This window comes from Balaenoptera physalus, assembly GCF_965194825.1.
Source record: "Balaenoptera physalus genome assembly, chromosome: 13".
NCBI lineage: Eukaryota > Metazoa > Chordata > Mammalia > Artiodactyla > Balaenopteridae > Balaenoptera > Balaenoptera physalus.
Genome location: NC_138892.1, coordinates 23,066,993 through 23,211,171, shown reverse-complemented (window position 1 = coordinate 23,211,171; position 144,179 = coordinate 23,066,993). Strand labels below are relative to the sequence as shown.

General features: G+C 38.7%; 3 protein-coding genes and 1 long non-coding RNA gene across 13 annotated transcripts; 2 read left to right on the top strand and 2 right to left on the bottom strand.

The window, feature by feature from the left end:
• The first annotated feature begins 1,088 nt into the window (after positions 1–1,088).
• On the top strand, positions 1,089–7,554 carry SLC25A3 (solute carrier family 25 member 3). 5 transcript variants are annotated; one of them, XM_082419497.1, is made up of 8 exons: positions 1,128–1,285; positions 1,476–1,636; positions 2,941–3,062; positions 4,298–4,477; positions 5,542–5,723; positions 6,374–6,546; positions 7,022–7,132; positions 7,214–7,554. In XM_082419497.1, exons 2-8 carry the CDS (start codon positions 1,480–1,482, stop codon positions 7,372–7,374), a joined length of 1,086 nt encoding a protein of 361 aa, XP_082275623.1. In that variant the 5' UTR covers positions 1,128–1,285; positions 1,476–1,479; the 3' UTR covers positions 7,375–7,554. The 5 variants fall into 5 exon arrangements, with proteins under 5 accessions (XP_082275625.1, XP_082275623.1, XP_082275622.1 ...); XM_082419496.1 differs by lacking the exon at positions 2,941–3,062 and adding an exon at positions 2,660–2,784; XM_082419499.1 differs by lacking the exon at positions 2,941–3,062 and having other exon boundaries at positions 1,089–1,228.
• A 16,263-nt stretch (positions 7,555–23,817) lies between these two features.
• On the bottom strand, positions 23,818–43,837 carry IKBIP (IKBKB interacting protein). 2 transcript variants are annotated; one of them, XM_082419494.1, is made up of 3 exons: positions 43,369–43,833; positions 37,343–37,460; positions 23,818–25,595 (listed from the first exon to the last, which is right to left on the bottom strand). In XM_082419494.1, exons 1-3 carry the CDS (start codon positions 43,542–43,544, stop codon positions 24,840–24,842), a joined length of 1,050 nt encoding a protein of 349 aa, XP_082275620.1. In that variant the 5' UTR covers positions 43,545–43,833; the 3' UTR covers positions 23,818–24,839. The 2 variants fall into 2 exon arrangements, with proteins under 2 accessions (XP_082275620.1, XP_082275619.1); XM_082419493.1 differs by lacking the exon at positions 23,818–25,595 and adding an exon at positions 30,209–32,664 and having other exon boundaries at positions 43,369–43,837.
• A 404-nt stretch (positions 43,838–44,241) lies between these two features.
• Positions 44,242–140,631, top strand: APAF1 (apoptotic peptidase activating factor 1). Of its 5 annotated transcripts, XM_082419316.1 has the most exons (27): positions 44,242–44,421; positions 48,780–48,953; positions 49,087–49,273; positions 49,935–50,132; positions 65,072–65,255; positions 67,397–67,509; positions 67,601–67,732; positions 69,516–69,754; positions 70,514–70,681; positions 71,393–71,524; positions 75,400–75,513; positions 75,962–76,146; positions 80,199–80,325; positions 81,369–81,494; positions 83,433–83,564; positions 86,829–86,954; positions 102,343–102,504; positions 106,066–106,194; positions 108,794–108,919; positions 113,204–113,323; positions 114,165–114,281; positions 115,953–116,078; positions 129,005–129,124; positions 129,439–129,564; positions 131,513–131,638; positions 133,850–133,996; positions 138,360–140,631. In XM_082419316.1, exons 2-27 carry the CDS (start codon positions 48,816–48,818, stop codon positions 138,504–138,506), a joined length of 3,747 nt encoding a protein of 1,248 aa, XP_082275442.1. In that variant the 5' UTR covers positions 44,242–44,421; positions 48,780–48,815; the 3' UTR covers positions 138,507–140,631. The 5 variants fall into 5 exon arrangements, with proteins under 5 accessions (XP_082275442.1, XP_082275445.1, XP_082275443.1 ...); XM_082419319.1 differs by lacking the exon at positions 70,514–70,681; XM_082419317.1 differs by lacking the exon at positions 114,165–114,281.
• LOC309640629 lies at positions 54,705–59,937 on the bottom strand. Its single transcript, XR_014252320.1, has 3 exons — positions 59,915–59,937; positions 56,597–59,599; positions 54,705–56,558 (listed from the first exon to the last, which is right to left on the bottom strand). It is a non-coding gene; the product is annotated as an uncharacterized lncRNA (long non-coding RNA).
• Positions 140,632–144,179: the final 3,548 nt, after the last annotated feature.

Sequence of the window (144,179 nt, the reverse complement as noted above, 5' to 3'; positions counted from 1 at the left end):
AGTCAATATTGCTACCATTGGCATACATGACAGCTCAATTTTTCAAGTCCATTTAATAAAACAAACAAAAAAGGAAGAAAAAAGAAGAAGAAATTATCTCACTGAGTTTTCACAAACTCTGCAAGATATGTATTACTCCCATCCAGGACCAGCTGCAAAATCTGCAGGGCCCAGTGCAAAATGAAAAACACAGGGTCTCTTGTTCATTAAGAATTTTAAAACGGTGACAGCAGAACATTAAACCAAGCATAGGCCCTGCATAACTGTATAGGTAGCAAGCCCATGAGGCCAGCCCTGCTTCCACCATTTAAGAAACAGGTGCACAGAGATCAAGTAAATTCCCAAGGTTACTTTAACAGTAGCTGGGAAAATGTCAGAGCCAGAATTCTAACAGAGGTTTGACTCCTACTAAACTCTTCCCAATTAAACTAGGCCTTTCTTTGTTTAACTGAATCTAATGAAGATTTTCTAAATTTATTAAAAACAAAATCTGCTGTCAGTCACTTTCACTCTAGTTCACCCCTGTACTCCCAGGTGTTAAAAATAATTTACTGAATGCTTTAATGTTATATAAACTATTGTGACGAAGCAGCAAGCTGTCTTAAGAGTTCTTGCTACACATTTCCTTTTAAAATACTCTCCTAAAGTTTGATGGAAAATTCAGACATGTCTATGTGTAATGTCAATGGATGGAACCTAAAAAAAGAAAAAAAAGTACCATAATAGCAGAAGCTGTGACACGAAAACTGTACTGCAGTGACATTCTAACCGCAAACCGAAATATTTATCATCGCGTATTCGGATTTTTTTTTTTAGGTGACTAGTATATTGGGGCTCATTTAAATGAAAAGAAAGGAAGCCCCAGATTCCAGGAGAGACGTTTGAAGGTGAAGGGACAATAAGAGGAGATCACGAGCACAAACCCACACAACTCAAAAACACCGGCCCGCCCGGAATGCGCGCCTGCGCAAAAAGAACCCTCATGCGTAGAAGCCGGGCCGGAAGGGCTAGGGCGAATGGGGCGGGGATAAGGTTGCTAGGAGAACGTGATGACGTTAGGGCTTCGGCGCTCTTCTTCGCCAATGGGTGCCGCCAGTCTGTAGTGACGCGCTGTGTGCGTCACGCTGACGACGCGCGAAGGGCACGGATCTAAAGACCCGGAGGACGTTCGGTCTCTGTGAGCGCCAGCCTTTCCGAGGGAGCGGTGGTGTGTTCGCCATCTTAGGGAGTGAGTGTGGCTCGGCCTTCCCTGCAGTGCGTGCGGGGAGCGGAGCGCGGAGACCCGGTGAGGCGCTTCTTTGGCTGTAGGCCCCGTTGGCCTCCTCCTTTGGGGAGGCCGCGGTGACCTCCTCAAGGGCGCGGAGGCGGGAAGAGGCAAGGCCTGGGTGCGGGGGTGGTCCCAGGGTGCAGGTGACTTTAGCCGGCCTAACGGCCCCCTTTGCCTTTCCTCTGACCGCCGCTTCCTCTCTCCCTAGGAAGATGTTCTCGTCCGTGGCGCACTTGGCGCGGGCGAACCCCTTCAACGCGCCCCACCTGCAGCTGGTGCAAGATGGTCTCGCGGGCCCCCGCAGCAACCCCGCCGGGCCCCCGAGCCCACCCCGCCGCTCCCGCAAGCTGGCAGCCGCCGCTGTGGAAGGTGAGGTCAGACCCTGTCCCGATACGGTTGTCAGGTCCCCTCGGCCTTCGTGGCGTGCTCGGCCCGGAGGACAGGGAAGGACGCGCCCTGCCCGCGACACCGCAGGACGGCGCCCAGTTGCTTGTCCGAGGATGTCAGCTTGTTCCGCCCGAAGCCGGGTGTCGGATCCTTGGCTCTCCCTCAAGGGCGTGGAAGGGTCTAGGCCCTGCTCCCGTGACCTCCGCGTCCTCGAGGGAGTGGAGGCATAAAGGCCGTGACTAGCTCCTTATCTTCGCCGTGAGCCAACTTGGTCAGCCGACTAGGCATTGGGTAAAGTCTTCATCCTAACCACTGGCCACCGCAGTTCTAACTGTATTATCAGTTCTTTGATTTTGCTTTCACTTTCTTTTTAAAAATATTGCTTCCTCCCTTTAGTATTCCTGGAGTTTAATATTAGTTGACACAAGGTATGTGTGATTACTGGGTAACTCTTGTTTTAATGCGCCTGATTGACTTGTGGGCCTGGAGAGACCATAGAAAGGATATAATAATTGATAGGAAGCCCTTTGATCTTATCTCTCGGGTTTCTTGATGGTTAGACCCAACTTTATTTTAATTGTGTATATTTTAAATCCCAGTGGGGTGTATTTACAGAGAAACCTGAAAACCGAGTTGCAGGAGTACAGAATATGTTATCTACCTTGTACCTGTAAAATGTAAAGATTTAAAAAAAAAATTATTATGTGTTTCTGTTCTGTCTTTAGTGTGAGGGAAAAACCCTGACATCGTCATTCGGTCCTTCAATTTAGACAGTTAAATCTATGGTCATTTGTGTAGTAAATGTATTTGACTGCAGGAATTTGTTTATGTAGTTTTACACTATAGGGGTCCATAAGTGGGGATAGTGTTTACTTGTAAATGGTGGCCAGAGCTGTTCAGTTGTGATAATACTTTTTCACAGGGAAACGTAGTTCTCTTGCATTCCCATGGCCTTAGTCATCTCTGAAGAAATATTTATTTGATTTTTTTTTTTCAATCAAACAGAGCAGTATAGCTGTGACTATGGATCTGGCAGATTCTTTCTTCTCTGTGGGCTTGGAGGAATTATTAGTTGTGGCACAACACATACAGCATTGGTTCCTCTAGATCTGGTTAAATGCAGAATGCAGGTTTGTTTTTGCATGTTGGACTAAATAAAACATTGTTGAAGCATGGGTGTTACCTGTTAACAAGCTGTGTGACAACCTAACTGTCCAGGAGGTAAGTTGATAACCAGTAACATGAGTATTATATTAAAATGCATGGTGTGTCTTGTCTTACTACAGAGTACAGTTGTGAATATGGCTCCGCGAAGTTTTACGCACTGTGTGGCTTTGGTGGGGTCTTAAGTTGTGGTCTCACACACACTGCTGTTGTTCCTCTGGATTTAGTGAAATGCCGTATGCAGGTTTGTATTGAGATGACAGCATTGAACATCTCTTCTGTGTGTGACTTAATTCCAAGTAATATTAAAGGACTTCACAAATGAGAAGAATGAAGACATTACGACTGCCAGAAATTTTAGTAGCAAACTCAAATTTCTTTAACTCATGATTTTTACTTTAATTAGTGTTTTAAATCCAAGAAATACCTCTTTTAAAATAAGAGTGAAGGTAGATTGTTGATCTCAGACTCTGCCTGTAAGTGGTTTTTGCTGCTGGGCTGAATTCTGCCTAGAGTTCTTCAAGGCCTATTGATTCTTTTTTGCTCCAAATAGTCATTTTACAAGCACTTACATGTCAGAGTAGGCTATCATTCTTTGTGTATTATACGATGTAACTTCACGCCTCTTATTTATTGATAAGATCAAGGCAGAGGACACTAGATTAAAAAACTCTGTATAGTGTTTAAAATTTGTGGGCATAGCTTCTTGCATATTTATTTACATAAAAGGTTTTCTTTTACAATTAAAATGTCTTAATTAGGATGATTGAAACACAAATAATCAAACATCAAAAATTTATTTGTCCCAAACAGGATTAGAGGTCTACTTACCTAAAAGAGAAAGGAAGGTGAAATATTAGCAGGGAGAGGAAGGTGATGTATACCAGCCCTTCTAGTACTGGCAGAAATAGATAAGATTTTTACCCCCATTAGTTATACCTTTGCTAAAACTTCTTATGCATGTCTCTTAAAGGGAATTTAATTTCTTAACTCAAAAGAGAGTTTTCATGTCGATGTACTTTTTAAGTTGTATTTAATTTGATTGTCTTAAGTTCACAAAACTTTATAATCACTTAATGGGCTAGCATATATCAAGGATATAGACTTATCTATTGTTTATGAAGTAGCTTTAAGACTAATTTTTAAGTGGTAAAAAGAGTTGGGTGGTGGAAAAATCTCATGTCAGTTTTATTGTGTATTGTAGGAATTTAATCCTCTTAATTAACCCTCCAAGACTTTAAGTCTGACTGAAAGAAAGCTAGACCTTACTGTACAAAAAGTTACATTTACAAAGATAATAGTAGACATTAAGCTGATATCATGCAGTGAACTTGTATTTACCCACCTTTTGTGTAGTTACTAAAGTTTATATTAGAACCAAAAGGAAAAACTAATAATAACAAAATTAAATGTTTGTGAGAAGTGTTATTATCCCTTTGGTACATTTAATTTCTTTTTTTCTTCTTGTTTTAAATAAAGGTGGACCCACAAAAGTACAAGGGCATATTTAATGGATTCTCAATTACACTCAAAGAAGATGGTGTTCGTGGTTTGGCCAAAGGATGGGCTCCGACTTTCATTGGCTACTCTATGCAAGGGCTCTGCAAATTTGGCTTTTATGAAGTCTTCAAAGTTTTGTATAGCAACATGCTTGGAGAGGTGTGTAATTTAACTTTGAAATTGAAAAGTCCTCAGCTTTTAGGGACTTCCCTGGTAGTCCAGTGGCTAAGACTCCACGCTCCCAGTGCAAGGGGCCCAGGTTTGATCCCTAGTCAGGGAACTAGATCCCACATGCCGAAACTAAGTCCCGGCGCAGCCAAATAAATAAATATTTAAAAAAGAAGAAAAAGGAAAAAAAAGTCCTCAGTTTTTAACTTAAAGTATAAGACCAAAAAGGATCTTAGATTTTGTTTGACTCACCTTGTTTTAGAACTGAGGAAATAGTCTCAGAAAGGGTGAACAATGTGTTTCAAATCATAAGGCTGTTTCTTGTGGTTTTTTTAACATCTTTATTGGAGTATGGTTGCTTTACAATGTTGTGTTATAAGGCTGTTTTAACATAAACAGGATAAGAAAAAGAAACTATTTCATTAGATTTCAGTGCTCTTTTTATTTATTTATGTATGTATGTATTTATTTATTTATTTATGGCTGTGTTGGGTCTTCGTTTCTGTGCGAGGGCTTTCTCTAGTTGCGGCGAGTGGGGGCCACTCTTCATCGCGGTGCGCGGGCCTCTCACTATTGCGGCCTCTCTTGTTGTGGAGCACAGGCTCCAGACGCGCAGGCTCAGTAGTTGTGGCTCACGGGCCTAGTTGCTCCGCGGCATGTGGGATCTTCCCAGACCAGGGCTCGAACCTGTGTCCTCTGCATTGGCAGGCAGATTCTCAACCACTGCGCCACCAGGGAAGCTCCTTCAGTGCTCTTTTTATTATGCTATGCTGCTTTCCAAATAAGTTGGATTTGAGTTTTTTAAAGAGAAGGACTGTAGTAGTCCTGTGTGAGTTAAAGGGTCAACTATGCTTGGCACCTAGACATTCAGAAAATATTCACAGTGTACTATGGTTGATGAGGTTATGAGAGATACTCAGTCTCGTGTGTTATCTGTGGACTCTGTGATAAACACTTAAAATGTCTGAAATTTAACTGTTTCCTAGAACTGTTTCTTAAATTGAGAACAGCCAGTGCAGCAGCAATTCTTGTTTCTCCTTATGTTTTTCATGTAGGAGAATGCCTATCTCTGGCGCACATCACTATATTTGGCTGCCTCTGCCAGTGCTGAGTTCTTTGCTGACATTGCTCTGGCTCCTATGGAAGCTGCTAAGGTTCGAATTCAAACCCAACCAGGATATGCTAACACTTTGAGGGATGCAGCTCCCAAAATGTATAAGGAAGAAGGCTTAAAGGCGTAAGTAAACATTTGCCTAAATATATAGTATAAAAATACTCATTTGAGAAAACCGCATTTGTTAGCATTAAACTTGCCAGACTTTCTCTTTTTCACATCTCTTTCGCCCTCACATAGAACATAAACTCTAGGGGCAAGGATAAGTTGATACATGGCTTGAACCCTGAATTAAGGGGTTTTTTTTCCCCTAAAGTTAGAATCATTTGTCAGTCTACAAATGACTTGATATTTGACCTAAATATTAACTCTTAACTTGGGGGTTGGGGAGTGCCCTTGTTAGAATTCTTGTCATCTATGTTCACAGTTAAGAATTTGCATATAGTCAGGCCACACATGCTTCCTTAGATCCACCTTTGTGGATGCCAATCTTGAGCTGAGTTCTACTTGTAAACTTACTGTTTCTTGTAGTTCCAGTCAAAGAAACATCCAGCAACTTTTTTGGTTGTATAGTCAAAGGTGCTTGAGTCATTGGCATGTGAGATAAATATACCTGCATGTTAGTCTTAGGTTCTGATAGAAATGACATGCAGTGGTGCTGCCATTTTGTTACTATCAGGACTTGACTGGTGTGCGGACACTTCTGTTAATAATGAAAAAGTCTGCTAGATGAATATATGCAACTGAGTAAAATAAGTCTTCTGATTTCCTAGATTCTACAAGGGGGTTGCTCCTCTCTGGATGAGACAGATACCATACACCATGATGAAGTTCGCCTGCTTTGAACGTACTGTTGAAGCATTGTACAAGTTTGTGGTTCCCAAGCCCCGAAGTGAATGTTCAAAGCCAGAGCAGCTGGTTGTCACATTTGTGGCAGGTTACATAGGTATGAATTATTTAGAACATGCTTGTCTGTGAAATTAAGAATAATCATTTCCAGTATTGGCCTCTTTTGTGAGGGAAAAATATTCCAAAGAAGTTTTATCTTTCCATTGCGTTTTATATACTCTTCAGGATTCACAAATACTTGCTAATTCGTTCCTAAAATAATTGTCTTGTGGTTTGCATGTCATAATTAAGCTCGGGAATGTAGTAACTTCACTGCTGTGCCTTTTTCTGTTGTTTTTCCAGTAACAAATCTTTAATACAAGAGAAAGTGTTAAAATCTCAATATAACTTGAGGGATTGTTCTGTTTTACATAGGGTAGACTGCTTCATAACTTCTCTTGTCAGTCTCACTCTAAAATATGATTTTTTTAAACACAAGAAAATTTTATTACTTATGAAAAGGTTGTTGGCTGTGATGTGAAAATTTTTTTTAACTGACCCCATATTGGATCATTTATCTTGACTTTGTTCAGCTGGAGTCTTCTGTGCCATTGTTTCTCACCCTGCTGATTCTGTGGTGTCTGTGTTGAATAAAGAGAAGGGTAGCAGTGCATCTCTGGTCCTCCGGAGACTTGGATTTAGAGGTAAGATTTTTTTTTCTCCCATCTAAAGAAAGAATAACATTTTGGAGTATATTTTTCACTCACATTTCATATTTTATCCAGGTGTATGGAAGGGACTGTTTGCCCGTATCATCATGATCGGCACTCTGACTGCACTGCAGTGGTTCATCTATGACTCCGTGAAGGTCTACTTCAGGCTCCCTCGCCCTCCTCCACCTGAGATGCCAGAATCTCTGAAGAAGAAGCTTGGGTACACTCAGTAGATGAAAGCAGATGTGGACTGAATCTGCTTGTTGATCAGTGTTGAGGAAAATGCAGAAGGAACTTTTATATATTTGACGGTGTAGGAAGTTGTCTATTCCTAATATAATTACTGTAGTGCTCTTGCCAGAAGCAAGAGTTTCAAACTTACTGTTGAAATAAACCCAACTGTTCATGATTTGTCTATGACTTGATAATTATTTTTAAAACGTTTTTAAAGAATTAACCCTAAAATGGAAAGAATTATGCACACATTAAAACCTCAAGGAAAAAAATTCACTGTTGGTTGAATGCTATGATCTCTACTCATAAATTGTCATATGTTTCAGGATTTGTCACTCAAGAGAGTTCTTACATTTTTAGGAACCATGCCCTAAATTTTTAAAAACAATTGTTCAGTTTGAATATGTATAAATATTCATTTGTGGTTTATTTTGACAAGTACATTTCAGTATATAATCAAATTTTTGCAACACTTACTATACTTTTAAAAATCCTCATCAGTGTGCTAATCCTTATTTGTAAAAGAAGGTAATCTAAATTAGGCTGTTTCTTAGAATGGTAGTTTTTTAAAAGGACCAAAACATTCGATAGCTAAAAACTATTTCAGGTAACTTAATTCTCCTCACCCAGATCTGACTTTCTAAATTACAAAAAAAATTACCATGAACTATTTCCAGTTTTGTTTTTAAGAAAGGTACCTGCTTGACACCTGGAGTAGGTGAATGCCCCTGGGACGGCGGCACTTTGGCATATTCAAGCATCTGGAATTTGGTTTAAGCCCCAACTGATTTTTTAAAAGCTAGAAAGTAAGCCACTGTTTAGTTTTCCCTTGTATTTTGGTTAGGAAGTATAAAAGCCCAATCTGTAATATAGTTTATTTGTTCAAGTCTGATTACATTTTACCTTGAGGCCTTTGGGTATAATATCTGGATTGAGTTGACAGTCCCTGTGTAAAGTATGCAGATGGAACCTCAGGAAAAAAACTTTGAAGGAGTCTAAACAGGAAGAGAAATGTTTTCATTACAAACCCATGTTATAAGGTCAGTGAACTAATTTAGAAACCAGGTGTATCTCATTGCATGTTAACTTCTCTCTATCATCATCACCTGGTCTTGTTTAAGGTTCCAGCCTTATTTTACCTGTGTTGCAGAGGAAAAAGGAGGGGTTATGGGTGTAAATTTGGGCCAAACTGTCAAAAGGTAGAGCTGTGGTCTGAGCCCAAGCAAATGATGGCTGTGGCAGTTGGTGTCATCAGTGTGCATTAGTTACTGCTGTGTAACAAATCATCTGAAATGTAATGGCATGAGATGATATGATCTCAAGCTTTCTGTGGGTCAGAAATTCAGGAGCATTTGTTGGACTCTTCTGCTTCTGTGTCTCATGAAGTTACGATCAGATGGTAGCTCTGGGGTCATCTCCAAAGACTTTTTCACATCCGGCTAGAGGGAGATTCTTTGAGCATCTCCCTGTTAGTGGCTCAGTCTTTCCTCAGACTCCACAGCATGGTGGCTTTAGGGCAACTGGACTTATTTCAGGGCTCTGAAGTGGAGCCCGGTAGAAGCTGGATCTTTTATAGGACTTAGCCTTGGAAGTCCTAGCATCACTTCCACTATACTCTTGGTCACCAGAAGTCCCAGAAGATCAATTCCCAGCTTCATGGAAAAGGAACACAGACTCCACCTCCTACTGGGAGGAGGGTCAGTCACATTGTAAGAGCCTGTGGGATTTGATAATATATGTATATTGGGCCAACGCAGAGGTGGACTGTGGATTTAAAAACTTTAGGGTATGCAGTTCAGCCAGCCTTCACCATGAGAGATTTCCACTGCCAGCCAGGATTCAAGTTTTATTTTCAAGAGAAGCAACAGGGGGGCTTCCCTGGTGGCGCAGTGGTTGAGAATCTGCCTGCCAATGCAGGGGACACGGGTTCGAGCCCTGGTCTGGGAAGATGCCACATGCTGCAGAGCAACTAGGCCCGTGAGCCACAATTACTGAGCCTGCGCGTCTGGAGCCTGTGCTCCGCAACAAGAGAGGCCGCAATAATGAAAGGCCCGCGCACTGCGATGAAGAGTGGCCCCCACTTGTCACAACTAGAGAAAGCCCTCGCACAGAAACGAAGACCCAACACAGCCATAAATAAATAAATAAATAAATAAATAAAAATTGTATAACTTAAAGAAAAAAAAAAAGAAGCAATAGGTTTCATTTGTGGGTATTGACAAAGTATGCTGTGTTCAAGCTGTCAAGAATTGCTTACTATTTGTAGTTAGAGAACTTTCAAAGCTATTTCTGAGAGGTAAAACCATTTCATCTTCAAGATTCAATTAGGATGCCCACTTAAAATGTGAATTCCCATTTTGTATTTTAAAATTTATTCATGCTGAAAATAAAGATTCTAATAAGGATATTTTAACATTGTTTTTTCACATTTGGCTTTAAGAAAATGTTAATTTCACAAAGCAGAACCCAGTGGGATGAGTATATGTGATTAGTTGTTTAATTGAATTATGTCTTAACACTAGGACATAATTAGTAGTTTGCAGAGGGATCAAATAAAATTCAACTTGTCTCTAAGAAACTCTTAAGAAAGCCAGATTTTTGCTAAATTATCTGGTGACATGTACAACAAAACTGAAAAACTTAACAGCTTAACCAAATCTCCATTGTGTGAAAGCTTCATGAAATGTTTTGATACCATTTTGGGGAAAGTGTCCACAATATTCAACAAGTTTGGTGCATGGCAGTCAGTCTTGCTGCTAAATTAGGAGTTACATACTGTTTCTTCAACATAATATATATAATCATATTGTTTATACAATTTTTATCATTTACATGATAAATCAATAATTGTTAAAAATCCCAGATACCATGTGGATAAGAAACTGATTGCAAACTTTGAGGAATCTGGAGTTCACAACTGAATGCTGTGCCTCTTGATATATCAAACAATGATGTACCTTAGTAGGCTAGCTACTCTTAACAGCTCTCACCTCAGATATTATCTACTGAATCATTTTCTGTTTTGCAAGGCAGCCCTGACTTAACATCCTCCGAAGTGGTCATAGGAGGTGCATGAGATGTTCACCTCACATTGATACTGTTTATGAATCTTTGGTGACTTGAATTTCCTAGAAAGCAACTATTCCAAGGTTTTCATGTGTGGTTTTATAGACTCTACAAAGTGCCATGCATGCAACAGTCACTTAAAGGTTGGCTATACTGAATGAAAGCTTAGAGGGTGTGTCTCCTACATAAGATACAATTCCTACCTAATATACTGTGATTTGATGTACAAGTCAGCTAGGTTTCTTTGTGGAACGCAGCATATGCAAGATTTGAAGATGGAGGATAATTCATGTTAGGGGCAGTATCTATCATTTCAAGACCCATGATCTCAACACCAGGAGGCTGTATCAACCAAGGTTAAAGCTACTTTTTTAGACATCATTAATATTCTGAAGATAATGTAATCAACTTTTAATCATGGATAAACAATTCTTCACTGATTTTATTGACTGCACAACAGGTTAGACTTTAAATAGTACTAAAGCAGGGAAATTCCACAGAAAGCTGAAGATGACTCACCCGTAAGAGACCATATCTATTATTGAAGTGATTAATTTTACATTTTCTACTGTTGGGAAACAGATCCAAAGTTTTCCATTCTATATTTGCCTCCAAAGCTATCTGTCTTGAAAACAAAATCATGACAATGAACCTAGTGACATTCCAGATTTGAGGGTTCCTTCAAGAAAGTCCTGCTCAGGATGGCTACCAAATTACTGATAGATTTGTGAATCGTTAAAATAATGAGTAGAATAGCACCAAACAAGATGAGTGCCTCATTTATTTGGCACTCACTGATAGAAATTAAATTTTTTTTTTTTGGCTGTGCTGTGTGGCTTGCGAGTCTTAGTTCCCTGACCAGGGATTGAACCTGGGCCCTGGCAGTGAAAGCGCCGAGTCCTAAGCACTGGACCACCAGGGAATTGCCCAGAAACTAATATTTTTCGTTAATGAATTTTCAGATAGTTGAATTTATATTTTTAAGTGCTGAAATTTTTCTTCTTTTTTTTGAACTTTTGAATTTTATTTATACAGCAGGTTCTTATTAATTATCCATTTTCTACATATTAGTGTATACATGTCAATCCCAATCTCCCAATTCATCACACCACCACCACCACCCCTGCCGCTTCCCACCTTGGTGTCCATACGTTTGTTCTCTACATCTGTGTCTCAATTTCTGCCCTGCAAACCGGTTAATCTGGACCATTTTTCTAGGTTCCACATATATGCGTTAATATACGATATTTGTTTTTCTCCTTCTGACTTACTTCACTCTGTATGACAGTATCTAGATTCATCCACATCTCTACAAATAACCCATTTTCATTCCTTATTAGGGCTGAATAATATTCCATTGCAAATATGTACCACATCTTCTTTATCCATTCATCTCTTCATGGGCATTTAGGTTGCTTCCATGACCTGGCTATGGTTGTCTTTTCATCTTGTTTGTAGCTTCCTTTGCTTTGCAAAAGCTTTTAAGTTTCATTAGGTGCCATTTGTTTATTTTTGTTTTTATTTCCATTACTCTAGGAGGTGGGTCAAAAAAGATCTTGCTGTGATTTATGTCAAAGAGTGTTCTTCCTATGTTTTCCTCTAGGAGTTTTATAGTGTCCAGTCCTACATTTAGGTCTCTAATTCATTTTGAGTTTATTTTTGTGTATGGTGTTAGGGAGTGTTCTAATTTCATTCTTTTACATGTAGCTGTCCAGTTTTCCCAGCACCACTTATTGAAGAGACTGTCTTTTCTCCATTGTATATCCTTGCCTCCTTTGTCATAGATTAGTTGACCATAGGTGCGTGGGTTTATCTCTGGGCTTTCTATCTTGTTCCATTGGTGTACGTTTCTGTTTTTGTGCCAGTACCATATTGCCTTGATTACTGTAGCTTTGTAGTATAGTCTGAAGTCAGGGAGTCTGATTCCTCCAGCTCCGGTTTTTTTCCCTCAAGACTGCTTTGGCTATTTGCGGTCTTTTGTGTCTCCATACAAATTTTAAGATTTTTTGTTCTAGTTCTGTAAAAAATGCCATTGGTAGTTTGAGAGGGATTGCTTTGAATCTCTAGATTGCTTTGGGTAGTATAGTCATTTTTGCAATACTGATGCTTCCAGTCCAAGAACATGGTATATCTCTCCATCTGTTTGTATCATCTTTAATTTCTTTCATCAGTGTCTTACAGTTTTCTGCATACAGGTCTTTTTTCTCCCTAGGTAGGTTTATTCCTAGGTATTTTAGTCTTTTTGCTGCAGTGGTAAATGAGAGTGTTTGCTTAATTTCTCTTTCAGATTTTTCATCATTAGTGTATAGGAATGCAAGAGATTTCTGTGCATTAATTTTGTATTCTGCAACTTTACCAAATTCATTGATTAGCTCTAGTAGTTTTCTGGTGGCATCTTTATGATTCTCTATGTATAGTATCATGTCATCTGCAAACAGTGACAGTTTTACTTCTTCTTTTCCAATTTGTATTCCTTTATTTCTTTTTCTTCTCTGATTGCCATGGCTAGGACTTCCAAAACTATGTTGAATAATAGTGGTGAGAGTGGACATCCTTGTCTTGTTCCTGATCTTAGAGGAAATGCTTTCAGTTTTTCACCATTGAGAATGATGTTTGCTGTGCGTTTGTCGTATATGGCCTTTATTATGTTGAGGTAGGCTCCCTCTATGCCCACTTTCTGGAGAGTTTTTATCATAAATGGGTGTTGAATTTTGTCAAAAGCTTTTTCTGCATCTATTGAGATGACCATATGGTTTTATTCTTCAATTTGTTAATATGGTGTATCACATTGATTGATTTGCGTATATTGAAGAATCCTTGCATTGCTGGGATAAATCCCACTTGATTATGGTGTATGATCCTTTTAATGTGTTGTTGAATTCTGTGTGCTAGTATTTGTTGAGGATTTTTGCATCTATATTCATCAGTGATATTGGTCTGTAATTTTCTTTTTTTGTAGTATCTTTGTGTGGTTTTGGTATCAGGGTGATGGTGGCCTCGTAGAATGAGTTTGGGAGTGTTCCTTCCTCTGCAATTTGTTGGAAGAGTTTGAGAAGGATGGCTGTTAGCTCTTCTCTAAATGTAATGGTAGAATTCACCTGTGAAGCCATCTGGTCCTGGACTTCTGTTTGTTGGAAGATTTTTAATCACAGTTTCAATTTCATTACTTGTGATTGGTCTGTTCATATTTTCGATTTCTTCCTGGTTCAGTCGTGGAAGGTTATACCTTTCTAAGAATTTGTCCATTTCTTCCAGGTTGTCCATTTTATTGGCATAGAGTTGCTTGTAGTAGTCTCTTAGGGTGCTTTGTATTTCTGCAGTGTCTGTTGTAACTTCTCCTTTTTCATTTCTAATTTTATTGATTTGAGTCCTCTCCGTCTTTTTCTTGATGAGTCTGGCTAATGGTTTATCAATTTTGTTTATCTTCTCAAAGAACCAGCTTTTAGTTTCATTGTTCTTTGCTATTGTTTTCTTCATTTCTATTTCATTTATTTCTGCTCTGATCTTTATGATTTCTTTCCTTCTACTAACTTTGGGTTTTGTTTGTTCATCTTTCTCTAGTTCCTTTAGGTGTAAGGTTAGATAGTTTATTTGAGGTTTTTCTTGTTTCTTGAGGTAGGCTTGTCTTGCTATAAACATCCCTCTTAGAACTGCTTTTGCTGCATCCCATAGGTTTTGGATCATTGTGTTTTCATTGTCATTTGTCTCCAGGTATTTTCTATTTTCCTCTTTGATTTCTTCAGTGATCTCTTGGTTATTTAATAACGTATTGTTTAGCCTCCATGTGTTTGTGTTTTTAACGTTTTTTTCCCCCTGTAATTGATTTCTAATCTTATAGCATTGTGGTCAGAAAAGATGCTTGATATGATTTCAATTTTCTTAAATTTACTGAGGCTTGATTTGTGACCCAAGATGTGATCTATCCTGGTGAATGTTTCATGCACACTTGAGAAGAAAGTGTAATCTGCTGTTTTTGGATGGAATGTCGTATAACTATCAGTTATATCTATCTGGTCTATTGTGTCATTTAAAGCTTGTGTTTCCTTATTCATTTTCTGCTTGGATGATCTGTCCATTGGTGTAAGTGAGGTGTTAAAGTCCCCCACTATTACTGTGTTACTGTTGATTTCCTCTTTTATAGCTGTTAGCAGTTGCCTTATGTATTGATGTGGTCCTTTGTTGGGTGCATATATATTTATTCTGCTCTTCAGTAGTTATTTCCACTATTTTATCTTCCAGGTCACTTATCCGTTCTTTTGCCTCAGTTATTCTGCCCTTGATCCCTTCTAGAGTATTTTTAATTTCATTTGTTGTGTTGTTCATCGTTGCTTGTTTCCTCTTTAGTTCTTCTAGGTCCTTGTTAAATGTTTCTTGCATTTTCTCTATTCTATTTCCAAGATTTTGGATCATCTTTACTATCATTATTCTGAATTCTTTTTCAGGTAGACTGCCTATTTCCTCTTCATTTGTTAGGTCTGGTGTGTTTTTACCTTGCTCCTTCATCTGCTGTGTGTTTTTCTGTCTTCTCATTTTGCTTATCTTACCGTGTTTGGGGTCTCCTTTTCGCAGGCTGCAGTTTCGTAGTTCCCGTTGTTTTCGGTGTCTGTCCCCAGTGGCTAAGGTTGGTTCAGTGGGTTGTGTAGGCTTCCTGGTGGAGGGGACTGGTGCCTGTGTTCTGGTGGATGAGGCTGGATCTTGTCTTTCTGGTGGGCAGGTCCACGTCAGGTGGTGTGTTTTGGGGTGTCTGTGGCCTTATGATTTTGGGCAGCCTCTCTGCTAATGGATGGGGCTGTGTTCCTGTCTTGGTAGTTGTTTGGCATAGGGTGTCCAGCACTGTAGCTTGCTGGTCGTTGAGTGAAGCTGGGTCTTGGTGTTGAGATGGAGATCTCTGAGAGATTTTCGCTGTTTGGTATTACGTGGAGCTGGGAGGTCTCTTGTGGACCAGTGTCCTGAAGTTGGCTCTCCCACCTCAGAGGCACAGCCCTGATGCCTGGCTGGAGCGCCAAGAGCCTTTCATCCACACGGCTCAGAATAAAAGGGAGAAAAAATAGAAAGAAAGAAAGAAAGAGGGTAAAATAAAATAAAATAAAGTAAGATAAAATAAAATAGAGTTATTAAAATACAAAATAAAAATAATTATTAATAAAAAAATATTTTTAAAGTAAAAAACAAAAAAACGGACGGACAGAACCCTAGGACAAATGGTGAAAGCAAAGCTATACAGACAAAATCTCACACAGAAGCATACACATACACACTCACAAAAAGAGGAAAAGGGGAAAAAATAATATATCTTGCTCCCAAAGTTCACCTCCTCAATTTGGGATGATTTGTTGTCTATTCAGGTATTCCACAGATGCAGGGTACATCAAATTGATTGTGGAGCTTTAATCCACTGCTTCTGAGGCTGCTGGGAGAGATTTCCCTTTCTCTTCTTTGTTCGCACAGCTCCCGGGGTTTAGGTTTGGATTTGGCCCCGCCTCTGCGTGTAGGTCGCCTGAGGGCGTCTGTTCTTCGCTCAGACAGGACAGGGTTAAAGGAACAGCTGATTAGGGGGCTCTGGCTCACTCAGGTCGGGGGGAGGGAGGGGTATGGATGCAGGGCGAGCCTGCGGCGGCAGAGGCCCGCATGACGATGCACCAGCCTGATGCGCGCCGTGCGTTCTGCCGGGGAAGTTGTCCCTGGATCACAGGACCCGGGCAGTGGCGGGCTGCACAGGCTTCCAGGAGGGGAGGTGTGGAGAGTGACCTGTGCTTGCACACAGGCTTCTTGGTGACTGCAGCAGCAGCCTTAGTGTCCCATGCCCGTCTCTGGGGGTGCGCTGATAGCTGCAGCTCACGCTCGTCTCTGGAGCTCCTTTAAGCGGTGCTCTTAATCCCCGCTCCTCGCGCACCAGGAAACAAAGAGGGAAGAAAAAGTCTCTTGCCTCTTCAGCAGGTCCAGACTTTTTCCCGGACTCCCTCCCGGCTAGCCGTGGCACACTAGCCCCCTTCAGGCTGTGTTCACGCCGCCAACCCTAGTCCTCTCCCTGTGATCCAACCGGATCCCGAGCCTCAGCTCCCAGCCCCCGCCCTCCCTGGCGGATGAGCAGACAAGCCTCTCGGGCTGGTGAGTGCTGGTCGGCACTGCTCCTCTGTGCGGGAATCTCTCCGCTTTGCCCTCCGCACCCCTGTGGCTGCGCTCTCCTCCGTGGCTCCGAAGCTTCCCCCCTCTGCCACCTGCAGTCTCCGTCCGCAAAGGGGCTTCCTAGTGTGTGGAAACCTTTCCTCCTTCACAGCTCCCTTCCACCGGTGCAGGTCCGTCCCTATTCTTTTGTCTCTGTTTTTTCTTTTTTCTTTTTCCCTACCCAGGTACGTTGGGCGTTTCTTGCCTTTTGGGAGGTCTGAGGTCTTCTGCCAGTGTTCAGTAGGTGTTCTATAGGAGCAGTTCCACGTGTAGATGTATTTCTGATATATCTGTGGGGAGGAAGGTGATCTCCACGTCTTACTCTTCCGCCATCTTCTCCTCTCCCCTGTTGGGTGCATATATATTTATAACTGTTATATCTTCTTCTTGGATTGATCCTTTGATCATTATGTAGTGTCCTTCCTTGTCTCTTGTAACATTCTTGATTTTAAAGTCTATTTTATCTGATATGAGTATTGCGACTCCAGCTTTCTTTTGATTTCTATTTGCATGGAATATCTTTTTCCATACCCTCACTTTCAGTCTGTATGTGTCCCTAGGTCTGAAGTGGGTCTCTTGTAGACAGCATATAGATGGGTCTTGTTTTTGTATCCATTCAGTGAACCTGTGTCTTTTGGTTGGAACATTTAATCCATTCACGTTTAAGGTAATTATCAATATGTATGTTCTTAATTGTTTTGGGTTTGTTTTTGTAGGTCCTTTTCTTCTCTTGTGTTTCCCACTTAGAGAAGTTCCTTTAGCCTTTGTTGTAGAGCTGGATTGGTGGTGCTGAATTCTGTTAGCTTTTGCTTGTCTGTAAAGCTTTTGATTTCTCTATCTAATCTGAATGAGATCCTTGCTGGGTAGAGTAATCTTGGTTGTAGGTTCTTCCCTTTCATCACTTTAAATATGTTATGCCACTCCCTTCTGGCTTGTAGAGTTTCTGCTGAGAAATCAGCTGTTAACCTTTTGCGAGTTCCCTTGTATGTTATTTGTCATTTTTCCCTTGCTGCTTTCAATAATTTTTCTTTGTCTTTAATTTTTGCCAATTTGATTACTATGTGTCTTGGCATGTTTCTCCTTGGGTTTATCCTGCCTGGGACTCTCTGTGCTTCCTGGACTTGGGTGGCTATTTCCTTTCCCATGTTAGGGAAGTTTTCAAGTATAATCTCTTCAAATATTTTCTCTGGTCCTTTCTCTCTCTCTTCTCCTTCTGGGACCCCTATAATGCGAAGGTTGTTGCATTTAATGTTGTCCCAGAGGTCTCTTAGGCTGTCTTCACTTCTTTTCTTTTCTTCATTCTTTTTTCTTTATTCTGTTCTGCAGCAGTGAATTCCACCATTCTGTCTTCCAGGTCACTTATCCATTCTTCTGCCTCATTTATTCTGCTATTGATTCCTTCTAGTGTATTTTTCATTTCAGTTTTTATATTGTTCATCTCTGTTTGTTTGTTCTTTTTTTTTTTTCTCTTTTTTTTTTTAAAGTTAAGATTCTTTTTTTTTTTTTTTTTTAAATTTATTTCTTTATTTCTTTTTGGGTGTGTTGGGTCTTCGTTTCTGTGCGAGGGCTTTCTCCAGTTGCAGCAAGCGGGGGCCACTCTTCATCGCAGTGCGCGGGCCTCTCACTATCGCGGCCTCTCTTGTTGCGGAGCACAGGCTCCAGACGCGCAGGCTCAGTAATTGTGGCTCACGGGCGCAGTTGCTCCGCAGCATGTGGGATCTTCCCAGACCAGGGCTCGAACCAGTGTCCCCTGCATTGGCAGGCAGACTCTCAACCACTGCGCCACCAGGGAAGCCCATGTTTGTTTGTTCTTTAATTCTTCTAGGTCTTTTTTAAGCATTTCTTGCATCTTCTTGATCTTTGCCTCCATTCTTTTTCCGAGGTCCTGGATCATCTTCACTATCGTTATTCTGAATTATTTTTCTGGAAGGTTGCTTATATCCACTTCATTTAGTTGTTTTTCTGGGGTTTTATCTTGTTCCTTCATCTGTACATAGCCCTCTGCCTTTTCATCTTGTCTATCTTTCTGTGAATGTGGTTTTTGTTCCACAGGCTGCAGGATTGTAGTTCTTCTTGCTTCTGCTGTCTGCCCTCTGGTGGATGAGGCTATCTAAGAGGCTTGTGTAAGTTTCCTGATGGGAGGGACTGGTGGTGGGCAGAGCTCAGTAAAACTTTAATCCACTTGTCTGCTGATGGGTGGGGCTGGGTTCCCTCCCTGTTGGTTGTTTGGCCTGAGGCAACCCAACACTGGAGCCTACTCGGGCTCTTTGTTGGGGCTAATGGCAGACTCTGGGAGGGCTCATGCCAAGGAGTACTTCTGAGAACTTATGCTGCCAGTGTCCTTGTTCCCGTGGTGAGCCACAGCCACCCCCTGCCTCTGCAGGAGACCCTTCAGTCTCCCCTGGGGTCGCTGCTCCTTCCCCTGGGTCCCGATGCACACACTACTTTGTGTGTGCCCTCCAAGAGTGGAGTCTTTGTTTCCCCCAGTCCTGTCGAAGTTCTGCAGTCAAATCCCACTAGCCTTCAAAGTCTGATTCTCTGGGGATTCCTCCTCCCATTGCTGGACCCCCAGGTTGGGAAGCCTGATGTGGGGCTCAGAACCTTCACTCCAGTGGTTGGACTTCTGTGGTATAAGTGTTTTCCAGTTTGTGAGTCACCCACCCACCAGTTATGGGATTTGATTGTATTGTGATTGCACCCCTCCTACCATCTCACTGTGGCTTCTCCTTTGTCTTTGGATGTGGGGTATCTATTTTGGTGAGTTCCAGTGTCTTCCTGTCGATGATTGTTCAGTAGTTAGTTGTGATTCTGGTGCTCTCACAGGAGGGAGTGAGAGCATGTCCTTCTACTCTGCCATCTTGAACCAATCCAGCCTGAAATTTTTCTTTTTTTAAAAAATTTTTATTTATTTTATTTATTTTATTTTTTATTTTTTTAATGATATTCTTGTCTGCTTACATTCTTTTTATTTATGTATGTATGTATGTATGTATGGCTGTGTTGGGTCTTCGTTTCTGTGCGAGGGCTTTCTCTAGTTGTGGCAAGCGGGGGCCACTCTTCATCGTGGTGCGGGGGCCACTCTTAATTGCGGTGCGTGGGCCTCTCACTATCTCGGCCTCTCGTTGCCGAGCACAGGCTCCAGACGCGCAGGCTCAGTAATTGTGGCTCACGGGCCGAGTTGCTCCGCAGCATGTGGGATCTTCCCAGACCAGGGCTCGAACCCGTGTCCCCTGCATTGGCAGGCAGATTCTCAACCACTGCGCCACCAGGGAAGCCCTGAAATTTTTCTGTTTAAATATTTTTCATGTTTAAAATGCATTATTGTGTCTGATTAAGTTGATTACATGGAACATAATTTACATTTCATTTGATATCATCATTATGAACATCAAATACTGCATTAGGATGTACTACAGTGATAACTTTCCCTGTGGGCTATAGAGCTGTTTTCCAAAAAGCAGTTCCATAGTATGTAATTTTTTGTTATATTAATTAATGGCTTTGCCCTTCTTCAGATGTGCCAGGCACTTTAGATATATTAATACTAATATTCACAGCAGTGCTATAAGGTAGATATTATTATTTACAGATGAAGAAATTAAGGGTCACAGATATTAAATTTGTCCGAGGCCACAGAACTAGGCAGAGCTAGGATTGGAACCTAGTATCTCTGATTTCATACTCTCATGTTTCTACATATTAAAACAGAGATGAATCAAATATTGTTCCAAAAAATATGTCTTTTGCCACTGTAATTATGGGGAAATCCATGACAAAAAATCATTATGGTTTGGAATAAGAACTCAAATACCCATAACACAAATACTTGCTGTATCTAGTAACACAGTCACCATATATAATGGATTCTATTCCTAGTATTTAAGGCAAATGCATACAAGCACTTACTCTGTGCAGCGGTGTGCTAGGTGCAAAGGGATATCACTTTTTAATTTTTTTTAAGTTTTAGGCTGGGTTGGGTCTTTGTTGCTGTGCGTGGGCTTTCTCTAGTTGCAGTGAACAGGGGCTAACTCTTTGTTGCGGTGCATGGGCTTCTCATTGTGGTGGCTTCTCTTGTTGCGGAGCACGGACTCTAGGTGCGCGGGCTTCAGTAGTTGCAGCACGCGGGCCCTAGAGCGCAGGTTCAGTAGTTGTGGCGCACAGGCTTAGCTGCTCTGCGGCATGTGGGATCTTCCTGGACCAGGGATCGAACCTGTGTCCCCTGCATTGGCAGGTGGATTGTTAACCAATGAGCCACCAGGGAAGTCCCAGCATATCACTTTTAAAAACAGAATACGTGATATGAGGAATCAAGAAGCTCATGATCTTGTTTCAGACACCCATGAAACCATTTGCAAAGAACGATGGACACTTAGTGCTTAAATAAAGTTTTAGCAATAAAATTGTGAGGGAGACTTCAAGTGCTACAGCAGTTCAGAAAAGAGAAAATAGTATGGAGTCAAAGAAGCAGGGAGAAAGTTTCTTGGGGCTCAACTTAGAACTATGTGAATCAATTTTAATGCTAACTCTTTAATGGAAAAAAGCCCAAGGCTTGGGGATGAGCCATTCTGGTGTAAGAATTTATAAACTTGAGACTCATCCTAGAAGCGGCCAAGATGGTGGAGTAGGAAGGCCCTGAGCTCTCCTCCTCCCACAGACACACAAAAATTACAACTATCTAAAGCGCAATTGTTGATGAGAACCACCTGAACGCTAGGAGAAAAGATATTCTACAACTGAAGATATAAAGAAGGAAGCACAATGATACAGTTAGGAGGGTCAGAGATGAGGTATACTAAAGACCCATACTCCAGGGTAGGTGACCCACAAATGGGAGGATAATTACAACTGCAGAGTTTCTCCCCCAGAAGTGAGGGGTCTGAGCTCCACTTCCTGCTCCCCAGACCCAGGGGTCCTGCTCTGAGGAGACAAACCCCCAGAACATTTGGCTTTGAAGGCCAGTAGGGCTTACTTTTGGGAAACTCGGAGGGGCTGTGGGATATAGACTGCACTCTTAGAGTACACACAAAATCTCATATGCTCCAAGACCCAGTGCAGAAGCAGTAGTTTTAAAGGAGCCTGGGTCAGACCCACTGGCTGATCTTGGAGAGCCTCCTGGAGAGGCAGGAGGCAACTGAGACTCACTCTGGGGATGTAGACACCGGCAGCAGCCATTTTGGGGAGCTCATACCCCCACGAGAACACTGGTGCTGCCAAGTGTCATTTTGGAATCCTTCTTCTAGCTTATAGGGTCTGGACCCGGCCCTGTCTGCCAGCTGCTAGGGCCCAGAACTGGGACACTGCAAGCCACACAGCCAGCTAGGTGGGGACACAACAGGCCAGCTTCCCTGGGATTCAGCTGCCCTGGAACCCAGCCCTGCCCACCAGAGAGCCCAGGATCTGTCTCCAACCCGCGTCCACCAGTGGGCCAGCACTAGCCCCGGGACCTGGCCTCACCCATCAGGAGGTGGTCACCAGCCCCAGGACCCCATGGGTGCTGGCTCTACCCACCTGTGTGTTGACACCAACTCTGGAACACCTAGGGCACTGCCACCAGAGACCCTGGGACCTGGCTCTGCCCATCAGCAATTCCACTCCTGGGTGTTTAACCAAAGAAAATAAAAACACTAATTTGAAAAAATATATGCACCCCCTATGTTCATTACAGCATTATTCACAATTGCCAACATATAGAAGCAACCTAAGTGCCCATCAATAGATGAATGGATAAAGAAGATGAGGTATATACGGGGTATACCATATATCACAATGGGGTATATATCACATATCACAATAGGGTATATATCACAATGGAATATTAGTCATGAAAAGGAATGAAATCTTGCCATTTGTGACAATATGGATGGACCTAGAGGGTATTATACCAAGTGAAATAAGTCAGACAAAGACAAAAATACTGTATGATTTCACTTATATGTGGAATCTAAAAAACAAAACAAATGAACGAACATAACTAAGCAGAAACAGACTCGGAGATAGAGAACAAACAGGTGGTTGCCAGAGGGGAGGGGGGTGGGAGGGGAGAGAAATAGGTGGGGAGATTAAGAGGTACAAACTTCCAGTTACAAAATAAATGAGTCATGGGGATGAAATGTAGTGTGGGGAATAGAGTTAATAATTATGTATATATTTTCATGGTGACAGAAGCAACTAGACTTATCATGGTGATCATTTTGAAATGTATGAAAAAATCAAATCAGGGTAAGTTCCCTGGCGGTCCAGTGGTTAGGACTCCACGATTTCACTGCCGGGTGCCTGGGTTCAGTCCCTGGTGGGGGAACTATCCTGCAAGCCATTTGGTGTGACAAAAAACAAACAAAAAAAATCAAATCACTATGTTGTGTACCTGAAACTAATGTAGTGTTGTAGTGTTGCAGGTCAGTTATACTTCAAAAACAAACAAACAAACAAATTCATAGAAAAAGAGATCAGATTTGTGGTTATCAGAGGTGGGGGGCGGGGAGGGGGATTGGATTAGGTAGTCAAAAGGTACAAATTTACAAGATAAAGAAATACTAGGGATGTAATGTACAACATGATAAATATAGTTAACACTGGTGTATGTTATATATGAAGGTTAAGAGTAAATCCTGAGTTCTCATCACAAAGAAAAGTATGTATTTTCTATTTCATTTTGTATCTATAGGAGATAATGGATGTTCACTAAACTTATTGTGGTGATCACTGCATGATGTATGTAAGTCAAATCAAGATGTTGCACACCTTAAACTTCTACAGTGCTGTATGTCGATTACATCTCAGTAAAACCGGAAGAAAAAAATTCATAAACTCTTCTTTTTGAGGTAACTAGTTCTATGCATCTGAATACTGTTCATGCTGGGCGTTTGAAACTGGGGCTAATGTTTGTAGGTGGGTTTTTTTTAGATTATTATATTGTACTTTTTTTACGACTTTATTGAGGAATAATTGATGTACAATAAACTGCACATATTTAAAGAGTACAATTTGATGAGTTTGACACAAGTCTATACCCATGAAACCATCAAGACAATCAAGATAATAAGTATCCTTCACCCCTCAAGATTTCTTTGTGCTTCTTTAAAAGTTATACTTCCCAGGCAACCACTGATTTATTTTCTGCCCCTACATATGAGATTGGATTTTCTAGAATTTTATATAAGTGGAATTGCTAATGTGATGCTGTTTTAAACAATTTTTTAAAAATTAATTTATTTATTTTTGGCTGTGTTGGGTCTTCGTTTCTGTGCGAGGGCTTTCTCCAGTTGCGGCAAGTGGGGGCCACTCTTCATCGCGGTGCGCGGGCCTCTCACTATCGCGGTCTCTTGTTGGGAGCACAGGCTCCAGACGCGCAGGCTCAGTAGTTGTGGCTCACGGGCCTAGTTGCTCCACGGCATGTGGAATCTTCCCAGACCAGGGCTTGAACCCGTGTCCCCTGCATTGGCAGGCAGATTCTCAACCACTGCGCCACCAGGGAAGCCCTGTGGTGGTGTTTTAAATGTTAGAACTTCTTTGCTTTGGCTGCTTCTGGTCATGTCAACACCACACATGAGTTGTGCTGCTTTGGGGCAGCCTCCATCTGAGGCTTGGCAAGCCCCCTGCAATCTGTGCCGGCCCCCACCCCGCAAACCCTGCTCTAGATGCCACTTCCCTACCCCGTTTTAGGTGACCTTTCCCTGTTTCCTAAAGCCATAAAGGACCCAGGAAGTCTCACATGATTCTTTTCCTGCAGCTCCCTGGTTGTGACCTTTCTAGTTTCTCTTACTCTAAATGGATAATATATGTTACAGCCCTGATCCTGATGGGCAGTTCTTCAGCTGGGCCCCAACCACACGTACTATGCTCCTTGGCAGTTAGTGAGAGCAAGTGGGGATTCAGATCCTGCCCCATCTAGATTTCCCAGCGCTAGACTGGCAGACCCTGAGTGTGTATGTGTGTGTGCATGTGCATGCGTGCGTGCGAACATATGCATGTATATGTAAGGGGGATGCATAAGGTTCTTACTATATAAAGTTGCAAACATGTTTTATATAAAGTTTTAAATACATTTGAGCATATTTATTTTGGAAAATCCAGTGCTCAGTCCTTCAAAAACTTTTATTTTTACTGTACAAAATAGAATCAAATACAAAATAGTATTTACTCCAAAATTTCATTATTTCTGACTTGTCAGTCTTTATAACATGACAGAGGTCATATTAAAAAGTTTCTTCAGTCTAATCTAAATAATTTCAAGCTAATCCATATCTGAAATGTGTTTTATTTCATCTTTCATATCCTTAATCTCAGCTCGGACTATTGTTAAATTAGATATTTTCTCTTTTAAGAAAGCAATTTCTTTCTCTCTTTGTAGTAAGTCAGTAACCAATCTCCCAATGCGTACTGTTAAATCATTTACCAAGGGTTCCAAGCGGGAAAAGTCCTTCTTTAGATTATAGACCTTTGGTTTTAGATCATTTGCAAAAGTCACTGTCTTCAGAACTTTAGCTCTGTCACTTTCTAAGCTTAAAAATCTATCTGTGTGCTTGCTGAAATCACTCTGTAGCTCAGAAAGTATCTTCTTAACAGAGTTAATTCTTTGTGAATTGTCAGATGCTGTCTTTCGGAGCATTGCTGTTCGGTCAATGCTACTTGAAAGAAGATCACCTATGTTTTTTACTGTATTTTTTTCTACTTCTTCTATTTTATTTTCTAGTTCTTGAACAGAATCTGTCAATGATGTTACATCAGTTACTAAACCTGAAATACGTCGTATATCTGTTTTTACAGTTGTAATCTTGAGACCGACATCTTTTGCCATGGAAGTTGTACTTTGGTCTACTTTTGTAACATCTTCAGAAACAGTGGTCAAATTGTTGTTCAATATATCCTGCTTTTCAGTTATCCTGTTGGACCAAGTTTTCACTTCATAAATCTCCTCCTGTAGACGCTTTAGATGAGTAATTATTTGAAAAGACTTCAAGTGTTCTATGATAGCTTCAGACTTCTGACACTGTAAGAAAATATAGTACCAGAATAATTAAATTGAGTAAAAGCTTAACATTTAAAATTCAACTTAAATTTTAGGTGTTATTATGAACTATAAAGTTACTGCTCTTCTGGAAAGCATTTGGTAAAAGATGCATCAAGTGTATTGCTAATGAATAGGAAGGAAAACATTGAGGAAATTTCATGTGACTGCAAATGGCATTTTCCAGTTATTTTTGCACCATCAGTCCTCTGCATGGTGACAAAATTAGCTAAACGAGGGAAAATGATGTATCTTCAGTTGCTGGAGAAGGGAGGAGGAAGCCCCCTCTAGATGAGTTTTGGTAAATTTGGGGGGTCAAACAAGACAACGTGACTTCTGAAACGCAAGTTTGTTTGTAGGTACAACAAGTGCTAGAATGAAGGGACTTTATTGTCCTATTACTTTTATGAATACTTTTCTGGGGTATTGAACTAATTCCATTCAATTAGTAATCCTTAAGTTCCTAGTGTGTTGTCAGGCATGTGAAGTCTGAGGAACATAAAGATGAGTACAGCTTCGGTTGTGGCTTCAACTCAGTTCAGCAGTTTAATAGAGATGATAGATATGTAAAAAACAAAACAACAAACAAACAAAGCACTATCTCCAAGGTTCTAAAATTCCATGATTCCAAATACAAGTGATTCTCAACTTTTGGATGTTTCAGTGCCATCCTCCTTCCCCAGCATCCATTGAATACTGATGTCTCTAAATTGTTTTGGTTTAACTTGGACAAATCAGCTGATGAACATTTTGAGCCACACAACTGCCTGGCAACATTTCAAGTTGTTATTTTTGTTGTTGTGTGCGTGTGTATGTGTGTTTATATAGCAGTTTTGGGGAAATTGAGTTATTTTATTTTATTGTATTTTTAATATTTGAATTTTTATTGCATTGTGCCATCAGTTAATAAAGTTAAGAGGGAAAGGGGAATATTAAAGTGTTGATTATAGTGATAAGATGGGTAAGTATCATAAACAATACAAAATTGAAAATTAAAACATACATGCGTGAGGTCTATCCATGTTGTCACAAATGGCAGGATATCATTTCTCAAGGCTGAATATATCAATGTATCAAAGTATCATGTTGTACACTTTAAATTTACATTTAAATATTATATGTTAAATTTATTTAATTAAAAAAATAAAACACATAGGAATTGTCAGGTTTCAATTAAGTTTCAATCAGAAGATTAACTTAAGCCTGTGTGCTGTATGCTAAACTATGAAGAAAAAAAATTAAAGAACAAATGTAAAATATATTGTCAAAGCCTGTGTCCTAACACAGATATACATTGTGATTACATTGAAAAAAGGAATCCCATTTATAACATGTAAGTCAGTTGTTCCACGTTTGCACATTTAACTTTCAGCTTGTTTTCTAGGAAAGCATTGTTTGAAAGTGGAGATTGTCTATAGCTTTCTACTAATAATCAAAACCAGCTTGATTCAACAACGTTTACTGTGCTGATATGTGCTAGTATGATCAGGAACTGACTCTGCTTTCAGAAAGTTTGTCACTTAGTTTGGGAAAGAAAATGTCAGTAAATGGATTATTTAAAATTCAGAAAAAATAAGGAATCAAAAACAAATACGCAGGTTGAAAAAAATTTTTACAAAATAAAAAATGCAGTTTAAAGACATCAAGTTTTTTCCAAAATAATTGTATTTCTTCAATATGTTTTTTATAAATCATCTTTCTTAAATTGCCTTTGCCTGGTTCACTCAGGTAACCTGTTGGGGTTATTTTGGTAACATTAACTTAGTTTTACTTAATGCAAATAAATATTTAATATGCTTGGAATATTATTTTTACGGCAGCTTAAAAAAGGAGCAGTCATATAATTGCAAAGAAATGACAATCTGAAATGGGGCAGTAGAAAAGTTAATTCAAAACATCAATACCGCCTTCTTGCCCCATCATATATATTTGGTTCCAAAATATATTTTAGGATTTTTCTCAATAGGTTTATGCTATGTTGATTAGTGGTGGGGATGGTGGCCCAAAATGGTTTTTTTTTGTTTGTTTGTTTGTTTTTGGTAGAGAAGTTAGACTGTGAAAAAATTATCGTGGGTATGACAGTAACAAATAGCCACAAATAGGAAGGAAATCAAGCAGTGAGTGCAAAACCTTAAGTTTTATTTTTTAGGGGAAAGTTTTGCAATAAATTGTATTTGCTGAAAGAGATTTTCAAAGGTGAAAGGAGAGGGCTTACTTTCATCTATTTCATTACTAGGTTATCATTTATTAATGTATCTAATCTGGTAGAGTAGAGATAGCTTAACAGCATTCAACAATTAAAACATCTCAGAAAGGGCTAAATTTATTCTTAGAAGTATAAGATCATTAAGAAACTGTTAGTAAGCCTCTTTGTCACACTTGGTAGGTTATAAAAGCAATTTATTATGAACTTCTATTAGTCTTCACTAAAATAGAAACTCAATACAGTATAGGAATAGCCTAGAAATTGTTTCACTGAATAATGTTTAAAGATTACATAATGGCTTGTTTAAGCTATTTGCCTAAGATGAACAGAAGAGTTGGAGTCTATTGGTAGCTCGAAAGATTCACCCAGTAATTTGAATACTTACTAATATTCCTATTCCTATCATATGAGCAAGGTACTAAGCTAGATGCTGCGCTGCAATGTTAAATGTTGTCTGGATCTACAAGCAAAACAACGTGAGTCAAGGGAATGATTTGTGGGTCCAGTCAGCCTTCTAAAAACTTTGCTAAAGGATCTTTGAACTGTACTAAGGGACCTGGAAATTTTATTGATCTCTAAAGTTTAAAACCACTTAAAGCCAGGAGAGATTTTAGAAATTATTTGGTACAATTCCTTCATTTTACAAATTAAAAAACTGAGCCCCAAAATAAAGTGCCCAAGAACACAGAGTTAGTGGCAAAGCCTAGATTAGAAGATTCCAGTCTAGGGTTTTTTTCTCCTCCACTGCTATCTCACTCTTCCCTAAACATTTATTGATTCTTTCTTATGCCCAAGGCCCAAATAATTTTAGGTCAGTTACAACTTTTGAGGGACTTATAGTCTAGTTTAATGGCAACACAATAGTGGGCGCATTTGACTGAATTATAGCTTTCTGAATTCTCAAGATAGTTCTACTGACGGCTGATTTCTTGTGATTTTTTTTTTCCCTCCCTGGTTGAACAGCAGCAGGTTGCACTGTATAGTGGGAGGTCAGTGGCCTCTGGAATTGGACAGACTCAGCAGTGTGATTGTAAGATTCCTAATCTTGCTGAGCCTCAATTTCCTCATTTGTAAAAGGGGTCTCATAGCTAGCAAAGCTGCGGTGAGAATCTGTGATAACACATGCAAAGTGCCTAGCACAAAGACTGGGACAGGGTAGATACTCAATACACGGAGCTGTTAGGATGATGACGAATGTAGGCCTCCTAGCAGTGTGACACATAATAGGCTCCAAAATGTCAGTTCTATCCTCCCCTGCTCTGTAAAGCTGGGATGGAGCATTTTGATTTGTGTTAAATTAGTAGTTCATAGCTGAAGTGACACAGATACTGGGTGAATTTGCAGAGCTTTTGCCAACTGTGCAAATATGAGGCAAATCTACAGAGAAATACATTAAAAAAATTATGTTTGGTGAATATGACATCACGTTAATCTTTGGTCAAGATTATAGATTCACACAAAGACCTACAATTAGATTAAAATTAAAATAATGCCATTGGGAATTCCCTGGCGGTCCAGCGGTTAGGACTTCACGCCTTCACTGCCAAGGGTGTGGGTTCAATCCCTGGTCGGGGAACTAAGATTCTGCAAGCCGCATGGTGCAGCCAAAAAAAAATAAAAAGCCATTAACTTTGTTTCTTACAAATTTAGTTTTCTATCAATCCATACAGGCTAATAAATCAACATTTTTCATTATAAAATATAAAAATACACTTAGTCAACAGCTTCTCATCTTTAGGCAAAATTTAAGGAAATATTACTGCAAATATACTTTTTAACTTTACATCGAAGGGTTAAGAAAATTAGGTGTTTGTTTTGTAAAAGCGATTTATATGTGCTAATTAAAAAAATGGACACTACTCTCTATCAGAAACTTAATGTAAAATTTATTATTAATTACAAAGATACAAAAATGTGTCTTAGGATATGGTAATCTTCCTTAAAGGAAAAACTAACAATGTAATTTAATATTTGATACACAGGAAAGTTTTTGAAATTTCAAGTATCTGTGTTAAATAAATGAATTTAAGAAACAGAGGAAGACAAACTAGGTACATCTAAATCTCTCGTGACAATTTTTTATAGGAAAACCCCTGAATAAAGGAATATATACATGTGTACATACATGTACACAATATTTTCTCATGAAATACTTGTAGAAGGGCAGTTTTTGTTTCCCTTGTAATTGTCACTATAGAGCACAGTGGCCACCTTATTTCCATTTATTTTCTGTAACCATTACTATGGTACATACTCTAGTTAATAATAATGATGTATCAAATCTGGTGACACACCAATAAATAAATAAATACATAAATAAATACAAGTAAAGAGTACAAGAGATCACATATGCCCTGGCAGGATGGAGGTTGAAACGACAAAGTTCCAGTTAACTTTATAATCTATTTTATTAGTGTGAAAATAAAAGCAAACAAATACAATTTTGTTAGTGCACACAGACAAGAATTTACATATTCAGAAGTCAAGAAATTTAATGTTAATATTCCAGAAATTAATGCTATGCCTATGACCCATGGCTGTCTACCATAGGCCTTCCTAACCCCAAAGTAGAACTTATTTGGGATTTTTCAAAAAATGTACAGATTTACATAATAAAACCACCTGACCACAACTATCTTTTGTAACTGACTTCTTTCAAGTTCTTTGTGTTTAATTCCACTGAAATTGCATTATAAAACTGGGACTATAGTTGGTTATTGGCAAGAAGAAACATGTTAGAACAGTACTTTCAAATGCAGTTAACTCAGTTTTTTCAACACCAACCTTGGACACCCTTGATACATCAGTTTACCAATAAAAGTGTTATGTGCTTCCCCAAACTTGCACATTTCCAATTATCATTATTGCAAAAATCTGTCTAGACCTCCCCTTAATTTCACCTCAATATGTCCATGTCTTATTCCCTGTGACTCTATTATATAATTTTGTGTAAAATAAAATCACTATGTAAAACAAATTTGGTTAGGTAATTAGTTTGGGGACTCTAAAATAATGACATATTTTAGTTACCATAATTATCACATCATATCTCATTATGTTGCTTTTTCTTCTTTAAAATAGGCCACAGGCTTATTAGTGTATTTTTATTGTAAGCAGAATAATTTATCTAGAGATCATGTACCTAGCAAACTCAAGAGTCTGTAACACAGTTAGAACCTTAAAAAAAAAACAACAAAAAAAAACCGCCCAGGTATACAAAGATATTCCCTAAGTCCATACTTCACAGGATACACACTTAATTCATAGGGAAAACTTTCAAAAAGAACACATTTACTCTTTAGAAAAATTTCTTACAAGTATCTATAACAGTTTAGAACCTTAACAAAAAGTAAAAATGTTTCCCAGTCTCCATAGTTTTCAAAAAGTGCATATTAATTCATAGCAAAGCATTCCAGGCTCTCCCTCAGGCATGTTATCTTTTATTTTAGACAAAATTCCTATGAACTTGGTTGTCTGGATTCTTAGCCTGCAGTAAATTGCAAAGGAAATGAAAAATTGGCTGAGGTGAACACATTACTGATCAATCTGACAGTAAGATCAGGTCAGTGGGTCACTTTTTCAGGTGTCAGAAAAGGTATAAGAAATAGACAGAAGGTTTGAAAAATAGCAAACTGGGGTCGAGTGACGAGGTAAACACCCCTCAATAGCTCCTAGGGACATTAATATATTTGGGCCCAATATGACAGATGAAATTCACAATAATGTCCATTAATTATTAGAAAAACACTTAAAAATATTAAGTATATTGCTTCAAAAAAGTAGAGAAATATATATTTTAGAAATGTTTCTATTTAAAATGGTGAAAATGAAATAAGTTTTATTGCTTAAAAAGATAAGCTTTGACTCTCTGGATAACACATTTGTGTGGACACCTCACTTATTTTCCAATAATGTAGGGTAAAGTGAGGCATATCAAAATAACTCAAAAGCATGGAACTAATCAGGTTATGTATAATAATGTGGTTCATCAGGATAAATGTAGTGCATTCAAAAATCACTATCAATTCCTTTATTTTCTAGATTATATTCTTCTGGAGTCCCCTTTTCTCTTGTACTTGAATATACTATAAAATCATGAACTTTTCCTTTTAGAACATCCAGTTCATTCTGCATCTTTAATATGCTATTATCATACTGAATTCCTTCAAGGGTTTTCTGCATCTCCATTATTTCAGATACTGCTTTCAGCATATCATCTTCCATATTAAACATCTGAAGAGTCAAGTCTTCCATTTTCTTCTCTGTCCCTATCAGATCCTGAGAGACTCTGAGAACAGAGCGAATAGCACTTTCAATTGTTGGCAAATGCGTCTTGCATTCTTCAGCTTTGGGTTCGTAGCTGGAAAGTTTATTAGTCAGGTCTTCATCTCTGGCAAAGAGAGCATGCTGTCCCTCTTCTAACTTTTCAAGTGCTTTTGTGTCGGAGCCAAGCTGCTCCTCTACTCGCAGAAGATCCTCTTGTTCTTGTCTTTTTATAGTTCTAATATTTCTTAGTGTGCTATCTTCCAAATCTTTTAGCCTTTCAGTGAGCAATTTTATTTCTTGTTCAGCTGAGTTAATTTGGACAGTCACTTGAGAATGTATATGTTTTGATTCTGATTTGAAAATGTCTGTATTAACATTCATTTCTTCTAGGCTTCTCTTCCAGAAATCTGTAATGTTCTGGAATTTCTCATTAAGGCTTTGCATCTTTTGAGTGAGCATCTCTTCACTATTCTGAATGTCATGCATGATACTTTGGAGGCTGGATACTTCCTGCTCAAACTGGGTCACCAAAGACATGGATGATGTAGCTTCCTGCAGGATACTTTCAGTAGTTGCAAGCTGCATTTATAACACAAAACAATTCCCAAGGCTACTTAATAACTTTTATTTTAGGGAAACACACTTTAACAATCACTTGCCAAGTTCAAATTCTGAAGATGTCTAAAATATCCAAATACATAAGAATCATACAGACAAAAACAATTGTTACATATTTAAGTTGTTAAAAACATGTTTTAAACACATTTAATAGATTAGCACTATGGTAGAAAAATACGGTTGTCCCTCATCCCTAGGTATCCTCCTGTGGGGCATTGGTATTCCTGTGGATACCAAAATCCATGGGTGCTCAAGTCCCTCATGTAATATTTGGATGGGGAACCCACAGATACGGAGGGCCAACTGTATACACCTGACCTTATAATCCTAAATATTTGTGCATTTTCATGGAGGGATATTCAAAAGAAAAAAAATGTTAAAGAAGCCTGAAGTATATCACATTTCCTTCTTTTTTTATTCCAATGGAAAGCAACTTAGTTGTCATTTTAATAGTTATTTGGCTTTTTAGAAACTGACTTAGTTATAAAATTTGTTAAATTTAATAAGTTCTATGATTCTGGAAGAATTTCTGCCTGAAAAAAAAATTTGTTGACTGACCTCTTGCAGAAAAGGTACCAGAATCAGATCTTATAACTATCACAAAGGCAAAAAGTGAATAAAAAATCAGTTTACAGAGACAACTGATGTCAAACAGTAAAGTGTTCTAAGTATCTATAAATTATGGTAAGCTCCTAGCATCTCCTAAAATGTCCAGAATATAGAAGGACCAGGTTGTGGACCTCTTTCTTAGCCTACACTCACACAAAGATAACAGCTTTAGAGACTACAGGAAGGCCTAGAAATGATCATTAATTTATCAAATGTTTGCAGCATTATGTTGAAGACATAATACTGTACAAGACACAGTTCTGCCCTTAAGCAGCTTAGCTTAATTGGGGAGAGAGTGAAGTCTACATGCGCTGTGACAGGGAAAGAGCTATGGAAGCACTTACATAGGGCACCCAAACCGAACTTCGATGATCAAGGAAAATACTATAGAAATATTATCTAATACCTGCTTCTAGTTACTTCCTCTAAATCATCCTACACACTACAGCCAGATTTAAGGTTTTAAAAACTGCTATGTACATCATGGTACAACATTAAAAACCCCTTAACGTTTCCTAACACTTCTAGGAGGAAGTCCCAAATTCCATAACTTCTCTGTATGTTAGCCTTCCTTCCTCTTTGCCTAGCTAAGTTCTGTCCTTCCTTCAAGGCTCAGACCAGGTCTCAGGTCTTCAGTGCAGCATTCTTCCATGACCCTAGCCCTGAGAGCCTGAACTCCTGTAGAATCTATCATATTACATATTTGCCACTTATTTGGCATTTAGCGCATACAATTCAAGAATTCTTGAGTGTTCGCTCTGTGCCAGACCTTGTGCTAGACACTGGATATAAAAACAAAGATACAGTATAGTCCCTGACTTCACAATTTGATAGGGGAGATAGTGTTTTGGATCTTTCATGTCATATATTCTAGAGCCCCCAAAAGATTTATTGAGTGTTCTCTGTTCCATTACTAGGCACTAAGGATACAGAGATAAAAGACACAGCATTTGCTCTAAAGATCAGTGAAGGAAACAAATGAATTAACAACAAAATATCACAATAGATGATGATCTGTGTCATGACAGAATTAGCACGGGAGAAGGCATGCTTAGAGGAGAGATCAGAAGTCTGGAGGAGGAGGCTTAGAAGTGACTGAAATCTGACTCTTAACAGACTGACGAATTAGCCAGGAGAAGCTATGAGAGCTTCTAAATTCCTCAGGGGAAGAGACCATGTTTTATGCCTTTTTGTAGTCCCCATATCTCAGGGTATAAAGAACATGTTTCTTGATATTTAGGAAGAAGAATGGCCAGAAACCTCCTGGGTCCACCCCAATCAGGACCTGAAGCAGTTCCAGGTGATAGCTGGGAACAATGCATAACAGTATCGCTCTGAAACCTTGTTTAAAAATTATTTTTAATGTATACATGTAGCTATAATACGAGTTCCTTTAAAAACACCAACTATGAGAAATACTTGTACATTGGTAATAGTGTTATGTTTCGTTGTCTTCTTAGCAGCATTTTGCAGAGACAAGCTTATCTTAATCCAAGGTAATTTCTTGTTTAGGCTGTTCACCAGAGCATCTCTATAACCTGGAGGCAGTATAACCCAGGAGACTCCAATTGTAAGATCAACTTTTCAGGATAACAAAGGTCTCAAGACTTAATCTGCAAACAATAAGTGACTAGTACACCACAATAGCTAGCATTTATGGGCTGCCATTATAGTCTAATAGTTTTTCATTTTTTACAAAAGTTAATATCTTAAATTTATTACTGCTTGGAAGTTTTCAAAGAGCTTGCATATATATTGTATCTCATCTGATCCTTACACAAATCTTGATATTCTCATTTAATACATGATGAAGTAGAGGCCAAGAGAAGTTAAAGTGATTTTTCCAAAGTCACACAGTTATGATGAGAGCCCATGTCTAGTTGTTTTCCCCTCCTACTGCATTAAGCTGGCCTTTAGGGCCAGCTTTGTAAAGAGGCAGCTATTGCTAAACTACTCCTAGGGCAGACTGGGAGAGAACGAACTACGTGAAGACAATATTTCTTGGATCCTAGGATGATATTTTAATTATCTGCTTCAAAGGCATTTATTTATTTACTTTTAATTGAAGTACAGTTGATTAACAATCTTATATTAGTTTCAAGTGTACAACATAGATTTACAGATTATACTCCATTTAAAGTTACTGCAAATAAATGGCTATATTTGCCTGTGCCATAAAATACATCCTTATTGCTTACAAAAGCATTTTTTTAATCTACATGAGTTTTATTAAAAACATTGCCCATTATAAAATTGGCCACGTAGTGGAAAGTAAGAAAAAAATGAATATTTTAATTTATGCATGGAGAAGCCCTTAGATTTACATTCTCAGTCTACCTAACTGTAGATTTAATACAAAAAATTTAGGACAGGGACTTCCCTGGTGGCACAGTGGTCGAGAATCCGCCTGCCAATGCAGGGGACACGGGTTCGAGCCCTGGTCTGGGAAGATCCCACATGCCACGGAGCAACTAAGCCCGTGAGCCACAACTACTGAGCCTGTGCTCTAGAGCCCGCGAGCCACAACTACTGAGCCTGTGTGCCACAACTACTGAAGCCCGCTCACCTAGAGCCTGAGCTCCGCAACAAGAGAAGCCACCACAGTGAGAAGCTCGCGCACCACAACGAAGAGTAGCCCCCACTCGCAGCAACTAGAGAAAAGCCTGGGCACAGCAACAAATGCCCAACGCAGCCAAAAATAAATAAATTAAAAAAAAAACCCCTTAGGACAGTGTTCCATCTTACAGCTGCTTGGGAGTAATTAGATATTAGAAGTGGGAAACTAGAGGGCTACTGGGGAGAGATACTGAGAGTGATAGCCGATAGGCCAGGCTCTAATCTCCTGTAATATTTGACTTCAAATTCTAATCATATGTTAAACCTTTGTCCTCCTTACCAGGTTCCAAGCTTGCAAGGCAGAGATTCACTAAAAGCATTTTAATTGCTGGCAAATTTTTCATTTAAAAAGGAAATCTTTCTTCAAAATTTGTTTTCAATAGCATTTAAGTACATGAAGTTCCTATCTCCTGGAATTTTTTCTATCATTATGCTTGCTCTGATTAGAGGGCTTTCGATAACTACAATGTTTCCAACCTGAGCCCTAGGTCAAAATACCAACTCTTGCAGCACCTTCCCAGAGGCCTCTAAACTCACCCTCCATGGAATTCACTGGCATGTGTAAGGGATAATTTTAATCCATGACTCTTCTCTTCTTGGGGATTACAGGCTTATTCTGTGCATCAGGCTGCAGGGACTTAGGCCGTCTATTTCATTTCTATACATTTTTGCAACATCTTTCCTTACCCTGGGGCCAAGCACAAATCCTTTTCTACCTTACCACTGAGTAAAGGCTCAGTGATGAACAAAGGAACAAACAAGCCATGTTTCCCAATGATAGCTTGGTCTCTGGTAGCCAGACAAGGCCCACATGATGACTTATTGGTTGCAGCTGACCTTCTCCTGAGACCATGTGGTAGTTAAAAATTTTTTATGTCTCACATTTCTAAGAATCACAGTAGTAATGCACTTGTATTTGCATCTTGAAGAAACACAACATAGACATGGATTTTAATTTTCATTTGTCTATAAAAATCAATATTTATTTAGGTTAGTCATTCTTATATGCATATGAATATATATGCTTACCAAGTGGAAATAAAGAAAAAAAACTGATGGATCTTAGTCCAAAAAGTGCGACTCCTATTTTAATTTTATATCTAAAAATCAATAATATTTTCAGTGCTCTAGATACTTGATATTTAAATAGAAAATTGAGGTCACGTCAATATGATAAGATTGGTCTTTTTAAACAATAACATTTGTCATATATTAGAAAATTCTTGTCCTTTTGAAATGTAAGCCAAGACTAAGTTGAATTAAAGGGAGAATGTGAAGAAGTAGGAAAACCAGTGAGAGTTAAAGTAGTAATGGTCTAAAAGGCAGGAAAAAAGAATTTATCAACTGAGGTAGAAAGGTGGCAATGGGGAAGAAAAATGGTAAAATCTCCCCAAACATGCTAATTAATAATTACCTTTTCTGAAATTAAACTGATTTTACTTTGAAGCCCTTGGAATTCGTTGGTTTCCATTTTCAGTAACTGGTATTGGTTTTCCACCTTTGCAAACTTTTCCGACTGCTGAAATACAAACCTGAAAAAGGGAAAAAAAAATCACTACTTCCTATCTCAAACCCATTTAAGTTTGGATGTTAAAGCAGTATTTTATGCCCACTTCTGGTAAGGACAACATAAATTCTGGTATAGGTAGTGGCAGCTTTTATAGGAAGCGAGGAGTGAGCACGCAGTCCAGTGGTTCAACAGCTTCACTGCATATTGGAGTCACCTGGCAGCTTTACTTTTAAATTTTTAAAATTTATTTATTTATTTATTTATATTTTTGGCTGCGTTGGGTCTTCGTTGCTTCGCCAGGGCCTTCTCTAGTTGCGCCGAGCGGAGGCTACTCTTCGTTGCGGTGAGCGGGCTTCTCAGTGCGGTGGCTTCTATTGTTGCAGAGCTCGTGCTGTAGGCGCGTGGGCTTCAGTAGCTGTGGCTCGCGGGCTCTAGAGCGCAGGCTCAGTAGTTGTGGTGCACGGGCTTAGTTGCTATGCGGCATGTGGGATCTTCCCCGACCAGGGCTGGAACCCATGTCCCCTGCATTGGCAGGCAGATTCTTCTTTTTCATTTTTTAAAAAATTATTTATTTATTTGGCTGTGTTGGGTCTTCGTTGCTGCACGTGGGCTTTCTCTAGTTGCGGTGAGCGGGGCATAGCTGCGGTGCGCAGGTTTCTCATTGCCGTGGCTTCTCTTGTTGCGGAGCACGGGCTCTGGGCGCGTGGGCTTCAGTAGTTGTGCCACTCATGCTCAGTAGTCGTGGCGCACGGGCTTAGGTGCTCCGCAGCATGTGGGATCTTCCCGGAGTGGGGCACGAACCCATATCCCCTGCATTGGCAGGCGGATTACTTAACCACTGCGCCACCAGGGAAGCCCTCACCTGGCAGCTTTAAAAAAGTGTAATGCCTGGGTCTTACCACAGAAATTCTGACTTAATTGGTTTGGGATGTGACTTAGATATTGTAAATTTTCAAATCTCCCAGCCAAGCTGACAATAAGTTGACACTTTATTGTAAAAATGACTTCCACTGAAAGACAAACATTTAAAGATTCCAAAACTCAACGGAGAGGTGAAAGACTCTGAATCAAACTCATAAATATCATTAGGCTAACTGTTGTTTATAAAACTGTCCAAAACTAAAATGGAGTTTTTGCATTTTAAACAAATGTTTACAATGTTGGATGAAATAAATTTCTTTTGATGATGGCTAATGTTTATTCTATGAGATAACAGTGAATTAAGTAAGCCCAGGTTACATAATTAGTACAGATTGACTTCTCCTGTGTGTTAATATGAACTTTTAAACAAAACTTCTCGTTATTAGAAAACACTATTATCCTAATTTCAAAGAAGGATGTGTAGACAATTCTTTTCTGATTGGCTATTTCATTCTTGGCTTTTAGGGACCAGCAGACAGAGATGAAGGAGAAAGACGGTCTAAAGAAATGTCTAATTTCAGGAACTAGTTTTATCATCCATTACTCCAGTGTTACCTCATGGATTTATCCTATGGATCAGTGTGTTCATTTAGAATAAAATCATTATTATAAAAGGGATCTTTTATGAAGGTTGATCCACAAAAATTCATTACAGGACTTTCTGTTTTATTTAATCTTTTTAATGTTATCTCTGTACTTCTCTTCAAAATTCAAATATTAAGCAAAAGCTTGAAGAAAACTGTATCATATTAGTGACCATCTCTGATGATAATTTGTAGAGTTTTTTTCATGGTTAGCTTCTCACCAAAATAAAAAAATAAAATTCACCATTTCTATATATGAATAGTGCATAAAAGAAAAAACAAGTATAAAGTTTACTTAGTGCTAGTAATGAAAATAATCAACTGTGGTCTGTATGATGCTGAGTTAAAATACATTTGTTTTATTTTCACTTAGAAGTGCCAGACACTATTCTAAGTGCATTATAAATATTAACTCATTTAACATTAAGGAAGAGGATGATTTTTCTCGAAGCCAAAAATGTACACTGAGAGAAGGTGGTTTCAATTGTGAAATACTAATTTTTGAAACTAGCATCCAAATTATGCCCAAGGTGCTTTATTTCCTTTTTATGAGTCAGAGGCATTTTCTAACAGGAGCAGTTCAAGACCTCCTTACTCCCTATCTTCCTTCGTTTAGATGAGACAACAATTAGGGTCTGCTAAGGGCTACAGCTTCTACGAGAAGAAAGGATTATAAACAATTCTGGACAAGGGATTTCTATTTCTAGGGTCTTGGCCTCTTTTTGGATTAATATCAAAGGTAGACAGCATATCATACTGGTTGAATGTGAAGCTAGGCAACTTTGGCTCTGCCATTTACTAGCTGTACAAGCACCTTGGACAAGTTATTGAACTTACCATTGCTAGTTTCCTCATCTGCAAAGTGGGGATAAAACTACTGAGTTCATAGGGTGTTGTAGAGATTAAACAGGTTCATATTACTCAAGCTCTTAAAGTGCCTTGAACATAAAACATCAATTATTCTCTTTACGTACCTTGGCCCTTTCTTTTGAATTGCTTTGCACAGCTGCTTTTCCCATCCTTCTGACAAGCCTAGAGTGGTAAAATGGATCAGGGCTCCCTTCTACTTAACACTTGATAGAAGCTCCAGGGCTGTCCCACTTTGAACCAGGGTTGGGTTTATAGCAAACAAAGGATGAAGTGAATGGATGAGACCCACTAATAGAAAAAGAAGCATTCTCTTACCCTGTTTTGGGGCCTCTTTTCACTATCATAGGTAAAGATCTTGAAGGTATGGATGTAGGAGAAAAGGACCCGGATTAATTCGTCACCTTAGTGTAGGCTTTACAAAGGGTATCTTCCTGACTTCTTCATAATCCATTGCAGTTTACAGAGAACGCATATAGATTCAGGGCCCTGTGGGAATAAACCATGCATTTCCTTGCAGTCTTGTCTCTGCATAGCTCCTTTAGGAGGCCTAGATGTCAGACAGCTGATGAAGGATTTATATATACAGGATTTTCTCTGGCTCTGTTTCAACTTAGTAACGAGAAAGAGTCAGTACCCATTTAACTGTATGTTTCATACAGCAACTTCATTTTCAGCATAATACTGAAAGTTCAGGAACACACAGACCATATTCCATTTTTAAAAATCAAGGTAATTAAAGGATAACTGTCTTTCAGATTAAACTCCACTAACAACAAAAGCTGAAAAATGGGGTTAGCCAAGATTTTACTGTATAAATGATTTACAGAGAAAGTTGTATTAGATAGAGAAAAAAAACCCTCAATTATCTGATTGTTGAAAGAGCTTTTGACTTCTGATACATAATTATCACAAATGCTATGACAAACTTTTATAAAGGCAATTAAAAAATCTGTTGAAATTTCCAAAAGAAACTTAAAAGTTTTACAATGGAACTTCTAGTTGACTAAATTTCTATGTAATAAGCTTTTAAGGTTTTGTCTTGTTTAGTACCTTCATAACTTTTAAAAACTTTTTGAAAGCAGAATGTCTTCAATCTCTTACGTGGAAAATTTCCTTAAAGAGTTTATAACTGACGTATGCAAACCAACACTCAGGCCCTATAGTTCTGGGCAACTGTTATCTCCAACATCTTATTGTCAAGCTGACAGATGATTATCAGAACTTTGTTTAATAGAGAGAAGATGTTCAAGTACCACCCTTTTGTTGCATTATCTCTGTTTATTTTCCAAACCAGGATCCAAAGACTAATGGTTTGAAGATACTGAAATAGTGATGCCTTGAAATCAACCTCGGACAGTGCAAGGGTTCAAATCTCTGCCCTAACTTAGACAAAATTAGAATACTCCTAAGCTGTATTTAGGCACATATATTCGATTTTGTATTTTAACAACCAGAACAGTGTCAGTACAATAAGCATGCAATAAAGATTTGATAGACCAATCTTTAGGTGCTAATCCTAGTGGTAAAAATGTCAGTGGCTTAGTTATAATTCCAGTGTGCTTTTTAGTATTTTGAGATGCTAAATGTTTGCATTTTATTTAGAAAATTCCCAAATTTACCACGAATACATATTTGCTATAGTGACCAAAGTATTTATACTTTAACTCTAGTCACAAAAGATTTCACAAGAGCAATTAACAGTCATTTAATAACAATCATTGAATCTGCCCACTTTAGAAATAATCTTTGAGCATTGTTTTATTATTTTGCAAAGACACAGTTCAAATAAAATCTTCCTACTTGAATATAACTTGTTTGTATCTTTACTGCAGGCACTAACAGTAAATTCCTGAGCTGAAGTGTCTGCTTTTCAAGTTGTTTTCCTTTATAGATTCCTGTTAGTGTGTTTTCCCAGGACAGTAACTAAATTATTGAAAAGTTGAGCATTTTCTGATGTAATTTATCTCATATGAATATGAATCTTTGGATGAGAATTAATAAATTCAGTAACTAAAACCAGTTGTATTAGGTTCTAGAAAGAAGCAACATATATATTTTAGCCTACTAAGTTCTAATACTGAATAACTTTCCCAGCACAAAGTTTTTGATTTACCTGAAGAAGGTCATGCAATTTAAGACATAAAAGCATTTTATTTAAAACAGTAAATTCTGTACATTTATTCTTTTAAGATCAAAATATTCCATAAACAAATATATTAGTAAAATAACAATTTATCTCTTTTTGAAGAGAATATTTAATAATCAACATTTCACTTTATTGTAACAAATCTTTTATTGACTGACTGAGGATGTCATCAGTAAAGTATACTTCAAAATTTACTAGCATGAAAAATGTTCTAGGACTTCCCTGGTGGCGCTGTGGTTAAGAATCTGCCTGCCAATGCAGGGGACACACGGGTTCGATCCCTGATCCGGGAAGATCCCACATGCCACGGAGCAACTAAGCCCGTGAGCCACAACTCCTGAGCCTGCGCTCTAGAGCCCGCGAGCCACAACTACTGAGCCCGCGTGCCACAACTACTGAAGCCCACGCACCTAGAGCCCGTGCTCCGCAACAAGAGAAGCCACGGCAGTGAGAAGCCCGTGCACCGCAACAAAGTGGCCTCCGCTCGCCTCAACTAGAGAAAGCCCGCGCGCAGCAACGAAGACCCAACGCAGCCAAAAAAAAAGAAAAAATGTTCTAGATGAGAGGACATCCAGGGTTGCTTCTAGAACCCAACCAATTTTTCTTGAAGATAAATAGCTATCTTCTAAATACTTCAAAAATCAGTGAAAATGGAGAGGAACTCTAAAGAGTCAGTGAGTCAGTCTTGTTATTAAAACGAAATAGGTTAATCCTAAAGAATTTGAGGAAAACAAAATAAGTTGGTTTTAAGGTTATTTCTTAATATTCATCTTTCCTATGACATCAATATATCGCTATTTGCTTGGTTTAAAAACTATAAGTTTTTAGTTTCAGGTGAACAAAAGTGTTATACTAAAATTCAATCTGTAACTTAGGAATAGACTTTTAACGCATGCACAATAACCGAAATATGAGCTGTCCTCCAAAACTTGATATTATCATGAACGTTTGTTGCTTTAAGATCATAACGAATTCTTTTAAGGTTGCAAACGTTGCCAATAGGCATTTATGGGGTGGGGCAAGTTTGTCCCAAATGCACAGCGGACAGGAAGTAACGGGTTCTAAAAACAGAAAAGCTTCTGTCCTGTAGCAGGCGCTTAATGAAATTTGGCCGCATCTGCATTTCTTAATGGTTGACGTTCCCAAACCTTGGCCTCAGCTCCAGCTGGGCGATCGAGGCACGCCAGCAGTACAAAAGCAAAATGAATTACGAGAAACGAGCGAAAGGAAAAATAAAGGTTGGGCCGTCACTTCCTTGGGGTCGATGCAGAGGAACAGAAGCCGCAAGCTTGGGGGCTAGAGGTTAGCGGGACGCCGAGCCGGGTGGGGCCGGGGCAGAGGCGGGACCCCGAGAAGAGAGGGCGACCACGGGAGGCCGGACACGGCCCGGGCGGCCTCGGACCACTTACCAGGCCAGGCCCAGGCACGTCCCCAGCGACAGAAGGCTCACGCCAGTCCGGGGATCCGCCCAGCCCCCGCCTCCACCGCCCCGAGCCTCGGGGCTCTTCCCGCCCTCGCTTCGCTTCCCAGGCTCCGCTGGGGCTCCCTTGGGCGCCGACCTCTTCCGGCTCTTCACCTCAGACATGTCTGGAGGTCCTGAGGATGACAAACCCGGGGCTGCCTCTTCACCCTGGGGTAGCGGGACGTGGCCTCCTCAGCCTCCGCGGGAAGGATCGGCGGTGACCGCGCCCCGTTTCAGACTTGGCACCGCCCAGAAACCAGCCCCCTTCCTCTCCCGGCCATCCCCGCTGCTCCACAGCGTCTCCCAGCCACCCGCTTTCTAGTTCCTCCAGCTGGGGTAGGCGGCAATCCTACTTCCCCAAACCTCTATTTTAACGCTGCAAAACCAAGGAAACCGTGGCTCCCAGGCGTCTGCAAGCCGCCGGGACGCGGTGGGGCGGGGCGGGGCGGGGCAGCGCGCGCCACGTCGAGCGCGCCGACGCCACGGTCCGCCCTTCGTTGGAGCGCGGCGCGCCCCAGTTGGTGCGGCGGAGGTGCTTTTTTGTGCGCGCGCGGGCACTAGCTGGAGCCGAAGCGCGCGCGGCGACGGCCGCCTGGAGGGGTTCCGGGTGTGTTTATTTGCATGCGCGGGCCCGCGTCGTCCCAGCGGGGCGGACTGGCGGGTTTTGACTGCTCTACGGTCCTGAGGCGGAGAGGCTGGCTTTATTCCTGGGCAGAAGGGGTGAGGGAGCCGGAGGTGAGGCGTCTGGGTTGTCAGCGACCCGCGAGGACTTGAAGTAGACGGGGCGGCGTCCGGAGTGGCTCCGGGCTCCCGCCCGGGTGCAGCTGCAGCGGGAGGGAAGGAACGACAGTCCGAGTGGCCCTCCTTCCTTTGTGTCTGGGTTGGAATACTCACCTCGGCGCCCCGGGACTGCGTGGGCCGCCTGCGGGGGTGACGCCTCCTCCGCAGGTCGGAGGTTCCCGGGGGTCTTCAGGTGCCCCCCCCCGCTGCTGAGGCCCAGGTGAGACACCTGTAAGGCCCCGACCTGCCCCCGGGCTGTGGCCCGAGCCCCGAATTTCCTTTCGGAAGTCCCGTTGCCTCCACTCACCCCTACCTTGATTTTCCGGTCTGTCCGTGCAGGGCTTCTCTTCCCAGTGAAGACCCAGGTGCGAAGGTTTTGGTAACTTGGCGCCTCGCTTTTCTCCCCGAACCCGGTTCTTCGGAGGTTCAGTAGTCGATTTTAGAGACTGAGAATTCTGGGTCAAGGAATAATTATTAATCATTCTGATACTGTACCAGGAAGTGAAATTATCTAAAGAGGAAATGGTCAACTATTACGGTTTTCCTGGATGAAATTGTCCTTTATATTTCACAAGCCTGGAGAGTCCTTACTTTACATGGTTTACGTGGTTACGAAAGGTGGGACACGGAGAATTTGTTCAGAATATCTAAATGTGTGCAGTTAAAAAACGTATAAAACTTAACGTCTTTAGTTTTAATAGGGCTAGGTAAAGTTGGAAACTAGTTTCAGGTGGTCAGAGTGTGTCTATTGCCTTAGCTATTGGACAAAAGCTAGAAAGTTCATTTTTGTTTTGTCAAATAGAGTTTTATTACTGAAAAATTAAGGGACGTTTTATGTTTTAATATGATTTTTAAAAATTAATTTATTATTTATTTTTGGTTGCATTGGGTCTTTGTTGCTGTGCGCGGGCTTCTCATTGCGGTGGCTTCTCTTGTGGAACACGGGCTGGGTAGTTGTGGCTCACGGGCTCTAGAGCGCAGGCTCAGTAGTTGCGGCGCACGGACTTAGTTGCTCCGCGGCATGTGGGATTCCCCTCGGACCAGGGCTCGAACCCGTGTCCCCTGCATTGGCAGGGGGTTCTTAACTACTGCACCACCAGGGAAGCCCGGGACGTTTTATGTTTAACTTGAGATCATAAAAACATTAACATTTAAAAATGACCATAGCCTTGATCCTAACCATAATTTTTTCTTTTATCAATCAGTTTCATGCCAGTACTGGGCATTTTGTGAACCTTGACAAACATAGGCAAATGCTCTATTTACCTGTGTTTGAAAGTGACACATTTGGCGGTACTTTTTATAGTCATTATTGATTATTGGTTAATGAAGCTTAATGATTATTGCTCCTCTTCTGTGTGCTCAAAATTACTTGTGCTTATCTCTTGGCGCTTAGTACATCACATTCTAATTATCTGTATTTTACTCTCCTACCAAATTGTGAATTCCTTCAGGGATATGATTTAATCTCTGTAGATTCAGGGCCCTGACACATAGGAGGGGCTCAAATGTTTATTGAATGAGCATATAAATAAACACATTTAGACACTCACTGTATTACATTGGATAAATTCTGTTTAAAAACTTGCAAATGTTCTGATCTGGGTTTTATACCGATTGAAAAATTTGCATCATATTTGAAATAAAGTCGGTAGGAACTTAGAGTATTATACTGTGAAGAATATTATTCCTTGTGTCCTCCTAGTCTAAGAAATGACATCAAAGGATATTTTCTGTTGCTTTGTCATAGTTAGCAGCTCAGCTGAAAAATTAGTGGAGTAAGCACATGGGAAATGTGTTTACCAATGAAGACCTACCAGCTGACACCCATCTTGAGTGAGAACTAATACTCAATACCAAGAATGCTCTATTTAGTCTTAATGATGGTAAAGAAATCAAGTAGTTTATAAATATTAGGACTTTAGTATGACCATTGTTTATAAAATCTTAAAGGAAGTTTTAGAATTGTACAAATGATAATGTGTATTGAAAAAAAATTAAGACAGTATAGAAAAGAAGAAAAAAGAACAGGGGAAAATTTCCCCCAAATGTTGCTACTTGGAAGTAACCCAAACATTTTGTTGAACAGACTTATAAACATCTCTCTATGCATTTATATGAGACCAACACATATTTTGTGCTATACATGGTATCATATTTAAATTTTTTTCAATCAGTGATGTGTCATGAGCACCTTTCCATGTCAGTACATGGAGATGTCTTATTTTAAATGGCTGTATAATATTCCATCTTATGTACATACTCTAATTTTTAAAATCCATACTCCGAATGATGGGCATTTAGGTTGTTTTAATATTTTTATCTTACCTAAACACTCTCTTTATGTACATACTCTAATTTTTAAAATCCATACTCCGAATGATGGGCATTTAGGTTGTTTTAATATTTTTATCTTACCTAAACACTCTCTATTAACCCTTTTTGTGGATATTTTTGCATACATATATGAATATCTCTCTGAGGTAAATCCCTAGAAGTGGGATTTCTGGGTTAAAGAGAATGCTTACTTTAAGCACATCTTACCTTATATAGCCTTCCAGAAAAGTTGCATCCACTTTGTACTCTCCTCAGGTATCTTAAAAGAATACCCATTACACTTCCAAAACTATGTTGAATAATAGTGGTGAGAGTGGGCAACCTTGTCTTGTTCCTGATCTTAGTGGAAATAGTTTCAGTTTTTCACCATTGAGGACAGTGTTGGCTGTGGGTTTGTCATATATGGCCCAGAGATAAACCCACGCACATATGGTCACCTTATCTTTGATAAAGGAGGCAAGCATATACAGTGGAGAAAAAGCCTCTTCAATAAGCGGTGCTGGGAAAATTGGACAGGTACATGTAAAAGTATGAAATTAGAACACTCCCTGACACCATACACAAAAATAAACTCAAAGTGGATTAAAGACCTAAGTGTAAGGCCAGACACTATCAAACTCTTAGAGGAAAACATAGGCAGAACACTCTATGACATAAATCACAGCAAGATCCTTTTTGACCCAGCTCCTAGAGAAATGGAAATAAAAACACAAATAAACAAATGGGACCTAATGAAACTTAAAAGCTTTTGCACAGCAAAGGAAACCATAAACAAGACCAAAAGACAACCCTCAGAATGGGAGAAAATATTTGCAAATGAAGCAACTGACAAAGGATTAATCTCCAAGATTTACAAGCAGCTCATGCAGCTCAACAGCAAAAAAACAAACAACCCAATCCAAAAATGGGCATAAGACCTAAATAGACATTTCTCCATAGAAGATGTACAGATTGCCAACACAAACATGAAAGAATGCTCAACATCATTAATCATTAGAGAAATGCAAATCAAAACTACAATGAGGTATCATCTCACACCAGTCAGAATGGCCATCATCAAAAAATCTAGAAACAATAAATGCTGGAGAGGGTGTGGAGAAAAGGGAACACTCTTGCACTGTTGGTGGGAATGTAAATTGATACAGCCACTATGGAGAACAGTATGGAGGTTCCTTAAAAAACTAAAAATAGAACTACCATATGACCCAGCAATCCCACTACTGGGCATATACCCTGAGAAAACCATAATTCAAAAAGAGTCATGTACCACAATGTTCACTGCAGCTCTATTTACAATAGCCAGGACATGGAAGCAACCTAAGTGTCCATCATCGGATGAATGGATAAAGAAGATGTGGCACATATATACAATGGAATATTACTCAGCCATAAAAAGAAATGAAATGGAGGTATTTGTAATGAGGTGGATGGAGTTAGAGTCTGTCATACAGAGTGAAGTAAGTCAGAAAGAGAAAAACAAATACAGTATGCTAACACATATATATGGAATCTAAGGAAAAAAAAAAAGGTCATGAAGAACCTAGTGGCAAGACGGGAATAAAGACACAGACCTACTAGAGAATGGACTTAAGGATATGGGGAGGGGGAGGGGTGAGATGTGACAGGGTGAGAGAGTGTCATGGACATATATACACTACCAAATATAAAATAGATAGCTAGTGGGAAGCAGCCGCATAGCACAGGGAGATCAGCTCGGTGCTTTGTGACCACCTAGAGGGGTGGGATAGGGAGGGAGGGAGGGAGATGCAAGAGGGAAGAGATATGGGAACATATGTATATGTATAACTGATTCACTTTGTTACAAAGCAGAAACTAACACACCACTGTAAAGCAATTATACTTCAATAAAGATGTTTAAAAAAAATACCCATTACCTCACGCCTTTGAAAGCATTAGATTTTGTTTATTTAAAAAAAATCTTTGCATGTCTGGCTGATGAAAGTCCAGTGGGGAAAGCCAGGACGTAGATGAAGCCCAGGGGAGGACAGAGTGACCGGCGGTGCAGACAGCCTGCTCGTTTTCTTTTCGGCGTCCCCCTTCCGTCCTCCTTTCTGTGGGCGGACATGTAGGAGAGTTTAAATAAACTCTGTTTAAATAAATAGGAAAAAAAAATCTTTGCAAAAGAAGTCTTATTTTCTTTACATTTTTTCATTACCAGTGAGGTTATATATCTTTTCATGTCTTTATTGGCTTGACAAATATTTTGATGTTTGCCTGTAGCTCATGGTTGACAGAGAAGGAAAAATTTGAGGGAGGATGGATGCAAAAGCTCGAAATTGTTTGCTTCAACATAGAGAAGCCCTGGAAAGGGACATCAAAACATCCTACATCATGGATCACATGATTAGTAATGGAGTTTTAACAGTGTCGGAGGAGGAAAAAGTAAAAAATGAGGTAAAGCCCTCTGAGGCAGTCTATGCTTTCTTAAAAATTTTTAGAATTTATTTCAAAACTTGTACTGGTCTCCACTAATTTATGTTACAAATATATTCTTTGTAGTATACTAAACTACTTTTTTTTTTTTTAGCCCACCCAACGGCAACGAGCAGCTATGCTAATTAAAACGATACTTGAAAAAGATAATTATTCCTATATATCATTCTACAATGCTCTGCTACATGAAGGGTATAAAGATCTTGCCTACCTTCTCCATGGTGGCATTCCTGTCATCTCTTCTTCCAATGGCAAAGATTCAGTTGGAATAACTTCATATGGTTTGTATCCATGATACCTTCTATCATAAAGGCTCCGTTGCTGCAGTTTTGTCTTATTGTAGATGAAATCTGCTAGAGAGACTGATCAGTTCACTGAATCATGCATGTGAAAAAATTATCGTTTTCCAATTCAAATATTTTTATTTGCATCTATGTTACCTCTCTCATTTCCTTGCCCAGTGAACTGTCTACTGCTGAGGTAATCATATACATACCATAATTTTTAGAGATAATAGGGCAATTTATAGACCTTTATTTAAGTTCTTCAGTTTTGTGTTTATCAAGTTCAAGCATAGGAAAGAATAAGAATCTTTAGAAATCTGTGTTCTTGAAAGCAATTCCATATTCTTTCCTTTACACTCTCTTCTCAGTCTTTAGTATGAGAAAAAGATTGGAGAGTCAGGGAGGAATAGGGTGAGTAAGGGCAGATGCAGATGGAGATTTTCATTGTCTTTAGTCATCTTGAGAGGTATATGTTTGCTTTCGTTCTGGGTGTTCTGAGAAATCAAAGTTGAAGTTAATATGCTAGCCACATTTTCTTACTTCTCTTGGAAATTCTGAGGCTGAGACCTCAGCCTTGCTCTGTTTGGTTTTTATGGTATTACTTGAGTAACCATTTCAGAGTTCTCTTCATTCATGCTTGTTTTGTTTTGGATTTCAGTAAGGACAGTCCTGTGTGAAGGTGGAGTACCACAGAGGCCCGTTGTTTTTGTTACTAGGAAGAAGCTAGTGAATGCAATTCAGCAGAAGCTCTTCAAACTGAGTGGTGAACCGGGATGGGTCACCATATATGGAATGGCAGGTTGTGGGAAGTCTGTATTAGCTGCAGAAGCTGTTCGAGATCATTCTGTCTTAGAAGGTAAGTTTTGATTACCATTGCTGGCTAAGAAGATATTGTTTAGGCATTGCATTAGTTTCCTGTTGCTGCTGTAACAAATTACCAAAACTTTTGGGGGCTTAAAACAACACAAATTTATTATCTTGAAGTTCTGGAGGCCAGAAGACAAAAATAGCTCTTACTGGGCTAAAATCAAAGTGTCAGCGGTGCTTAGCTCCTTTTGGAGGCTCTAGGGAGAATCCTTTTCCTTGCATTTCCCAGCTTCTAGAGGTGGCCTGCATTCCTTGACTCATGGGCCATTTCCCCATTTTCAAAGCTGGCAGTGCATAGCATCTTCAAATCTTTCTCTGTTCTCTGGTCTTTGCTTCCGTCATCACATCTCCTCCCCTGACTTTCTTGCCTCCCTCTTACAGGGGCCCTTGTGATTACGTGGGGCCCACTGGATAATCCAGGATAATCTCATCTCAAAATCCTTAATTTAATCGCATTTACAAAGTCCCTTTTGCTGTGTAAGGTGACATATTTACAAGTTCTGTGGAATAGGATGTGGAGATCATTGGCCGGTGGAGGGGGAGTGGGGTGGGGGGGACATTTTTCTGCCTACCACAGGTGATTGAATTTGAATTTTATTTTCTACCCTGCCTGTCACAATCAGGCTTGACTAGCCAGGCCAATAAATTCATGTGTTATCAGATGGCACTTATTATCAATGGAATGAAGCTAGTTCCCTTGTATCTTAATAATTGGGGGAATTGTAGGGTTGACAAAGTATCTTGAAAGGTTGTCCAGCTTGTATCCCTGACTTTCAACAGTACTAGACTTACAGCTTCCTGTCAGTTGAGTGTCTGTTTTGGCACAGAGTGCTGTAGGGAAGGAGATTGTTGGAAAGTCGGTTCCAGTAAGGACCATGCCAGTGGGAGATTCTCCCATGTATTTGACATCTGTGTTAAATAAACTATTAATTCCATTTCCACAGTTAATTCTATCAGTTACTTATCTTTAAAAATAAAAATCTTTAGTAACTTGTTTATCTTATGTGTAATCTCAAGAAAAAGAAAAATTGGGAGTTGACTCTAACAACCAATGGGTTTTTGCAGGCAGGCTTTATAGATTCATTTGACGTCTGGCAACTGATTTTCCTTGCTTCAGATATTCATGTATTCAATAAATGCTTGAGAACCTACTATGGATCTTGGCACTGTTTTGGGGCAAAAGGGATTCAAAAAGAAGCCTGTGCATCTAAGGAGTTTACTTATGGTCTGGTAGGGGAGGCAGACATATAAACAAATTACGTCATGTGTGATAAACTGAACAGTAGAAACAAGTATAATGTACAGAGTTAGAACAAAGGAAGGAAGCTTTCTGTCTGGGGGAAGAAAATGAACAAGACAGGCTTCCTGAAATGACATTTTAGCTGGAGTTTGAAGGAAGAATAGAAAGAAGTTTGCAAGGCCGACTAGGCAAGGATGGGAGCGTAGAGAAGGTGGGAAGGGTATTGGGTAGTTACTGGAGTGGGGAAGGACATATGGTGCAGAAGAGGGTTTAGGACATTTGGCAGGTGTACTGTTGACCCTAATGAGTCTGGTAGGTTCTCAGGGTATTCCCTATCAGGAATATTATATATTATATAGCTTCCTCAGTCTTTGGTTGCCTCCATCCATTAGTGAGTTCTGGGGAACTTAAAAAGATAGTTCCTGGCTTCTAGTGCTTAATAACTTTTTTTTGTTTACAATATATAATCACCAATTAAGATAGTTTATGACAAGATGATAAAATGAATAGAATAAATAGTAAGCACCTGAGAGATTTAGAAAGATGGAGGCTAGGGCACATCTATTGTACACACCTGGTTTTAGTTAATACTTCAGAGCCCTTGTTAACAGTATTGATCATACTCTTGTCAGAAGTAGGCCTAATTCCTAAGCCCTGGTTTTTCTCCCTTGTCATTGTAGAGAAGTTTCATGAGACTCAGAGCCATGCACATTTCAGGGCTAAGGATTTATTTATTTATTCACTTTTTTTTTTTTTCCCCTCTCCTGCAAAGTTGATCACCAAGGATATTTCAGGATAAAATTGGTTTAAATTTCTTTAGTGTGAAGAAATGGTCTTCCTTTCAATACAGTGATGAACTTCCTTTAAACTATGTATTTATAATATACCAATTTATAGGGTTAAAATGTGCTCTTTAAATCAGTTTAAATCGCTCTATATTATTGGGGTGAATTTTCAATTTTAGGGGTTAAAATTGACCAACAACTTATGGAGTTAATTAACCAGGAATCATATTGTATAAATTGTGGTCTTGGAATAGATTTTCACCACTTTGTTTTGAGAAAATGCCAGCGATACTGGCAGTTGTCCAGTGCATAATGAGCTTAATTCGTATCCCTTATAAGCTTTTGTGAGATCTCAAGTACAGAAGATTGAGTAAATCATATTTAGTTTACAGCCCATTATCCTGTTAGGTCTGTCTAAGACTTAGCTTCTTGCTGTGTTCATTTCCTTTTAAAAATTTCCCATTCTCATTTCCCTCCTCTAAAGGAACACACAATCCTCCTGTGTGTTTCCTTTACACAACTACAACACTGCTTCATTTCTGACACCAGATGTGTGAGTTTTCCACACATCCAGCAATTCTTCAACGCGAGCTGGGTGTCCTATGATTTAACTCACTTCTGAAACTGTCTACCTGGAGATAGCATCAGATCCCATAGGTTAAGGGTTCAGTCCTACAAGACTGCCCCCTAACCCCTTCATATGCCAGTTGCCAGTCCAGGTTGTTTGTTACCTGTGCTTCTGACAACTATACTTATTAGATTACTGGTTTATTATACAAGGATAAAACTCTGGAACAGCCAGATGGAAGAGATGCATGGGGCACGGTATGTGTGAAGGGGTGTATCACTCTTCCTACATCTCCTTGTGTTCAGCAGCCCAGATGCTCTGTGAATCTCGCCCTTTTGGTTTTTTTATGGAGTCTTCATTCATTACGTAGGTATGATTGATTAAATCATTGGCCGTTTTTGATTGAACTCAGTCTCCAGCCACTCACTCCCCTCTCCTCTGGAGGTCTGGAGGGTGGGGCTGAAAGTTCCAACTCTAATCAAGGGGTTGGTTCCCCTGGTAACCAGCCCCCATCCTTAGGTTATCTAGGGGCTTTTCAGAAATCACTTTATTAACAGAAACTCAGGTGTGGTTAAAAGGGGCTTGTTATATGAATAATGTAAGACACCATTTCACTTTTATACCCTGGAGCTATTTCAGGAACCAGGAACAAAACTAAATAGTATCACAAAAGATGCCCCTAAGGCTCTTCTTATATGGGAAATTACAAGGATCTTAGAGCTGTGTGCCAGGAACAGTGATGAAAACCAAATACATATTTAATCACAGAATCACACCTCCCCACAGGTGATCTTTCTAATGTATTTATTGTATATTCTTTGTAAATGTATGTGTAATGTATGTTTTCTTATAAAATGTTTATGTTTATATGTAAATATTTTAAATTTGCATAAATGTTAAAGTGTTAATTATTTTCTTCTGTTTCTTATCTCACTTGACACTGTGTTTTTAAGATTTATCCTTGTTGTATGTACATATTATTTGTTACACCTGATTGCTACCCTCCATGGAGTACCTCCAATACATTTTTTTTTTTAAGTGAATGGTGTATTTATTTATTTATTTATTTATGGCTGTGTTGGGTCTCTGTTGCTGCACGCGGGCTTTTCTCTAGTTGCGGTGAGTGGGGGCTACTCTTCCTTGTGGTGCGCGGGCTTTAGTAGTTGTGGCTCGCAGCTCTAGAGCGCAGGCTCAGTAGTTGTGACGCACGGGCTTTGTTGCTCCACGGCATGTGGGATCTTCCCGGACCAGGGCTCGAACCCGTGTCCCCTGCATTGGCAGGCAGATTCTTAACCACTGCACCACCAGGAAGCCCCCTCCAATACATTTTATTGTTCATTCCCTAGTTAATAGATATGTAGATTGTCTCCAACTCTTTGCTGCCCCAGCAAAGCTCGGTTGAACTTTTACAGAAATGATAAATTCTTGAGTATATGTAGCTAGGACCAGAATCACTAAGTTACAGGATATATAAATATCAAATTTGATTGCCCTCCAATCTGTGCATTCCCATCAATAGCGTGTGAGGGCTCCTATATCCTCACTTCTTTAGTGACATTAGGTATCATCCAGCTTTGTAATTTTTGCCAGGCCAGCAGGTGTAAAGTGATATCTTTTAATTTACATTTCTCTGATAACTTGAGTTTGACCATTTCTTCATAAGCTTTTTAGGCTTTTGGGTTTCCTTGTTTATAAATTTTGTTGATAACATTTGTCGGTTTTTCCATTTTGTTGCTTTTTAGGAGTTGCTTATATATTCTAGATAGTAGAGCTTGTTGCTTTTAGACTTTGTAAATACTTTCTCCTTATATTATCTGTATTAACTTTGTCCTGGATGTCCTTGATAGAAATCTTTAATTCTGATGTAGTCAAATTAATTTTTTTGCCTTCTAATTTGTGCTTCCTGAATTTTCTTAAGTAGTCCTATTATAGTCTTACCATTCATATTTAGCTTTTTTAAAAAATAAGTTTATTTATTTTATTTTTGGCTGTGTTGGGTCTTGGTTCCTGCACGCAGGCTTTCTCTAGTTGTGGAGAGCGGGGGCTACTCTTCGTTGCCGTGCGCAGGCTTCTCACTGCAGTGGCTTCTCTTGTTGCAGAGCACGGGCTCTAGGCGTGTGGGCTTCAGTAGTTGTGGCACGTGGGCTCTAGAGCGCAGGCTCAGTAGTTGTGGCTCACAGACTTAGTTGCTCCGTGGCATGTGGAATCTTCCTGGACCAGGGCTCGAACCCGTGTCCCCTGCATTGGCAGGCAGAGTCTTAGCCATTGTGCCACCAGGGAAGCCCCATATTTAGCTTTTTAATCTATTTGGAGTCTGCTTTTGTATATCCACTAGTTCAAGAGTAGATACTTTCCTAAAGAAAAATTTTTTTTTTTTGGCCGTGCTGCGTGGCATGCAGGATCTTAGTTCCCTGACCAGGGATTGAACCCGTGCCCCATGCAGTGGAAGCGTGGAGTCTTAACCACTGGACTGCCAGGGAAGGGAAGTCCCCCTAAAGATGAATTTTAATCTCTGGAGTTCATTTCCATTCTAAAATATAGGAATATTAGATTTTTGCTGTTTAATTTTAGTATAAAACCTTTTTTTTTCTTTTGAAAGTGTGGGTAACTGTATGGGTTACAAACTTCATTAAAACTGTGTTCCTACAGAAATTTTGTTATCTTAGGACGGTGTTTGGTGTAAATTAAAGAATACTATTAAGTGCTTGCTTCGGCAGCACATATGCTAAAATTGGAATGATACAGAGAGGATTAGCATGGCCCCTAATCCTTGCGCAAGGATGACATGCAAATTCGTGAAGCGTTCCGTATTTTTTTTTCATGCCCGAGGCTTTTTGTTCTTATTTTGATTAATATTTATGGAAGGATTCTTGAAGAATAAAGTAAATCACATACCTACAGCAAAAAAAAAAAAAAATACTATTAAGTTCTTAACTACTTATGCCTATACATTTTTAGGAAACCCACTTTCCTTTTGAAAGTTCAACCCTTTATTTATTTATTTATTTAGGGAAATTATAAAGAGTTGATGTATTTTTAAACCATTCACACAATTGTATTTACATGCTGAGTTTTTAAAGTATGAAAGTTTTCTCCAGAGGCTGTCTCCCTCTTTGCTTCCTTCTTTCCTAAGATTTCCTTGATGCTATTAGATTATTAATTGCTACCTGCATAAACCTCATGTGAAAGTAGGAGGGGTTAATTTTCTCTGAATAAAGGCAATTTTCCTCTGATTAAGTTTCTCGGAATGAAATTATAGGTACAAGCCTCATTCAAGGCTAAATTGCTCCCTCTTGTGCCCATAGTCAAGATGTTTAGATTCTTTCTGAAATGTGAAATTAATGCTCCTGTATTTAGCTGTCTTATTGTGATGGTAGGAGATTTGCAGATCAGTTGGTCTTTTGGTCTGTTTGTCTTTCTTTTTAAAGCTAATAGTGTTTTATTTTTCTTTTGTATGTTAATAATGCCCTAATTTAGTTTTTCTATAATGTTCTATCAATATCTCAATTTTAATAGTAATCTTTATTTATTTATTTTTTAATTTATTTTTATATTTATTTTTGGCTGTGTTGGGTCCTCGTTTCTGTGCGAAGGCTTGCTCTAGTTGTGGCAAGCAGGGGCCACTCTTCATCGCGGTGCGCAGGCCTCTTCACTATCGCGGCCTCTCTTGTTGCGGAGCACAGGCTCCAGACGTGCAGGCTCAGCAGTTGTGGCTCACGGGCCCAGTCGCTCCGCGGCATGTGGGATCCTCCCAGACCAGGGCTCGAACCCATGTCCCCCGATTAGCAGACAGACTCTCAACCACTGCGCCACCCGGGAAACCTAATTAAATTAGGTCCCCTAGTTAAATTAGGGGAAACCCCCTAATTTAGTTTTAAATTTAGGAGAGAAAGACCTTTGATACTGTAGATAATAGATTCTTAAATTTATTTTTATTTATTTATTTTTTTAATTTTTTAATTTTGTTTTATTTATTTCTTTAGACAGCAGGTTCTTATTAGTCATCAATTTTATACACATCAATGTATGCATGTCAATCCCAATCACCCAGTTCATCACACCACCATCCCCACCCACCCCACGGCTTTCCCCCCTTGGTGTCCATACGTTTGTTCTCTACATCTGTGTCTCAACTTCTGCCCTGCAAACCGGTTCATCTGTACCATTTTTCTAGGTTCCACGTACATGCGTTAATAAACGATATTTGTTTTTCTCTTTCTGACTTACTTCACTCTGTATGACAGTCTCTAGAACCATCCACGTCTCAACAAATGACTCAGTTTCGTTCCTTTTTATGGCTGAGTAATATTCCATTGTATATATGTACCACATCTTCTTTATCCATTCGTCTGTCGATGAGCATTTAGGTTGCTTCCATGACCTGGCTATTGTAAATAGTGCTGCAATGAACATTGGGGTACATGTGTCTTTTTGAAATATGGTTTTCTCTGGGTATATGCCCAGTAGTGGGATTGCTGGATCATATGGTAATTCTATTTTTAGTTTTTTAAGGAACCTCCATACTGTTCTCCATAGTGGCTGTATCAATTTACATTCCCACCAGCAGTGCAAGAGGGTTCCCTTTTCTCCACACCCTCTCCAGCATTTGTTGTTTGTAGATTTTCTGATGATGCCCATTCTAACTGGTGTGATGTGATACCTCATTGTAGTTTTGATTTGCATTTCTCTAATAATTAGTGATGTTGAGCATCTTTTCATGTGCTTCGTGGCCGTCTGTATGTCTTCTTTGGAGAAATGTCTATTTAGGTCTTCTGCCCATTTTTGGATTGGGGTGTTTGTTTCTTTAATATTGAGCTGAATGAGCTGTTTATATATTTTGGAGATTAATCCTTTGTCCATTGATTCGTTTGCAAATATTTTCTCCCATTCTGAGGGTCGTCTTTTCGTCTTGTTTATGGTTTCCTTTGCTGTGCAAAAGCTTTGAAGTTTCATTAGGTCCCATTTGTTTATTTGTTTTTATTTCCATTACTCTAGGAGGTGGATCAAAAAAGATGTTGCTGTGATTTATGTCAAAGAGTGTTCTTCCTATGTTTTCCTCTAAGAGTTTTATAGTGTCCGGTCTTACATTTAGGTCTCTAATCTATTTTGAATTTATTTTTGTGTATGGTGTTAAGAAGTGTTCTAATTTCATTCTTTTACATGTAGCTGTCTAGTTTTCCCAGCACCACTTATTGAAGAGACTGTCTTTTCTCCATTGTATATCCTTGCCTCCTTTGTCATAGATTAGTTGACCATAGGCACATGGGTTTATCTCTGGGCTTTCTATCTTGTTCCATTGATCTATATTTCTGTTTTTGTGCCAGTACCATATTGTCTTGATTACTGTAGCTTTGTAGTATAGTCTGAAGTCAGGGAGTCTGATTCCTCCAGCTCCGTTTTTTTTCCCTCAAGACTGCTTTGGCTATTTGGGGTCTTTTGTGTCTCCATACAAATTTTCTTTTCTTTTCTTCATTCTTTTTTCTTTATTCTGTTCTGCAGCAGTGAATTCCACCATTCTGTCTTCCAGGTCACTTATCCATTCTTCTGCCTCAGTTATTCTGCTACTGATTCCTTCTAGTGTATTTTTCATTTCAGTTATTGTATTGTTCATCTCTGTTTGTTTGTTCTTTAGTTTTTCTAGGTCTTTGTTAAACATTTCTTGCATCTTCTTGATCTTTGCCTCCATTCTTTTTCCGAGGTCCTGGACCATCTTCACTATCATTATTCTGAATTCTTTTTCTGGAAGGTTGCTTATCTCTACTTCAGTTAGTTGTTTTTCTGGGATTTTATCTTGTTCCTTCATCTGGTACATAGCCCTCTGCCTTTTCATCTTGTCTGTCTTTCTGTGAATGTGGTTTTTGTCCCAGAGGCTGCAGGATTGTAGTTCTTCTTGCTTCTGCTGTCTACCCTCTGGTGGATGAGTCTATCTAAGAGGCTTGTGTAAGTTTCCTGATGGGAGGGACCTGTGGTGGGTAGAGCTGGGTATTGCTCTGGTGGGCAGAGCTCAGTAAAACTTTAATCTGCTTGCCAGCTGATGGGTGGGGCTGGGTTCCCTCCCTGTTGGTTGTTTGGCCTGAGGCAACCCAACACTGGAGCCTACCTGGGCTCTTTGGTGGGGCTAATGGCAGGCTCTGGGAGGGCTCACGCCAAGGAGTACTTCTGAGAACTGCTGCTACCAGTGTCCTTGTCCCCGTGGTGAGCCACAGCCCCCTCCCACCTCTGCAGGAGACCCTCCAACACTAGCAGGTAGGTCTGGTTCAGTCTCCCCTGGGGTCACTGCTCCTTCCCCTGGGTCCTGATGCGCACACTACTTTGTGTGTGACCTCCAAGAGTGGAGTCTCTGTTTCCCCCAGTCCTGTCGAAGTCCTGCAATCAAATCCCACTAGGCTTCAAAATCTGATTCTCTAGGAATTCCTCCTCCTGTTGCTGGACCCCCAGGTTGGGAAGCCTGACGTGGGACTCAGAACCTTCACTCCAGTGGATGGACTTCTGTGGTATAAGTGTTCTCCAGTCTGTGAGTCATCCACCCAGCAGTTATGGGATTTGATTTTACTGTGATTGTGCCCCTCCCACTGTCTCATTGTGGCTTCTCCTTTGTCTTTGGATGTGGGGTATCTATTTTGGTGAGTTCCAGTGTCTTCCTGTCGATGATTGTCCAGCAGCTAGTTGTGATTACGGTGTTCTCACAAGAGGGAGTGAGAGCACGTCCTTCTACTCCGCCATCTTGGTTCCTCTCTTGATACTTAAATTTAAATCTGAAGAATTCATTAGCTAGTTGTATCAGGATACTTTCTTTGCCTTGTCTTTAATCCTGGGATGATTTTAGAAAACCTTAAATAGAAAGTGCAAATTAAAAAAAAACACTTTAGGGCTTCCCTGGTGGCGCAGTGGTTGAGAGTCTGCCTGCCAACGCAGGGGACGCGGGTTCGAGCCCTGGTCTGGGAAGATCCCACATGCCACGGAGCAACTAGGCCCGTGAGCCACAACTACTGAGCCTGCGCGTCTGGAGCCTGTGCTCCGCAACAGGAGAGGCCGCGAGAGTGAGAGGCCCGCGCACCGCGATAAAGAGTGGCCCCCGCTCGCCGCAACTAGAGAAAGCCCTCGCACAGAAACAGAGACCCAACACAGCCATAAATAAATAAATAAATAAATAAATAAATAAATTAAAAAAAAAAAACACTTTAGGAGCAACAGGTAGTTTTTTTTGTTTTTTATTTTTTATTTTTTTGTAACTGTAGCTTGTTCTTTGCTGACTCTTAATTTAAATTAGAGGGAATATTGCTTCAAAACTAACCCCATAACAAAAATGTGATATTTTGCAGGATAGAAGGAAATATAGTCTTATTTGAGCTTTTTTTTTTTTTAACAGCTCTGTAACCAAGGCAGAGTAAAAAAACAAAAACCCCATTTTACAGATAAGGAAAAAAAAATCAGACCTCAGAGCATCTAAAGGACTTCCTAAAGGTCACATAGCCAAATACAGGGTCCTACACTTAGAAGCCAAAACATTAACATATAAGTACACCATTTTGGGTATGCTTGCAGGAGGAAGGTTGCTAACAATCTACTGAAAGCTGAGTAAGGGACCTTGAGAAATCCATTTCGACCTTGAATTTTATCTATCTCTTTATCTCCTAAACTACCAGAACTTTATCCATCTCTTAAACTACAAAATCCTACTTAATTCCCACATCACTTATCTAAGCCCACATTGTGACACCTATATTTTCTGTTTTGCTCACAGAGTGCCTTATTTCTTCAGTTGACTAGAGCAAACTCTTTGAGGTTTAAAAATCATGACTTAGACCCCTTTCTTTAGACCACATTTAGCTCAGTATCTTGTCTTCAATGTTTATTGATAGCGATTGTTTGCTAAGATTATACTTTAAACAAGTAAAATATAATCCAGTCAAGAGTATCTTCTTAATGTTTTGTATAATCTTAGTATATAATTCTTTACAACTCAAAATTCACTTTTAGAAGATAAATACTGTGTTTGAAAGCCGTGATTTATGTTCGTTATTTCCTCCCCTCAAGGAGGAGGAAAAAAAAAACCCATGTAATTTGGCATATTCAGACATGTTCCATTTATCCTTAAAGAGCAGCTGCTCCTTGAGAAGGAGGAGTGCTTCTCATGCAGCTTTTCCACTCTCACAGGAGTTTTCACTGTGCTGTTTACGATGTTTACATGTGCTGGGTGGAGGAACTTAGAAAACATTCCTATGTTATGCCCATAGTCCTGGCCAGATATGTTTTCATCTTTGCTATTCCATTTGTCATCCATCTCAAGTTGAGTCCCCACAATTCAACTGAAGAGACTCCACTAAGAAAAGCATCATCTAAGAATTTTGGAATACACTGCTGTCGCACTTACATGGCATCAAGAAGCAAAAACTCAAGAAAAGACAAAATTTAAGGAGATACCCCTGATGGTGGAAAAATCCTCTGCTTCTTTTTTTTTTTTTTTTTAGTTTAAAACTGTGTTTTTAACATAACAGTCATAGTATCTTCATTTAAAAAGAAGTAAAGTTCTTTCCATTTGCCCTTCTGTTCTTTCTCCTAAATTCGTCACCAGAAGTAGTCTTGGTTAACAGTTTGGAGTGAGTTTTTCCAAACTTTTTCCTGTGCATTTACAATCATGTACACACACGGAACATAGCTGTAAAACTAAGCGAAGCCTCAGGGATTTAGTGTTTCATAACTGTTGACTCAAGCTGAAGCAAGCCTGGAGAACTTCAGGAAACTTTCAGGAATAAAGAGTAGGACTTGTTATTTACCTTCTTCTAAGACATTGGCAGTGGTAATCGAACCATGCATCACAGCCTTGCCTTACCTCACTTACTGCAGAGTTCTATCTCTTCTGGTCATTTGTGTTTTTTAAAAATATTTGTTTATTTATTTTGGCCGTGTTGGGTCTTTGTTGCGGCATGCAGGCTTCTTAGTTGTGGCATGCATGTGGGCTCTAGTTCCCCAACCAGGGATTGAACCCAGGCCCTCTGCATTGGGAGCACAGGGTCTTACCCACTGGACCACCAGGGAAGTCCCTGGTCATTTGTTATCTTTTAGATTCTCTTGTAGTTACTACTCAGTTCATTGCCAAATTCTGATCTAGGTCCCCTCCCCTCATTCCCAAGCCTGTGCTATACCTTTTAGATTCCTCTGTGATCAGGAAACTCCTCTATATCATCAGCCCTTCTTAGAATATTTGCCTCCTTGCCTTACGTGAAACTGGGCAGTTCCTTGAGGATACCACCTTTTGCATAGCCTCCTTCAGTGGTGTGGCAACTTTTTTCCCTTTCGATTCCATATATTTCAGCACCAGGAAATGGGTGGATGCTGTCCTTGCTCTCTGTTGCCTCGTCCAGGCCATTAATACTTCCTTCTCCAGCTAAATTCTTTGTCCTTTGAGGTTCATTTTTCTAATCTTTCCCTGTTATGTTATTGCCCTCTCATTCATTGATGATTGGAGTTCTTAGTTATAAATTTAAGGCCTTCTCCTGTTGGCACTCTTAGTAATTTTGATATCTATGTGGATGCGTCATCCAAAACCTTGGCCTCTCAGTTTCTTGACTTCTTTATCTGCAGTGACCATTTTCTTCACTCCCCTTCAGCCATATAATTCACTGATCACAGGCTGGATCCTGGCCCGTGGCATTACCAGAAACGATACCAGTTTTGAAATCTTGATGTTAAACGTTCTATACCACTCTTTGCCTACCTCCATCTATTCTAATTTTCAAGTTCGCTACAGTTTTCTGATCTGTCAGGGCTTCTCCCTTAATTCCCTAATATCCTCACTGTTTATCCCATCAGCCCCCTCTTAGGTTTGGGCCTAGATTTTTATTGCCCATTATTTAATTGCTCCTCAGCACATATTCTTCGCTCTTTAGTTCTCTCCTTATCTTGGGTGAAAGCTCATTCCTTCTCTATTGCTAGGAGATGGAATAGGTATTCCTCTTGCTCCCCATTGCTTCATCCAGACATTACTTCCTTTCTCCTTGCTGAAGAAATCACCCAACTGAGTTCCAATTTAAATTCATGATCATAAACCTTGGCAATTTTACTAGGTTCATTTAGTGGATGTGTAACCATTGCGCTGGGGTTTGTAGGGTGTAATCAGAAAACAACTTCACTCTTTTCCCTCATTGCCTGTTCTAAACTCTTCTCTGGGACTGATTCTTTCCCTGGCCTTGTACAGGTTCAGAGTATCCAGGTCATTTCACTAATTAAAGTGTCAAGTCCTGGGAATTCCCTGGCGGTCCAGTGGTTAAGACTTGGGCTTTCACTGCTGTGGACCCGAATTCGATCCCTCGTCGGGGAGCTAAGATACCACAAGCTGTGCGGTGTGGCCAAAAAAAAAAAACATATGTCAAGTTCTATTTAATTCGCTAAATTTCACTTATATGTATATAATGTTTTCCTCTTCCTTAGTTGGGCCTCCCTTAGGCTTTGGAAGCCTGCAGTGGAAGAGGAGATTAAGATGAACGTTGCAGGTTGTTTCCAGTTTTTTCCTGTTGTAGACAGTGCTGCGGGAATAGCCTGTGGAGGCAGAATAGTTTAGAAGTGGAGCATTGACACTGGATGTTTGAATCCCAGCTCTGGGATTCAACCTTTCTGTACCTCAGTTTCCTCATCCGTAAAATGGGGATGATAATGGTATCTGCTTGATAGTGTACTCTGAGGATTAAATGTAGATTAATATGTAGAACTCTTAGGAAAGTGTTCAATAAATGTCTGTCATAAAAAGATCTTTGTGCATATATACAAATATTTCTTTTAGATGATTACATTTTTAAAATAGTGATTTCTTTTTGTACTTAATTATTTGTGAATGCCAGTAAATAAGTTGCCCTTTGGTGTAGTAAAACTCATTTATCTTTGTATCTATTTTTTGCTTTTTCTTATACATTTATGATCATATAATACAAATCTTTATGGTTAATGCCACTGGTCGGATCTAATGCTGCTGTTCCCCATATTTTATTTATTTATTTTTAAATTTTTATTCATTTTTTTTTGGCTGCATTGGGTCTTTGTTGCTGCACGTGGGCTCTTTGGTTGTGGCGAGCGGGGGCTACTCTTCATTGGCGTGTGCGGGCTTCTCGTTGCAGTGGCTTCTCTTGTTGCAGAGCACAGGCTCTAGGTGCACGGGCTTCAATAGTTGTGGCACGTGGGCTTCAGTAGTTGTGGCGTGCAGGCTCAGTAGTTGTGGCGCACGGGCTTAGTTGCTCTGTGGCATATGGGATCTTCCCAGACTAGGGCTCGAACCCCTGTCCCCTGCATTGGCAGGTGGATTCTTAACCACTGCACCACCAGGGAAGTCCCTCCCCATATTTTATACATAGGGACCCCTCTTGCTTTTTTTTGTATCTATATAGAGTTGATTAAGTATAGTCTGTGAAAGCTTAAGATTTTTGGTTCCGATAATATGTATGTAAGAATATGTATTTTAAGATATGCTATATGCTATAGCTTGATTAACAAAAATGATGATGACACTTGACAGTAACAGTAATAATAATGTCTGTTCTTATATAATGCTTACTAGTTCAAAGCTTAATATTTGTAAGGTGCTCTCAGATCCATATCACTAATAATCCTGTCTGTTATAACCCTTTACATTTAGCATAGCAAAATCACATATTTTGTATTATTAATTTCTCACAGTAACTCTGAAATGGGGGTAAACAGTCTTATTCTGGTATAATAAATGAGACAGGTTATTTGCTAAAGACATAATAGCTAGTAAGCAGTAGAGCCAGACTTGAACCTAACTTCTTACTTTTAAGTCACTGTATGGGAACCATAATGAGTGACTTATGTGTTCCTGGACATGAGTGGTTCTCGGAGGTGATTTAGCCCCTCAGGGGACATGTGACAGAGTTTAGAGACATTTTTGGTTGTCGTAACTGGGGAGGGAAAATGCTACTAGCATCTAGTGGATAGAGGCCAGGGAGGCTGTTAAACATCCTATAATGCACAGGACAGTCACTCACAACAAAGAATTATCTGGCCCAAAATGTGCAGAGTGCTTACGTTGAGAAACTGTTGTACAGTGATCATTGATGACATAAGACAAAGATTGTGAAATTTTGTTTGGTAAGATTTTACTAGTAAGCAGCAGATTAACTCCATACTTCAGTTTCTTCACATCTTCAACTTTTCTTAGACTTGGCTATAAAGCTCAATAATAACGCTACAAGCAACATATATACACTGAATCAAGAGAAGTTTGAAGATGTGATGAGATTGAAGATTGGAACAAATCTTTCCTCCTCTTTCAAAGGAGGACAGCTGTTCAAAGACCTTAAATTTCTTACTCTTTTCCTCACCAGTTTGTTTCCCAGGGGGTGTGCATTGGGTTTCAGTTGGGAAACAAGACAAATCTGGGCTTCTGATGAAACTGCAGAATCTTTGCACACGGTTGGATCAGGATGAGAATTTCTCCCAGAGGCTTCCACTTAATATTGAAGAGGCTAAAGACCGTCTCCGCATTCTGATGCTGCGCAAACATCCAAGGTACAGATGGTCATACTTACTTGGTGTATGAAGTCCCAGTGAGACTTAACTACCGACATCTTGAGAACATCATAGCCTTTTCTTGCTGTTGGGTAGAGGGTCTAAGAAAGAACCATTGCTTTCCTGCTCTTCCTCTCTCTTGTATTAAAAAAAAAGTGTCTGCCACTGGCCTTTGGATCGTACCTGCCACTTGTCTCTTGTGTACCATTGTAGGCTCAGCTTGGTGCTTTGTGACCACCTAGAGGGGTGGGATAGGGAGGGTGGGAGGGAGGGAGACGCAAGAGGGAAGAGATATGGGAACATATGTATATGTATAACTGATTCACTTTGTTACAAAGCAGAAACTAACACACCATTGTAAAGCAATTATACTCCAATAAAGATGTTAAAAAAAAGAAATATTTCTTAAGTAGGTGAGTTGGTGAATGGTCTTTGTTAAAAGATGCAGACTTTTTACCTTGAATACATTATTTCTAATAGATTAACACAGAACAAGAGACAGAATAAATGCAGGCAACTTGTAAAAGACTGAGTCAGGAAGGATTATTTATTTAAAGGGACCCTTCTGCTGTGTTCTCTTAGTTTTGGGGTATACATGTAACTCTTCTACTTCCAAGTACTTTAAGAGTTTGTTTTGTTTATTTCAATAATTAATTAATTTATTAAATAAATGCCATTATAATTATGTGTCAGGCACTGTTGTCAGCTATATCACAGTTTTCATTAGCCAAAGGGAGACAGCAACTTAGTTGCTATCTTTGTTAAGAGTTAAGGGATTTAGTCAACAATTTGATTTCTGCGACCTAGCAGCTATTTTATTTGTTCATTTAACCAACATTGAGTGTTGTGCCAGGTTCTGGGTCAAGTGCTACAAGTACAAAGATTAATAAAGCATTCCTTGTGAGTATAACAGTAAATTGGGTGAGAATTAGGTAATGGCTCTGAATTTTTTTTATTGCCCCCATGCACCTGATGATGCTGTATACTTTCATGTGTAGTAGTGGCTGAATATGGCAGTGCTTCCCAAATTGGTGAGGGGATTCATATCAGAATATTGTGTGAGAGGAATAATTTTTGGAAAAAGCCTCCTAGTGATTATGATGTATACTCACTACGGAGGGCAAGCTCCCTTCTCTCTGGCTTCTTTCTTTTCCAGATCCCTCTGTTATCTCCCCCTCTCTGTGATAGTCACTAGTATCCATTTTCCTGGAGAAATGGGATTGAGACCACTAACCACTTCCTCTTTTCTTGCTCAGTAACTTCTCCTTAGTTCTACTTTCTTTGCAAAAATAAAGATGATTCCTGTTTAGGAAAATATTGTAACCACTCTCAGATGTATCAGACCATGGCATATAAAGTCATTTTGTTTCTCTCTCAGCATCATTTCGGTTTATGTTTTTGTAATTTTCCAACCTGTGTATATTCCTAGAGTCTTTTTTTGTAGTGTACAGAAGTAGTGTGCCATTCAGATAATAACGCTAGTGTATAATTATGCTGTCAGGTTTTAGTTGTATTATTTTCTCCATTTGTTCTGGCGAGTTTAAAAAAGTTTTTTGGAGGGACTTATTAGGAATTAGCACACAGATTCTTTGTCATTATGCATAAACAAATTGATTTCTTGGATGGAAAAAAAGCCCACTAGTGCGCCAAGTGAAAAATAATATTATTTGCTGGTGCATTCGATTAGGTTGGAACATATGAAATTGCCAGTTTTGTAGGTAAAATGGTCAAATATTGTCATTGTTCTGTGATGCTTTCTAATGCTAACCTAAGCCCAGTTCTTGCTTGGTTTGGGTACTTAAAGACTGAATTGGAAAAATCTCATTACTTGGATAGTTCTTTTTAGGCACTAGGAGGCTTATTTCTAATACTTATAAAGTATACACAGTTCTCCTTTTATAAGTCCTTTAACTTTAATATGCAGTAATTTGGGGTGGAAGGAAGGGAAAGTCTCTAATTTTCTTTTCCTTATCGGTATATTGTGAAAGGGATACCAAAGAAAAGAGAAAGAACCATGAAATAGACATCTATTTTTTTTTTAAATTTTGTAAATTTTAAAAAAACACTGGTGGCATTCTCTTTTTTAAAGGAAGTTTAAAGTAAATGTCATTAGTGACTGAATACAGTTTTGTCTTATGAAGGTCTCTGTTGATCTTGGATGATGTTTGGGATCCTTGGGTGTTAAAAGCTTTTGACAGTCAGTGTCAGATTCTTCTTACAACCAGAGACAAGAGTGTTACAGATTCAGTAACGGGTAAGGATTATTAATTTGCTTTTTATAATAATTCAGTTACATTTAAATATGTGGCATACCAAATTGCTTACTATGTCTTGTGATTTCACAGGTCCTAAATATGTAGTCCCTGTGGAGAGTGGTTTACGAAAAGAAAAAGGACTTGAAATTTTATCCCTTTTTGTTAATATGAAGAAAGCAGATTTGCCAGAACAAGCTCACAGTATTATAAAAGAATGTAAAGGTATAGTTATTTATTTTGTGTATGAGGGGGTTATAGAGATATTAATTTACCCTTTTGTAAGTTAAGCTAATGAACATAACAATTTAACACATGAACATCCAAAAACTTTACTAGAATATTTAGTATTTTAGGTTCTTCTCTGATACCCTACATGGATAGTGATATTTTGGTATTCATTCTTTAGTTAAAATAATATTTAACAAAAACCCATAATATGTTGCGAAAGGGGTAAGATGAAGACATGACCTCTGTTGTCAAAGAATAAAAAATATAGTGAGAGTCACAGTTTTAAATTTTTTTGGTTGGGATTTTATTTTTTTATTTTTTATTTTTTGGCCATGCTGCGTGGCTTTTGGGATCTTAGTTCTCTAACCGGGGATTGAATTTGGGCCACCGCAATGAAAGCATGGAGTCCTAACCACTGGACTGCCAGGGAGTTCCCTGGTTGGGATTTTATAAAAATAATGTTCTAATTTGATAAGTAAAAACTGGTGCTGTCTTCTTAATTTGTATTTTTAAATAGTGAAGTTAAACTTTTTACTTGTTTATTGAATATTGCCTTTTAAGAAATTATCCTGGACTTCCCTGGTGGCGCAGTAGTTAAGAATCCATCTGCCAATGCAGGGGACACGGGTTCGAACCCTGGTGTGGAAAGATTCCACATGCCGCGGAGCAACTAAGCCCGTGCGCCACAACTACTGAGCCTGCGCTCTATAGCCTGCGAGCCACAACTACTGAGCCCGTGTGCCACAACTATTGAAGCCTGTGCCCCTAGAGCCTGTGCTCCACAAGAGAAGCCACCACAATGAGAAGCCCGCACAACACAATGAAGAGTAGCCCCTGCTCGATGCAACTAGAGAAAAGCCTGTGCGCAGCAACGAAGACCCAATGCAGCCAAAAATAAATAAATAAATTTATTAAAAAAAAAAAAAAGAAATTATCCTTGAGTCACTTTTGTGATATAAGTATTTTTCATTGATTTTTTTGACACTCTAACTATGGAAACTATTAGCCTTTTGTCATATTTTTTTCAACTGTTTTTCTTCTAGTTTCGTCTACCTTTTAATTTCATTTGTAGTATTTTTTTGACACAGAAATTTAAATTTTATATAGTCAAATCTATCAGCTCTTAAGATTATTTTTTCCATCATTGTTAATGCTTGGAAATAGTTTCTTGTTTTTATTTCTTCCGTCAAACTTGTTTTTGAGTTAATTGACTTTTAAAAAGTATCTCAACCTTAGGAAAAAGAATACTTGATTTGTATTCATTATGAAGGTGATGCGTGTGCATTTTGAAACACTTAAAAAGAAAAAATAGAAATTATCCATAATCTGATAATTATTAGCATCATGAGAGTATTTCTCCCAGTCTTTTAGGACATACAAAACCTTGAAAAAAATATTGAGATTATAATGGTATACATAATTTTCAATCGTATCCTTTTTAATAGCAAATCTTGAGCATTTTCCCATGTTATTAAATATCTTTTAACAGTGGCATAATATTGTGATACACTTTAATTTATTCAGTCATTTCCTTGTTATTGTTTAAGATTTTTCACTATTTTAAATAATGCTGTAATGAATATCCTTAAATGAAATATTTCTTATTTCTAATGACTTCTTTAGAATAAATACCTGAAGTGAATCCAAGAGTTATAAATATTTTAAAGCTTTGGATAACGTGCAGCAGAAATTCTTTCTTGAGGATAAATTGATTCTTAACTTAGTGGTAATTTGGAAATGATACCGTAATAACACAGTGACTTTTTTTATTTTTTAGGTTCACCTCTTGTAGTGTCTTTAATTGGTGCACTTTTACGAGATTTTCCCAACCGCTGGGAGTACTACCTCAGGCAACTTCAGAATAAGCAATTTAAGAAGATAAGGAAATCTTCATCTTATGATTATGAGGCTTTGGATGAAGCCATGTCTATAAGTGTTGAAATGCTCAGAGAAGACATCAAAGATTATTACACAGATCTTTCCATCCTTCAGAAAGATGTTAAGGTGCCTACGAAGGTAATAGAAGGACCAACAATCCTTATCATTGGGTATTGTGGCATATAACCTTTGGTTTAGTCCTGAGGATATTGTTACAGAGGATATTGGGAGGATAAAACCTGTGTGCCTGAGGTGGTGGGCTGTAGGGTGTAGAAATCCCACTGCTCTTAGTTTCCATCATGGGCTTTGGTGTTGAACTCAGATGAGTTACCTAGTTCTCAGTGGTTCTAGTGAACCTGGAGAAGCATTTGACTTCTTTAGAACTTTTTCTTTTCTATCTTGATGAGTATTTGAGCTTCTTATGAAATGGAGATATTATTCAGGGCTTTAATACATGATTTTTTAAATACAATTTTAAAAAAATTTATTTGTTTTATTTATTTATTTTTGGCTGTGTTGGGTCTTCGTTGCTTTGCGCGGGCTTTGTCTAGTTGCGGTGAGCGGAGGCTACGCTTTGTTGCGGTGTGTGGGCTTCTCATTGTGGTGGCTTCTCTTGTTGTGGAGCACGGGCTCTAGGCGCGCAGGCTCAGTAGTTGTGGCTTGTGGGCTCTAGAGGGCAGGCTCAGTAGTTGTGGCGCACAGGCTTAGTTGCTCTGTGGCATGTGGGATCTTCCCGGACCAGGGCTCGAACCTGTGTCCCCTGCACTGGCAGGCGAATTCGTAACCACTGTGCCACTGGGGAAGCCCTAACACATGATTTTTTTGTGTGTTAGTCTCTTGTGTGCAATCCTGGTCATTGTACATTGTGGCACATTAAATGTTTAAAATGATTCCTAGGTGTTGTGTATCCTCTGGGATATGGAAACTGAAGAAGTTGAAGACATACTGCAGGAGTTTGTTAATAAGTCTCTCTTGTTCTGTGATCGAAATGGAAAATCATTTCTTTATTATTTACATGATCTTCAAGTAGATTTCCTTACAGAGAAGAATCACAGCCAGCTTCAGGTACTTGCATCTCTGTACGTTCTTTTTTTTTTTTTTTAACTTTTAATTTTGAAATGATTTTAGACTTATAGAAAAGTTGCAAAATAATACAGTTTCTATGCATATACTTTCATCTAGCTTCCCCCAACGTTAACATCTTACATAACTATAATACAGTTATGAGAGCCAGAAAATTAACATTGATAACAATACTGTTAACTAATACACAGACTTTATTTGAATTTTGCCAGCTTTCCCACTAATGTCCTTTTTTGTGGTTCAGATCCAATTCTGTATCCTATATTGCATAATATCATGTTTCCTTAGTTTCCTCAAATCTGGGAAAATTCCTTGATTTTCTTTCTTTCATGATCACTTTTGAAGAGTACTCACCAGTTATTTTGTACAGTGTCCCTTAGTTTGGGTTTGTCTGATGTTTTCTCTTCACTAGAGTAAGGTTGTATATTTTTGGCAATAACACCACAGAAGTGCTGTTGTGTCCTTCTCAGTGCATCATGTCAGGGTGTTGACACGTCTTATCAGTGATATTAACATTGATTACTTGGTTAAGGTTTCTCCACTGTAAAGTTACTGTTTTTTCTTTTGTAGTTAATAAGTATCTTGTGGGGAGATTCTCTGTACATTCTTAAATAGCTTTGGAAGCTGGAGTTTCTGTGATGCTTAGGTTATGAAATTGTTTCTGTCCTCTGAAATGTTTCATTTGGGTTTCAGGATCTACACAAGAAACTAATCACTCAGTTCCAGAGACATTACCGGCTACGTTGTCTTTCACCAGATCAGGAGGACTGCATGTATTGGTACAATTTTCTGGCCTATCACATGGCTAGTGCTAAAATGCACAAAGTAAGATTACTCATTTAAAAAACTATTTTCTTTTATCTCACTTTTATTTTGTCCTATGTTTAGAATTTTCTTTTATTAGTAAAAATAGGGTTAGAACCTGTGTAAGTAATTTTGTTTTTGTTACTGTGTTTTACCTGCAGGTACCTTAGTAACTGCAGTAAATGAACCACCTAAAAATTCAATCTCTTCATACCAGTAGCTATCCTTTGTGGACAATATGGATTTGTTTTTAAGTTCTGAGAGGAAATGGAGAGTGGGAAAGTATATTCATTCATTCAGCAAATATTTATGGAGTGCCTGTTGTGTACTGGTGGTGTTCTTCATTATGAAGGATATACCACAGGCACAAAGTTCCTGCTCTCATTGAGCTTACATTCTGGGGGGAGATTGACACGGGACAAATAAATTTATCATATGTTAGCAGGGTAGTAAGTGCTCAGAAGAAGAAAAAAGTGTGCAAGGAGAAAGGAAGTGATGATTTGGCATTGAGTCATCATGATTTGCTGATGGATTTGATGTACATTGTAAGAAAAAGAGAAGAGTCAAAGATGACTCCAAGCTTGTGCAGTTCAAAGATTGGAGTTGCCATGAACTGAGATTGGGATAGCTGTGGGTCAAACAAGTATTTTACCAGGGGTGAAGGGAAGGTTAGGAACTCATTTGGAATATATTAAGTCTGGTGTACACATTAAGACATCTGACTGGATATATTTAGCATATAGTTGGATATATGAATCTGGATTTCTGGGGAAAATTGTGGACTAAAGATAAAATTTGGGAATCATCAGCACATAGATGATATTTGAAGTCATGAATACCAATTAACTACTCACAATGTTAACATTTTAGAAAACCGTATATACTTTGAGAAAAGGAAACCCTCTTGCACTGCTGGTGGGAATGTAAATTGATATAGCCACTATGGAGAACAGTATGGAGGTTCCTTAAAAAACTAAAAATAGAACTGCCATACGACCCAGCAATCCCACTACTGGGCATATACCCTGAGAAAACCATAATTCAAAAAGAGTCATGTACCACAATGTTCATTGCAGCTCTATTTACAATAGCCAGGACATGGAAGCAACCTAAGTGTTCATCGACAGATGAATGGATAAAGAAGATGTGGCACATATATACAATGGAATATTACTCAGCCATAAAAAGAAATGATATTGAGTTATTTGTAGTGAGGTGGATGGACCTAGAGTCTGTCATACAGAGTAAAGTAAGTCAGAAAGAAAAACAAATACCGTATACTAACACATATATATGGAATCTAAAAAAAATTTAAAAATGGTCATGAAGAACCTAGGGACAAGATGGGAATAAAGATGCAGACCTACTAGAGAATGGACTTGAGGACACGGGGAGGGGGAAGGGTAAGCTGGGACAAAGTGAGAGAGTGGCATGGACTTATATCCACTACCAAATGTAAAATAGATAGCTAGTGGGAAGCAGCCGCATAGCACAGGGAAATCCGCTCGGTGCTTTGTGACGACCTAGAGGGGTGGGATAGGGAGGGTGGGAGGGAGGGAGACGCAAGAGGGAAGAGATATGGGGATATATGCGTATGTATAGCTGATTCACTTTGTTATAAAGCAGAAATAACACACCATTGTAAGGTAATTATACTCCAGTAAAGATGTTAAAGAAAAAAACCATATATACTTTGAATAATTTTTCAATCTTAGGTACTTTAATCTCTTGGTTACATACAGTTTATGTTTAATAATCTACATTGGAATGACAGTATTCCAATAAATATCTGTGCTCTGATTTACTTAGCTGAACTGTAATTGTTGAACACTTAGGTTGTTTTCTTTTTTTTTTTTTTTTTTACTCTTATGATGCTGTAATGAAATTCTTGTTTGTCTTCACACCTGTATTATTTCCTTCGGAAATTTCTTGAAGTGGAATTATTGGGTCAATACATCTTTTAAAAACTTTTGATATGTATGATAGCATGACAGGATTCAGTTCCTTTCATTTTTTTTTAACCTTTTTTTCCTGATTTTTAAAGATAATAGCTTACTTTCATTGGAAAAAACTAAGTGAAGAAAATGAAGATCACAACCATTGCTAATGCTTTTTTTTTTTTTTAATTTAATTTAATTTATTTATTTTTTTGTCTGTGTTGGGTCTTCGTTTCTGTGCGAGGGCTTTCTCTAGTTGCGGCGAGCGGGGGCCACTCTTCATCGCGGTGCGCGGGCCTTACACTATCGCGGCCTCTCTTGTTGCGGAGAACAGGCTCCAGACGCGCAGGCTCAGTAATTGTGGCTCACGGGCCCAGTTGCTCTGTGGCATGTGGGATCTTCCCAGACCAGGTCTTGAACCGTGTCCCCTGCATTAGCAGGCAGACTCTCAACCACTGCGCCACCAGGGAAGCCCGCTAATGCTTTTATGTGTAGCTTTCCAGATCATTTTGCTTCTCAGATACACACACCTGTTCTTTAAAACCAGAATGGGATCATGATAGAAATATAGTCTTATATCTTGTTTTTCCTACTTAATTGTAGTTCAGGGTTATCTTTCTATGTCAATTTATATATAATAGATTGACAGCTTTTAAAGCTGCATACTATTTAATTGTATAGGTACATTATGATTGGTTAGTTGGTTGGTGGATGGTCAGATTGCTTAAGCACACTTGTCTGACTTATTTTTTTAGGGCCCATAAGTGTAATTCTGGGTCAATGATGTGTACAGTTCGAATTTTAATACAGATTGCCAAACTGTCCTCTAGAAAGGTGCTCTGATTTACATCACTGCCAGCAGTGTATGAGGGTGTTCATTTCCTCTGATTCTAGCTAATATATATATTTTTTTCTAGCTAATATTTTTATCATTCCTTTTAGTCTTTAGAAATCTGATGTTAAAAAATAATAAATTTTTGTTGTTTCTCTTTGATTACTGGTGAGATTTTTGGCCATTTGTACTTTTTGTGAATTGGCTCTCATCCATTGATTGCCTTTACCTGTTTTTCTATTGGAGTGTTTATCTGTTTCTTATTCTTTTATTAGAATTTTTTATAAAAATATTAGCCTTCATCTATCATACATTTGTAAATAAATTTTTTTCCTGGTTTATTTTTTGTCTTAAATTTTATTTATATTGTTTTTTTACTATATTGAACATTTGAGTTTTTGTGTAGTTAAATGCACCACTATTTTTCTTTTCGGTATTTTGCTTTGGGGTCATGTTTATAAGAATTTCCTTCACCCCAGGGTTACAAAAATAGTAAATATCGGTATCTTCTAGTATTTTTTTAAAATTAAATTAAATTAATTTATTTATTTTATTTTCGGCTGCTTTTTCTTGGGTCTTCCTTGCTGCATGAGGGCTTTCTCTAGTTGCGGCGAGCGGGGGCTACTCTTCGTTGCGGTGCGCAGGCTTCTCATTGCGGTGGCTTCTCTTGTTGGGAGCACAGGCGCTAGGCGCGTGGGCTTCAGTAGTTGTGGCACGCGGGCTCAGTAGTTGTGGCTCGCGGGCTCTAGAGCGCAGGCTCAGGAGTTGTGGCGCATGGGCTTAGTTGTTCTGCGGCATGTAGGATCTTCCTGGACCAGGGCTCGAACCTGTGTCCCCTGCATTGGGAGGTGGATTCTTAACCACTGCGCCACCAGGGCAACCCTCTTCTAGTATTTTTTGAAGTTTCTATTTTATATTTAAGTCTGAAAAATCCATCTGAAATTTATTTTGAATTAAGGTGTGAGGTCCATTTTTTGTTTCTTTGGAACTGTTAATGATATGTTCCTTTTTGTCCTTAAATTGTAGGTATCTGCTAAGTTTCTCTCAGTAGTGTTAGGATAATAATGGTAGATTTAAAATTCGTTGATTCTTTAACAGTGCTGCTGATCTTTTTTTTTTTTTTTAAGGAACTGTGTGCTTTAATGTTTTCCCTGGATTGGATTAAAGCAAAAACGGAGCTCGTAGGCCCTGCTCATCTGATTCATGAATTTGTGGAATACAGGCATATGTTGGATGAAAAGGTATATATTGTTATGAAAAATAAGTCCTTAAAGGACGTCTCATTTTGACATTTAATTCTAGGTTTAATAGTGGGGATGAACAAAATAGCAGAGGTGAAGAGCGATAATTTCCTTACTTAATCTTTGATTATTCTAATTATTTTGCTTCCTCTCCTGCTGTGGATAGGATTGAGGTTTGAAAGCTGGGGAAGTAAAGTGTTCAGTGTTTTTTTTAGGAAAGAGAATGTGTTAAGAAGGTAGCACTTAGATAATGAGATTTTTTTTTTTTTTTACCCTATGTTTAAAAGTCCGAAGAGGATCACTATGTATTTGTTACCTAATGGTTGGCTATTTAATTTTAGCTCCTATAGAGAATATTTAAGCCTTTAAAGTGACAAGATCACAGAAACAAAAAAATGTCAGATCTTGGCTCTGGTTACATTTCTAAGAGATTTCATTTTGTTCATAGGATGGTACAGTCTGTGAGAATTTCCAGGAGTTTTTATCTTTAAATGGACATCTTCTTGGACGACAGCCATTTCCTAATATTGTACAACTGGGCCTCTGTGAACTGGAAACTTCAGAAGTTTATCAGCAAGCTAAGCTGAAGGCCAAGCAGGAGGTCGATAACGGAATGCTTTACGTGGAATGGATGTAAGTAGGTTAGGAGAGAAACCAAAGGGAACAGTACTAACTGTGTCATTATTTTTCAGGTAGTGAATAAGTTCACTCCAGGAAGACGTCACTACTTTGGATAGGGCTCAAACTTTTAATAAGCATTCTTACTTTTTGAAAAGTTCTAGAGAAGTAACCATAGGAGAAATACATATTTTCAGAGTCCATAAAAATAGATGCTTGCCTATAAGATGACTTCTGACAAGTCATCCTAAATATTAATATAAATGCTTCACTTATTGTAATACAGTATAGTAGCAAAGAGCATTGTTTTTGAAGCTACAAACCTAGGTTTGAGACTCAGTTCTAAAACCTAAGAGTTTTGTGATTTTGAACAAGTTACAGGTTACTCTTCTTTCTCATACGTGAAATAGAGATAACAATCCTTTGAGGTAAGCGCTGTTTTTGGGAAGATTTAAATCAGATATTGGATGTAAAGTGATGAGCACTTTGCCTTGCATATAGCCCATATTAAACTTCCACTGAATCCTGATTCTTCTAGCTCCGAAGAGGCCCTTCAGTTGTGTTCTTATCTTAATTTTATCAATTTGTAAAAGGAAAAAGGGTAAACTACTAACTTTTTAATGCCTATTATATACTATATGCTCACATATGTTGTTCATTTTATCTTCAAAACAACCTTATAACGTAAATATTATTTGCCCTACTTTACAAATGAGAAAATTGAGGCACAGAGAGGTTGAGACTTGACTGAGCTCATGTGGCTTGCTGAATGTGATTTAAACTGTGGGTCTGGCTTTATTTTCATGCTCCTTTTGATAATAAGTATGAAGGGTCATCTTTTCACATGTATAATTTATATCTAAATTGACCTCCTGGTTGATATCGTCTGTGATCTATATAGCCCTGGACCTTCTTTCCAAATAATTCAGGTTGCCATAGGTGGTTTCCCTAATTCAGTTTAGTTCAACAAACATTTGAGTTTCTCTACTGTGCTAAAGCACTGTTACTAGGTGCTAAGGCTCTCCCCAAGGAGCTTACAGTCTAGTAGTGAAGGAAGAAGTTTAAACAGATAATTATAATGTGATAAATGGAACAGAAGTAATGTATAAAATAGAGGTAAAACTGAGAAGTGGGTAATTTAGCTTGCATGGATGAGGGATTCTGGTAAGGTTCTGTAAAGGAGAGAGTTAAAATTTTTTTATAATTAAAAATTAAGTTAAAAAAAATTTAAATTTTATTTTACTTTTTGGCCACACCATGCAGCTTGTGGGATCTTAGTTCCCTGACCAGGGATTGAACCCAGGCCCACGGCAGTGAAAGCGCCAAGTCCTAAACACTGGACCACCAGGGAATTCCTCAAAAAATTAAATTTTAATTTTTCATTGATTTTATTTTTGTTTTAAAGCAATGCATGTTCCTGATTTTTTTTTTTTTTTTAAATCAGTGTTAGAGGGATGTAAAATGAAAAGTCAGAGACTCTTCATGTTCCCCTACCTTCTCACTTCCCAGAGTTCACCATTCTTTAACATTTTCTTGGGATGAGGTTTCACTCTCCCTGGAAGCAGCCACCTTATTCATTGAGATCTGTCTGTATTCTAGAATACTTGTTTACTCAATATCATAGCATTCTGTCATTTTACGGTGGTTTTCTGTTTACTTGTTTTTTTCCCCGTAATTATCCATTCTGTAGTATAGAACGTTTGGAGGTTAAAATAACAGACTCTGGCTCTAGACCACCTGGGCTTGAATCCCAGCTCTGCTATTTTTTAGTTGTGTATCATTAGGAGAAAGTTATTCAACTTCTGTTGCCTAGTGGTACTATTCATAGCATTGTTGTGAGGATTTAAATGCGTGTGTGTATGTACACAAACATACACACCTACATAGGTTGCTTAGAACAGTACCTAGATCATAGAAAGTGCTCAATGAATGTTAGTTGTTGTTTTTAAGAATAAATAGCATTTAGGGAATTCCCTGGTGGTCCAGTGGTTAGGATTCTGTGCTTTTACTGCCGAGGGCCTGGGTTCTATCCCTGGTTGGGGAACTAAGATCCTGCAAGCCATGTGGTGTGGCCAAAAAAAAAAAAAAAAGGTTAAAAAAGAAAAGGATAGGGCTTCCTTGGTGCAGTGGTTAGGAATCCGCCTGCCAATGCAGGGGACACGGGTTCTAGCCCTGGTCTGGGAAGATCCCACATGCCGCGGAGCGACTAAGCCCGTGCGCCACAGCACTGAGCCTGTGCTCTAGAGTCCACGAGCCACAACTGCCGAAGCCCATGTGCCACAACTACTGAAGCCCGCGTGCCACAACTCCTGAAGCCTGCGCATCTAGAGCCTGTGCGCCGCAACAAGAGAAGCCACTGCGATGAGAAGCCTGCACACTGCAACGAAGAGTGGACCCCGCTTGTCGCAACTAGAGAAAGCCCGCATGCAGCAATGAAGACCCAATGCAGCCAAAAATAAAATAAAAATAGATAAAAAATGAATAAATTTATTTTAAAAAAAAGAGAAAAGGATAAATAGCATTTAGCATTTTGCCTGGTCCATGTAGTTGGTATTCAAGAGAAATTTGTAGAAGATTGACTGAATTCATGTTTTAGTTAGTGACTAAAATAGAATTGTGATACTTGGTCTGATAATCAGATGGGCATAGGTTTAGTTCTTGTTATCTTTTGAACGTTGAGTTTGTTATTTTTACTTTTTCTTGCTGTTTTTTTTTTTCCGCTTCATCAACTGCATTTCAACCTGTGATGTTCTCTCCTAGGATGGTTAGTCATTAATAGCTGTATCTTTTTAACTGGGTTTGACCAGGTCATATTCAAAGAATGCTTTATTTTTCAGTACTAGAAAGCTTTTTTTTTTCCTTCTGTAGAAAGTTTAGGTTGGTATAAACGTAATTTGAGTTTCATCTTTCAAAGAAATCATTCATGCATTTGTTTGTTATTTATCTAATACTTTTTGGCCATACGCCCATCGTTGTGACAGGTCACTTTCCGAGCTTTGAGGAATTGAGTGGATAGGTCAGGGGACATATTTTCTTAATCTGATTCTCTAAACTTTGCCAGTAGCTTACCTGTTTATCCTCCAGATTCTCATCACTCTGGTTTTTATAGTTGTTTGTTTTATCACTTCTAGTGAAGTTTAATACTTTCTAGGCAAGGTTTAAGTCTGATTTGCCTTTGTGTTCCCTTTTTTCATTTGGTCTGTTTTGTGTGTGATACCTGTTCAGAGCAGGTATCATTACTCACATTTTACATATGAGAAAAAGGAAACTTATTAGGTTAAGTAACTTGCATAAGTTTACACACCTAATAAGTAGTAGAAGCAGGGTTGCCCTTTAGGTTTATCTGACGCCTAACCTTTTCCTCTTAAGATAAGCATGATACCACTAAATATATTTACTCACAGTGACTGGGGTGTACGTATGTGGAATTCTGACACTGTTCTAATACTTTCCCCATTTTAAGTATACATCACATTCCTTTACCCTTTCGCCTTTGTGAAATAATATCTATACTAGTGCAATACTCAGTATTTAGTAGATTAAGATACAAAGAAAATGACATTACTTTTTTTCTCTATATCTGAATAATTGTAGTTAGAGAAGAATAGTTTTAAAGTGCACATCATAATGGTGGGTGTAGTGTCATACTTTAGTTAGGAAATGAGCTTCATTTTGCTATAGCTCTTTCCTTTTGAAAAAGATGGAGATTTTTTTGAGGTTATCCTCTTATAATGTTTTCTCTGCACATGTTGTTATTAATGTATTAGAGGAAAATAAAAACTGACATGTATTTGATTAACTGGATTTCTTCCAACTCAGTGATATTTGTAGTACATGACAGGTTGCTTGATATAGCGTAGCATTTATCTTAAAATGCTGCTTTTGTTATATTATGCTTTTTTTCCCTCAGGTGATGTGTGCTGTCATTTACGTATTGGTAATTTAATTTTAAGAGTTTTGTGTTTTTTGGAACATAACTATGTTAAAAGACAGTTTATTACTGAAAGAAAATAATTACTTTTACTCTTGTTTATTGGGTTTCTGTTCATTTTTTCCCTTATATTTAGAAACAAAGAAAACATCAAGAATCTCTCCCGCTTGGTCGTCCGCCCCCATACAGATGCTGTGTACCATGCTTGCTTTTCTGAGGATGGTCAAAGAATAGCTTCTTGTGGAGCTGATAAAAACTTGCAGGTAAACCTATCTCTTGAGAAAAATGGAAAGAGTCATGCACCTAATACTGTGCATATTAGGATATATTTAAATTCTAAAATTCAAGAAAATTGCACATTAGGAATAGAGAAATGTTCAGATCTCTTGAACATTTTATGAAAGCTTTCTCTATAGATTTAAAAGATATGGTGGTGTATTTTCATAATTCTAAACTTGCCAAGTGACATAGAAGTGCATTTTACCTGAGCAGTCAGTTCTTGTCATCCATGTGACAGCTAAGGGTAGTGAGGAAATGATAACTGTTAAAAGACATAAGGACTTCATAGCACAGTGAACAGGACTCTGATTAAAAAACAGTGACCGTGTAAAATGCCTGTTTTATCATAGGCTTGAGCATAGATTTCTGACTGTAAATAGGAATTGGACTAGATTATTTCCTTAGGTGCTTGAAGGAATTTTAATTTCTCATTTGTTTTCAGAAAACATGAATGAGTGCTTTTCTTTAAATTGGTACTCAACGTTTTGATTTTGAAGGAAACAAAAACTAGTTAAAACATTTAAATTTAAGATTGCAAGATTATGATTATAAGCCTTATTTCTATATGTGTACTTTATTACTACTTTTATTAATTTTGGCTTTTGAGCCGCAGAAGGCATATTGAATGAAGTGTTTTCTACTGATTGTTAAGAATTTGCCAGACTGTTCTCAAGAACTGAAGCTACTGTCAGTTCTATTGATTGATTGATTGCTGCACTACGTGGCAGGAGGGATCTTACTTCTCTGACCAGGGATCGATCCCGGGCCCCCTGCAGTGGGAGTGCGGAGTCTTAACCACTGGACCACCAGGGAAGTCCCTTTGTGTTTTTTTTTTGGGCAGGATGATTTTCTTTTTATGTTAAGGCATACGAATTCTGACAGAAATTCTCATTTTTGGAGTGATATTGCCAAGGTTCATTTCTGTTGCAAAATAACAGTGATAAAGATCTTTTAAAGAAATATTTTATTGAATGATGGCCCATGGTTAAATAGGTATAGTAAAAAGATTTTATTGTTGCTTACATAGGTTTTCAAAGCTGAAACAGGAGAGAAACTTCTAGAAATCAAGGCTCATGAGGATGAAGTGCTTTGCTGTGCATTCTCTGCAGATGACAGATTTATAGCAACCTGCTCAGTGGATAAAAAAGTGAAGGTAGGGAAATATTTTCCTCTTGAGTTGTAATCACCACAGAATTTATTTTCTTTTTCTGTAATAGAGGGACTAGAGTAAGTAGGGTTAAAGGACTCTTGCCTATTGATCTACTAACTTGAGGCAAACCAGTTTTATCCATTGTAAATTAATTCTGTCTAAAACTTTTTAAGCACAAGCAAAAATGCCTAGGTTGATTAGCCTAGGAAACACAGCTGATATTTATATTTATCAGGCAGCTGGGAAACACAATTTCAGATTAATGAATTTGCCTGCCACTTATTGACAGGTCTGTGGGTTAAATATCAGTTGAAATCTCTAAGTGTACTGTGGTCGGAAGTGTTGCTGAACAGAATTATTGTCTGAGATCGATTCCTGTTGTAAAATATATAATTTGTGAAATGCAACCAAGATTTTTTTTACCTTTATGAGCTGGCTTACATTCAATGCAAAACTAGATGAATAAACATACTAACAATCAGGTTACTAGTCTACAAAGTAAACAGAGAAAAGAAAACCCACAGGGTAATTTTTATCTTTGTTAATTATTCTTTTTTTTGTTTCTTGTCCCTAAATTTGGCTTTTAGCCAGAGTATTTTTATGGAATTTAAGAGAAAGTGAAGTCTAGGGGAATATTTTATTTGATAAATGGAGGGGAGACCTCATTTTAGGCTTTTTTCAAAAGGGGTGTGGAATGCTGAATCTGTTTAGGTGGGGTGGGCCTTAGTGGACTTGGGAGCAAGAAAGTTGGCTTGAGAGTTTTTGTGGAGTTTGCATCTACTTGAAGAGGACCCCGGAGTGTCCAGACTAAATTGAGACTTCAGAAAAATCTTCTTGATAGATTGGACTCTCTATGTGGCTTTACAACCAACCAGTTAATTCACTCTATAACCACTATTCTGAGTCAGACTTGGAGTTGGCCATTCTGTGGTATTCCAGAGTCAGAGCTATGTGGCTCAAGTTTCTATTTGTAAGAAATTTAAAGCAAGAGGCAGAAGTACTTATTACAGAACTTTAAAATAAAATAAACTCTTTGGACCTTTGGAGAGTGCTTTGATAAGATAAAAGAAAATGCTATGGGAGGGACATTAGTACCTCTAAAAGTCTAAAGCCCAGTGAAAACTCATTAGGTAATTTATTTCTTTTGTTTGTTTGATGAAACAGACTACTTACATAGTAACTAGGAAAATGATTACTTTTTACTGAGAACACTGCATGAGGCTTTATACTACACACTTTCTTATATTACATTATCAATTTCTCACTACAATTGCAAAGTAAGTGTTGATCCCATTTTAGAGATGAGGAAACAGGTTCAGAGATGAAGTCATTTGCCCAGGCTCATATTAACTAATGCCTGATGGCACCAGGGTTGAAAGCTAGGTTTCCCTCAGAATCTAAAGCCTTTATTTTTTTTCACTGAGCCATTTGCCTTTACTTACTTATTAGTACCTTGAAGTCAGCAGAACACTTATCAAATTCTTTGTCATTTGACACCATGCATTGTGTAAGATGGGTACAAGTATCCCCATTTTACAGAGAGGGGAACTGAAATGCAGGTAAATTAAGGACTTGACTAGGGACACACAACTTATAAGTGGTAGAGCCAGGTCTTAGACTGCTCTGATTAATTATTCTGGTCTGAAGTCCATTATTCCATCCCTTTTATAGCACTTTTCTGCCTGCTGTCAATTCATATGAACATGTGAAATCTTGCCCTTGAAAAATGTAATGTTTTACATTACTTGCAGGTAGACTTACAGGTAATTAAAAAAAAAACATTCTGGCAAAATGCTGACATAATTTAGGGAAGGGGGAGGTATTCATTAGTAGTATCATGTCTGGGAAAATCTTCAAAACAGCTCACATTTGCTTTGTCTCTCTGTTTTCTCTTTGAAAATAAGGGGTACTTGTAAATTTTATTTTCTCTATTCTCTTTAGATTTGGAATTCTGTGTCTGGGGAACTAGTACATACCTATGATGAGCACTCAGAGCAAGTCAATTGCTGCCACTTCACCAACAATAGTAATCACCTTCTCTTAGCCACTGGTTCAAATGACTGCTTCCTCAAAGTAAGTGTGGATAATGAGAATTATGTAGATAAATTTGGTAGATACATCACAACATCTCCTTTAATTTTTTTTCATATATTGTATTAATCAGGGATCTTTTGGTTGCAGGGGTAGAAACTTTCATATTAGCTTAAGCAACAACAACAACAACAAAGATATTATTGGCTCTTGTAACTGAAAAGTCTAGAAGGAGTGTGGCTTCAGGCATAGCTGATTCCAGATGCCTAAAATACTTTCTCAGGCTCTAACACCCCCTCCATCTCTAGACTCTGTTTCCCTTTTTGTTGATTCAGGCATATTCTCTCTGTGCAGCAGATTTGGCTATCCTTAGCTCCAGGCTGACATGGATATTACAGCTCATAATCACAGAGGAAGGGAAACTCGCTCTTTCCCAGGTCCCATAGTCTTCCCATAGAGAAAACTCTAGTTGACGTGGTTCGGGTTACATGCGCATTGCTGAATAACCCTAGTGGTCAGTAGGATGGAATCCTTCGATTGGCCAGGGGTCACAGGTTTAGCCATGTAGAAATGGGACGAATAGGTGAGGTCAGCTCCACTTGAATTATGACTGGGGCTTGATTCAAGATTCGAAAGAGAGAGTCTGATATCAGAAAGAGGAGGGAAAAAATGTACTGATAGGAAAAGAACAAATTTTAAACCAAACTAAAACCAGAAATAGATATTCGTTCCACATATGTTTGGTAATTTTTTTAAGATAAATTTATTTATTTTATTTATTTATTTTTGGCTGTGTTGGGTTTTCATTGCTGCATGCGGACTTTCTCTAGTTGCAGTGAGCGGGGGCTGCTCTTCCTTGCGGTGTGTGGGCTTCTCATTGTGGTGGCTTCTCTTGTTGTGGAGCATGGGCTCTAGGCGTACGAGCTTCAGTAGTTGTGGCACTCAGGCTCAGTAGTTGTGGCTCGCGGGCTCTAGAGCGCAAGCTCAGTAGTTGTGGCGCACAGGCTTAGTTGCTCCGCGACATGTGGGATCTTCCCGGACCAGGGCTTGAACCCATGTCCCCTGCATTGGCAGGCGGATTCTTAACCACTGTACCACCAGGGAAGCCCAGTCAACAGTTTTAAATAAGGACAAGTTTTACTTTAAGACTGGTCATTCCACACTTGCATTTCCATGAGGGCTATTAGGACTTACTAATTGTGCTTTTTTTTTAAAAAAAAAAAATCTGATTTTATTGTATTCTTTCAAGTCCTGGGTCCTATGTCCTATGCAAGGGTTCTATTCTCTTATTTTTATAAACTTTAAGTTCTTTTTTTTAAAAAAAATTATTTATTTCTTTGGCTGCGTTGGGTCTTTGTTGCTGTGCGTGGGCTATCTCTAGTTGCGGCGAGTGGGGGCTACTCTTCATTGAGGTGCACGGGCTTCTCATTGCGGTGGCTTCTCTTGTTGCAGAGCACGGGCTCTAGGATGCGTGGGCTTCAGTAGTTGTGGCTCGTGGGCTCTAGAGTGCAGGCTCAGTAGTTGTGGTGCACAGGCTTATTTGCTTCACGGCACGTGGGATCTTCCCGGACCAGGGCTTGAACCCGTGTCCCCCACATTGGCAGGTGGATTCTTAACCCCTGCGCCACCAAGGAAGTCCCACTTCTTGTGCTTTTTTTTTTTTTTTTTAAATTTTGGCTGTGTTGGGTCTTCGTTGCTGTGCACGGGCTTTATCTAGTTGCAGAGAGCGGGGGCTGCTCTTTGGTGCATGTGCGGGCTTCTCATTGCGGTGGCTTCTCTCCTTGCGGAGCACGGGCTCTAGGCACGTGGGCTTCAGTAGTTGTGGCGCGTGGGCTCAGTAGTTGTGGCTCGCGGGCTCTAGAGCACAGGCTCAGTAGTTGTGGTGCACGGGCTTAGTTGCTCTGTGGCATGTGGGATCTTCCCGGACCAGGGCTCGAACCCGTGTCCCCTTCATTGGCAGGCAGATTCTTAACCACTGTGCCACCAGGGAAGCCCTTCTTGTGCTTTTTGAACTGAGAGAAGCCAATGAAAAGATGTAAATTTGATGCTGCTCCCATGTAATTTGCGTTAATCTGCAGAATTGGGTTTATCTGGGACTGGAATAAAAGAAGCTAGGGATGGAGATGGACATAAAGAACAGGACTTACTGATCACTTCCAAAGGATTTTTATTAAGATTAATTTTGGGAGGTAAATGATTTCTTCTTCTGTGTTTAATTAGCACAAATCACCCTTGCCCATTTTATTTACATTTTTTATACTTTTCAAACATACCCCAAAGGAGAGAGAATAGTAACTCTCGTGGTGTCCATCATCTAGCTCCAACAATTGTCAACATTTACCAATTGTATTTTATTCCCCCACCACCTCCCATTTTTTTGGGTTAGAGCATTTTATAGCAAATCCCAGGTAACATATCATTTCACCCAGAATACTTCAGCATGAATGTCTGAGGTCTAAAACATATATACCATGCCATTATCATACCTAACATAATAAACAGTAATTTCATAATATACCTGGTCCATGTTCTTTTTTCCTTATTAGTCTCAAAACATATCTTTCTACCATAGATTTATTGGAGTCAGAATCCAAACTTCAAGTGGCATTTGGTTGATATGTCTCTTAAATCTCTTTTATTCTTTAAATGTTCCCCTTCCCGTCTATCTCTTTTTTTATGCCATTGATTTGTTAGAAAAATTGAGTCATTTATCCTGTGGAATGTCCCACCTTCTGGATTTGGTTGATTGCTTCCAGGAAGGGTTGTTTAACTTGCTCTTCTAATCCCTTATGTTTCCCATCAAATGTATTTATATCTATCTTTGCAGTCTTTGTATTTTTGAGTCATTTTTTAAGAGCGTTAATAGATTTTAGCCTAGTTAGTAGACTCTAGGTTTGCATAGGGAAATCTTAGAAATGACTATTTTTAGAGTTGGATAACTTAGCATCTAAAAAAATTGGGCAATTTATTTTACATATTACTTGTTATACAGCTGAGTAAAATAATAATGATTTCAAACTACTTTGTTAAAATAAGCAGTAATTGTTTAGCTAGTTTAGGGCTCAGACTGAAGCCTAGATAAACCTTCAAGTCCCTTAGTAGATTTAGGTGCTGATCTAAGGGCTGCCCCATTACTCGTTAATCACAAGTTCACCTTTGTGTTTGACACCTTTGTCAATCTGTGAATGGAACGCTTCCTGTAACTGAAAAAGCTTAATTGGGAGGGAAGGAAGAACTTTACATGATTTCTAACTTTTCCCCATTCACTGCTAGTTTTTCAGTTATCTTTTTATCTTTCTCAAATAGCTCTGGGCTCTGAATCAAAAAGAATGTCGAAATACCATGTTTGGCCATACAGATTCAGTCAATCACTGCAGATTTTCACCAGATGATAAGCTTTTGGCTAGTTGTTCAGCTGATGGAACATTAAAGGTATGCTTTTGTTCATTGTTAAAATGGGTTGTAAATAATTTTATTGTCTTACGGAAATAGATTTCTGTTTTTCACATTTCTGCAGAAAGTTTCTTCCTTCAACTTCCAGGAGCATATTTACTATAACTGTAATTGGTTGTCATAATGATTGCTTATTAATGGTTTACTACCTTATGCTTTAACGTTCATATAATTTTAATTCTTAATTTTTAAGCATGTATTTCATTTATGGTTTCATAAAATCTTTTGAGATCTATGGGATCAAATTTGTAAGGGTCCTGCTTTTATCATTCATTTATTCTGCCTTTTATGTTCCTATATTCCTGTTTTTGTGAAATCTTACGGGGGAAAACTCAGAGCTAGGGAAAAAAGCTTATTCAGCCTCCTGAAATTTATAGTCTTTAAAAAAACTAGGGCTTCCCTGGTGGCGCAGTGGTTGAGAATCTGCCTGCCAGTGCAGGGGACACGGGTTCGAGCCCTGGTCTGGGAAGATCCCACATGCCACGGAGCAACTAGGCCCGTGAGCCACAATTACTGAGCCTGCGTGTCTGGAGCCTGGGCTCCGCAACAAGAGAGGCCGCGATAGAGGCACGCGCACCGCGATGAAGAGTGGCCCCCACGTGCCGCAACTAGAGAAAGCCCTCTCACAGAAACGAAGACCCAACACAGCCATAAATAAATAAATAAATTAAAACAAAAACAAAAACAAAAACAAACCTAAATTCTTCTTCCTTTAATCTCCACCTTACTTCTCAATAAGATCCTATGCCACTTTCTTATTCCTCTCTACTGTCATTCTGGTCTCCTGTTTGTTGATTCTCCTTTCTTTGGTGTTAAATCCAATCCATCTTTGACTTCCTCATCTCTTGGTCTACCTTTTCCCCTCCCATTCTGTAGCGTTTGCTCTGGTTCATGCTGTCATACCCTCATGTGTGATAGCAGCCTTCTAAGATATACTCTTCATCCTTCCTTATCCCAATATGTAGCTGCTAGATTAACTCTCTACCTCTGTTTTCATCTTGCCATTTTTAGCTGGAACACAAAAGTACCATATTCTAAATTGTGATAAACCCAGGCTCGTCAGGCACACCTCTAAGGCTCTTCACTTTCCATTATTCTGCTACCTCTGATCCTGTCCAGTACATTAATTGTCACTTCTGGGCAAGATAATTTTGGGGGTTTATTTCAACTACTGTCCCTACATATGTTTCATTAGTCTTTTTTTTTTTTTTTTTCCACACACACACACTGTATTTTATTTTTACAAGAGATAAATAGACTGACACCAAACATTGTACATGGATGACCACAACAAAAGCAACAATGGTTGCAATTACCAAACATGAAACACAGTCATACTATGTCATAATATTGACATTCAGTCCAGTAATCCTCCACTGTAATAGCTCCTTTACTTTGCAGTGAAAATTGATTTGTATATTCTTTGCCTCTGAGTCCTTGTTGGATTTTTTTTTTTTTAATTCAGACAGAAAGTCACAAAAATTATACTCATCCTCATCAGTTCACTCAGTCCCATGTAATTAATTTTTTTTTTCATCTTGATCTTTTGTTAGCACTTTTATGAGTTCATCAGTTTTTCATTAGAGTTCTGAAAATGCTTATTCATTCAGTTCAGCAGTACAGTCAGTTACCAGAAACCTGCACTTGTCAGAGTCTTTTCCATGAATTTCTTAAAGATGAAACCCTTTTATAGGAACATATTTGCAAAAGCATCAGAGTACACACAGAACTGTCTGTAAATTACAAAAGACTTCAAAATGACCACGGTTAAAGATTTGATGAAAGTTCATAATAATGCAGTTGACAAGAAAATTAGTTATTTCTGAGATATACATTTTAAAGTAATAACTAGGATTATGACTTATAACATTATACCAGAACATATAAGATTTTTAGAAATTTCATGTAATGTCTGAAACATTTATATTAACATGTTTCCATACAAATAACCCAATGAAAGTTTAGTATTAGTTGTTTTGTTTGTTTGTTTTTTTATACTGCAGGTTCTTATTAGGCATCAATTTTATACACATCAGTGTATACATGTCAATCCCAATCGCGCAATTCAGCACAACACCATCCCCACCCCACCGCAGTTTTCCCCCCTTGGTGTCCATATGTCTTTTCTCTACATCTGTGTCTCAACCTCTGCCCTGCAAACTGGCTCATCTGTACCATTTTTCTAGGTTCCACATACATGCGTTAATATACGATATTTGTTTTTCTCTTTCTGACTTACTTCACTCTGTATGACAGTCTCTAGATCCATCCACGTCTCAACAAATGACTCAATTTCGTTCCTTTTTATGGCTGAGTAATATTCCATTGTATATATGTACCACATCTTCTTTATCCATTCGTCTGTCGATGAGCATTTAGGTTGCTTCCATGACCTGGCTATTGTAAATAGTGCTGCAATGAACATTGGGGTGCATGTGTCTTTTTGAAATATGGTTTTCTCTGGGTATATGCCCAGTAGTGGGATTGCTGGGTCATATGGTAATTCTATTTTTAGTTTTTTAAGGAACCTCCATATTGTTCTCCATAGTGGCTGTATCAGTTTACATTCCCATCAACAGTGCAAGAGGGTTCCCTTTTCTCCACACCCTCTCCAGCATTTGTTGTTTGTAGATTTTCTGATGATGCCCATTCTAACTGGTGTGTGGTGATACCTCATTGTAGTTTTGATTTGCATTTCTCTAATAATTAGTGATGTTGAGCATCTTTTCATGTGCTTCGTGGCCGTCTGTATGTCTTCTTTGGAGAAATGTCTATTTAGGTCTTTGCCCATTTTTGGATTGGGGTGATTGTTTCTTTAATATTGAGCTGAATGAGCTGTTTATATATTTTGGAGATTAATCCTTTGTCCGTTGATTCGTTTGCAAATATTTTCTCCCATTCTGAGGGTTGTCTTTTCGTCTTGTTTATGGTTTCCTTTGCTGTGCAAAAGCTTTGAAGTTTCATTAGGTCCCATTTGTTTATTTGTGTTTTTATTTCCATTACTCTAGGAGGTGGATCAAAAAAGATCTTGCTGTGATTTATGTCAAAGAGTGTTCTTCCTATGTTTTCCTCTAAGAGTTTTATAGTGTCCAGTCTTACATTTAGGTCTCGAATCCATTTTGAGTTTATTTTTGTGTATGGTGTTAAGGAGTATTCTAATTTCATTCTTTTACATGTAGCTGTCCAGTTTCCCCAGCACCACTTATTGAAGAGACTGTCTTTTCTCCATTGTATATCTTTGCCTCCTTTGTCATAGATTAGTTAACCATAGGTGCGTGGGTTTATCTCTGGGCTTTCTATCTTGTTCCATTGATCTATGTTTCTGTTTTTGTGCCAGTACCATATTGTCTTGATTACTGTAGCTTTGTAGTATAGTCTGAAGTCAGGGAGTCTGATTCCTCCAACTCCGTTTTTTTCCCTCAAGATTGCTTTGGCTATTCGGAGTCCTTTATGTCTCCATACAAATTTTAAGATGATTTGTTCTAGTTCCGTAAAAAATGCCATTGGTAATTTGATAGGGATTGCATTGAATCTGTAGATTGCTTTGGGTAGTATAGTCATTTTCACAATGTTGATTCTTCCAATCCAAGAACATGGTATATCTCTCCATCTGTTGGTATCATCTTTAATTTCTTTCATCAGTGTCTTATAGTTTTCTGCATACAGGTCTTTTGTCTCCCTAGGTAGGTTTATTCCTAGGTATTTTATTCTTTTTGTTGCAATGGTAAATGGGAGTGTTTCCATAATTTCTCTTTCAGATTTTTCATCATTAGTGTATAGGAATGCAAGACATTTCTGTGCATTAATTTTGTATCCTGCAGCTTTACCATATTCATTAATTAGCTCTAGCAGTTTTCTGGTGGCAGTTTTAGGATTCTCTATGTATAGTATCATGTCATCTGCAAACAGTGACAGTTTTACTTCTTCTTTTCCAATTTGTATTCCTTTTATTTCTTTTTCTTCTCTGATTGCCGTGGCTAAGACTTCCAGAACTATGTTGAATAATAGTGGTGAGAGTGGACATCCTTGTCTCATTCCTGATCTTAGAGGAAATGCTTTCAGTTTTTCACCATTGAGAATGATGTTTGCTGTGGCTTTGCCATATATGGCCTTTATTATGTTGAGGTAGGTTCCCTCTATGCCCACTTTCTGGAGAGTTTTTATCATAAATGGGTGTTGAATTTTGTCAAAAGCTTTTTCTGCATCTATTGAGATGATCATATGGTTTTTATTCTTCAACTTGTTAATATGGTGTATCACATTGATTGATTTGCGTATATTGAAGAATCCTTGCATCCCTGGGATAAATCCCCCTTGATCGTGGTGTATGATCCTTTTAATGTGTTGTTGGATTCTGTTTGCTAGTATTTTGTTGAGGATTTTTGCATCTATATTCATCAGTGATATCGGTCTGTAATTTTCTTTCTTTGTAGTGTCTTTGTCTGGTTTTGGTATCAGGGTGATGGTGACCTCATAGAATGAGTTTGGGAGTGTTCCTTCCTCTGCAATTTTTTGGAAGAGTTTGAGAAGGATAGGTGTTAGCTCTTCTCTAAATGTTTGATAGAATTCACCTGTGAAGCCATCTGGTCCTGGACTTTTGTTTGTTGGAAGATTTTTAATCACAGTTTCAATTTCATTGCTTGTGATTGGTCTGTTCATATTTTCTATTTCTTCCTGGTTCAGTCTTGGAAGGTTATACCTTTCTAAGAATTTGTCCGTTTCTTCCAGGTTATCCATTTTATTGGGATAAAGTTGCTTGTAGTAGTCTCTTAGGATGCTTTGTATTTCTGCAGTGTCTGTTGTAACTTCTCCTTTTTCATTTCTGATTTTATTGATTTGAGTCCTCTCCCTCTTTTTCTTGATGAGTCTGGCTAATGGCTTATCAATTTTGTTTATTTTCTCAAAGAACCAGCTTTTAGTTTTATTGATCTTTGCTATTGTTTTCTTTGTTTCTATTTCATTTATTTCTGCTCTGATCTTTATGATTTCTTTCCTTCTGCTAACTTTGGGTTTTGTTTGTTCTTCTTTCTCTAGTTTCTTTAGGTGTAAGGTTAGATTGTTTACTTGAGATTTTTCTTGTTTCTTTAGGCTTGTATAGCTATAAACTTCCCTCTTAGAACTGCTTTTGCTGCATCCCATAGGTTTTGGGTCGTCGTGTTTTCATTGTCATTTGTCTCTAGGTATTTTTTGATTTCTTCTTTGATTTCTTCAGTGATCTCTTGGTTATTTAGTAACGTATTGTTTAGCCTCCATGTGTTTGTGTTTTTTACGTTTTTTTCCCTGTAATTCATTTCTAATCTCATAGCATTGTGGTCAGAAAAGATGCTTGATATGATTTCAATTTTCTTAAATTTACTGAGGCTTGATTTGTGACCCAAGATGTGATCTATCCTGGAGAATGTTCTGTGCGCACTTGAGAAGAACGTGTAATCTGCTGTTTTTGGTTGGAATGTCCTATAAATATCAATTAAATCTATCTGGTCTATTGTGTCATTTAAAGCTTCTGTTTCCTTATTTATTTTCATTTTGGATGATCTGTCCATTGGTGTAAGTGAGGTGTTAAAGTCCCCCACTATTATTGTGTTACTGTCAATTTCCTCTTTTATGGCTGTTAGCAGTTGCCTTATGTATTGAGGTGCTCCTATGTTGGGTGCATATATATTTATAATTGTTATATCTTCTTCTTGGATTGATCTCTTGATCATTATGTAGTGTCCTTCTTTGTCTCCTGTAGCATTCTTTACTTTAAAGTCTATTTTATCTGATATGAGTATAGCTACTCCAACTTTCTTTTGATTTCCATTTGCATGGAATATCTTTTTCCATCCCCTCACTTTCAGTCTGTATGTGTCCCTAGGTCTAAAGTGGGTCTCTTGTAGACAGCATATATATGGGTCTTGTTTTTATATCCATTCAGCGAGCCTGTGTCTTTTGGTTGGAGCATTTAATCCATTCACGTTTAAGGTAATTATCGATATGTATGTTCCTATGACCATTTTCTTAATTGTTTTGGGTTTGTTTTTGTAGGTCCTTTTCTTCTCTTGTGTTTCCCACTTAGAGAAGTTCCTTTAGCATTTGTTGTAGAGCTGGTTTGGTGGTGCTGAATTCTCTTAGCTTTTGCTTGTCTGTAAAGCTTTTGATTTCTCCATCAAATCTAAATGAGATCCTTGCCGGGTAGAGTAATCTTGGTTGTAGGTTCTTCCCTTTCATCACTTTAAGTATATCATGCCACTCCCTTCTGGCTTGTAGAGTTTCTGCTGAGAAATCAGCTGTTAACCTTATGGGAGTTCCCTTGTATGTTATTTGTCGTTTTTCCCTTGCTGCTTTCAATAATTTTTCTTTGTCTTTATTTTTTGCCATTTTGATTACTATGTGTCTCGGCGTGTTTCTCCTTGGGTTTATCCTGTATGGGACTCTCTGCGCTTCCTGGACTTGGGTGGCTATTTCCTTTCCCATGTTAGGGAAGTTTTCGACTATAATCTCTTCAAATATTTTCTCTGGCCCTTTCTCTCTCTCTTCTCCTTCTGGGACCCCTATAATGCGAATGTTGTTGCGTTTAATGTTGTCCCAGAGGTCTCTTAGGCTATCTTCATTTCTTTTCATTCTTTTTTCTTTAGTCTGTTCCGCAGCAGTGAATTCCACCATTCTGTCTTCCAGGTCACTTATCCGTTCTTCTGCCTCAGTTATTCTGCTATTGATTCCTTCTAGTGTAGTTTTCATTTCAGTTATTGTATTGGTCATCTCTGTTTGTTTGTTCTTTAATTCTTCTAGGTCTTTGTTAATCATTTCTTGCATCTTCTCAATCTTTGCCTCCATTCTTATTCCGAGGTCCTGGATCATCTTCACTATCATTATTCTGAATTCTTTTTCTGGAAGGTTGCCTATCTCCACTTCATTTAGTTGTTTTTCTGGGGTTTTTTCTTGTTCCTTCATCTGATATATAGCCCTCTGCCTTTTCATCTTGTCTATCTTTCTGTAACTGTGGGTTTTGGTCCACAGGCTGCAGTATTGTAGTTTTTCTTGCTTCTGCTGTCTGTCCTCTGGTGGTTGAGGCTATCTAAGAGGCTTGATGGGAGGCTCTGGTGGTGGGTAGAGCTGACTGTTGCTGTGGCGGACGGAGCTCCGTAACACTTTAATCCACTTGACTGTTGATGGGTGGGGCTGGGTTCCCTCCCTGTTGGTTGTTTTGCCTGAGGCAACCCAACACTGGCGCCTACTTGGGCTCTTTGATGGGGTTAATGGCAGACTCTGGGAGGGCTCACGCCAAGGAGCACTTCCCAGAACCTCCGCTGCCAGTGTCCTTGTCCCCACGGTGAAACAGAGCCACCCCCCGCCTCTGCAGGAGACCCCCCAACACCAGCAGGTAGGTCTGGTTCAGTCTCCCCCAGGGTCACTGCTCCTTCCCCTGGGTCCCGATGCGCACACTACTTTGTGTGTGCCCTCCAAGAGTGGGGTCTCTGTTTCCCCCAGTCGTGTCGAAGTCCTGCAATCAATTCCCACTAGGCTTCAGAGTCTGATTCTCTAGGAATTCCTCCTCCTGTTGCCGGACCCCCAGGTTGGGAAGCCTGACGTGGGGCTCAGAAGCTTCACTCCATTGGGTGGACTTCTGTGGTATAAGTGTTCGCCAGTCTGTGAGTCACCCACCCAGCAGTTATGGGATTTGATTTTACTCTGATTGCGCCCCTCCTACCGTCTCACTGTGGCTTCTCCTCTGTCCTTGGACGTGGGGTATCCTCCTTGGTGAGTTCCAGTGTCTTCCTGTCGATGATTGTCCAGCAGCCAGTTGTGATTCTGGTGCTCTCGCAACAGGGAGTGAGAGCACGTCCTTCTACTCTGCCATCTTGGTTAATCCTCTGTTTCATTAGTCTTTTTTGGAATTTTTTTTGCCTCCAATTCACTTGTCTGTAGTTTTTAATGACCCTCAAAACTTTATAAATTTAAAAAATAAATGCAAAGCCTTCTTCAGAAGGTGTTCTCTTATGACATCCATCCATCTGGTTCTGAGAACATATATATACATATCTACTATATACCTGTATATATATATATCGATAGGTGGAAGCTGCTTGGTCTTCTGATTTCCACTTATAAATTTGTTGTACTGTTCAGTTCAGTCATTTTCATGTGTCATCTTTTTCTTTGATAAGGTTGAATATAGGTTTATGATCTTCAGAGACCTTGTCATCTTCCTGTATCTCTCTGAAGTCCATTGTACACAGTTGTACTCAGAACATGTGCTCAGTAAATTTTCTTGGCATATACCTCTTCCAGGGAAATACTTGAATCCTCCAGGCTCTATTTTGTTCTTTAGAATCTCTAGAGAAGGAGATTTGTTAATGCTACTGGGTGACTCCTACGTTACAGCAAATTATACTCTCTTGATGCTGATCCTCTGTTTGAATCTTTGATCTCTCTTTGTTGACTGAGGATAACTCATTTTTGTATAGATTACTTCTGGGCATCTAGGAATTTTATGGGTAGAATTCTACTTGATATAATTTCCTGGCATCTAGTAGATGTTGGGGCATTCTTAAAATATTCAACCAAATGGATTTGGCCTCTATGACATATTCTCTACAAATATCAAATATCTGTCTCTTCTTTGGGATGGCCATATCAGAGGATTTTTTGGAGGCCCAGTGAAGGCAACCCTCTTCTGAAAGTTTCTTCTAGTCCTATGAGCTTGTTATTTCTTGGTTTTTACTAAGTGAATGATTTCAGAAGGCATTTTATATCTCAAGGAAGGTTTTCCTTTTACCTTATCTCCATTGCTAACGCAAGTTCTGGGAAGATTCCATTATTATTAGTTTGCTTAATGTTGAAGAAAGTTGTGAAACCAGGCCATTTATCTGTTCTACAAGTTTGAGCTTTTTAACTCTACTGGGCCTTCTTTGCTGCCGTTTGTTTCCCGAACTGAATTCACCATAGTGCCTGTTCCAAACCTTTTCTGCTGTTCTTAAGCCCCTAACAATGTCACTGTATCTCTTTCATTCTATGGAGATAACCTTACCTCATACCTATTCAGAAGGTTGACACCACCCAAGAGCTCCCTGCCACGAGCCCCCTCAAAAATTGCCGTAAAAAGTCTCTACTCCCCCTTTTTTCTCATCTCAGTGCCCAGGAAGTCCTCTGCTTGTGCCTACTGTTCCTTTTTTTCCTTCTTCCCCTGAGATCTTGCCTCATTGGTTATTTCCTCTCCGTGTTGCATCTTTAGTTTTTTTTCTCTTTTGAATCCTCTCCCACAGCCTACAGATGTTCTTGGCCCTTCCTAAGCATTATAAAACCAAAAAGTGAAAAACCTTTGATTCTTCCTTGATTGTGTTGTCCTCTGAAATAGTCATTCAGTTTTTCTTTTTGACTAGACCTTTATGACTAGACTTCTTAAGTCACCTTATACTTGCCTCAACCTTCTGACTACTCATTCACTACTTAACCCTTTTTTAGCCTGGTCCTGTCTTCCCTGTATTCCCTTGAAGAGTAAAATCCAGTTTTATTTTGTTTTCATTCTTTTTGTTGTAAAATCTAATGCTCTTTGGATGAGTGTGAAATCCGGTATTTTTCTTTATCCAGTCCTTATTCTTTTGGTTGTATTACGCCCCCTTCTGTTTCCTTCATGAAACTCTACTCATTTGACATCAATGTTTTCTTCTTTCTCTTTCTGTGTCTCTAACCCTTTTAACTCTTTTTCCTGCCCATTAAAATATAGCTGCTTCCTCAAGATGCTAATCTTGACTACCTACTTCCATCACCTTTCTTCCATCCCAGTTCAGCTGGCCTTGTGGCTTCAGTTCTTCTCCCTTCTGTGAGTGACTTTCAGATGTGTTCTCTCCAGCCCTCATTTCTCTTATGTGCTGCATCCTGCATCTTTAACTGCCTGCTCACTGCTGTCACCTTAGATAATATGCCATACCTCAAACTTACTGTGCTCCGAACTGAACTCTTCATTTTTTCTTCCCCAAACTGAACTACTTTTTGTGGTTCCTATATGTTTCAGGATTTTGATTAGATCAGTGTTGAGGATTTTTACATCATTGTGACTGATCACAGTTGGGCCATGTAGTATATGATGATTTTTTTTTTCCCCTTTCCTGTACAACACTTTGTTTTCTTTGGGATTAAAGATGTTGTATATTTAACAGTGAAGCTTTGTTTTTTTCATTTGCTTATTTTTTTTAAAGGTTGACATTTATTTTTTAATTTTTAATTCTTAAAATTTATTTATTATTTATTTATTTATTTATTTTTGGCTGCATTGGGTCTTCATTGCTGCGCACAGGCTTTCTCTAGTTGTGGCCAGCGGGGGCTACTCTTCGTTGTGGAGCGCCAGCTTCTCACTGCAGTGGCTTCTCTTGTTGTGGAGCACGGGCTCTGGGTACGGGCTTCAGTAGTTGTGGCATGTGGGCTCAGTAGTTGTGGCTTGCGGGCTCTAGAGCACAGGCTCAGGAGTTGTGGCTCACGGGCTTAGTTGCTCTGTGGCATGTGGGATCTTCCTGGACAGGGCTCGAACCCGTGTCCCCTGCATTGGCAGGCGGATTCTTAACCACTGCGCCACCAGGGAAGCCCAAAGGTTGACATTTATTTATTTAAATTTATTTATTTTGGCTGAGCCAGGTCTTAGTTGCGGCACACGAACTTATTTGTTGTGCATGTGAACTCTTAATTGCTACAGGCATGCGGGATCTAGTTCCCCAACCAGGGATTGAACTCGGGCCCCCTACATTGGGAGCGTGGAATCTTCCCACTGGACCACCAGGGAAGTCTCCCTATTATTTTTTAAATGTTCATACCACTAATTCATCTTCAAAGTATCCCTTGTCTAAGTTCTTTCTTAAATAATTTAAATGTATCAGGTATTTAATTTGACATTTTCTTTTCTTAGAAATAACTTTCTTAGAGGGTTCTACCTTGCTCCATTATGATTGGTGGTACTATTCCTAGTGTTCAGCTGCCATTCTGGGAGTTCCTTTTGCTTTTTTCTTGAGTTGAAACCCTTGTTTCCTGAATTTCTTGGTTTACCCTCTCAGCTTTGTGGAAAATCTCCTCCAGCTTTCTAAAAAAGAATCCCTGGGAGGTAAATTTTTGAGAACTTGTCTGTCTAAAAGTGTCTTTCTTCTAACTTCATACTTAATTTATATTTTTGACTGCATACAGAAGAAAGTAATTTTTCCTTAGAATTTTGGAGACATTGCTTGCTCCCTTGTCTTCTAGCTTCCAAAGTTTCTCTTGAGGTGTTTGACGCCATTCTGATTTGTATGTGATCTGTTTTCCTGTCTTGAAACTTTTAAGATCTTTTTTTATTCCCAGTATTTTATAAATTTAATGATAATGTGCCTTGGTGTGGGTTTGTCTTCATTTTTTGTGCTTGGCACTCGATAGCCTCTTTCAATTTGGAAATTCATGTCTTTCAGTTCTGGAGGTTTCCTTTAATTATTTGACTTATTCTTCTCTAGTTTCTCCTTCTAGAATGTCTATTAGGGATGTTTTCTTATTTTTCTCTTTTCTTCGTCCATTTGTCCTACTTTTCGGAAGATTTATTTAGCTTTATTTTTTACTCCTTCTATTGTGTTTTTAATTTCTGCTATCGTATTTTTAAGTGTACCCATTCTTATGATCAGTTTCCTTTTTAATATTATTCTTGTTTCATGGGTACAATATCTTTTATCTTTTTCTGGGTATTAGTAATAGTTTTTTTTAAGTTTTCATATTCTTTTATAGTTGCTTTTTTTCCTGTTTGTTGGTTTTGGTTTCTGTCTGCATTTTAGAGCTGTATCTTAGTTGCCTGATCCTTGGATATCTGCTCATGCTTAAAGAGTGCAGCACTGGGACTTCCCTGGTGGCGCAGTCATTAAGAATCCTCCTGCCAGTGCAGGGGACACGGGTTTGAGCCCTGTTACGGGAAGAACCCACATGCCGCAGAGCAACTAAGCGTGTGCGCCATAACTACTGAGCTTGTGCTCTAGAGCCCATGAGCCACAACTACTGAGCCCGTGTACCACAGCTACTGAAGCCCACATGCCCTAGAGCCCGTGCTCCTCAACAAAGAGAAGCCACCACAATGAGAAGCCCGTGCACCACAATGAAGAGTAGCCCCCGCTTGCTGCAACTAGGGAAAGCCCGTGCACAACAATAAAGACCCAACACAGCCAAAAATAAATAATAAGAAACAGACAAACAAAGCACATTTAAAGAGTGCAGCACCAAAAAACTGATAGGAAATTGTGAACTTATTTATAGTGTGTTTCCCTGTAGTGTTATCTGGCTGTCATTTTTTGATGGTGAACTCCTAATGTCAGACTCTTTAGATCTTTTGTCTTGATCTGGTGGGGTATTCAGAGAAAAATCTTCAGTCCCCTTCCTGTAGGGTATAAGTCTGGCTGGCAAGTTCTGCGAAGATATGTAGGCAGAGATCTCAACACTTGGAATATAGACTTTCTCTTAAATTCCCTGTTTTCAGAATGGTGACCCTGCTCTCAACTGTGTTGGGTGTAGATTAACCCTTTTTTCTTCAGCCAGAGTAGGGCAATCTGGATGGCATAGTAGGGGAAGGGATTTCAAGGGACTTTCGATGATTCCTCCTGTGTTAGCTCCATCTTTACCGGAAGGTGCTAGGCCCAACACTTTCTGAGCCTTTTGGGGGTTCTCTGGTATGAATTGGGCTACTTCTTGGCTTTCCCCACTGTGGGCTCAGGATTCAATTTTAAGGAGTCCCCTTATCACTTGTCTTTTTTCTTTCTAGCCTTTATAGTTTTGTTGCTCTAATATCTTCCTCCATTCTCCTTTACCTTGTGAATTAGGCTTAGAGAGAAAAATTCTCTTTACTGTTGTTTTACGTGGGTTTTGGGAGGGTGTGGAGATGAACGTATGTGTTCTATCTTCAGAGCCCTGTTTCTTTCAGTAACGCTATTGTCTCTACTCACCTGTGCTTAAAACATGGGAATAATTTGTCTTTTCACTTAAAATGTATTTATTGATCATTTATTGAGTACTTACTATGTGCCAGATTCTGTACTAGGCATTTGGTTTTTAAACACTTTTAAAAAAAAGTACAGTTCCTGGCTTGAAGTTGTTCAGGGTCTAGCTGGGGAGAAAGGTAAGTGAATAGACAAACCATGAAAATGGTAAAAGTATGTGGAGGGGGCTCAGAGCAGACAGGGGCTCTGTGGGGGAGTGTGCAGGCTCCTGCTGCGGCACCCAGACTGCACTTGTTCTCCCTTTTCATTGTCTGTGCTTTTCCATTTTGTACTTTAGCTTATGCTGACCCCTTAGCCTAGACTCTGGTATTTTTTGGTATTGAAATCCATCGTAAGTCCATCTTAAGTTAGTGTAAAGTGTCCATCTTAAGTTGGTGTAAAGTAGGCTGATCTTCAGGGAGGAGAGTGAGGTGGCCCCCTCTGCAAAAAGTGTTTCCTCAAGCCTATGGCTTTGGTAAAGCATTCCCACTGTGCTGTATCTTCTCCTCTCAAATGACACATCTGGCATATCTTGTGTTAGAGTCATTTATATGCTTGTCTTACCTCCTTTACTGGCCTATAAACTCCTTGAGAGCAGTGTCTATATCTGATTCACTTATATAATCTCAAAGTGACTAGCATAGTGGTTAATAAATGTGTTCAAGATGATAAACCTTTTCCGTGTCCCTTCAAATTGAATTAAGACTTCTCAAAACTCAAAAGAAAAACAATTTAAAAGTCTTCAGGGACAGGATTTTGATTTCAGGTGTGAGTATCAGAATGTGATTGTAGAGCACTAACAGCAGGGGACAGACATTGCTGCACTCTTGGTAAGAACTGCCGTGTTTGTGGCAGCTTTTACTGTTAAGCCAGTAGTATCGTTGGCTGGTTCGCACTGATGCAGTGATGTTTACTAAGCAGAGGTCTTGCAAAATGATGCTGGATAGCAGCATTTCAAGGTCAAAGTCTTGTAAAGCTTTTATTTTCTGAGAGGATGAAGAACCATAAAATTATTTCCTGTCCCAAATGGCTCTGTAATCTTCTAAGTGTTTTATAGCATAGCATGTTGATAAGCATGTGTCTTTCAGGCCTTGATGGTAAACTGTTTCAAAATGTGAGTTTTATTTAAAAATTGCCATTTGAACCACACAAGGACCAGGGTGCACATGGGCCTTGGATACAGTGCAGTGACTTGCTCAAAATGAAATGCTGGTATTTACTTGGTGCCTCAATATGTGGAATTTCATCACTCCTTGGATAGTGGCTAAGGTCAGGTCCACATGCAGAAGATGTAGTTTAGATAGATGTAGTGAAATTGCGTTGTGTTAGTTTTCTTTTTCTTTCTTAAATCCAGGCAATGATTGCTTTGTTTTTTGTATTAAGAGGGAAACAGAGTGTGATTTCTCATATAATCTGACTGATGTGACTAAAGCTTCTGGCACTGATGTTCAGATTTTCTCTCTTCAGTGTCAAGGAGGGCTAACTACTTTAGATGTCTCTTTTGGTTCATCCAGTTTACCTATAGTTATTGCAAGGGGAAAGGTTTTGGTTTTGGCTGTATTTCTAGTGTATATAATCTTTAAACTCAAGAGAGATTTAAACGTGTGCCTGGCTAGTCAAATCGGGTTTTACCCTGGGAGCTGTGCTTTGGAAGCTGAGTTAAAGCCTGAGAAGCAGCTTTTTTTTTTTTAAATCCTTTTCCTTGGCTAACCCTTTGTCTGTGTATGGCAGCCATTATCATTCTGTGAAACTGGGACACTGCTCAAGGCCCAGGGGAGTGAAGATGGATCTTCTTGAAGGCCTTTGTCATTTGGGCTGCTCAGGTGGCTCTGTTAGCGAGTGAGGCTTGGTCTTTTGTATCCCATTCCTCAGGATCCAGTTGTGTTAGAGCCCTGTCTGACCCCACCGAGCACACCAGGTGGCTTGCTTCCTTTCAGCACATTTTTGTTTTCTATTTTCAGGGACTTCCTTATGTCTCTGATGTTCTGCTAGGTTATAATTCAGCTTGGGCTGGGTCCTGTGTGTAGTGTCCGTGCTGTGCATGTGAAGCAGACCTCATGCCTGGCCCAGCAGAGGGCAGCCGTGGCAAGTCGTGAGTCTCTTCTTTTTTCCACGCTCATTCTTGCTGTCAACACCTAATCTTTAGCCTCCTCCACACCATGCAAGGCTCTTTTAACATTTTGTGTAGTTTTACATTCTGCATTTTGGGCAGTGCTCTTAAGTTTTTTCTTTTTAGGAAGGTGCTGAATGAACCTGGAATACTTAATTTAAAAGCCTTATGAAAAGTTATGCATAATTAAGAATAAGTCATTAGGTGAACTGAATAATTTGCGTGACATTTAGGCCAGGTGGAATTCTAGAGGTGTGATTTGAGATCAAAACAAACTTAAACGTTTTTTTATTTTTGTAATTTGAAGCTTTGGGATGTGAAATCAGCAAACGAGAGGAAGAGCATTAATGTGAAGCAGTTCTTCCTAAATTCAGAGGAGCCTCAAGAGGATATGGAAGTGATAGTGAAATGCTGTTCATGGTCTGCTGATGGTGCTACGATAATGGTGGCAGCAAAAAATAAAGTCTTTGTAAGTACCAGTATTTTAAAAAGCCAAATTTAGTCTAATTTAAAGAAAATTGAAACATCTAATTGATTTTTGCATTTTAACACTGTTTATTGATATAAAGTATAGCTGAACAATTTTGGGCAGATGCTCTAACCTCCCGTAGTTCTCAGAACTATGCTTCAGGGAATGTCCATAGGCCTTGTGAGGAAAGGTCTCCATGGTCACGGGTTTGGGAAATATTATGTATTACTTTCCGCTATTAGAGGTACTTCAGTGTGTACAAACATATTTAAGGACTCCGGAATCCTACAATAAAGAAACAATTTATGTTGTTTAACCAGTGTTTCTCAAATTTATCTAAAATATGGATGGAATGCTTTCTGCATTACTCTCCCCCCCTTTCCCCCATTTGAAATACATTGGTTTAGGTGATTTTTGAAGTTATTTCTTAGCCATAAAATTTTATGATTTGGTGACTGAGAGAAATACTTATCAACAACTGAAGAAGTTTGTGAAATTTCTATGAAGTAAATAAGGAAGATATGCAAAGAAAGGTAAATGGCAAGGAAATGTATCTTCTTTATTCAATTCAAGTGATAGTACACATTTGTAGTATTCAGAGTGCTCTTACATATAATTTCTTTTGATATAAATATCCAAAGGGCACAGCAGATTGCAATAGCCCTATGATAATAATGAGGCAGCTGAGGTTCAGAGCAGCCAAATAATGTATCCACAGTTACACTGTGATTTGGAGAGCCAGGTCTTCTGATTTAGGGCTCAGGGCCGTTCCATTCTGATGGTAATTTTAAAGACTTAAATAAGAGATATTACAAGTTTATTCTATTTTATTTTAAGCTTTATTGAGGTATAATCGACATATTGTAAAATATTTTAAGTGTATAACGTGATGATTTGATAAACGTATACTGTGAAGAGATTCCTCCCATTGAGCCAGTTAACACGTGTCAGCTCACGTATTTGCCTTTTTTTCTTTTTCTTTTTTTTTTTTGTTGAAAATATTTAAGTTCTACTCTCTTGTACTATGCAGTGTTATCAACTATAGTCACCATGTTATACATTAGATCCTCAGACCTTATTTATCTTATAACTAAAAGTTTGTATCCTTTTATCAACCTCTCCCTATTTCCCCACGCAAGAGATTACAGTTTTAAAGAACACAGTTGAAATATACATATAGTTGGGGCCTTCCCTGGTGGTGCAGTGGTTAAGAATCCACCTGCCAACGCAGGGGACACAGGTTTGAGCCCTGGTCCAGGAAGATCCCACATGCTGCAGAGCAACTAAGCCCGTGCGCCACAACTACTGAACCTGTGCTCTAGAGCCCGTGAGCCACAACTACTGAAGCCTGTGTGCCACAACTACTGAAGCCTGCACACCTAGAGCCCATGCTCCGCAACAAGAGAAGCCATCACAATGAGAAGCCTGCGCACAGCAACCAAGACCCAGTGCAGCCAAAAATAAATAAATAAATAAAATAAATCTAAAAAAATATATATATATACATATAGTTGTATAAAAACTGAGGGGCCATTTATATTATTATTATTGATCTAGTAGTTATGACCCTTGGATCTTGGTTGCTTATAGGTTTTTACCCCTTTAGCAGGAAACCAAAGAAAAATATCTCCTTTTGTCTTTAAGTATGTTAAAGTCTGTAAGAACAGAAGGGAACCACTACATTTACAAGATGTGAAGATTTGTAAAATTTGCCATTTTAACCATTTTAAAGTACACAATTCAGTGGCATTAATTACATTCACAATCTTGTGCAGATATCACTACTTTTCCAAAACTTTTTCATTGTCCCAAACAGAAACACTGTAACCAGTAAGCGGTAACTCCCTATTCTCTCTCTTCAGCCCCTGGTACCTCTAATCTAAACTATGAATTTACCTTTTCTAGATATTTCATATAAGTGGAGTCGTACAATATTGGTCCTTTTGGGTCTGGCTCATTTCATTTAGCATAATATTTTCAAGGTTCATCATGTTGTAGCATGTGTTAGAACTTCGTTTCTTTTTATGGCTTAGTAATAATCTTATACGGATATACTGTATTTTGTTTATCCATTCATCTGTTGTTGGGTTGTTTTCACCTTTTGGCTATTGTGAATAATGCCACAAGAACTGGTGTACAGGTATCTGTTTGAGTCCCTGCTTTCAGTTCTTCTGTGTATATACCTAGGAGTAGAATTTCTGGGTCGTATGGTAATTTTATACTGGGCTTTTTGAGGAACCACCAGACCTTTCCATGGTGGCTGTACCATTTTCTGTTCCCACTAGTAGTGTACAAGGATTCCAGTTTCTTTACATCCTGCCAACACTTGCTTATTTCCATTATTAAAAATTATAACTGTCATATTAGGTGTAAGGTGGCATCTCATTATGGTTTGGTTTGCATTCCCCTAAAGACTAATGGTGTTGAGCCAAATTTGAATGTTTAAAGTTATCTGTCCAGTGAGAGAGGAAAATAATTTTATATTGTGTGAAATGCTTTCCTGTTTTAAAAATCTATAGGCCAGCTCTTTATTTTACCATGCTAAAATAAAGCTACCCTAAGATTACCCTTAACTACATGTAGATTCCAGTTCTTACTCTTTGGTCTCTATTCTTTTCCTCTATTTCTTTCCAACTCTCTTGTGTTATTAGCCCACTCCTATTATTAGGTCTTTTCTTTTTGCTACCCAATAATTGGGACAGCTGCCTATTCCATACTTGCCAAGTTTCCTCTATGTCTCTCAGCCACTAATTTTCAAGAACAACTTGTCCTGGGAATCATTTTAAGTATGATTTCCTGTCATTTATTGTTGGCCCCTGATGCCATGCTGCTTACCATCTATGTGTGCTCCCAGGGCTATGCATTCACAAAACATTTTCATGGCTTCCACTGGAAACTTTTTTTTTCCTTCCTGAAGACTATGGCTTGGCCTTAAATCGTTATACTGTATATTGGTATAAACGTTTTTATCATTTGGCAAAAACTTTGGAAGAGTATATTCAGCATTTAAACATCTTTCAAAAATTGAAATGAAGTTTGAATTACTCAAAAATAGCCTTTTTTGGTTCAAAAATGGGAAAATGATTGATAATGGAGTACTTTGGGCTCTGAAGAGAAATAGAAATGATTGAACTAATTTCATTTCAGTAAGTCTCTGCCCTATATTATTTTGATCATCTTCATTTATGAGTAGGCATTTTCTCTTTTGAATAAACGAACATTAGGGAGAACTGTTCTGTATATTAATTTGGCTAGTCCATTCATGTATTCACAAAGGTTTTATTTCTCTCTAGGCTAGCATGATCATCTGTGATAAGTTTTCCTTTATAGGAAACATGTTTCAGGATGAGCAGTATTTAAAAAGTATATGTATATTTATATCTTTTTAATGAGTTAATAATTATGCCAATTATCAGTAATTGTAGTATTTTTTTAGGACTTATACTCTATGTTTGAAATGGGAGGGTATTCTTTTAGAAATAAATTTAGATTCACTTTGGGTATAGCTTATCTTTTAACATATTTTACTTTTATAGATATCTCTCTATTTTATGTTGACAGCTGTTTGACATTCACACCAGTGGCCTGTTGGCAGAAATCCACACAGGCCATCATAGCACTGTCCAGTACTGTGACTTCTCCCCCCATAACCATTTGGCAGTGGTGGCTTTGCCCCAGTACTGCGTGGAGGTGAGTAGTTGAATTTACTCTGTGAAGTCTGGGTCTTCAGAGGTACAAAGATGACAAAGAATGGGTTGCTTAAACCATTAACTGCTGAGGATGTTTGCTTGAGAAATTATAGAGTGTTTTCTTCATAGCATAATGACTTTTAGCTTTAGGATATTAAGCCACATTGACAGCTTTAATACTTTAGCAGTGATTGAAGAATTGGTTTGACAGTAAACAGAGAATGACAGACAACATCATTCACCAGGCATTTATCGAACAGTCAGTATGTGCCAAGGTCTGGGGAAACAATGGCATGACCATTGGTTTCCTAGGCAGAAACATGGCATCTCTGAAATATGGGCACAGACTCTTCTGTAAAAGAAACGATGAGAAATGAGTCCAGTTCACATTTCTTAGATCATTGAGAAAGGTAAGATGGAAGTTAAAATTAGAATTGGTTAACCTAGAATTTTCATTGCTAAGCACTAATGAATAAAATGATTTCTTGTTTATATTTATAATTTTGCCCTTAACCTGATGGATTTAATACTCAGTGTCTATACCTAGAAGAATTCTACCCAGTGAGTTGCTATATTAATTTTTTCAAAAGCAGTGAATTCCCTGATATTTTTTCTCCATAGATGGATTAGTTTTTCCAAGCTTTGTTACTACTCATTCCTTGAGTTTATCTTACCACCAAGTAATTTGAAGCCCCTTGTGATTACAGTCCAAGAAGATGGGTATGGGCCTTTATTTGGAAAATAGGGAAATTCATTTGGTTCACAGGCTACCTTCAAAGGAAGCTTGACTATGGCAAGCACTTCTTCAGTGTTCTGAGCCTGTTTCAGTGATTTTTTAGTGAGTTCGCCAACCTTGCCGTATACATGAAGGTATGGCTGGAGAGTGGCTGAGCTATAGCCCTTCAGCATGGAGATACATATAAGATGAGAGTGAGTGGATAAGCTCTGTAAGCTCCTCCTCATTCTGAGTACAGCAGTGCAACTAACACTGAAGAACTTCCCTGTGAGAATCTACCCATTGGAAGCAGAGGCAGTGAGTGTGAACGAGCTCCAGTCCTGTTTGCAGCAATGGGAAAGAGTAGGTGCTGTGGGCAGTGTTCTCTTCAGCAGAGGCCTTGAATCGAAAGATTCAGAGCTACTAGGAGATCTCACACCTTACCCGTAGATCCTCAAGGTAGGCGTGGTTGGAAATTTCCCCTTCCTGGGTTTTGCCTGGATTTTAGGAGGAGTGGAGGAGCAACCCTTCTTTTGGCCTTTCCTGTCACTTCTAAAATCCTTACCCCTTGCTATTCTTAAAAATCTCCTGGAAACATTGTCTTTCTTCTTGAAATATAGGGACTTAGTTTTGGAGGCTGTGAGTGACAAAGAAATGATGAGAGAGAGCAAGAAGGGAAGAGAAAGAAGGATTTTCAAGGGAGATTTTTCAGTTGTGGAACCACTTTCATTTCTGGCCTTTAGCTCTGTATGTCCCAGATTGGGCTCCAGAGATAAGGCAGAGAAAATTTCACATAACGAATTGGTAACCATAGAACTCACTGATTGAAAACTACTGGGCATGTGATGAAGTACTTGTTTTGTCCATGCTAGTTCTGAAATAATAAAGTAGGTCTGTAATTCAGAATGTAATGAGAGGAACTCAGGCACATATGGTACTTCATTAGACTGGAATATATTGAGTAATTTGCAGCAGAACTCAGGACAAAATACAGCCAGGCTAGTGATAGACATTGACAATTTGTAATAAGCATGAATAACAGGAGAAGTACATACATGTACAATTAGCACATTCATTTGTTTCAGGGTTTTGCAGTCATTTGAAATGAGGATTAGATGACAGTGGAAAATAAAATATGGAAGCCACTTATGTTCATCCTATTATTTTTTTAGATTGATTTTTTAAAAAATGGATAAAATGTTTGTATGACTCCAAATCAAAGCTTTATAATAAATTTTATTCAGGGAAGTCTGACTTTCATCCCTATCCCTTCCCTGCCACTCTCTCTCCCTACCTTCTGAAGGTAACCGTTTTTGTCTTAACATCCTAATGTTTCTTTTTGCATGTATAAACAGATATCTATATGTGTAATATATAGCCTTATATATCCATCTATATATATATATATCACATCTGTATCCCATCTCTAGATTCACATATTTGTTTTTTAATCTCATTTAGTATAGCTTGCATATATATATATATATAGAGAGAGAGAGAGAGAGTAACATATATACTCTTCTGCAGAAATGTATATACCATTCTTTGCTTTTTTGGTGTAAACAACATATCCCAGAGACTAGTCATTATCAGGGTGTTTTTCTCATTACTTTATTAAGATTGCGTATTATCCCATTTTGTGATTAATGCAGTTTATTCAGTTAGTTCCCTATTGATGGTCATTTGAGTTGTTTCCAGTTTTTTGCTGTTAAAAATAACAATGCAGTGAATAATCCACACAAGTTATTTTGTATTTTTGCTAGTGTATTTTTGGGCTATATTCATGGAAGTAGAATTGCTGGATCATTCTTGCTATTTTTAATATTCTTGATATATTCAAAATGCTTATGAATGTGATTTCCTATTTGTTGTGTTTATTCTGTAGGTGTGGAATATGGACTCATGTTTAAAAGTAGCTGATTGCAGAGGGCATTTAAGTTGGGTCCATTGTGTGATGTTTTCTCCTGATGGATCATCATTTTTGACGTCTTCTGATGACCAGACAATCAGGGTGAGATATATTGAGATTTTCATTTTAGACATTTAATGATGGTAAGCTAAATCTCCTACCAATTAAGAAATTGATGGGCAGTATTGAGGGAAGTAAAACAGGAAACTGCTGGTTTCATATTTATCCTTGAAAAGAGCTATTATGTGGACTATAGCAGTCACATTCATTCAGTACATGTTCATTGAGTGTTACCATGGTCCAGGTGCTAGAGAAGTCCAATGATTAAACTGTATTTTGGTTAATTTAAATATATTACATTTGAGTCCTCAGAGTAACTTTGGACTCTTTCCATTACCTTGAATTCCCACATCCAATTACTTGCCAATTCTAATGGATTCTATTGATACCTTTCCATTTTCTATCATTTATTTCTACTTTTCCATTTCAAGTTTAGGTGCTCATTAGCTGTTGCCTTTCTTGTATTAGCCTCTGCTACAAGTCTTTTCTTTCTTGATTTTTTACATGCTGCTTGCAAGGTATATTCCTCATGTACAATACAGTCATGTAATTTTCTTTTCTTTTTTTTTTTGGCCAAGTGGCTTGCAGGATCTTAGTTCCCTAACCAGGGATCGAACCCGTGCCCCCTGCAGTGGAAGCGCAGAGTCTTAACCCCTGGACCGCCAGGGAAGCCCCCAGTCATGTCATTTTTGCTCAAAAACAGATAGTAGCTCCCTTGTCTACCAAAGTATTGGGTTGGCCAAAAAGTGCCTTCGATTTTTAAGTAAAAATAAGACACATTTTTCATTTTCACCAAGAACTTTGTTGAACAACTTATTCACCCTTCCGTTCCACTACCTTCTGCCATTTTTTCAGGCAACTTCATAATTGCGTCTTCCCAAAATTTTTTATCTTTTTGAGCAGAGAACTGTTCCAGGTGCCTTTTACAGTCTTCCAGGGAATTAAAATTTTTTCCATTAAGAGAATTTTGTAAAGATCTAAGTAAATGGAAATCCGAAGGTGCAACATCTGGTGAATATGGCAGATGAATCAGAACTTCCCAGCCAAGCTGTAACAGTTTTTGCCTGGTCATCAAAGAAACATGTGATCTTGCATTATCCTGATGGAAGATAATGCGTTTTCTGTTGACTAAGTCTGGACGCTTTTCGTTGAGTGCTGCTTTGATTTGGTCTAATTGGGAGCAGTAATTCTTGGAATTAATCGTTTCGTTTTCCGGAAGGAGCTCATAATAGAGAACTCCCTTCCAATCCCACCATATACACAACATCACCTTCTTTGGATGAAGACCAGCCTTTGGTGTGGTTGTTGGCAGTTCATTTCGTTTGCCCCACGATCTCTTCCGTTTCACGTTATTGTACAGTATCCGCTTTTCATCGCCTGTCACAATTTGTTTAATTAATTAATTAACATCTTTATTGGAGTATAATTGCTTTACAGTGTTGTGTTAGTTTCTGCTGTATAACAAAGTGAATCAGCTATACGTATACATATATCCCCATATCCCCTCCCTCTTGTGTCTCACTCCCACCCTCCCTATCCCACCGCTCTAGGTGGTCACAAAGCACAGAGCTGATCTCCCCGTACAATGCAGCTGCTTCCCACTAGCTACCTATTTTACATTTGGTAGTGTATATATGTCAATGCTACTCTCTCACTTCGTCCCAAATGGAACGTTTTCGTTACGTTTCAATAGAGAATTGCATGTGGAAATATGATCAAGAAGGTTTTTTTCACTTATGTGGAACCCAAACATTAAAGCAGTGAACATATTCAAGCTGGTGCAGGTGATTTTCAACGCTTGATTTGGATATTTTGAGTATGTCGACTATCTCCCGCATGGTATAACGTTGATTGTTGTCAATTACTATCTCGATTTGATTGCTGTCAACATCAACTGGTCTCCCCGACCGTGGAGCATCATCCAGCAAGAAATCTCCAACATGAAACTTCGCAAACCATTTTTGATGTGTTTGGTCTGTCACAGAACCTTCTCCATACACTGCACAAATCTTTTCTTTTGCGTTTCGTTTGAGTTCTTTTTTTTTATTAATACATTTTATTTATTTATTTATTTATTTTTGGCTGTGTTGGGTCTTCGTTGCTGTGCATGGGCTTTCTCTAATTGCAGCGAGTGGGGGCTACTCTTCTTTGTGGTGCACGGGCTTCTCATTGTGGTGGCTTCTCTTGTTGTGGAGCATGGACTCCAGGCACGCGGGCTTCAGTAGTTGCAGCACGCGGGCTCAGTAGTTGTGGCTCGCGGGCTCTAGAGCACAGGTTCAGTAGTTGTGGTGCACGGGCTTAGTTGCTCTGCGGCATGTGGGATCTTCCCGGACAAGGGCTCGAACCTGTGTCCCCTGCATTGGCAGGTAGATTCTCAACCACTGCGCCACCAGGGAAGCCCTCAGTTGCGTTTTTACCTTTCTTGAAATAATAAAGCATAATATGCCCAAAATGTTGCTTTTTTCTTCCATCTTCAATATTAAAATGGCTACAGAAAAATTCACCAATTTTGATAAGTATTTTTTTTTTTAAATGCATGCTAATATGGCAGCTGTCACATATAGTCTAACAAAATTGTTTTGAATGAAGTTAAAGATAACTAAGTGCTACTAGAGCCATCTTACGGAAAAAACTGAATGAACCTTTTGGCCAACCCAACAAATACGTACTCCAAAGTCTACCATTAAACTTCTCTACAGTACAGCCTATTCTGTACCAGTCTGTCTTCTGTTTTATTTCTACAGGTAACCTACACTGAATTGCTCACATTTCCCCAAACACCCTGTACTTCCCTGCTTCTGTACTTTTGCTTATGTATTTTCTTTTTTTTTTTTTAAAGGTATTTTAAAAAATTTATTTATTTTTGGCTGCGTTGGGTCTTTGTTGCTGTGCAGGGGCTTTCTCTAGTTGCGGTGAGCGGGGGCTGCTCTTCCTTGCAGTGCATGCGCTTCTCATTGCGGTGGCTTCTCTTGTTGCAGAGCGCGGGCTCCAGGTGCTTGGGCTTCAGGAGCTGTGGCTTGCGAGCTCCAGAGCGCAGGCTCAGCAGCTGTGGCGCATGGGCCTAGTTGCTCCGCGGCATGTGGGATCCTCCCGGACCAGGGCTCCAACCCATGTTCCCTGCATTGGCAGGTGGATTCCCAACCACTGCACCACCAGGGGAGCCCTATGTGTTTTCTTATGTTTGGAATAACCTACTTCTCTGTATCTCTCCTTGTTGAAATCCTAATAGCCCTACAAGTCCCCTCAAGCTTTCAGTGAAGCCTTTCCTAGTATTCCATTTGGGGGAATGTCTTTCTCCTTTAATGCTATGTGACTGTGTGTCATTTTCTTATGGTACTTATCAAATTGTGCCTTGAATTTAAGCACAGAGTTATTTTTTTTTTTAACATCTTTATTGGAGTATAATTGCTTTACAATGGTGTGTTAGTTTCTGCTGTATAACAAAGTGAATCAGCTATATGTACACATATATCCCCATATTGCCTCCCTCTCGTGTCTCCCTCCCACCCTCCCTATCCCACCCCTCTAGGTGGTCACAAAGCACGGAGCTGATCTCCCAGCACAGAGTTATTTTAAAACTCTTAACCACTAATGTTTCACTGCCCCTCAGACTTGTTCACACATCTTAAATTATAAGCTCTTTTGAAGCCGGAGACCCTGGTTTGTCCCTGTAGCATCTAATACAGTGTTTTGTACAAATTTGTGTTTAGCTAAAATTTGTTTAGTATTTACTGTATGCCAGACATTGGGCAAAGTACTGTGCCTGTGTTAATTTGTTAATTCTTATAGCAATCCTTTTTGCAGCTGAGGAAACAGTCACAGAAAGGTTAAGTCAGTGCTGTTTAAAGTGCCAGTCTCAATAAGCTTGAGCCAGAATGTAAATCAATGCACCACTTCCTTCATCAAGAATGTCTTGTTTAAAATAATCAACTGTATCATAAGCATACTGTTAACAGTGTGTTTAGTGATATAGCTGATTTGCTCCTTATCTTGGTATCAGACAGTGAGAAACAGCAGGAGGTCCTTATCTTTGAGCAGCACCAGGTTAAGTAATCTGCCCAAAGTCACAACTTTCAGTAGAACTAGAATTCATACTAAGGCATTTTGATTCTAGCATTCATTACTCTTAATAATAACTGCTTCTTCCTATACTATGTAATTAATAAATTTCTATTGTTGAATTATAATCTAATTGAAAATTTTCTAGCATTATAGGCATTTGGAGAGTGAAGTATGATTGTATATTGTTTTTAAGACTAAGACTTGTCTTTGCATTATTTCAGAGAATGCAGTTATCTTACTTTAGTATTTTAATTTCTTAATCAGCTCTGGAAGACAAAGAAAGTATGTAAGAACTCTGCTATAGCATTAAAGCAGGAAATAGATGTTGTGTTTCAAGAAAATGAAGTGATGGTTCTTGCAGTTGATGATATAAAACGTCTGCAAGTGAGTATTTTTTAGAAAATAGTTGGAAAAAGTGTTTTGATTGAACTCTCAATTCAAAATTTTTCTTGTTTGTTTTTGGACTTGATCATGCATAATTGTATAGTATCTAACAGATGCTCAGTAGGTATCAGTTTTATAAATATGTGGGTCTTGAGCTGAGGCTCAGATATGCTAGTATTTAGAATTAAACAAGGTGATACCTTGCTTACCTCATTCCTCTCCTGTTAGTAACTGGAAGACAGGGAGCAAGAACATGTGAGAGAATGAGATGAGGTAGTGGAATGGAACTAGAGTGAAGAGAGAAATGGAATAGAGGAGAGGAGAGAGAAGTAGAGGGAGCACGCACATGGAAGTTGTGAGATGTAGCAAGAGCTTGAGACAGACTGACAGACTGACCCATTTTAATTTTAATTTGTCTTTTTATGTAATGTCTGTCTCAGTCCTGTTTCACCAAACCCCTTGAAAAATATCAGGGAAGTGTATTTTAATAAACGATAGCCCTATTAAAATGGGCTTTGTGAAGAAATGGGAAACAGAGTGTGGCGCTAGCTGTGGGATTGCAAATCAGACAGATGTGTCTCAGGTGGTCGGCACAGCAGCTGCTTTTTAAACCTTTTAAAGCTTGTTTTATTTTACGAAAATGTATATGAACCACAAAAGTGAAATGAAATGGAAGTGTGAAGTGCTAAATGCAGCTGCTGAGAATAGAATAGGGTTTTGTTGTTCCCCTGGGAGCTCTTGTTGGTTATATTCATTTTAATTTTTCAGTTGAAGTCTCTGTTCTAAAGAACAAAAACTGCTCTTACAGTCTAATACCTGATTGTGACTTATTTTTCATTAGCTCATTAATGGAAACACAGGTCAGATTGATTATCTGACTGAAGCTCAAGTGAGTTGCTGTTGCTTAAGTCCACATCTTCAGTACCTTGCATTTGGAGGCGAAGATGGAGCCATTCGGGTATTCAGTTCTCTTCTGCAGAGGCAGTCCGTGCAGTATAGTTTTTATTTAAAATTAATGATACACCTGGCATTGTAGACTTATATACTAAATAAATCTTTCTATGATAATTAGTCATTCCTCTGTTAGATTAAAAATAATCTTACAATCCTATTAGTTGTATATTTTTCATATTGCTTTTACTATTCTTTCTCATACTTTTTGTCTTTTTGTGTTCCTTATTCTCTGCCCAGTTGTCTTGCTGTTCTCCAAATATATCAAACACTCTCAGAGATTTAGCTAACTGTGCAAAGAGCATTTTTTCTCTTCTTAGAAACTTGGCCGTTGAGGGGTGTAAGTTGTTTCCATGTTGGTTCTGATCAGGTTCATCGGGAATATCAGTGCAGGTGCCTTATGTTTACCTATTTCACCAATCCTCACTGTTCTACGTTCGGTATTAGAAGTACACCAGTTTACCACCTGAAATCCTTAATTTATCAAGTAAGATCAAATAAATAAAAATAAAATCAGCTTGTAAGGAAAAAAAGACAGTATAATAAAAATCATTTTGGAAAAAAGTGATTTCATCACAAGTGAAATTCATCACAAAAGCACATTTTCTCTAGGTACATAATAGTTTTTCAAAGAATTTTGACTCCTTTTCTCACCTGAGCTTTTTGGAATTGTTTCTTAATTTGTTAATTATGCCACTAGCCACATTTATTTTACTTTGGATTCATTGTCGTAAGGAACTACACAAATATTCTCCAGTCCGTATTGCCCCACAAAGAGGAGTTTTTTTTTTTACCTTCCAGCTTTATTGAGATATAATTGACATACAGCACTGTATAAGTTTAAGGTATACAGCGTAATTATTTGACTTACATCATGAAATGGTTATCATAGTAAGTTTAGTGAACATCCACCATCTCACGTAGACACAAAATCAAAGAAATAGAAAAATATTTTTCCTTTTGATGAGAACACTTAGGATTTACTCTCTTAATAACTTTCATGTAGAGTGTACAGCAGTGTTAATTATATTTATCGTGTTGTGCATTACATCCCTAGTGCTTACTTAGTACATATTTACTTATTAGTGTGAGTTTATTTGAAAGCCTTTTTGATGTAGTTGTTATTTTTTGAGTTCTTTTCTACTTTCTTATTTTCTGTATTTGGCATATTAATCTTTAGCCCTTTCAAGTCTCCTCAGTGTACTGCCTCCCAGCCTGCTCGTATCCTCTTTTCCTTTACCTGTCTCCCTCATCATCCTTTATCTTGCATTGTCTCTGTGTTGTTTTATAAAGAGCTTGCCTTGTCTCTCATCCAGGATTTTTTTCTTTCTTCCTTCTCATCCATCTTAAATGTCATTTTCTTTTTGGAGGCTGAGCTCAGACTGCTACTTGTTTGATGAATTGGGTAGTTGAATACTCAGAAGGACCACTGGTTCCTACTGCCATCTGGTCATTCCAGTGAATGTTTTATTTTAGGGTGTGTATGTGTGTGTGTGCATAGATGTGCATGTCTGTATTTGTGCCATTCATTTGTGTCTCTTTAGTTAAACTGAAAGCACTTGAGATGGAAATTCTATACCCTTCTGTAGTCTAGTTTCGATTTAATATTTTGGGGTTGTAATGCCTGGGTGTTGCTGAATTTCTTTGTATTAATTTTCTCTGGTTTTTTACTTTGAAGATTTTAGAACTCCTAAACAACAGAATCTTCCGATCCAGGATTGGGCACAAGAACACTGTACGGCACATGCAGTTCACAGCTGATGCAAAGACTCTTATCTCAAGCTCTGATGACTCTGCAGTTCAGGTGAGAGGGAGGTTGAACCTCTAACATACATAATGCTGACTCTAATGAAGGAACACTTTGATTATGCCTCAAATCTAATATGTATTTTAAACTTTCAGATCAGATTATTTTGGGCTTCCCTTTAGATTATGCACATGGGCATAAATGAAACCCATATTTTTCTGTGAGTGAGGCACGCAGTTTGACTCAGAACCCTCTAATGGGAGATTGTTTATTTTGAAAATCAAGCATTCATTTGAATTCTCCCACCTGCCTTGGTACTTGGATTTGAATCAATAAATATACTTTTTGCCACATTTATGTAATTTCTATTTTTCTTTACAGTAGTAAAATCTGATTGAAATAATTTCATTCTTTCCTTTAAGCGTAAGATGTTTATTACAGGGATAAAATCCTGTGAAAAAAGAATAGTTTACCATAACGAAGGATTGTGGATCTAGAGGCCTTAAGACTACTGTATGTTCTTTTATTTTTTTAACATCTTTATTGGAGTATAATTCCTTTACAATGGTGTGTTAGTTTCTGCTTTATAACAAAGTGAATCAGTTATACATATACATACATCCCCATATCTCCTCTGTCTTGCGTCTCCCTCCCACTCTCCCTATCCCAGCCCTCTAGTTGTTCACAAAGCACCGAGCTGATCTCCCTGTGCTATGTGGCTGCTTCCCACTAGCTATCTATTTTACATTTGGTAGTATATATAAGTCCATGCCATTCTCTCACTTCATCCCAGCTTACCCTTCCCCCTCCCCGTGTCCTCAAGTCCATTCTCTACGTCTGCATCTTTATTCCTGTCCTGCCCCTAGGTTCTTCAGAACCATTTTTTTTTTAGATTCCATATGTATGTGTTAGTATACAGTATTTGTTTTTCTCTTTCTGACTTACTTCACTCTGTATGACAGACTTTAGGTCCATCCACCTCACTACAAATAACTCAATTTGGTTTCTTTTTATGGCTGAGTAATATTCCATTGTATATATGTGCCACATCTTCTTTATCCATTCATCTGTTGAAGGATACTTAGGTTGCTTCCATGTCCTGGCTATTGTAAATAGAGCTGCAGTGAACATTGTGGTACATGACTCTTTTTGAATTATGGTTTTTTCAGGGTATATACCCCGTAGTGGGACTGCTGGGTCGTATGGTAATTCTATTTTTAGTTTTTAAAGAACCTCCATACTGTTCTCCCTAGTGGCTGTATCAATTTACATTCCCACCAACAGTGCAAGAGGGTTCCCTTTTCCCCACACCCTCTCCAGCATTTATTGTTTCTAGATTTTTTGATGATGGCCATTCTGACCGGTGTGAGGTGATGCCTCATTGTAGTTTTGACTTGCATTTCTCTAATGATTGGTGATGTTGAGCAGCATCCTTTCATGTGTTTGTTGGCAATCTGTATACTTTCTTTGGAGAAATGTCTGTTTAGGTCTTCTGCTCAATTTTGGATTGGGTTGTTTGTTTTTTTGATATTGAGCTGCATGAGCTGCTTGTAAATTTTGGAGATTAATCCTTTGTCAGTTGCTTCGTTTGCAAGTATTTTCTCCCATTCTAAGGGTTGTCTTTTCGTCTTGTTTATGGTTTCCTTTGCTGTGCAAAAGCTTTTAAGTTTCACTAGGTCCCATTTGTTTATTTTTGTTTTTATTTCCATTTCTCTAGGAGGTGGGTCAAAAAGGATCTTGCTGTAATTTATGTCATAGAATGTTCTACCTATGTTTTCCTCTAAGAGTTTTATAGTGTTTGGCTCTACATTTAGGTCTTTAATCCATTTTGAGTTTATTTTTGTGTATGGTGTTAGGGAGTGTTCTAATTTCATTCTTTTACATGTAGCTGTCCTGTTTTCCCAGCACCACTTATTGAAGAGGCTATCTTTTCTCCATTGTATATTTTTGCCTCCTTTATAGGTGCGTGGGTTTATCTCTGGGCTTTCTATCCTGTTCCATGATCTGTATTTCTGTTTTTGTGCCAGTACCATACTGTATTGATTACTGTAGTTTTGTAGTATAGTCTGAAGTCAGGGAGCCTGATTCCCCCAGCTCCATTTTTCTTTCTCAAGATTGCTTTGGCTATTCGTGGTCTTTTGTTTTTCCATACAAATTGTGAAATTTTTTGTTCTAGTTCTGTGAAAAATGCCATTGGTAGTTTGATAGGGATAGCATTGAATCTGTAGATTGCTTTGGGTAGTAGAGTCATTTTCACAACATTGATTCTTCCAATACAGGAACATGGTATATCTCTCCATCTGTTTGTATCATCTTTAATTTCTTTCATCAGTGTCTTATAGTTTTCTGCATACAGGTCTTTTGTCTCCTTTGGTAGGTTTATTCCTAGGTATTTTATTCATTTTGTTGCAGTGGTAAATGGGAGTGTTTCCTTAATTTCACTTGCAGATTTTTCATCTTTAGTGTATAGGAATGCAAGAGATTTCTGTGCATTAATTTTGTATCCTGCAACTTTACCGAATTCATTGATTAGCTCTAGTAGTTTTCTGGTAGCATCTTTAGGATTCTCTATGTATAGTATCATGTCATCTGCAAACAGTGACAGCTTTACTTCTTCTTTTCTGATTTGTATTCCTTTTATTTCTTTGTCTTCTCTGATTGCTGTGGCTAAAACTTCCAAAACTGTGTTGAATAATAGTGGTGAGAGTGGACAACCTTGTCTTGGTCCTGATCTTAGTGGAAATGGTTTCCGTTTTTCACCATTGAGAACAATGTTGGCTGTGGGTTTGTCATATATGGCCTTTATTATGTTGAGGTAAGTTCCCTCTATGCCTACCTTCTGGAGGGTTTTTATCATAAATGGGTGTTGAATTCTGTTGAAACCTTTTTCTGCATCTATTGAGATGATCATATGGTTTTTCTCCTTCAATTTGTTAATATGGTTTATCACACTGATTGATATGCGTATATTGAAGAATCCTCGTATTCCTGGGATAAACCCCACTTGATCATGGTGTATGATCCTTTTAATGTGCTGTTGGATTCTGTGTGCTAGTATTTTGTTGAGGATTTTTGCATCTATGTTCATCAATGATATTGGCCTGTAGTTTTCTTTTTTTTATGATATCTTTGTCTGGTTTTGGTATCAGGGTGATGGTGGCCTCATAGAGTGAGTTTGGGAGTGTTCCTCCCTCTGCTATATTTTGGAAGAGTTTGAGAAGGATAGGTGTTAGCTCTTCTCTAAATGTTTGATAGAATTTGCTTGTGAAGCCATCTGGTCCTGGGCTTTTGTTTGTTGGAAGATTTTTAATCACAGTTTCAATTTCAGTGTTTGTGATTGGTCTGTTTATATTTTCTGTTTTTTCCTGGTTCAGTCTCAGAAGGTTGTGCTTTTCTAAGAATTTGTCCATTTCTTCCAGGTTGTCCAATCTACTGACATATAGTTGCTTGTAGTAATCTCTCATGATCCTTTGTATTTCTTCAGTGTCAGTTGTTACTTCTCCGTTTTCATTTCTAATTCTGTTGATTTGAGTCTTCTCTCTTTTTTTCTCAATGAGTCTGGCTAATGGTTTATCAATTTTGTGTATCTTCTCAAAGAACCAGCTTTGAGTTTTATTGATCTTTGCTATTGTTTTCTTCATTTCTTTTTCATTTATTTCTGATCTGATCTTTATGATTTCTTTCCTTCTGCTAACTTTGGGGTTTTTTTGTTCTTCTTTCTCGAATTGCTTTAGGTGTAAGGTTAGGTTGTTTATTGAGATATTTCTTGTTTCTTGAGGTAGGATTGTATTGCTGTAAACTTCCCTCTTAGAACTGCTTTTGCTGCATCCCATAGGTTTTGGGTAATCATGTTTTCATAGTCATTTGTTTCTAGGTATTTTTTGATTTCCTCGGTGATCTGTTGATTATTAAGTAGTGTATTGTTTAGCCTCTGTGTGTTTGTATTTCTTACAGATTTTTTCCTGTAATTGATATCTAGTCTCATAGTGTTGTGGTTGGAAAAGATATTGATACAATTTCAGTTTTCTTAAATTTACCAAGCCTTGATTTGTGACCCAAGATGTGATCTATCTTGGAGAATGTTCCATGAGCACTTTAGAAGAAAGTGTATTCTGTTGTTTTTGGATGGAATGTCCTATAAATATCGGTTAAGTCCATCTTGTTTAATGTATCATTTAAAGCTTGTGTTTCCTTATTTATTTTCACTTTGGATGATCTGTCCATTGGTGAAAGTGGGGTGTTAAAGTCCCGTACTATGATTGTATTACTGTCGATTTCCCCTTTTATGACTGTTAGTATTTGCCTTATGTACTGAGGTGCTCCTATGTTGGGTGCATAAATATTTACAATTGTTATATCTTCTTCTTGGATTGATCCCTTGATCATTATGTAGTGTCCTTCTTTGTCTCTTGTAATAGTCTTTATTTTAAGGTCTATTTTGTCTGATATAAGAACTGCTACTCCAGCTTTATTTTGATTTCCATTTGCATGGAATATCTTTTTCCCTCACTTTCAGTCTGTATGTGTCCCTAGGTCTGAAGTGGATCTCTTGTAGACAGCATATATACGGGTCTTGTTTTTGTATCCATTCAGCCGGTCTATATCTTTTGGTTGGAGCATTTAATCCATTTATATTTAAGGTAATTAGCAATATGTATGTTCCTGTTACCATTTTCTTAATTGTTTTGGGTTTGTTATTGTAGGTCTTTTCCTTCTCTTATGTTTCCTGCCTAGAGAAGTTCCTTTAGCGTTTGTTGTAAAGCTGGTTTTGTGGTGCTGAATTCTCTTAGCTTTTGCTTGTCTGTAAAGGTTTTAATTTCTCTGTCGAATCTGAATGAGATCCTTGCGGGTAGAGTAATCTTGGTTGTAGATTCTTCCCTTTCATCACTTTAAATATGTCCTGCCAGTCTCTTCTGGCTTGCAGAGTTTCTGCTGAAAGATCAGCTGTTAACCTTATGGGGATTCCCTTGTATGTTATTTGTTGTTTTTCCCTTGCTGCTTTTAATATTTTTCTTTGTATTTAATTTTTGATAGTTTGATTAATATGTGTCTTGGCATATTTCTCCTTGGATTTATCCTGTATGGGACTCTCTGCGCTTCCTGGACTTGACTCTTTCCTTTCCCATACTAGGGAAGTTTTCAACTATAATCTCTTAAAATATTTTCTCAGTCCCTTTCTTTTTCTCTTCTTCTTCTGGGTCCCCTGTAATTCGAATGTTGGTGCGTTTAATGTTGTCCCACAGGTCTCTGAGACTGTCCTCAATTCTTTTCATTCTTTTTTCTTTATTCTGCTCTGCGGTAGTTATTTCCTCTATTTTATCTTCCAGGTCACTTATCCGTTCTTCTGCCTCAGTTATTCTGCTATTGATTCCTTCTAGAGAATTTTTAATTTCATTTATTGTGTTGTTCATTATTGTCTGTTTGCTCTTTAGTTCTTCTAGGTCCTTGTTAAACATTTCTTGTATTTTATCCATTCTATTTCCAAGATTTTGGATCATCTTTACTATCATTATTCTGAATTCTTTTTCAGGTAGACTGCCTATTTCCCCTTCATTTGTTTGGTCTGGTGGGTTTTTACCTTGCTCCTTCATCTGCTGTGTGTTTCTCTGTCTTCTTATTTTGCTTAACTTACTGTGTTTGGGGTCTCCTTTTCGCAGGCTGCAGGTTCGTAGTTCCTGTTGTTTTTGGTGTCTGTCCCCAGTGCCTAAGGTTGGTTCACTGGGTTGTGTAGGCTTCCTTGTGGAGGGGACTGGTGCCTGTGTTCTGGTGGATGAGGCTGGATCTTGTCTTTCTGGTGGGCAGGACCACGTCTGGTGGTGTGTTTTGGGGTGTCTGTCACCGTATTATGATATTAGGCAGCCTCTCTGCTAATGGGTGGGGTTGTGTTCCTGTCTTGCTAGGTTTTTGTAGCTTGCTGGTCATTGAGTGGAGCTGGGTCTTAGTGTTGAGATGGAGATCTCTGGGAGAGCTTTTGCCATTTGATATTACGTGGAGCCGGGAGGTCTCTGGTGGACCGATGTCCTGAGCTCAGCTCTCCCACCTCAGAGGCACAGGCCTGACACCTGGCTGGAGCACCAAGACCCTGTTAGCCACGTGGCTTTTGAGTGAACATTTTTATTCCTATCTTAAGAAAATAATCAAGTATGGAGAAATATTTATGCACAGAGGTTTTCTTCAGTGTTATCTGGGTAGCGTTGGAGGGCAAGAGGAGCGGGGAGCCCTCAGGAAGAGAAGGAGGTGGCAGAGAAGGGGCTGCCCAGGGTTGCGTCTGCTGCAGCTCCAACCCCTCCATGAGGAAGCACTTGTGTGTGTGTACATTCTTTAAAAACTTACTTTATTTTTTTTTATTTTTTAACATCTTTATTGGAGTATAATTGCTTTATAATGGTGTGTAGTTTCTGCTTTATAACAAAGTGAATCAGTTATACATATACATATGTCCCCATATCTCTTCCCTCTTGCATCTCCCTCCCTCCCACCCTCCCTATCCCACCCCTCTAGGTGGTCACAAAGCACAGAGCTGATCTCCCTGTGCTATGCGGCTGCTTCCCACTAGCTATCTATTTTACATTTGGTAGTATATATAAGTCCATGCCACTCTCTCACTTCGTCCCAGCTTACCTTCCCCCTCCCTGTGTCCTCAAGTCCATTCTCTATGTCTTTATTCCTGTCCTGCTCCTAGGTTCTTCAGAACCATTTTTTTTTTAGATTCCACATGTATGTGTTAGTATACGGTATTTGTTTTTCTCTTTCTGACTTACTTCACTCTGTATGACAGACTTTAGGTCCATCCACCTCACTACATATAACTCAATTTGGTTTCTTTTTATGGCTGAGTAATATTCCAGTGTATATATGTGCCACATCTTCTTTATCCACTCATCTGTTGATGGACACTTAGGTTTCTTCCATGTCCTGGCTATTGTCAGTAGAGCTGCAATGAACATTTTGGTACATGACTCTTTTTGAATTATGGTTTTTTTAGGGTATATACCCCGTAGTGGTATTGCTGGGTCGTATGGTAGTTCTATTTTTAGTTTTTAAAGGAACTTCCACACTGTTCTCCATAGTGGCTGTATCAATTTACATTCCCACCAACAGTGAAAGAGGGTTCCCTTTTCTCCACGCCCTCTCCAGCATTCATTGTTTGTAGATTTTTTGATGATGGCCGTTCTGACCGGTGTGAGATTATATCTCATTGTAGTTTTGATTTGCATTTCTCTAATGATTAATGATGTTGAGCATTCTTTCATGTGTTTGCTGGCAATCTGTGTATCTTCTTTGGAGAAATGTCTGTTTAGGTCTTCTGCCTATTTTTGGATTGAGTTGTTTGTTTTTTTGATATTGAGCCACATGAGTTGCTTGTACGTTTTGGAGATTAATCCTTTGTCAGTTGCTTCGTTTGCAAATATTTTCTCCCATTCTGAGGGTTGTCTTTTGGTCTTGTTTATGGTTTCCTTTGCTGTGCAAAAGCTTTTAAGTTTCATTAGGTCCCATTTGTAAAACTTACTTTATTTTTATCAAAGTTCCAGTGCACATACTTTTAAAAGTCATAGTATTACAAGGCTCATTATAAAAAATAGACTCCCCCATTTCTCTTTCTCTTAAAGCACCACTTTTAGCTTTTAGATGTTTCTTTTGACATTTACCTTCATGGCCCTATATTGCATGCTTATAGTGCTAATTCTTGATTTTTAGGTTTGAGGGTTTATCTACTGAATTCCTTATATTAAGATGAAAATTTAGCTCTTTTTCTCCTCCCACCTGTCCTACCTCCAACATATGTACACACCCTTTTGTCGATCCCTGTCATCCCAACACAATCACAACAAAATTTTGTTTAGGTCATTAGTGTCATTGTTATGACTAAGTAGAGCAAGTGTACTATGAATTACTTTTCTGCCTTAATGCAATTTAGGAAAAGTCTACCTTTGGTAATAGTTGGAAATTATTTTACCCTAAATCCTTGAAGACATTGTTTTATTTTGTTTTTCCAAGTTTCAAAGCTCATGTTGAGAAGTCTGAAGCCATTCTGATTCCTCATCTTTCTGTCTGGAAGATTTTAGGATCTTCTCTTTGTCCCCAGAATTTTGAAATTTCATGATGATGTGCCTTTGTGTGTTCGTTTCATCCATTGTTTTTGACTTTCACTATCCCTTCTCAGTTTGGAAACTTATGTTTTTCAATTCACAGAAGTTTACTTGAATTATTTCTTTGATTCACTTCCACCCCCCGCACTCCCCATATGCTTCCTTTTTCTGTTAACATCCCTTATTCACATATTGGATCTCCTGGACTGATCATCTAGTTTTCTTTTTCTATGTTTCATCTTTCTGTACCATACTCTATTTTCTGGGAGTTTTCCTCAGCTTTATCTTCCAACCCTTTCATTCAGTTTTTCATTTCTACCATTTTTAATGCCGGAGAGTCCTTTCTATTGTTTGTTTAATTTTTCTGTAGAGCGTGTGTTCTTGTTTTGTAGATGAAATATCTTACTACTTTGAGGATAGATGGGTATATAAATAATGTATAAATTATATCATATACATTATATATATTTTTTCCCTCAAAATTTAATTTTCCTGCATAGTTGCTCTTCCCTCCAATTTTTTTTTTTTCTCTTTGGTTGTTTTGGCCTCTTACTTTAAATGCCTTCCTCAGCTGTGTGGTGATCATTCATTACCCAGAGATGGATACTAAAAGGCTGACTGGGAGCTCTGTGTATTGACTGAGACCTCCTCTGAAAGGTGATCTGGATGGGGAAAATTTGTTGTCAGTGTCTTTAGGTCTTTGTCTTGGTCTTGTCAGATTCCTAGAGAGGAATCTCTGGTCTTCTCCTGGAGGTTATAAACCTGGCAGACAGGTTCTTAGAGCTAAGTGGGGGAAGAGAGCGGGAAGGGGGGTGTGGATCCTATAATGTCTTGGCGTTTAGTGTGTAAACCTTCACTGATCCCCCTGTTCTCTAAATTGCTATCCTACCCTCAGTTGTGCTTGTGTCCTTTAATCCAGAGATTCTTCTTTCTGGTTTGTTTTAGGAGTATTATTCTGCACTTTATTCTTTTTTTTTTTCTCATAATAACATTGTTTGGGATTCAACAGTGATTCTTTTCTTTTTACAGGAAATTAGTTTTCCTGAACTTTTTGAAGGGATTGGGAAGGACAACATTTCTTTCTTCACAGCTCTGCAGTTCCATCTTCTGTTGTTTTCATGAAGTGTTAAAAATATGGCATTGTTCTGATGAGATCCCTTTGTTCTATCCCCTTCCCTCATTTTTATGGAGACCTTCCCTTTCCTTTGCTGCCATCATCCTTGTTTTTCTCACTTTAGATTCTATTCCCAACAGTTTCTCCTCATTGTAGGATTGTCCCAGTTATTTTTGAGAGTTCATAGGGTCTAGACTGCTTTAGCCTTCCAGACTGTGCCACACAGTACAGTCAGTCTTGCACTCAGTTCTTACTGCTGTTCCCTGTTGGTCCTTCACTTTTCAGTGAATGGTACTTGGCTCTTTTGGGATTCTCCTGTTTTTAGGTTTGTCAGACTCATTATGCTTCCCTCTGCTTCTGCCCATACAGATGCTGTTACTGTGCAAGTCTTGCAGCTCTCAGTTTGTCCCCATTTACTTGTATCTTGTGGTTTTTGGGGATACTATGTCACGTAACATGGTCTTGTTGATATTGTCTGTGCATTTTTGGATTTGCTATTTTAGTTGCTTTGTCTACTCTTATGGAGGCTTCAAGGAGATACCTGCATCACTGCCATCTTCCCACATCTCCTGATACATCTCTTTTTAGCCCCACCCTCATTCCCACCTCTGGATGTACTTTGTGACCTCTGTTTCTGAGCATTTTGGGAGTTCTGTAGTGTCAGTTTTGTTGCTTTTGTCTTTCTAATGCTTTTAAGATTCTGTTTCTTGGTTCTGCAAAGCCAGTTACCATTCTCCTGCTATACAGCCTCCAATGTTTTGTTGTTACCTTCTTTCTCATTCTTGACTTTGTCATTTTAGTGGGGTTTTAGAAGTGAAGGAGAAGGATATAAATGCATATGTTCAAACAGGAGTTAGTATGTATTCTCTTATTTTATATATATGTATATATTTCCTACAGTGGCAATATTTAACTACACAGTTAAAAACTATTTTGGAAAAAATCTTTTTATGTTATGTCTCTATGAGTCCTATATGATTGGAATGAAATTTGCCTTTAGTACAGAAACTTACTTATATGCTCCCATGGTACTAGTGTATTAGCTCTGAAACTCAGTGTAATATTCACCTTTCTTCCTCTCCACATGGCTTTGAAATGTGTAAAACTAAGCTACATCTGATGAAATTCTGCTGAGACATTGTATACAGTATAGTCTTTCTGTCAAAAGCTAAATTCACAGGTTTTATGACCTCCTTGAAGATCAGATATTCTCAGCCAGAGGGAGAAATAATTTCTAGGAATATTTTTAGGATCCAAGTTAGATTATTTGTAGAAATGAGTTGTGTTTCATCCTCTTTTTCTGCTCTGCTCAGAATACTTTTTACATTTAAAATGTTTTAATGCATGTACATTCATGCAACAAAACTCTTGGTAGGTATTTCCATGAATTGACTGGTTGGGTTTTTGTTTTATAGTTTTTTTAATGTTTTAATAAATAATTAATTGGAGGTTTGTTTTTTTTCCCCCCAGCTTTACTGAGGTATAATTGGCAAAATTGTATTATGTTTAAGACATATAATGATGATTTGATATATGTACACATTGTGAAATAATTACCACAATCAAGTTAATTAACAGATCTGCAAACCCCTCACATAGTTGTCATTTTTGAGGTTTATTTTAATCATCTTTGTATCCCCAGTGCCTGGAATGTAGTAGGGGTTTGGTAAATCTTTGTCAAGCTCAACTAAAGTTACTGCCAAAATTTGAAGAATCAGCTCTCTTGATTATAGCACCTAGGGTTGTGAAAGTTGAGGTCTATTTTGGTAGTTTTTGATCTTTTACCTCGATGTAAATAAAGCCCAAGTAGTAGCTGTGTTTACCTGAGCCAATGAATGAGAATATATTGATTCTTACAAGTGTAAAAAGATTCTTTAGCATTTTTTAAAATTTAAATTTATATAGCTGAAAAAATTCTAGTGTACATACATTGCAAAAATTATAGCTAATTGTAGAGACATACCCAAACTCAACCTTTATACATTTGACTGATAATGCTGGTGGAAGTTTAGCTATTATATAAGGTGATTCAACTAGCACAGTATGTTTGAGGTCAACAAAAAAGGTATCCTTGTCATCATTGCCTTATCAGAAAGCATCTGCAACAAAAGCTGCTAAGGCTAGTAGGCTAGTCTTCATTTCCCCTTAGTGATTGTCAAATTCTTTGTTATATCTGCTCAGGAAGGCTCTCTGACTTCTTGATGTGTGGAGGGTAGCAGTAAGAACCTCAGTCAGGAATGAACATTGAATCAGACACAGCTGGGAATGGCAGTGCCAGTCAACCAGGAAGAGCTGTTAATAATAGCCACTGATCCTCTAGTTCAGTAAAGCCCAGAAAGTAGGAGGAGGGAGCCAGAAGGTTCCTAGTGGTAGCGGTCCAGGGTATTTTATGTTTAGTGTCACAGGATGCCTTTTTTCCTGATATGATGTGGGGAGCCAGAAAGCTTCTGTTTCTTCCCCCTACCTCAGCATATCTTATTGCGCTCTTAAAATACTTAAATTCCCATTTCATCCTCTTTAGAACTACTCTCACTTCCAGCTGCTCTTCTAAGGTCCCTTGCTCTCATACAAGATACCCTGCTTCTATGAATGAACACTCAGACAGAAAAGATGGAGATATCTGAGAGCCATGGCTCGGTGGGGCTGGGAGGGTGATTGCTAAATGTGGAGGACAGAGGAGTAAAGAAAGGGGGTAAGAGAGGTGTAATTTCTTTTACAATTTTGCCTAAGCCCAGTAAGAAAAGCCTTAAAGGCATTTCTACTGTTTAACCTTCACCAGTCAAAAACGAGACCCAGAATATTACTAATGTGCATACCTGAGATGGTGGCTGCTTTTTCGTTATCTTTTTATTCCTAATATTAAAAAAAATAGAAGAAAATTCTGTGGGAGACTCCCTGATTGCCCACAGCTCAGAAGTCTAGCTTTAGGCTCTCTGGGCTGTTTCTTTGAATATCTTTCTAAACTTTTTTCCCTACCGTTCCTTCTACATATCCTGTTCCAGTCAGATTGAACTATGAACAGGAACCTGTAATCTTTCCACATTTTCCTGCTCCTGTGCTTTAACTCTAGCATTCATTCTCTTTGTTTGAAATGCCCTTCTCAGTTTGTGAATCATAGTTCCAGCTCACTACTCAAGCCTACTTTGAACGCATTGTCTCCAACATTGCAATCTCTTCTCTTTCTCTTGTATCTGAGGAGTTCTTCCTGGAGTGCCATGTGAAAAATAATGTACTATATCACTTTTGTCATTTTGAGGATTGCATTAGAGGCTAGGTAAGATCTCTGAAGCTCAGAAATTCCACGACCTGGTCTGAAGCTGCTCTGGTCAACTGACCTTCCCAGGCAGTAGGGCCAGTAGGATTCAGTAGCTTCAGTGGAGCCAGAATCTGGACACTTGGCCTAACTTGTGAGGTTTAGCAATCTGTGAATATGTCGGGATAGTTTTCTTTGGAAAGTTTAATCAGATGGTGAGCTCATGAACATATTGTGACTTTTCTCTATCTTCTGGTATAATTAACTGCTCTCCAAGCAACTGAAGAAAACAGACTTTATTTAGGAGGAAAAATATTTTATTTTGCCCATAGTCAAGTTAATTAACCCCAGCTTTTCTCTTCTGTCTGTAAAATGGGGATACCATATTCTTATTTGGTTCTCTTCTTTATTTTACTGACGTGCCATGAGGATGAAAGACTTTAGACAAACGAGTGATACACCTCCGCCTCTCTAATGGGATATTATGGGGAAAGGGTTATAGCAGACGTATTTCTCTGATATTCAGGTATGGAATTGGCAGTCAGAGGAATGTGTCTTTCTGCAAGCCCATCAGGAAACTGTGAAAGACTTTAGACTGTTGAAAAATTCAAGACTGCTTTCCTGGTCGTTTGATGGAACAGTGAAGGTAATTTGAAGCACACATTTCTTTTTAAAAAAATATTCTAATATTGATCGCATTGATTATATCATGACAGCCAAAAGCAGGTGGCTGATATGTAAATACTTAAATTTTTAAATTTCTAAAATAGAAATGCCTGTTTTCTGTTTACTGCAGTCATCTACATCTGCTGTGTGTTTATGAGCATTTGTACTAAAAGGCACTTAAAGAGGTCAGAACAACCACTGTGCTAAAGCTCTTGGTTTATAGATGTCTTCTGGCTGTTTATGCTCAGTATACAAAATGTTCTGAATTGTCAACTTCTGAGTTTTTCTTTGAAGGTATGGAATATTATTACTGGAAGAACAGAAAAAGACTTTGTCTGTCATCAGGATACAGTTCTTTCTTGTGATATTTCTCCTGATGCAACCAAGTTTTCTTCTACCTCTGCTGACAAGACTGCAAAGGTAGGCCAATCGGTTGAAAGGTGCATGCATAAGACCTTGGTATTTGTTATGTATTATGAGTCCAACTAATGTGTAAAACAGAATAATAAGTTTCTGTCTACATGTCTGTCTCATTTTGTGAATTTTTGGAGGATGCCCATTGACATTTAGTTTGTGTCAAATAGATTAAGTGAATGACATTGAGGACTTTTGATTTATCCCTTACTGATAACTTTTGTCTGTTAGTAATCAAAGGCAGTGTCTACTGAATATTTTAGGCAATAAAAAGCATTGAAAGAGATTTACATTTAATTGTACACCCACAGTAAATTTTTTTGTAATTGATGTAAATCGATGCTTCTAAAAATCACATTCCAGTGAAATGATGCTCCCTGGTTGGGGACGTTGAATACTCCATTCTCCATTCTCTTCTTTTTTCTCCATCTTTGTTAATGGCATCATTATCTACCCGTCTTTCCAAACTGTAAACATTGGAGTTGCCTGGGACTCTCCTGTCTTTTTTTAAAAAAATTAATTAATTAATTAATTAATTTATGGCTGTGTTGGGTCTTCGTTTCTGTGCGAGGGCTTTCTCTAGTTGCAGCAAGTGGGGGCCACTCTTCATCACGGTGCGCGGGCCTCTCACTATCGCGGCCTCTCTTGTTGCGGAGCACAGGCTCCAGACGCGCAGGCTCAGTAGTTGTGGCTCACGGGCCTAGTTGCTCTGCGGCATGTGGGATCCTCCCAGACCAGGGCTCAAACCCGTGTCCCCTGCATTGGCAGGCAGATTCTCAACCACTGTGCCACCAGGGAAGCCCTCTCCTGTCTTTTGTGCTCTATTGATTACTCCTCAGTGTCTCCTGGATCCTTGTTCTCTTCCTTGTCCCCACCCTTAAGACCAGACTCTCCTTTTTTATTGGTGGACCTGCCACTGGTCTGTACTTCCTCCGGTTTATCTTCCCTACTGCTCCCTGTTGAAACTCCTCTGTGACCTGATGGTTTATAAGCTCAACTCCTTAGCCCATCACCATCTCTTTCGGCTACATTGTTCCCTCTGTGCCAGACTACTTCTACTTCCATCTTTTTGTGCACACTGTTAACTTTCACTTGATACAACCTTGTATCCTTTTTTACCTGGAAGCATTATGACTCATTCTTCTAGACCTAGATTTAAGGTCAGTCCTTCAGTGAATCCTTTCCTGGCCCTCAGGCAGGATTAGCTGCTCCACCCTCAGTTTTCCTATTACATATTACTCATGTTAATTTACTTCATACCACTGTTCCCTCAAACATTCATGATTAAACTAGAAACTTTTCAAGGACAGGGACTGAATCCAGTTATCTTTGCACCACCAGTTCTTTGCTCACAGTGCCTGGAACACGTTTTCTGTATAAGCTTGTTAAATGGTGATGACAGAACCACCAGGGAGAATATTGGAAGGGAAAGAACAGCATTTGGCTACTAAGGTAGTAGGATGGTATAGGGACTAACCTTTAAAGTACTCTTGCCGTATGTTAGGCCCTTTGCTAGGAATTTCAGTCTCAATTATCTCATTTAATTTTCACTCTATAGCTGCTATTGTCTCCATCATACAGATACAGAAACTGAAGCCAGAGAAGCTTATGTGGGTTGTCCTAGGCCAAGGAACTAGTAAATAGTGGAGTCAGGACTCTGCTCAAGTCTGCTGTATGCCATAGACTGCTTTGCTATTCTTCCTTCTAAGTCTAAAGTTAAGGAAGCTGTGACTTTGATCCTTGAGCTTAAATTTACTTGAGTAATTAAAGGGAAACTCTAAAAAATGAACCAGGTTGCTAGTTGGCATTTGGGCCTCTCATGAAAGTTTATGAACTGTTGAATGTTAGAACTTCATATGATTGAATTTATGGCTAACTAGTACTCGAGGCAGGGTTTATAGATGCTTATTTCGAGTGTATTTACTATTCCTAAACAATCTGAATTGCCTTCCAGATTTGGAGTTTTGAACTCCTTTCCCCTCTTCATGAATTGAGAGGCCACAAAGGCTGCGTGCGCTGCTCTGCCTTCTCTGTGGACAGTACCCTGTTGGCAACTGGAGATGACAACGGAGAAATCAGGGTAGGGTGTTTGCTGACATGAAACCACTGCTCTCCTTATAGCTTTGGCTAGCCCTCCGTACCATAGCTGGGGCCTTTGTTAATGTGACAGGGAAGCACAGGCCCCAGGGTTCTGGTTGGATGAGGCATTCTTTGTTCTGTTTCTTATGCACGTTGTGTTCACAGCTGCATTCCACTGCAGAAAAGAATTCATTTTAGAGTTAAAGTGAAGCATTTCCCATGTATGTGAGGAGGCAGATGCCCTAGTTATTTGCAGTTGGTTCTGTGCTGTTAGCTTGAGAATGATTCATCTTAATTCTTGGACCTGAACCAGAGATTGTTTTTAGTGGCAGAATGTGAGGAAAATAATTTTTGTAAATTGTTGTCTAGATTATAAATGAATTGCAATTCTGCTGTTTTCTGCACTGAAAGGTCTCTTTAGCCACTATATCCATTAGATAGTCAACATTTAGAGTGGAGCCTATTGCCATCCTCGTGGGATTGTCTGCCTCTGGTTGTGTTAGAAGGATTGGGTAGTTGATGGAAGAAGTTGGGGCGTTGTGGGTGGCTGCTTTGGTAACTGGTATAATCAGGAGAGTCTTGTTTTTTGTATGTTATTTTGTTCGTTTTTTACAAAGCAGGAATTAAAACTCAAGGAATAGGTATATAATGCAGAAGAATGAGACAGTATGCATTATGCAGGAATAGGGGCATTATCAGATAGGCTTTCCAGGAAAATTAAGATTCTCTTGCTTGAGGACTAAGTAACCAACCTTCCGTATACCATTCTCATAAATGCCATGCCAGCTGAAGGGGCAGGACTGCTTTGGGAACATTCATTTTGCTCTTGAGTTCTCACCTCTGGATGAAAGGGCTCCTTTACTGGTTATGAGGCAGTGTTTCATTTTCCAGAAACCCCTAAAGGTAAAAATTGTCTCTTTAAATAAGGGTTATTTAAAATTTTTTCTTTAGTACATTAAAAAAATTTTCTGTTTTTCTACTTGATTTTTCAAAATATAGGAAAGCTATTAATTATATATATATATATATCTTCTATCTAGCTATCTTACTGAATTCTTTCTAATCAGTTTTTCCATTTGATTCTCTTGGATTTCCCAGGGGGACATTTACAAATGATGATTTTGATTATTTTCTTTTGCTATTTATGCCTCTATTTTTCTTATTCTGATGTACAGTTTCTTTGAAAAATTAGAATACTGCTCATATATTAAGTATCACTGGAAATAAATGAAAATATTAGTATCTATAAGTAATTGGGTTGTTTTTAAGAGCTTAGTAAACTAATCTTAGTGAATGTATGTGTATATGCTTGCTTGCTTGTTTATTTTATACATATAAAATATAAAAAAATACATATATATGTATTAAAAACCTTACTGGGACTTACTGTTTAAAATATGTATACTTTAGGTGTTTGAATAGTGTCTGTCAATATTCTTAGTGGTAGATCCTGAACTAGAATTCTTTGTTCTTTTGAGGTAGTTTATTTGTTAGGCCTTTTTTGTTTATTCCTTGCTTCTCCCATCATACTCCTTTTTTAAAAAATTTTTTCAATTTTTGGCTGTGTTGGGTCTTCGTTGCTGCATGTGGGCTTTCTCTGGTTGCAGCGAGTGGGGGCTATTCTTCATTGAGGTGCGCAGGCTTCTCATTGGGGTGGCCTCTCTCATTGCAGAGCACGGGCTCTAGGCACGTGGGCTTCAGTAGTTGCAGCACGCAGGCTCAGTAGTTGTGGCTCGCGGGCTCTAGAGTGCAGGCTCAGTAGTTGTGGCTCACGGGCTCTAGAGCGCAGGTTCAGTAGTTGTGGCACACGGGCTTAGTTGCTCCACTGCATGTGGGATCTTCCCAGACCAGGGCTCAAACCCCTGTCCCCTGCATTGGCAGGCGGATTCTTAACCAGTGAGTCACCAGGGAAGCCCCATACTCCTTTTATTCAGTGAAAGAGTCACAGTATTCTAATCAATCACTCTAAGTCCTTTTGTTATATTTTTTGGAGTATAGTTAATGATAAATATTGTAAGTAATGCATTTTAATTATAATTATTAGTTTTTAAAAATTTGCACAGGAGAGAATGTAATCTAAAAAAATTCCTAAGGTATCACTGAATTGTAATTATATTTTTAAGAAAGATTTCCAAATATGTTCCAAATGAGATAGATAGATATATAAAACTTCTGAGTAACCCTGTTAATGAACTGTGTATCATTTTTATAGATATGGAATGTCTCAAATGGTGAGCTTCTTCATTTGTTTGCTCCGATTTCAGTAGAAGAAGGAGCTGCTACTCACGGAGGCTGGGTGACTGACCTTTGCTTTTCTCCAGATAGCAAAATGCTTGTTTCTGCTGGAGGATATCTTAAGGTAAGGGTTTCTCAAAGACTGAAAGAAAAGAACAGCCTGTATCCTACTTTCCAAATTATTTTCACTTCCTGTGTTTCAGTTGGGCCTTGTACAACCCATCAGAGAGGAAGGGCGATGACTGTTATCCCGTTCTGGGTGATGAGACTGAGATCTGCAAGGCTGCATTCTTCAGATCTCTTGGAAGTTTTGATGGCAGTGTTAGGGATGTTCTCAGTCCAGAGCTCTCATCCTGCCCCAAACAAAGTCTTAGGCGAACAGAATGACTAGAAAGTGGGGTGTTTAACTTAGTTTGATTTTCTGCTTCACTAATTGTGAACTATGTTGGTTGAGTCTTTAAAAAAATTTATTTGTGAAATTTCCTTTCTTAAGTATTAGTGGTAGTGGTGGTAGTAATAATAATAAAAATAGCAGCGGCAGCATATTGCTTTATAGTTTACAAAATGCTTTACTTACATCATCTTATTAGCCAGCTTTGCGAGGCTTAAATTTTATCATCCTTGGTTTGTAGGTGAGTAAACTGATGTTCATAGAGGTTGTGAATTTCCTAAAATTACTTAGTAGATTGCTTTATACAAACTTATTATTAGCAAATACTGAGGCCACGGTTGAGCGTGCTGTGGTGCCTCAGGGTCATTTTTTGGTGCTTGCATCTTTTTTATCCATCCACTCACTAAGAATGTATTAAGTGCCCACTGTGTGCTGGCACTGCTGCGTGGCACAGTGTTTAAGACTTGGTTCTTGCCCAGGTGGTTGACAGTCTTTGGAGGAAGCAGACAGTAAATAAATAAAGTCTCTAAGTGTAAGAGGGGTTCTGGGACACATTTGCATAAGGATAGTAGAGGCACAAAGGAGAGGACAGTTCTACCTTTGGGAGTTTGCAGAGGCTTCCAGTGGAGGGGAATGCTTGAGCTGAGTCTTGAGTAGTGATTTACTTGTAAAAGGGGTTGAACATGATACTGTGTATTGTACTGATCACTTAAAATAGATCCCTAATGAATTAGACCCTAATGAATTAGATCTTACGATACTGTTTTTTCTTACTGAAAACATTCAACTGTAGGAGATGATTCTGATTAATTGTCTAATACAGTATAGATGTTCAAAAATATTTGAATGACTGAATTGAAGTTTTTGGTTATATGGGACCTATGTAGATGCAATTTTATTTAAAGTAAAAATCTAGCTTATAAAAAAGATAAATCAGAGGACAGTTTTTAGCTCTATGAGAGGATGTATGTTATGATTCCTTTACAAGTTTACATTGAAAATACAATGCTGCTTACAAGATGTTGCATTAACCTGTACCTAAATAAAGGTACACCTTTATTTAGTTATTAGGGGATTGTGAGACTATCACCACTTGTCCTCCTTTAGTGTAGAGATAAACTGCACTCTTAGTCTGTTCTGAGGATGATGCCTAGAGGAGCGACATTGCTGTCTTTGTGTTGGAAGCTGGGAGTCTTCAGCCGTATTAACTGCTGAAAAACTTAACTGCTCAGCTTTGACACTGAGCTTCTAGAGACCATGTCTTTTGATGCTCTGGGCACCATAGAAGGCTATCACATAATCGTGAGTCTGGCTCACAAGATATGATAGAGATCAGTGACTAGATTTCCAGAGTTCCTGGAGAACCTTGAAATAAACAGCAGAATTGATGTCTGTACTGTAGAAGTTACATCTTCAGGGTGAAAGAGCCTATAGCCTATATATGCAGTCTGTATATTTCAGTGACAGTCAGGCTGTTCTTCCTTCTGGTTTGATTACTAGCATGGTTAAACTGGTTGTGATATAGCCCAGCCTGCATCTACCCAGCATGTTCATGAGACTGTCTAAGAGCACAGAGCAAATTAAAAGTAAAAAGGAACTGCTGCTGTAATGTCCAAGAAAATAGGCCTTTTGAGTCTGTTAACTTTATAATCCAAGCTGTATGAATCGAATGTCAGTAAGATAAAGTAGGTATCCAGTAGCTAAAAAGCTCTTAACTTTCAAAATTATTCCTATTTATAAGTTAAAAATAATGTAATTTACTTGTGTTATGCCACAGAGTGTGTACTGTTAGAATGACAAGAAATCCACATTAATTCATACTCATGAGGAGAAAGGCTGATTCGAAATATGAAATACATGATGATAAATGCAGGTTTTCCATTACGTAGAGGCAACAGAATATAAAGGTCAGGAGAGTGAGACTTGGAGCAGACTACCTGAATTCAAAGCCTGGATCTGCCACTCAGTAGCTTTGTGATCTTGCACAAGATGATTTAGCCTCGACTTTCTCATCTGTAAAATAGGTGTAATAATAACACTAGGGTTGGGAGGGTTAAAGGAGTTAATACAAGTAAAGTACTTATACATGGTGGCACATAGTGTACCCTGAGTAAATGTTAGCTATCTTTTAAAAATTGAAGTATAGTTGATTTACAGTGTTTCAGTTGTACAGCAGAGTGACTCAGATATATATATATATATATAAAATAATATATATAATGATATAGTATATATTATAATATAACATATTTAATAATATTACATATATAATAATATAATATATTATAATATAATATATATAATAAATATAATATATATATTATAATATAATATATATATATTCTTTTTCAGATTCTTTTCCATTATAGGTTATTACAAGATGTTGAATATAGTTCCCTGGGCTATATACAGTAGGTCCTTGTTGTTTATCTGTTTTATATGTAGTAGTTTGTGTCTGTTAATCCCAAATCCCCAATTTATCCCTCCTTCCAAAAATACCCCTGCTATTTTTTTTTTTTTTATTTACTTTATTCCTTAGAGCAGATTTAGTTTCACAGCAAAATTGAGCGGAAAGTACAGAGTTCCCATATACCCACCCCCGCCCCATGTGCAAGCCTCCCCCACTGTCAACATCCCCCACCAGAGGGTACATTTGTTACAGCTGATGAATGTTCACTGACATGTCATTATCACCCAAAGTCCATAATTTCTATTAGGGTTCACTCTTGGTGTTGTACAGTCTGTGAATTTTGACAAATGTATAACGACATATGTCCACCATTGTAGTATTATACAGAGTAGTTTCACTGCCCAGAAGTCCCCTGCGTAAGTCCTATTTAATATCATTGTCTTTTAGTCCATATTCACATTAGTGGCTGGGGTAGTGTTTCCAAGTCGAGTGGTCTGTTTTAATAGAGGGAAAGGCAGTGGGTGCACTAGGTTTGGAAGCCGGATAACTCTTCCACCTCTGCCACCTGCTAGCGGTGTCGTCCACAGTGACAAGGCCTTTCTTCTCTCTCAACCCTGGTTTCCTTACTTGTAAAGTGAGGCAGTTGGACTAGGTGATCTCTAAGGGCCTTACTACCTCTATGATTTGCCTCTAGCGACTGTCCTCTGCAGTCTTGATTACACTGCTATTTTATAAAGCAAAATTGTGAGTCCTGGAAAATTTCAAGTTAGTACATGTTGCTTCATTGAGGTTTACTTAAGTCCACAAGGTATACTTTTACCAGTTACCATCACTAATAGTGAACGTGAATAGTTGACCCAGTCACACGAGCAAGGCAGAATGCTAGGCATTGCTACGGACACAGAAGTGATCATTGCATTCATAATACTCAGACTCTTGATGTACCTGAGGCCTTTTCAAAAGGTGTTCATGTACATGGTCTCTTTTGTCCTCATCTTAGTTGTGAGATATGTAGGTAAGCTCCATGATCTCCATTTAGTAAAGGAATATAAATATTGTTATAATCTTAGCGAATTCAGTAATTGGGAAGAGAAAGGAAGGACTTGGCCAGAGCACCTGCTACATTTGAGATGTTCAGTATTTATTTAGCAAATATAAGTGTATAGACTTTTAAATAAAAAACTTGGTCATGGGCTCTTGAATCACTCCTGGTGAAAGGGAAGATTCAGTAGAGAGAACATTCTGTCCTGCAGCCAGTATTATCAGTAGTCTTGATATCTGCCAAAATTCCTGTCCATGTCTGCAAAGGGGCATTTTTAGAGAAGAGAGGGTCATTCTTTCCATTCTACTGAGAAGGATACGCAGACAGGAGAATTCAGTCCAGCCATGGCCGTAACGGGCTTTGTGTAGCCTTCTGTCTGCGGCTCTGAGTAGGCTGCATGTTTCTCCAGCATGCCTTACAGTGGGGTTAGGTGTAGGGTAGCTGTGACGCAGTCACCATGGTTAATCAGGAATGGTGGGCTGGGTTGATAATACTATATTCAGCCTTAAACCTTAGACATCCTTCCTGGTGTTTGCTTTAGTTTGGGAGTGGGGAGGTGATGGGGTGAAGGATCCAGTTGGCACTGCAGATTGTCTCACACTGTAATTACCAACCTAATAAGAATTTTATTTTTCTCTGAACAGTGGTGGAATGTTGTCACTGGGGAATCCTCACAGACCTTCTACACAAATGGAACCAATCTTAAGAAAATACATGTGTCCCCTGACTTCAAAACATATGTGACTGTTGATAATCTTGGTATTTTATATATTTTAAAGATTTTAGAGTAAAATAGTTAAGCAGAGATGTAAGTTGAACTCTTTTAATTTTGAATTGGAAAAAAAAATCCTAATGAAACTGTATTTCAACTTTTTATAAAGCTGTGAATTGTTTTGCAGTATTGCATTCATTACGAAAGTGTTTGTGGTTGGATGAATAATATTAATGTAGCTTTTCCCAAATGAACACACCTTTAATCTTATTTTTCATAATCATCATCATCATTTTTAACAGTTTATCCTTAAGATGCAAATGAAAATGTAAATATATACCTTGTTATACCGCTGGTAAAATTCTCCCTTGATGCATTCAAATTGGTTGACATAATTAATGAGAATAATTTGAAGGAAATATATATTTTAATAATATTATTATTCAGGCTGTGCCTCAGGGTAGTAGTGGCTTGATTTCTGAACCACATTTACCCCAAGGGGGTATAGTTCTCCCAAATATAATCTCAGAACTTATTTGCACCCCTTAAATTTGCTTTAAAAATGTTGTGTCTACGTGCACAGTTTGCAAAATTTCCTGTAATTCACTTGATAAGTGAGTCTTAGATTTCAAAAGTACTCTCTGTGAAGCAAAAGTTACCTGTGTTGGAGTGAGTAGATTTTGTTGGTCTACCTTTTCTCATTAGCTGATGGCAGCCCCGGGCTGGACCTGGCCTCTAGCTGTCGGTCTCCGAACTGGGCACTCTCCTGCTTTCTCTGGTTTTTTACATACCAGACTTCCTACTTGACTGAACGTAACCTTTCTTAATCCTCACTTTTCTCTCTTTTTTTTAAAGTAATTGCTCCACAGTTAAATGTTAGTAAATCTGAATAATTGGGGAGGAGCCAATTTTAATCATAATTTTTAACAACAGAATTTTTCCAAGATATAGAAAATAGTAAAAAATAATTTTCTTCTAATTCCATTTACTTTTAGATGAACGGCATTGCCAGTGCTATTCTCTTAGTGAATTTCAAGAGAATTTTCTGTGGTTTTCTACGCAATACTGGAAGAGTCATTGTGACTGCAAGATGTCACCTTTAACCTTCCAGCCAGTCTGTTTTCCTTCCCCTTCTCTCTCTCCTCCTCTCCTTCCCTCCCTCCCTCTAAGTTTAATCAGGAAAGATAGTTTAGACAGGGAAAAAGCATATCAACATCAGTAACTAGCTTTTTTGATTTCCTGATTAGGAACTTTAATTGTAGCTTAAATCTAAACATTTTCCCTGAAATATATTGTTAAGGGAAATGGTGATAAATTAGTAATAGATGTGGTTCTTACATAAAAAAAAAACCAAAATTCAAAATTTTTTGTTGCTGCAACAAGAACTAAATCAGATGAGTATTAGCGTTAACAGTAGGTAAGCACTGAGCCAGTTTCTATTGTTGGTGCATATTAGTAGATGTGGGGTGGGTAGGGGGGGAACAGACCACTCCAGATGTATTTTAGATTAGATGTTCCTATTTAGCATTTGAGGGAACCATAAAGAGAGTGAATAAAATATTTTACATTGTTAAGGAGGTTTTTTTTTGTTTTGTTTTATGGTGGGTTGAGGGGTTAATTTAGAGGCTTACTGTGATTTAAGCAAATGTGACATGAAAATCTTAATTTTATAAAAAGAAATTTCTGTAAATGATATGTTCTGCTTAGAGTACCCAAATCATAATTTGATTTACATACAATGTTTAAGAACTCATTTATAGCTCAGAGTATAAAGTATTAACTTTTGGAATTAAACGTCACTTGACTGTAGAAGTATAACAACAAACATCGGCTTTTAAAACACCTTGATTGGCTCTTATCTGACAAATAAATTAAAAAGAAAAATGAGAAGAAAGACCAGGTAACATGAGGGAAGAAGAAAAGCCTTTCATAGCAGCTTAAGTGGCCAGTCAAGGGGAGGGTTTTGTTTTGTACTTTGGATGAGCATTTTTCAAGCATTTCCCCTTTATTTTTTTTTTGTATTGGAAATACATTGCATTATAAGATTTTTTTTTTACGTTGGGTGTGTCTTGTATGTTTTGAAAACTGTTAGTTTTGTATTTATGATACAGCTTACATGATTTTTTTTGTGTTGGTATGCATTTTAATACATGAATTTTAAACATTTTATAAAAATAAAATTTCTAAAATATTTTTGAAAAACATTTTCAGATTGTTTCAGACTCCTTACTTGTCCCTTGTTGATCAGAAAATGAATGTGAAAGTCTTCAAATTAAAGCCATCAACCTCTCTATCCATGCTTTATCAGCTATATGTAATTCAATTCTATCAAAATTTTCTTTTTCCTCAGTTTGTCTCTGATGCCTGGTGTGGCTGGCATGGAGAAGATCCTGTAAAGAAGAGAATTCATTTATTCGTTTTTTCATTCAGTACATATTTGTTGAGATCTGCCTGGCATTTTTGTAGGTATTGGGGATATAGCAGTGAGCAAAACAAAGTCCTTGCCCTCCTGCATTTGGGGGCTAGGGAGAGGCAGAAAAAAAGTCAGTCAGTCAAATTTATAGTGATTAGTTGGTATGTAAGTGAGGAGGAGGAGGGTTACAGTTCTAGAGGGAGCTGCTTGTTTGGAAGGTGAGGGAGTGAGTCAGGCAAGTATCTGGAGAGAGTCCCCAAGCGAGGGTGTACAGCAAGTGCAGAGACTGGAAAGTGGGACGGGTTGGTCTGTTCCAGAACCAGCATGGAGGCCGGTGTGGCTGGAGAACACTGAGCGAGGGGAGTTTAGTAGGAGGTGCAGCCAGCTCTGTGGAGGGTCTCCCAGGCCATGGCGAGGATGTCTACCCTGAGGTAGTAGCTAGCGCAGGAGTGTGAGCAGGGGGGAGATCTGACGTAAGCTGTAACTTGATCACTTTGGCAGTGGGAACCAGTTGAGAATATGCTGAAAGGAGGACAGGTGAGGAGGGAAGCAGGGAGACCAATGAGAAGCTTTTACAATAATCTGGGCAAAATGAAGGCGGCTAGACTGGGGTGGCGGCAGGAGAGGCTGTGACAAGTTGGATTCTGGGTATATTTTGAAGGTAAGAGTTAATAAGAGTTGCTAATGGATCGGATACAGGTTATGAGAGGGACAAATCAAGAATGATACCAAGGTTTTGGCCTCCGGCTTGAACAACTGGAAGAATAGAGTTGCTGTTAGCTGAGATGAGAAGACTGTAAAAGGAGCAGGGTTTAGGACAAAGTAAGTTTGAGGTGGGTGTTAGGCAGACACCTGGGGCTGTTGAGTAGATGGTTCTTTTATAGGAAAAGTCTCTGATGGAGATAAAAATCTGAGAGTCATCAGTGAATTGATGGTATTTAAAACCACAGGACCAGATGCAACAAAATGGATGTAGATAGACAAGACAGGAGGCCCCAGACTGAGCCCAGGGCAGTCTGGAGGTTGGTGAGCTGAGGGACCAGCACAGGACACTGAGAAGAACCAGCAAGGACTAACAGTTGCAACTTAGTGTGGTAAGTGCAATGGGTACGGGGTCCTTCACTCAGTGTGCTCTTGGGCAAAATTCCTTTATTGGTTCACTCGTGTAGCCACCTGTCTATCCTCTATGTGTTGAATATCTACTATGCCTAGCACTGTTTTCAGCAGCAGCCAAGGCAATAAACAAACACATTTCAGTTGTTGGGGGAAATTGGGGACAAGAGATGATAAGAAACCCAGAAAATATCAGCAGTTGTCTTATCTGTAGGGGTTCCTCCCTCTCAGCATTGTTGTAAGGATTTAATAAGATAATGCTCACAGAGTGCTTGCTTATCTCAGTGTTTGGACCAAGAAAGTGCTCACTGCACATTCCTTGGTGTTATTTGGGTCCCATCCTCTTTTGCGTGGCAACAGTTCCCCAACCACTCTCTCTCCCAGCAGTCATGCCTCTGCGTGATCTTTCCAAAGTGCTCGTCTTATCATGTCACTTGTCTTTAAAATCCTGGACCTGCTTGTGCTCTCTTGCTTCTGTGGCGTTGTATATGCGGTTCTCTCTTCTATACTGCCCTTCCCCACCTAATTTTTTTTCCTAATTCCTTCTTATCTTTTTCCTTGAGATGATCCTTCTGCTGAAGGCTGCCCTGCCCTCTTGTAGCCCTCTCTTTTCTCTGTCGTGGTTTTATTGACCTGTACCGTTTATTTTATGGAGTCCCCCATTAGACTGTAAGCTCCATGAAAGCCAGGTCTGTTAGGTGTTTTATACCAGAGTCCAACAGAAGCCTGGCTCCAATTGGAGCCTCAATAAATCTTTGCTGAATGATTGGAATTCCTGTATGCCCGCATGCCCATAGTGCATTCTGTGTTCTCCCTCTGCACTAGGATGTCACGAGGCTGTCAAATTAAGATGTAGCACATTACCAGCATTTTCTTTATCTTCCCGTTTTAGTTTGGCATTTTGCTGTGAAGCATCGTTAGGGGAAAGTAAAACTTTACTTGGATAAAAAAAGATCTTCCAAATTATATGAAATGAATAAACATATCCCTGGAGTGTTTAAGTTGGCAAGTATGGCAGTCTATTATTCAACATATGTTTTGTGTTATTATTATAATTTACTTACCGACCTTTAGAGAAGGAGAAAATGATTTTCTAATAACTCTTAGTCTCTGAAGATCACTTGAATGGATTTCCTTGCTCATAACCCCTATCCTTAAGACTATGGATATACCATACAGCTATTAAAATACCTAAATTAGAAAATCAGCTGCTGTGGGGCTATGAGTTTAACCCTAGAAGAATTGTTGTGTAGTTGTATATATTCACATGGCAGGCGCAGAAGAATTTGCATCAAACGTGGGACTCAACAGAGACCAGGCCTTTGAAGTCATTTGGCGTCAACAGGGACTTACTGCTGAGTCAGGTGGCATTGTGAGCAGACCAAAACTTGGGACATTTTCATTACAGTTATGATTCAGGAAAATGAGTCGCTGGTATTCATTGTAACTTCATTTATGAGGTCAGGCCCTCAGAACTGCTTATCACACGGAAGTAAAAGAAAAATCTGTCTCTGTAATTTCTCATCACCAGGGGTAGAATAAGTGTCTAGAGAGAGCATTCTGGGCCTGAGTTTGGGTTTGGTGGTTCTGAGCAACTGTTCAGCTGGAAAACATCCAGCAGTGAATGAAGACTCCTGTTCAGTACCAAGGTGGCTGTTCTGAGGAGTGGGAGCAAACTTTCACATTCATCGGATTCAAATCTTCCTCCCCTCCCCAGCCCTTATTTTATCTTCGCAGTAGTTGATGTGTTTGCAGACTATGCAGTCCTAGCTTACAGGGGAAGAACTACATCCCAGGCAGTTAATCTGATAAAGCCAGGGCCAGAATCCAAATCTGATTTTCTTTTCTTTTTGGAAACACCCACTGGGCTATGCGTTGAGTGTTTCGGTTGGAAGTGGAATCCTCTTGGAAACGTGGCCGAGGAACACCAGACTAGGGGTCAAGCCTTGGGTTTCAGCAGCTGGGGAAGATTTTGGAGATCTGTGTTTCTCATTTCTGGTTTATTTGCTGCACTCTGTCAACTTTCTGAGACAAAAAGTCCTTTTTAGGAGGAAGGAAGAGAGAGCTACTGTTTTTTTAAGGGCCTTTTATGTGTCAAGTCCCATGCTGGGCACTTTCCACACATTATTTAATTAAATCCTAACGACAAGACTGCAAGGTGTTATCTCTGTTTTCTAGATGTGGAAACAGGTGCAGAGAGGTTAAGTCACTAGGGCCCCCATAGGC

Excerpts from the sequence above, each read along its gene's own strand:
- IKBIP (XM_082419493.1), bottom strand. The coding sequence starts at position 43,544 with ATGTCTGAGGTGAAGAGCCGGAAGAGGTCGGCGCCCAAGGGAGCCCCA. Across the intron at positions 37,461-43,368 it reads ACGTGCCTGGGCCTGGCCTG|GTTTGTATTTCAGCAGTCGG; the intron begins GTAAGTGGTCCG and ends TCCCTTTTTCAG. Across the intron at positions 32,665-37,342 it reads TCAGTTTAATTTCAGAAAAG|CTTGCAACTACTGAAAGTAT; the intron begins GTAATTATTAAT and ends TTATAAATGCAG.
- SLC25A3 (XM_082419496.1), top strand. The coding sequence starts at position 1,480 with ATGTTCTCGTCCGTGGCGCACTTGGCGCGGGCGAACCCCTTCAACGCG. Across the intron at positions 1,637-2,659 it reads GGCAGCCGCCGCTGTGGAAG|AGCAGTATAGCTGTGACTAT; the intron begins GTGAGGTCAGAC and ends TCAATCAAACAG. Across the intron at positions 6,547-7,021 it reads ATTTGTGGCAGGTTACATAG|CTGGAGTCTTCTGTGCCATT; the intron begins GTATGAATTATT and ends GACTTTGTTCAG.
- APAF1 (XM_082419316.1), top strand. The coding sequence starts at position 48,816 with ATGGATGCAAAAGCTCGAAATTGTTTGCTTCAACATAGAGAAGCCCTG. Across the intron at positions 75,514-75,961 it reads GGCATATGTTGGATGAAAAG|GATGGTACAGTCTGTGAGAA; the intron begins GTATATATTGTT and ends TTTTGTTCATAG. Across the intron at positions 113,324-114,164 it reads ATGATATAAAACGTCTGCAA|CTCATTAATGGAAACACAGG; the intron begins GTGAGTATTTTT and ends ATTTTTCATTAG.